The sequence below is a fragment of the Spea bombifrons genome, chromosome 10 (assembly GCF_027358695.1).
Source record: "Spea bombifrons isolate aSpeBom1 chromosome 10, aSpeBom1.2.pri, whole genome shotgun sequence".
Lineage (NCBI taxonomy): Eukaryota > Metazoa > Chordata > Amphibia > Anura > Pelobatidae > Spea > Spea bombifrons.
Genome location: NC_071096.1, coordinates 36,782,333 through 36,926,511, shown reverse-complemented (window position 1 = coordinate 36,926,511; position 144,179 = coordinate 36,782,333). Strand labels below are relative to the sequence as shown.

The 144,179-nt window shown below is 41.3% G+C and overlaps 1 protein-coding gene across 1 annotated transcript; it reads left to right on the top strand.

Moving 5' to 3' along the window:
* Positions 1–35,270: 35,270 nt before the first annotated feature.
* CHST8 (carbohydrate sulfotransferase 8) lies at positions 35,271–142,320 on the top strand. The gene is made up of 4 exons (XM_053449665.1): positions 35,271–35,446; positions 61,784–62,014; positions 138,394–138,431; positions 141,127–142,320. Exons 2-4 carry the CDS (start codon positions 61,900–61,902, stop codon positions 142,258–142,260), a joined length of 1,287 nt encoding a protein of 428 aa, XP_053305640.1. The 5' UTR covers positions 35,271–35,446; positions 61,784–61,899; the 3' UTR covers positions 142,261–142,320.
* Positions 142,321–144,179: the final 1,859 nt, after the last annotated feature.

Sequence of the window (144,179 nt, the reverse complement as noted above, 5' to 3'; positions counted from 1 at the left end):
CGTGTCCTTCTTGCTTTGGATTTGTCTCAATGAGATTTCAAGTAGAATCAGTAATGTAATAAGTTAGGGTTCATCGGAATGTATTGGCTTTTACTGGTCCCTATCTATGGGGGGGGGGGTTGCGTTTTTCTCATTATTTTCCCAAATGCCGGCCTTGTCCTTAATGACCTATCTCCTTGATATAGATTTTGTCAGAAATGACATTAAAATTAATCAACATAAATTGCACAGAGATCATTTAAGAGCATTGGGTCCTCGGGGGAATCCAAATGGTGGAAATGCATCGTTTAGAAGCCAATGTGGTTTTCGTTACATCGAGAATGTATCGCATATGGTAATGTGGCGAATGGCTGTTTAGAAATATGTAACAATAATGGAGATTACAGTGTTTACCAAGGAATTGGAATGGAAATTGTATTTATATTGTAAATTCAAATATCTCAAACAGGAGGTCTTATCAAGACGCTGCTAAATGCCTTTCTGCATGCACAGCGGCAAAAAGGAAAATACCTTACGGTACAATGGGGAGCAGATGTTATATAGGGATTTTAATTGAATTAGATTCGGGGGGGGTCAATGTGTATGCTAGAGTTTAAAATAATTAGACACAGTAAAAAAATTAATAAATGCATGATAGAAAAAGATAAGAAGTGGGCAGACATTTACTGGATCCCACACAAAACCCGCTTAACTAATGGGGGTGGGAGGACACACGGTAATATTAGGCAAGTGGGAATATGGATCAATAACCTGGGGAGCATCTCACGCAGTTGTGCAAATGAGAATGTGTTATTAATACACGCTGTCTGATCTATTCCTAGAACATCACTGCTGTTTATTGTCGAGTGAGAATGCTTTTATGATCTACGTGAATTAATGTTTTATAGCCTTTTTTTCTTTAAAAAAAAGGTAATTTAATTGGAAATGTTTATAGAGATGTCATTCATTGTGCTTCACAAAACTACGTGAAAAGAACCGCAGGTCGTATTTATATAACGCCATTCTAAGGTCAAGGTTCTATGAATGGAACCATCAGCGGGAATAGTCTGTTGGCTTCCATGGCAACAGCTCCATGCGTAGAACTCTTTTCACGACATTGTTCTGGATGTACAATTGTATAAGTCCAGCTCCATGTGCCTTAATATAGCGCATCCCACCTTCATGTTCAAAGTCACATCTGTGATAAATCTGATTTTATTTTGATAATTCGGTTCCGAAACACTTTCAGCGTCATTGTATCCTTTTTTTGTTTTTAAAACCCATCTATTGTTAAACGTCTAATCAACAGAACCCAATTTTGGGAAGTGGAACAATATCCTATACATTAAATGGGAAGACAATTCTGTTTTTTCCCAAACAAAGGTGTATGTACAAGCTCAGAGCAGAGAAACAAGCTGCGGCGCTAAAATGAATGCGTCAAATAATAAGTCTATTCCACGTGTGTAACCAATGTGCAGATAGAACACAGAGACTGTATTATTGCCTCTTTTACAACGCAGAACGAATTACAGCACCAGGAAAGGGTTTGAAGTATTTCAGGTCTGAGGTAGAGGACTGCATTGGGAGGCGGGTCCCGCCAGAAAACTTTTTGGCGGGCGGTCAGGCACTGTACCTGCGGGTCCCGGTAATCCCGCGCAGTCTCGCAAGGATGCCTTCTCGCTGCTCCATTACAGTGTCTCCTATCTTGCTCCGCCCATGAACAAGGGGGAGTCACGTGATGTGACGTCATTTCCTGTGACTCCGCCTTGTTCCTGGGCGGAGCAAGAGAAGAGACGCTGTGAGGGAACAACTCGAGGGCAGCCTTGCGGGACTGCGCGGGAAATCAGGTAAGGAGGCGGGCGTGATTGGCCATAAATGTGGCGGGAGCGGGATTAAAAAAGCAGTCCCGCGCAGGGCTCTAGTCTGAGGTGAAAAGATGCTGGATACAAAATGACGAAACAATTTGAATATTTATGGAAATAGATGCAAATAAAAGATATAGAAGGAGAAGAGTTTCAGACATCATTTTGGGGACTTAGACCCTAACATAGACAGTTACTGTGTAGGATCAGCCATGAAATGTAATAGTAAAATTCAGCTCACAGACCCGGGAAGAATAAAAATGGTGTTTTCAATATTAAATTGAGAGAAATATGAAAAACTTCAGAAGGAAATGAGTTATAAAGGTCACTTTTTCTGAGCATGGCAGGTTGAGCTAACTTTGCTAGCATTGAGCTCGTATAACAAGGTCATAATTCTTAGCCAAGCATCACAAATAAAACTATTGTTAGACGAGGGTCGGAAAGTCCAAAATATCCTTACATTAGAGCCATCAAAGGGAAGTCGATCAATACGTCCACTGACGTAGCCGCTTAGAAACAAGGGCACTGGACTTATTTACAATGCCAGGGAGTCGGAAATAAAACTCACGTTAATTACGTTGGCTTCCCGCCGATCGTTTCCTTCTTCACTTTTGTTCTAATTCACGGTGTCACCTCGCTGGACATGTCAAAAACTGTATTATTGGGCTGTTTGACATTCTGTCAACTTGGGGGCACTTTGGGCTGCAAAACTCACCTGACATCAAGTCTTCCACTACTATGACAGTGTGTGGCATCACAGGGCACAGGGGCAAAGATTAATGCCCTTTACCTGTGATGGAACAAAGTCTATCCTCTATGTCAGGGCAGGAGGAAGGAAAGAGAGAAGAATGGCCAGAGAAGCAGTCGCCCCAGGGCTCATCTTATCTCAAGACTTTTAACAACATCATTTTTTTTTTGACTCGTAGCGTTATGAAAATAAAACTTTGGGACAGCATTTTCTTTATGAACATATATATGCGAGAAGTAGATGTGGCGGTAAGTCCCTGTGTCTCCAGCATGGACCAGGGCCCGTCCTGGGGTTCCTAGGCAAACTACGTCTCTGGCACCTCGATGTACATGTGTAAAAGGGGACCTCGGTACCCCGTGTCACCCTAATGCCTTTATGGCAGGTCCAGCCAACTATTTCTTTAACTCATTAGCATGGGTGGTCATTAGCGTTAAACTAGTAGCCCTACAATATGCCTTTATATTTCACCGGCGTGCTCTTTTCATGTTCTTAGTCCTTCATTATTTGTAGGAATTTGGTATTTCTGCATAAACTGCATTCTGCTGGCAGTTAGCACAGCACCGTCGTAAACGTCTCGCTAAACTAGTGAGCTGGAACTGTTTAAGATAAATGGATACCCTCCAGAGTGTATTTACAAAGCCATTTAATAGCTGGAGAACTGTTTATTGCTTGTTTCCCAGTCACCATGATTATCCTAAAAGTTTATATACTTTTGTTAGACGCGTTTCCTTTTCACCAGAACCCAAACATCGGAACTTTTCTGATTGTATCTGCACTTGGCTCTTCTTTCCCTCCCCGTTTAGGAAATTTGCAATTTAAAAAGAAAAAATGAGAGAAAATGGAAAACATTAAATTTGTTGGTAGCCGGCTTTGGGCGATGATAATTGTCTCATTCCCAGTCCGCGGAATATACTCATGAAACTCGCGTGTATGCAGGCGACTGAACCGGAGCCGTACTACAAGTTATTGGCCAGTAATTAGACACTATTAACAAGTTGCTAAACTTTGAAGAACGGCTCTTCGTTAAGAGTTTATTTCAGAGAAAAAGATATTTCTTTGATATTTTTTCACCCCTCTTCCTAATTAAAAAGGACCCTTGGTGCTCATTGACCTTTTGGTTTTTGAAGAAATCATGTTTTGTAGCATTAAAATAATGATGATTGAGGCTCCCATGCCATACTACGGAAAATCTTTCCGTCGCAGAAGTCACCGGCGGCGACGTTTGCAGGCGGTGTTTCGCCTCTGGCCTTGTCACTTCATTAACTTGTAATCGCCGTGTGGCAGCTGGGAAAAACAGGAGATGCTTCTTTTTTTTGCGTTGATTAAAATCCGTGTCTCTGTCGTTCAGCAGAGATGGTAGAATTTCCCTCTCTTTAACAAGGAATAATCTCTCTGGTTTTATACTGGAGTCACTGACCTCTCTGATAGCTGAGCTCAAGCTCCCCAATTTAATAGATGCTGCATGATATGTTTAAGTATAAAACATTTTTGGGGATTCATGTACTGCTCATTCCTAGAAAGAGGAGAATAGCCTAAAATACACAAAAAATGCAGAAAATTCTTATCCAACAATTAACATTAACATGGTTCTGCAAATTTGCAATGAAACCATCCAGTTGGGGGACCCTGGCCCTATAGTTAAAAACTAATCAAAAAAAAGGATTACTTTGTATCAATGCAGAACCGCACAATCATTCAACCTGCTGGATCTTGGACCTGCTGACCTTGAAAACGAGTTCTTGTTCCAAGCCAAACCAAAATAATTGTTATCAGCTTTCATAGTACACAAAAAAATAAATAAATAAATTCCGTCTTTCTTTGTAAAGATCACACAAAGGTCACGGGATCATCTGGGTGAAGTCTTGAGTCTTTATTTTTTGGTGTGATTTCTGTCCCCATAAGTGGGTTGTTGCTTTAATAATGCAGATCCTGAGCTCGGCTAATGAAAGCACGGACGGATGGCAAAGCGTCTGAGTATTGAAGTGGTAATTATGCAGAGCTGATAACCAGCTTAGAAGAAAGGCAAACCGTGCTACATGCAAATTAAGATTTTTATGGACTACTAAACTTTAAGTACAAATTTCCACTCTAAACTAATGAGTGAAGATTCATTTCCTGACACGATCCTTAAGATCTGTGTAATAAATATACATGCGCAATAAACCATTCTTTGTGTATTACCTTCCTCTTAACTATATTGTTAATTTACTACTTGTCAATGAAGCCTAAATCCTAAAATATGATACTTCCCCCGAGATAAAGTTGTAAGGCAAACAGACTCAGGGGCATAACTAGAAACCACAGAGCCCCGTGATCGCCACCTTTTCTCCAAATAAAAATCTTTGCCCCCAGCTTGTCAGTGCCTTTGCCCCAAACAGCATATCTGTGCCATCTTCGCCTAAAACAGCTTATCTGTGCCATCTTTGCCCCAAACAGCTGGTGTGTGCCTTCTTTGCCAATTGCCCCCCTTGTCACAAACACTCTGGCACATATATGTAAACACACTTACACAAATTTTACATACTCATTAACACACGTACACATTCATTCTAACACACACTCCATCACTTACACATACATGCTAACACACACATAATTACACATTCATGCTCACACACAAACAAAATTACAAATCTATGCTCACACACAATTACACATCTATACTCACACTCATACACACAAGTACACATCCATGCTCACAAGCACATAGACATCTATACTCACATACAAACATACATACATACATACATACATACATAAACCCGCCTGCCCCTGCTTACATCTCACATCTCCAGCAGCTTCCTGTCCTCAGGGTTACGTGAAGTACATGACCCCGATACATTATTGTCTTCCCGTGCTGGTTCAAAATAGTTCAGAAAGGGCCCTAGACTGGAGCGGTCCAGCCCAGGTTGGAATGGCCCTTTCTAAACAGTTTTAAACCAATACTAGGAGACAAGAACAAGGGGTTGCAGGCACGGGCCCCGTCAGAGTTGTGACTGTTGCCACCTCTGCTTAACAGACTTCTTATACCCTCGCATTATTAAAGCAACGACCCACTTATGGAAAGATTGGAAAGATTTAAAACAAGTTTTAAAAATTGTGGGCACCGGAGAGTGCTCGTATATTTTGTACCACATTTATATTTTTTATTCTTTTTAAAAAGAATTAGACCATTTTCAAAAAAGGTTAAACTCTGCAAATCATGGCTTGGAATCCCAAATAAAATAAAATTCTGCAACCAAATGACCTTATAAAAATAAAAAGACAGTTTCAAGCATCAAAAAATATTGTTATTGTCTAACTAATTTCAATAACTCGGAAAACTTAAAAGCTTAAAACGAAATAAGCAGATCCAACCAATCCACAGGCCGTGAAATTCTCAGTGATCCTGATGGACATTTGCATTGTGCAAACAGTCCTATGGAACAAAACCTCTTCAACAAGGGGTGTAACTAGAAATCACAGGGCCCTGGTGCGAAAATTGCTCACTTCCACACACTAGTACACATCCATGCTGACACACACACAAGTACACATCCATGCTGACACACACACAAGTACACATCCATGCTCACACACACACAAGTACACATCCATGCTCACACACACATAAGTACACATCCATGCTCACACACACACAAGTACACATCCATGCTCACACACACAAGTACACATCCATGCTGACACACACACAAGTATACATCCATGCTCACATACATACATAAATACAAACACATATACATACACCCTATCTCACCTACATACACGTTTTATGTATGTAGGCTGTGGTTCTCAATATGCCCCAAGCACGTTGAATTTGAAGACAATGTGTATTAATAATACACTGCCTGATGCACAGAGGCTGGTGTCGGATTCAGTTGTTTTAAGGTGGGCTGTACATTTAATTGCACCCTTTTTATACTGCTTGTCTGGTCTTTATGGAGTGTAGGCACCAGGCCCCGATAAGACGTCGGCTAGGATGATGGAGCGGTGTTACATTGTTACAGAAACGCAATGCAACAAAGTAATCTGATGATAACATGTGCGTAAATATAGATTTAAAATAAACTATAGTTTGTTTCCCTTCTGTGTGTAATTGTCCTTACAATCTCACTGCAGCCCATTTCTCATCTCACTGCCGTATAGAAACAGTTTGGCTTTAATGAGGTGCTATTAATGGAAAAGTACACTTATAAAGAGTGGGAAATAATCAATGAGATGGTACGTTATTATCAGAGTTAATTTATTCAATGTTGCAGAGAGGTGTACTTAGCGTCTTTAAGCGGAGGTCATTACTCTGCACTCCTGTCGGAGGACCGGGACAATTTTGACCCACGGCCATGACAGTAGGCAAAAAAGATTTGAAACATAAAACTACAAAGCTAATAAGCTCCAACGCATTTCATTACAAAGCTAATAGACAACTTTTTACTACACTGAAATAAACATGTACTAGGGGACAATGCGTTTTGCTACATTGGAGATAAGCGTCCATGCATATTGTCTATGATTCCTCTTTCTACAAGTAAATTGACTATGATGCACTTTGAAACAAAACAGCTCGGTTTCAACGCGCTTCGTGACAATGCCTCAATGTATTTCAGACTCATGTCAATGTCTCAATGATCCAAGCTGCTAAAGCATTTCAAAGGTAAGAACGCAAGATGTTATTTACTAAATTGATAGGTAAGAAAAGAAGTGGGAAACATTGCGTGAGATTAAATTAAGATGAAGTTCATTTCAGGAGAATACAAAGTTTTGTTTCAAGATGTTACTTAGTTTCTACTCCTCAAAGTGAAACCTACAGCAGGTATCAGCCGCCATGCTTTATTCATAGGAAGTCATTCGTTAAAAGATCACAGATTTCACCTGCGTAGCTTTTTGGTCCTGGAGCGTCCTGATTTTATAATTATCCTTTTCGCTTGTTACAGTTTTCTTACGTCTTTGTGTCTCTGTGAACCACTGTAGCGCATTCTAATGTAAGCTGATGTATCTTAGATAGTATCAGGGTCTTTGTTTTATGAAACATTAAACATACTGAACTCTTATCCAAAGCCAATTTGTTTAGCCGTAGGTTACCCTTTAAATTCTTTTTTTACTTTTTTTGGATTCCATTTCATTTTCCTTCTCTTGGGGACTTCTGTGTTTTCCTCCCACTTAACAATTTTTGTTTGTAGCAAAATGTCTATATAAATTAGTAATTTATATTGAAAGGAAACATGCCGTGAACCCACTTTCCATAAGCGGTAAAGCTACAGTTTCTATTAATGGATAATTACGTAAAAAAACGTAATTTTTTTTTTTTTTACGTTTTTCACATTTTTTCTAAGCGTCATAAAACGTCTTTGCGCAGAGGGACAGCCACGTGGTACGTAATCCTCGTTGTCTAGCTACAGTTACGTCATCTTATCCATCCGGCTCCTTCCAATCTGTAATGTTACAAACTTCTGTCTGCGTCAGATAGGGAGATTTGTTTAGGTGAGGATGGAAGGATTTTTCCAATGCTGACAGTACCGACGATCACAATTCTCTCTGTGCCTGAATTATTTTCCCAGCGTCCCATAAATATTTGATTTGGTACGTATAAGCGAAAAACATCACCTTTGTATAAACAATGCACACGTTATCACGGTGTCTGCCGGTGCGGCAGTGGCTTATGTCATTGAAGAGTAGCTACATTTTTGGCTGAAAAATATGAAAGCTTGGTCTTTAAAAAGCCACACTCTGCTCTGCGTTATATAAAGAAATGAAGACAATGTTGGATTTCCAACAAAACCCCATTTCTTTTAATATAATAATTCCATTATAATGATACCATAATCATTGTTTGCTTTGTGATGCGAAGAGATCAGTTGTTGCGACATTTTTGTGTGGTCTCTGATAGCTGATTTCAGGAATGGAACACTGACACATCATTTCGGAATCTTACTGCTTTTGGATTTACTGACATATTCCTACCGACTTCAGCTGAAATCCAGAGTCCTCGACGAAGTCGGCGGAAACCTAAATTGCTTGAATTATGCTAGAATCTTTGGTTAGCTATAATTCCAGAGTCTGCGACAATCACTAGTAACCTCGCGGCAAACTTACAATTAACGGTGTCATCCCCTTACACAATACGTTCTAATGGATAGCATCAGCCATTGCTGTATGATTACCGCACGATGGAAAAAAGTAATTAAATCGGTTCTCTTCCAAACGCAGAATATTTGCTCACTCGCAGACCCTGAAGTAATGATCGGGGGTGGGGGCGAGAGCTACAGTAATACTACACGCTTATTGTTAGTTGGTGAAGTGGAAGCTCTTTTTATAGTTTACTGCCTTGGAGGCTTTTGGAATAACACCTTAAAATTTCAAGTCTTCAACGTGATCTGTTTTTTATGATTTCTTACTGACACTGCCTCTGTCACTTCTGAATTATCACAGCCTCCGAATCCCTCTCTCACACTGCGTGTCTGTCTTTATGAAGCAAATAAATTTCAGAGCAAATAAAAATAAATAAGTAAACTGTAATATGTCACTTTGATCTCAGAGTCATTTTTAAATCACTTTGGCAAGTAGTTGGCTGACTTTTCCTACTGTTGCAAGTGGTGACCCAGATATTATTTTCTATATAGAGTCTTGTACGAGTTTGATCAGCATGATAATTCTCTAAGAATGTTGGCATCCGACATCCATGGATGATACAGACTGTCAGAAATGATGATGGAGCAAATGGGTGATCCACGGTCAGCTGTCATGGCATTTATAGCCAACTTAAGTTGTTTGTCAGTCAAATATTTTGGCCACCATCGTGGTGTTTGGTGACTGCAATGAAGGGTATTGTCTTAGACTTCCATTGTAAAGATGTATCCAGCTATACGTATGGATATGTTGTAACTACAATACCATAGAAGCCCATGTAATCAGTGCTGAAGTATCATAGGAGTTCTTTTCCGGAGTGTCCGGAGTCACTGGCGTAACGACAGGGGTCACCCCTAGGGGCCAGGTGCGATTCCTTACGCCACTGGCCGGAGTTGCCCACTTCTTTGTCAGATTGGTGAAGTTAATGTATCCCGAGATATTCTACCAAATAAACTCTATTTGTCCTGGAGAGCTTTTTTACCGAGATGATGCAACTACTGCTCAAAAATAATTTAAATGCCTTTTTTCTGCAATGCAGGATTTTTCTTGTAGACGTAGTTGAGTTTCCTGATTGCTTGCATGTAGACTTCAAATACATCCAGGTTACTTTGTAACTGAATGTAATCTTCAAACGTCTTCTATGATAACAAAAAGGTCAAAATCCTTACTTTGAAAGAGATTATACTCTAATCTGACATGTCCGAAGGTAATTTATCAAAGGGCACGTGGGCTGGTGTTCTGAAACCTTTCAACGCATGGTAGGGTTGTGCTGTCTTACAATATAAGAGGATAAGAAGAGCCTTCAATAGCTGCGTGTACACGTTCACTTTGTCTCAGTGGGAATCATCATACCCCCTCTCATACCACCACGCTTTCAGCACTAGGACTCTTTTGCCCTCAGTAGACCGGTCCCACTCATTGTATCGAGACAATGAGATTTCCCTCCGCCATCATCAGGTGGAGTTCAGCAAGAAGTCATTCCACTAACAAAAGCAGTTATCTGCCATCTGCATATACAGACAATGAGCAGAACGCAAGCACATTGCATTAAAGATACAGTAGCACATTGAAAGAAAACAGTTTATATACAGCTCAATCCCCGGTACGCCCAATCTTTGCCTCCAACCACTGTTTGAAACGCTTTGTGATGTATTCATCAAATTGCCCTGTCTCTGAATGAGCGGGTAGACAATTATTAATAGGACATATGTCATAAAGTGTAGACCCCCCCACCTATCACCTCTCTTTCAGAGCAACATTATTTGATGACGCTATATATACAACAATAAATAATAATAATAATTATAAAACTTAATCAAGGACAGCTATCTGATCGGACTCTGCTTTATCAAGGTTATTGTAACTAGAGAACCCCGCAACACTGGGTTAATGTAGTTTTTACGATCAATAATGCCCAGAACCTTATGATATCCCTGCTTGAATCCAGGTGAGTCAGTAGGAATAATCAGTTTAATTACCTTACGTTTAGAGTTGCTGCTTTGTAACATTGGTCGCACGTTGTGCTCCTTCTCGCCATCTTGTTACCTGAACACATTGTTTTATTTTCGATTGCGGCTGAGAAACACGTAGATTGATACGGTTTAATTGTAGTAGCGTTTTACGACGGCAGACTTGGCTAATGAATTATCCCGGAATGGATAGATCACCTGCTTATCTCCTACTGCATTTGTTTTGCAAATCTTGGCCAACGCTGTTTGTCAGTTAATAAAAATGTTCATCGTCTGGAACACGAAAGGCAAAATAGATCATGGGGAGTTTGTCCTATGCTTCAAGGTGCTTCAAGCGGAGATTTATTTCTTGCCAAAAATTCACAAAGTCCACGATTTGGGAAAAAGATCAGGTTTTCGTCTGCCGTTTAATACACTCGCAGCCTTCCTGTAAACAACCAGTTTACATATTTATCTGCGAGACGGGCACATCTCCATTCAGAAGGAATTAAGAAATACCCGCTTGCTATCTACATTGTCGGTTATTATGCGGATACATTTTGTTTTCTCGGCGCATTCGGGGAAGTGAGCGGGACAGATGTGATAGCCGAGGAAGGAGGAATGTTTGTTATCTTACAGAACGTTTGAAGGGCAGAGTGATAGAAAGGAACATTTATTTCTCGTTAAAATGTTATGGCTCGGTTCCTGAGCTTTGGTTCCATAAGGATAAATAAAGCGGATGCTTCCTGATCTCATTGGAAACGTTGTAGACTGAATCGAGAATTTGTCAGCTCGGTTCAGTGCACATTTTTATGGTCTCCTGCCTGAGAACAGGTGGATATTTCATTGGCACAGGTGGATCAGGCAGATTGAGATACTCATTGATCCATGCAAGCAAGGTGACCCCGAAAAATGTGATATGCGGGTGTCTTCTTCTCTTAGTCTTACCATTTATGATCTTAACCTCTAACATTTCTATATATATATATATATATAAATATAAAGAAATTAGTATTGCCATATAAAATAATACCTTTTTATTGGACTAACATTCCATTTTAAGGCAGATATATGTGATTTTGTCTTTTCGTATACTTGTTGTGTTCTTACTATAACGTTAAGGGCCCTTTAGAAGGCAGAATGGATTAAAGGGACTGAGAATGGCATTTCTATAATTCATTTCTGTTTCTATATTCGTGGGAGAAATCCTTTTTCATTGAAAAGTTATTGAAACGCAAATACGTTGCAAGGACTTAAACGACCCGCTATTATAACGTTAACACAGAAGGAGAGCTTTAGCCACCTACCGGGTAATTGTTTTTTAAAGTGCTGCTTAAGGTTTTTTTTCAAAGACCCCTTTTGTGCTAATGTTAGATATTTTGTGCCCTTATCAATCCGAGGGTCTTTAGATAAGTGTGAGTCACACCCAGCGGGTGATGAATAGTGATGAATAAGCTTTGTAAAGTATCAGGAATGATGAGAATCCTCATTCTGCGCAGTAAACACAGGCACGTTTCAGCCATTTTTAAAGGTAGCCATGGCATAGGTCGAGACCCCAATAGTTCATGTGGTTGGGGTGGAACAAGGTCTTGGTCTTTACAAAATGTAGAATTAACTGTGCTTGTAGACACATTGCAACCTACTGAAGCAGAGCAATGGCATTGGACTTCATATCCTGGCAATCAGGGACAACGCTCGAAAACTGGGACTATACTTTTTGAAATGGGATGGTTGGGAGGAATGGGTTGAACAATCCAATTCCAGGAATTTTTATCCAACATTCTGTATTTTTTTTATATATAAAATTATCTGCAAATTGTACTACTTTTATGACAGGAACACTCTCATTGGACACCCTGGCGAAGCTGTGCTGTGATTGGCTAAGAACCACAAATCACGGTCTATTTTGTTCACGGACCTATAAAAGAAACAACATGGCTCGGAGATTTTTTTAGTTAAAAAATGACAGGTTTGATTATGAGTTACAGATAATTTGTGATATCTTTTTCGTGGAAGAGGAAAATAATTGTAAAAATCTTTATTCTGGGGAAAAAAAATGTAAAAATCTTTAAAAAATCGTAAAAAAAATTGTAGGACTCGTAAAAAAATACAACCAGCCCTGTAGTCCCTATAAGGCTGAGTGTATATTTTTTTTACAATCAGCCTTACAAGCAATTATGTTTAGAAGGAAAGGAAATACTTAAAAAATACTTAAAATATGATAAGAATATTTATTAAATACATGTTAAAAGAAATCCATGTTTGCATCCATGATCCTCCAGTCTTTTTATGGTTTTATCCATAAAGCGCTTGAACATATGTGTTAGAAACTACGACTTCTGCGGTCGTAAATCACGTCAAAGCTATACAATCCAACCCTAAAAAATATTTCACTCCAAGGACCTAATTATCAGCCCGTACAATGGCTCCTTGAATTATTAGCCATGCCGGCATTGATTCCGTACAACCACTTGGATTTAATTTATTGCTCTCAGGATTAGGATTACAACACAGATAAAAACTATACTTGCACAGAAATGGCGTTCACCACATCGTCGAGCAACGGACATAAAATAGGGAAACGAGAGAGTGCGTCGCGCTCGATAAATAGGAAATTAAATGGGTTTAGTAGGAAGGAGCAATTTGATTTCCTTGCATCAGCTGTGGGTGCGTTAGTACAATGCACTAGGGAGATCCTTATTAACAATAAAAAGAATTGTGGAGATCAGACTCAGTCCTGTACATTCCGCGAGCGTTTGTCACGATAAGAACGATCGGCCACATTGTTTCTGTTGGGTGTGAAACGGTTTCCATAGCCCATAGCTGTCCTAAAGCCCTGTATATTGATCGCCTTCTTTGTAGGACCGCCGCTGCTTGATACATGGCTCCTGAGGGATTTATCCTCAAAATTCCCTTTTAATCCATACCATTCCTTCAAGATGTAAAGAATTATTTATTAAAGAGACAAAAGGCATTTAGAAACTCCTAACGAGGCTTTGAATGGCGTTTAAAGGCATCTTGTACGGTCTGATGGTCGGTGTCTTCAGGTCAACAACCGCACTTTGAAGTGGAAATGGCTTCTTTGGTCTATATGGACATGCAGCTCAACTCTAAAACTGTATAGTTCTGTTAGTTACCCCAAAGTATTAATGTTTTTGGAAGCAACCCAGCTGGTCGGATGATGTTGGTGGCGTTTCATGGCAAATCATAATGTTGGTGAATTTGCCAACAGTTCACGCTAACACCAACTGATTTTTTTGTGAACAAGCCCAACATAGGAAGCGATTCCGTTACTGCTTTTAGCATTTCTACGTGATCTCTCTCTTGCCATTCACCCCACACTTGCTTCTTTTCAGTGGCCGTTATAAGGGTTATATTTTAATATATGCATTTGGTGTTTCGTTTGTAATGAACTTTAAAAGCTGTAATTTACAGATTGTACGTTATATACGTAAGTGCCTTTTATTGTTTCTCTGCTTTTTTTGTGTGCTAATCATACTATTTTCACTCTATGGCACCCCTGCTGCTATAATTATGATATTGGTAGTTAACCATAGATTTCCCAGCTGCGCTTTTGCATATATATCAATCTGGCAATCACTTTGTGTCCCCCGGATCAAGGTCCTCCTGGCATTTAATTCACGTTGTCACATTTCAATTTATTCCTCTGTTCTGCTTTTTTCGGTTTTTCGGTCTGGACAACAGACGCCGTAGTTTTGTCACATTGTGAATGCCGTCTCTGCAGGGTTCATTCATGTGTTTTTGATGTTATTTTTTTGATACAATGTAATGCTGAATACTGGGAGTGTTACATCTTAGATACAATAGAGTTTATGGATGAAAAACGATTTAAGTGCACATTGGTTAATGTAGGAACCCCTTTCCACCGGTACAATTCTGCTGCAAAACGTAATTTTATATATTGCCCAAAAAGTTTAATTCTGCCACAGTTTTTTGTTAAGGCTGTTCCACTTCTCCACCACCCTCCTGCATCTCACTGCTCTCATTTTAGACTGAGACCTCTTATGCTGACGTGTTTAGGGGCGGCAAGCGAGGCATCCTTTTCAAGTTGCTTTGATTGCATCATGAGAGTGAATCAGGTTTATTATGGGTGTAGAGATATACTTTAAAGAAAAAAATAACATATTTTGATCTCTACATGCACAATGCGGCTTGTGCAAAATAATATCTATGCAAAAGGGAATTTTCATCTGCATAGAGCATGTCCATTATATGAACTTCTTAATGGGGTTCAAGGAATTTTTAATTTAAGGTAAAACAGACTTTTACGTGTATCTGGAAGATGACATTAATAGCCAAGGCAACCGTTTAGCAGACAGAGCCCGTGGAGTGTCTTTGCGAACACCCCGAATTGTTACAGGGAGCGCCATTATCATGGAAGGTTGTGTTTGTGCACAGCTCGCGTTAATGAAATAATCTCTGCATTATAAGCCTGCATAAAAATGAAAAACTGAAAACATTACATGTAATTTGTGGCACAATTCATAATTACCGAATGCCCGCTAACTCACACTCAGTCTCGCCATGTTACACCCGCTCATCATTCAATTAACTTGGGAAAATGAATAAACATGCTTTTCCCGGTTTAATAGCTTGTCGCATTTGATAATTACCCCAAAACCTGTTGTAAATTATGTTCCGCCTGCCAATAAGATCCATGATGATTACGCCGTTCAATTACCCCCGGAGAATGGGAAAACAGCATGTTTAACTTTAATCAGACCCGTGTCCCTTGCGATGATAAAGATGGTGTTGGTTTTGGAATTTAAAGTACTGAAAAGTGGTGCAAGGCCAGTGGGTGAACATTGTTAACGCGATTGGCACAGTTGGGGCCGATACAGTTACAATGTAGCTGCTGGTATCACAGATTTTTCATATTCAAATTTCCTTTGGTCCAAAAAGGACAGAAAGTAGGTCCGTATATATATTTTACTTGTTTTTAACTATTTTTAAATGATGTTCATTATATCAGGCGATCTATAGCATCGTTAACATCCCGAATATTCCAATCCTGCTGATGAAATGATTATGGATATATTCTGTATTTACAGGAAAATAAGGGAAGCAAATGAAACCGAATGGGAGGCTTTTCTCCGAGAATACTATAAACAACAAATCATTTTATGTTACAAAAAATCACAAAGGACGCCATACACCTGGCACTCACAAAGCAGGCAATCAAAGGTACAAAACACAACACTCCCCACTATACATTCTGTTTCATGTTTTTCAAAAGGCGATCAATTGTCCTCAGAAGCTGCCGTCGTCACCGCATGGCGTCCGCTGTGCCATACCGTGTGAACAGAATGTGATTTAAACCGGTCTGCCATGATGTATAGCGATAACTCCGCATTGCCGATATCTCCTTAGCTTTTGTGGAATGTATCACTATAGATTGTGCTATCAATGCGCTCCATGCACTCGCATTTTTGCGCTCCATGCTCTCGCATTTTTGCGCTTGTTCCTATTAGCCCGACAGCCAAGCCCTTTACAGTTGTAAGGGTTGTACCCTAGGGTACACTGCCATTTGGGGACACTTACCTTGACAAGAGCATTGCGGCAAAGTTATGCTCGAGAATGGTGAAACTTTTAAAATATGTAAAAATTATTAACCATGTATACAATTTTACACATATTTTCATCTGTGAATGAAAGATATATTGGTGTAAATATATTCTTGAGAATTAAATACTAACAATACAGTCAATTATAAATATAATTTCTCTTTCTATTGCCAACTTCGTTAAAAAAAAACCAGCTTCCCAGTGCCAACATTGTCCCAGAAAAACAGCTTCCCAGTGCCAACCTTGTTTCCTAACAACTTATCAGTGCCAACTTTGTCCCCAAAAACAGCTCCCCAGTGTCAACCTTGTCCCCTAACAGCTTCCTAGAGCCAACCTTGTCCCCCAACAGGTTTCCAGTGCCAACTTTGTCCCCTAACAGCTTCTCAGTGCCAACCTTGGCTCCAACAGCTTCCAAGTGCCAACCTTGTCTCCAACAGCTTTTCAGTGCCAACCTTTTTCTCTGATAGCTTCCCAGTGTCAACATTATCCCCACCCCAGTTTGCCAACTTACCTGGCTGAGACTCATTCGGCCCTCCAAGCAACTTGTCATCTTGCTTGCTTCCCGGCATTGTGTGACACTTCCCCCTAAGCGTTCTTGCAACTTCCGAGATGAATGCAACTGTATGTTGCTTTCCTGGACACCTGTAAAATACCAATGCTGCAATTCACTTTATTAAGATACTTTTACTAACCAAATCATTGGACAGCATTCCCTGATACAGCCGCGTATCCTGTATCAGGGTATGTAATATGTAGCAGTAGTATAATAATTTATCTTAGTTCGCCTCCGCATGACTGCAGGGTTAAACTGAAATTCACGTATGAAAAGTTTGAGGTTACTTTCCCAGTAGGGGTTAATTAGGACTGGCAGGTAGGAAAATAATCAATTATAAAGCTTATATCAGATGTTGAGCTCAATATTATGGAAGGATAAGTCAAAAAGTGAAAAATAGGAATTATGTTGGTAATTCCCGACGACAGAGATTAGTCACAATGTGCTTTTGTTGCAGCTCGCTAATAAAATGATTCTGAATAATGAAAGAGATTTGAAAGGTACTAATTATTTTTATTCTCTCGTTTTAGTTTAGGGAGTTATAAATTACGCTGTGCCATTTTTTTAATGGATTTCTGAAGATTAACATAAAACCGGTTATTTAGTCCTGTCTCTATTATTTTGTTTCATTCTTTTCAATGAAATTCACAACACAATGCGCCAGGCTCTATGCGCTCGCATCAGACATGTACAGTAATTATCCAGTATGACTGCAAACACTATTGTAACGAAGAAACCCATTTTCTGAGCTACATATAGGAGAAGCTAATGCATTCTGTATCTTATGCTTTCAGGTCCTGGAAAAAAAAAACAGCCTCTATTATAACAGTCCAAGGTTTACAGACAAAAAATATACACAGAACTGAAATAAGTTGTTTTTGTATGATTTAATCTAATTACGTGCTCTTTAGACGAGGAAGCAGTGGAATTACAAATGAATGGGTTATTTGTATTTTGTTGTAAAAAAGGCATTCAAGGTTAAACCAAGGTTTGAGACAAGTTTTGGAACAACACGGTTATTAGTAACAGAGAACAAAGATGATGGAATGATGAAGATGATGGTAACATTGATGACGAGTAGAATCTTGACATCTTGAACTTAGTAACTGAAAAGATATGAAAAGCATGGCCAGAATCTCCATAAAGGAGACACAATAGCCATGTTTATGGGTGTCTCTATGAGACATAAAAAGTAGGTGCTTTATGTTAAATTACCCCCTTTCTGCCCATCCTGTAGACATAAGTAGGGGGCTCAGTGGAGAGACAAAGAGTAGACCCTCAAGACCCCCCTGCAGCATGGGGAAAGTCCCCAATCAATATGCAGTCCGCGGCAGCATTTTGCCAGGGAGCTTAGTCTTTATTAGATTATTATTGTGCTAATAAAAGAAGGTCAATCAATGAAAATAAATGAAAAAAGTAATTATTGATTATTTACTTTTCTTGGTACTTTGCTTTGCAAACAGGAATTGGATAAAGTGCTTTAACTAACACTATCCTATTAATGGTCAGGTTAGCCCTCTCGCTAACTGTATGACCCTCTGCAAAGAGGCTATTCCATGGATCCACCACTCCTGGAAAAATAGAATTTCCTTTCATCTCCCCTGAGCTTCACCGTAATCCAATTTGGCGCGATAACCTTTTGTTCTGGTGCATCTCCTTCTCAGTCGAATGGTCTATTCCTGTACCTCAGTGAATCCGATAATGCATGTACACGTTTTGATCTATAATTCTTAGATCAATACCCTACAGCTGAATCGTGGTCAATGTTTTGGTCTCGTGCGTCCGGCTTGTTCGGCGTTTTGATCGCCGGACCCGGGGCTGGAAGTTTATTGTCAATTCCAAAATAATTACCCTAGGAAGATAGAAGTTCAGTTGTATAGAACTGCTATAGATAACAAAGATCTAGAGCCAAAAAAGGTCTTTCTGCTATTAGATTCTGCTCGGGAAATACTAGCTTGTATGTAACAATTAGTTCATTATTGCTTTCTGATTCTCTACTGATAATTCCACTTTGGATCTTTATGTAACCTCTCTTTCCCTATTCTCTTTTATTATTTAATTTTTTCTCTTTTTTTTTTTTTTTATCTTGTCAGTTATAATATATTTTCTCTTGGCGTAAATCTTTTTTTCTGATTAATTTATGCTTTGAATCCTTGTTCAGGGCTACATCCAAATACATAAACATCTTCTCAAGGACGTTAACAATTTTAAAGGCAAGGTTATTAATGTTCACCATGGGACGAGATAATATCTTTGTATTAATAGGATGCCAGAGGAGAACTGTGGATTAAATTACTAATTGTACACAACATGTTTTTTTTTTCTTCTTTTCATGATGATGATTTAATATCTTAAATGGTCCTCTACTTCATCCGTGTCTCATGCGCGTGCTACTTCTCTTGGTCGAGTTACTTTGTCTTAGTAAGACATATCTATCCCTAGAGAGGCTAAATAAATCTAAAAGTTGTTGCACTGCAAAAATGTAATGAAGCGGATCCACATTAAATCTAATAATAGCCATACATGTGTAAGTGGTGTTCCTGCAGTGTATTTTATAGAGAAATAAAATACAAGAGAAATGAGGAAATGTGCTGAATGCTATAGTCAGGAACTCTAATAAATTTTGGCTACGTTGGAACATCTACCCCACCTCCTCCTTAAAAAATAAAATTAAATAACCATTAGACCATAGTCACCCATACTTATCTGGGTAACAATGTCAGTTTCTCCCCATAAAGGCAACAAAAACAACTCAATGCCCACACGATAATTCATTTTTATGGAATTATCTGCTTTCTCGAGCTTCTGTTTATTTGTAAAAAGAAAAAAAAATATGTTTAAAAGCCTTAGTTGGTATTGGGATGATTACAATAAATGTGATTGTCTTTATTGTGTCGATGGGAGTTTAAATCAGATTATTGTTACAATGACATAGGGAAACCCAACTCATTTGGAAGCTTAAAAAAATTCACCCCAAAACCGTCTCTCGTCTCTTGTGAGGGAAATATCGTTGCCAAAGGTTCCTTAAGGAATACTTTGTCACTACTTGGCAATCGGCAGTAAAAATATTTACACCGTACAGACTTAATCCAAAAATTCCCTTTGGAATGAATAGCTTCACAACCCAATTATAGCTAAAACTCTAATACAGGACAAATATGTAACAGTCCCAGAACATGTATGTCTCAATATATCTTTCATTATCTGGCTTCTGTAGGGAGAAAAAAAAATATCATTTTCATCAAAATAATTGTATTTATTCTGCTTCATGGAGCGCATTGAATATATTCACAAATCCAATTATTTGGAAGTATCAGGAGTTTTGTTTTGCATTAGAATGTTGTGTATTCACCCTAATTCCCTATCTTTTATGACAAACTGCATGCATTGTAACAATCGGTAATTAAATGCTATTCATTGACGTCCTTCCACATCCTCCTACATGTAGAAGGAGAGCGGGAGACAAATATTATTTGTACAAAGTCATCAATTTTACAGGGCTGGTTCATCTCTGTGGGAGCGCTAAGCAGAAGTCAGCTTTGCCACAGAGACCAGAAGATGATGTTATACGAAGAACGTGGGTTGTGCGATGGGAGGAGGGTCACCAGGCCAAGGACATTTTTGAAAAACCTGCTATTTTACATTCACGCGGCTTGTGGAAAAACACTTGTAGAAAACCTCTTCATAGATACAATGTTTCCAACAAGAATACCTTACCCTGGGCTAAGCAAACAAGCTAAAGAAAATAGAAATAAAGTTGGGTACCCCATTATGTGATGTATAAATAGCTAATAGTGGACCCTAGGCTTTAAGAATCAATAGATTCATTGCTTCCTTCCGTCCTTCTCCATCAGTGACTTGTGGCTCTTAGATGACGTCATACCCAGATAGCACAGAACAGTAAGGAAGCATCATGGCACTCATCTCGTCAGTGTAGAAATGCGGCAGAGAGTATTATGATTTAACAAACAGAGCCGTCCTTAGGTGTTCTGGCGCCCTGTGCGGACTACTCCTCTGGCGCCCCCCCATCCCCAAAAAAGAAAGGAATAAATACTTGTAACAAAACCCCAATCACTATATACTACGCCAAACATTGATGTGGTGTAGCCCTACCACTTCATTGTCTGGCTTAGTAGTAGGGATGCACCGGACTGAAACCGAAAGTGCAGCATTTACCTGGCCAAAACCGAATATGACCCCCCCCATACCATAAAAAAATCTAACACTTTTATTTAAAGTAAGTAACACACCAAAATAGGACAAAACAATTAAATAACAACATTATATATATATATGATTAACAGCAATCACATTCCTATCATGCCCAGGCATACCCAGATTCCAGGATGTACTCGCAGACTTGGCATGATAGGAGTATGATTGCCCTATCTACCCCTTCTCACTCCCTTCTGCCCTATCTACCCCTTCTCACTCCCTTCTCCCTATCTACCCCCTTTCCCCTGTCTCACTCCCTTCTCCCTATCTACCCCCTCCTAACTATCTACCCTTTCCCTCTTTGAAGTTCACTTACCTTTCAGGAGTCCTGCGGTGGGGGTGCAAGGCCTCTGCCTCCCAGCTCTGTATGGAACAGTATAGAATGATGGGAGTTATGATGTACTTTTAGAGCATAATTAGATCATGAAAAAGACATTGGAAATGGTACAGCATAACACCCATCACTCTCACTCACTTACCAATCCACACATATACTAATCCACACACCAATCCACATGCATACCAATCCACACGCATACCAATCCACACGCATACCAATTCACACGCATACCAATCCACACGCATACCAATCCACACGTATACCAATCCACACGTATACACTAATCCACACATATATACCAATCCACACACATACTAATCCACACATATATACCAATCCACACATACACCAATCAACACATATACCAATCCACACACATACCAATCCACACACACACCATTCCACACATATACCAATCCACACATATACCAATCCACACACATACCAATCCACACACATACCAATCCACACATATACCAATCCACACATATACCAATCCACACATATACCAATCCACACATACACTAATCCACATATATACCAATCCACTCTCACTCTCACTGAATGCTTTCCTACCTTTCCTCTTTTCTCCTTACAGCTCCTTTTTCTTCTCTTCGCTCCTCTTCTTCAGTTCTTCTGTCTTCTTCCGGGTCAGAGGGCACGGACAGCGGTGGGAGCGGCTTCAGTGTTGTGCGCCGGGATCTGACAAAAACCCCGGCGCACAGCAGCTGTTGCCGCGCGGATCACAAGGGAGCGGTATCGGAGGTCTTTAACAGAGCTCCGGCTCCCTTGAGTGATTTTAAGCCGGGTTCAAGGGAGATCCTTGAACCGGCTTAAAATCACTCAAGGGAGCCGGAGGTCTGTTAAAGACCTCCGATACCGCTCCCTTGCGAGCCTGGTAGGTACGCTGCTGCCGGCAGCGGTACGCTGCGGTGGTGTCGGACCCCGCGGCGGCGGCGGACCCCGCGGCGGCGGCGCCCCCTGGAGTGTGGCGCCCTGTGCGGTCACACAGGTCGCACACCCCAAAGGCCGGCCCTGTTAACAAACCCAAGTGTTCCATCAGTAACCCTTTATGGAATGAGTAAAACCTTTTCATGGATCCTTTGTTCTGTACTCGATAATATTTTCGCTGAGCCTCTAACCCAACATCACTAATCTTCCAAACGCAACTGCAATGCAGAGCTATTACAAGCACGGGCCTCCGGAATGAGAGCTCGAGCTAAAGTTTTACTCCCTTCCCATGTGGCACAGGGAAACGTTACAAAATATTTATTAGCCTTCCTACCAGGTAAATGTAGCACTTGGATAAACCAACTTAATATAAAATACATGTGTTCTGAGAAAAAAAAAAAACCCAAACCGAAGATATTCGGAATTCTTTAGTAAACGGAATACTGAGAGTGATGAATGTATCTGATATTGACAAACACAGCCGGAACTAATAAGGTGACTGAAGATGCTTAAAAATAATAAGGTATTCTACTCCCCCACCACGCCCTTTACAGTCCCAAGCAATTAGCACAAATGCCATGACAACCGCTTCGGCAGCCGGTACGGAAGATTGAAGGCGTCCAGGCAGCCAGCCAACACGCTACTCAGTTACCGCTTGGGAGAGAGATATCTGCTATAATTCTGCATAGAATTTTGTGCTTTCCTGTTGTGGTTCTCAGCATGTCTTTGTTAACACGCACGCTGCAGGAATGATTTAAAAAAAAAAACCTTAATGGAGGAGAAACGTCCTCAGATAAAGTAGTTTTTTTTTTTTTAACGGTGATAATTAACTCTTTACATATGCAGTAATGGAATCCTACCATAAGATATCACAATTTATTTGAAACCTGTATATTACGCAGCTGGTTTAAAGAATTGTGTGTCTTCCGCTCCTCTGGCCACCAAAAGGAGACTTCTTCTCCGACCGAGGAGCTCTATACTGCTCACGCACAATTGGAGGCCCTCCGGCTGGTATCAGGATTCTTGTACATCCCTTGGCCTAGGCATTGCCTAAATTGTTTTATAAAATCCAATTCCCATTAAATAGTTGGTCAGGAGTGTTCTAAATCATTGGCAAAAAAAATGCAATAAAAAAAGAAAAGAAAAATGCAGTCAAAGCCTTGTAGATTCATAACGCTGTGTGCCTACGTGCAAAATTACTGAGCATTGCAGTTAACAGTAATATCTTCCTTACTAGACACACAATCATTCTAAATGTTTGCGTTCCAGAGGGATAGGCAATACATACTGGCGTTTCACAAGCCTGATTTGCAGAAGAATAATGCCACCCACTTCAATTTATCCTTCACGGTTATTGACAAGTGTACCGCATGCATCTGTCACCTAATTCTCCATTTGGGAAGGGGGGGTGCTGGATATTCATATAGTAATATTGTCAGTCAGTGAATACAGAAAATGCCTCTAGGCTATTTAGTCATGTAATTTGTACCTGAGAAAAAGCAGAGAGGCTTGTCAAATGTCTACAAACCCGATTATCATCGCATGCAGCTACGAATTGTTCAGATCGGTACACGTAACAAGAAGACTTTTTTTTTCCACTATTATTGTTCACACAAATGATAGGAACCTAAAAAATATTTATTTCCAGAACATACGCTCGCTCCCAAAAAATCCTCTAGAAATAGTTAATCTTGGTATTCAATAGGATTTATGATGAGCGTCACCTTTACTCGACGTTCAATAAGTAGCAGCCTTATTATAAGTGGCTCTTTGTTAGTTGATTTTCTTTATGACTGATACAAATAGGGTGATTAAATTGTGTCTTGTCAGATGATAACGGTATCATCTTTTCCCTAATTTGCTCTAGGCCGTACATTTCATTCCACGTCTCTTTCACCACCTAGAACATGGAACCATGACTATTCATGTAACCCATAAAGGGATACCGAAGAATTCTAAAGCGTTTGACCTCTCTGCTTAATTCCAGGGTCACGGGTCCGTGTAGAAGACATACTCTCCCTTCGTATGAATCAAATTTTCATTAAGTATTGTCAGGAAAAAAGCCAAATGTATTAGTAATGTAGCAGATCCAGCAGACATCATGTAATGTGCAAAGACACAGATGTGATCTTTACCTCTGAATGTGCCCAGACAGATGGTCTTGTAATAACAGCCATGTATGTATAATAGGTGAAGCCAAGACATTTCAAGTATGCTGTCATCTATTTTGTGATGTTTTTTCCTCTTACTAGCAATATGACATTAACTTGTCTACTGCTAAATGCTTTTTTTTTGTAAACTTTTAGTTAAAAGAGAGATATTTACAAGAAGTGGTACAGCTGCCTCCCTCCTATCCAACGCAGATTTCAAATAAAGAGATCACCCCTTCTAGAACAGACAGAGGAAAGCATTGTATAAGTCACTCAATGCCGCCTGACTGCTGGGAAGATTAAAAGTTCTGGAAAGTATCTATTGACACTTTCTGATTAAATCCTGAAAGATTATACAGCTTCAACAATTACAACAAGAAACCTCTACAAAACGAACTGAATAATCAGTTAAGAACTAGTCCTTTAAGTGTTTTTATTTTCTTCCCAGTTTGAAATTCTAAATGACATTTTCCCAAGGGTCCTTACATAGGATAATCATTTTTTTTAATTCACCCAGAGGCGTGACTAGAAACTGCAGGGCCCCAGTGTGAAAATTGCCCCAGGGCCCCCAACTTCACCAAGCAACATGTCCCACACTGCCACTTTTAGTCATTGGAAATAATAAGATGACTAAGGTCTGTTTGTTAATACCGGAGAGTGCAGTCAATGTTTTTTCTAGGCCACACTATACTTAATCCTCAGTGCTGAATTTAGCTATCGGCCATAAATATTAGTCTTGTAAGCCATCATTTTTATAATGATTCCTCCCTCTTCGTAAATGTAGAGTCTACAGCCTGCTATCAGTTTGTGCCATGGTCTTATTCTCTCATTTTCTTTGCTCAGTCGCACCAAATGTTCTTAAAGATAATGAAATTAAACAATAAGGAAATGGTATAAGGAAGCTGCAGCAAATATTTCATATATTCTTCTCAACGTGAGAGGTTTGTACATGTCAATTTCCTAGAATCTTCAGCTCGCCTTCCCATAAATGTATACAAACAGGAAATGAAATTAAGAAGGTAATATTCTGTGTGGCTTGCTACGAACGCCAGAAAAGTGGATTAAAGCATCACTCAAATCAATATCAATAAATCCATCTCCAGGACATAAAAATGTTAAGTTGGCAAATGTTTAATTTATTGTGATCACCATGGAAACCTTCAACCAAACTGACCTTTTCAGTTTTAATAAAAGTGGAATGTCTTCCAGTTTTTGACAGATCTTGGGTTGCAGAAAGAATGAAAGGCTTAACAGTTCGTGGAAAACAAATTAACGGGTGTATACCTTTTCTGGCTGTATTGCAAGTTTATATATAAGGATTAAGCACAAATTTTGGGTCTCTCAGACCTTTGTACTAAGAAGACATGTGACTTAAGGACTCTTAGATAAAAGAACTATATTGTTAATTAATAAACATTGTGTATTTCAAATGATGGCTGTGACAGTAAATATATGTATTAAGAATACTTCACATGGAATGATCTGCTTGTCACAGCAGACAAGGTTCTGTGATGGATACAATTACAAATACAGATAAATACAAATACAATTGGGTGTATTAGATAAGAAAGTCATAAGAAGGACAAGGGATTGATGCAGAAAACAATTTCAATGTGGAAGCCATACAGAAATTTGACTTGGCTTTGTTAGTCTATAATAGTAGGATATCTAAGTTATTCATCTAAGATCAGATGGCTACATCTTGGAACACAGACGTAAATGGATCTATAGTCAGCAGGAGTGGGAAAGCCTGGAACACGCTAATGTTTGGGGGGGCAAGAACCTGGAAAACAGTCTTAAGGTGTCTATCATCATGTCGGCGAGAGGTCCAAGAAAAGTCAACTCAACAACTAGGAATATTGCAGAGGACTTTGTGAGAAGGACCAACAAGGTCAGGCTTTTGGACAAGGCTTTTTACGCTTTTAATTATAAAAGATATATTATTAAACACTTACCTCTGTATTCGGGGAGCAAATTTAGTAATGGGTTTTCGTAATGCCTACGCAAAGAGAAAAAGAAAATGATTATTATGGGTATTAAGGAATATTCATTCTTGAAAGTTTCATAAGCAGGTAAATAGTGTTTATAGATTTAAGAACATGAATGCCACTTAAAGTAAAGCACATTTATGAAATATGAAATATTCAAGCCCTTTGCATTGATTCACAAATACAAGCTAGTCTTTGAGCTGTTGTATTGTGATCCCTTTATAACTATCTTAATGTGCATTAGAATCAGGGAGACCTCTAAAATTCAGACTCTCCAAAAAATATGGTGCCCTATTTTATTAATTTAGATATAATCAGCTGCAAAAAACAACATAAGAAGCCATAAAAATTTATACAGCAAACAATAATAGTGAATGTGAATGAAACATACAAAATGGCTTATTTAACTCAAGATGCCATTGGTCGAATTGGAGGTTTCTCATTAGTTTTGCTGCTGCTTCAAAGATCTAAAACCCTCTTAATTAAAAAATAAATTATTTCAAATATTCGTATTAAAAGTACGATTTCTCATTTCCCGCCCCATAAACTGTTAAGTATTGATATTAAATTCTATTAGAGCGTTGTTAGAAGAGGTTTTGCCATATCACACAAGTGTCTGAATTCCCTTCTCACGGACTGCATATTATACCACGATCACTCCCTATAACGCATACACTCCAGGAATGGTTTACGCTGAGAGAAATAACAATATTGGGATAAAGTAAGTAAACATTATATAGTAAACAAATATTATTTGTTTAGAATGTTCAATTATATTGTTGAAATGTATCAGTTCAATACAGTTGTATTCAGTGTTTTTCATATCAGTATTCTGGCTGTTGTTGGGCTAAAACTCTCATGATTCTCAGCCAGCTGCATTGCCCTGCGTTATACTGGAATTATACTTTAATTTGAGTTAAACAGCTTTGAAATAAGTTCTTGAACGCACGGTAGGGTCTAAATCCAAGTCCCCTCAGTGTATAACAAGCAAAATGGGGCCACAAAAGGTATAAAATGCGCCTGAAACAAGCACCTTTGCAACAAATGCACCAAAGCTGAAACATTTTATTATATATGTTTATATAAATTTATATATATTTACCTAGAATAACCGCAGGGCCCCGATTCACTAAGCAGGGAAGTTATGTCTCTCAGCAAATGTAGAAACAGGGTGTCTGAAGTACATAAGCATGGGAACCAATCAGCAAGCAGAGTTAGCCAGGCAGCCATTCAGGTGAAAGCATCGTTTCCCGCCTTTTCTTTTTACCACAGAGAAAAGTGCGACGTATCTGCGGCATTGTGACGGATAACGTGACAGAGTAGGGACCAATCAGCACGCAGCCTCAGGAGCCCAATGAGTGAAGATGTAATTTCCCTCCACTTCTCCTCATGCAGAAGCCTCAAAGGCGTGGTAAGCGTGACCTGGCACCGCATGTAACGTAAGCGTGTGCTACATGCGTGTGGCATGCAGTTTATACTGGCACAGACAGGTTTCAAACCAGTAAAGGTAACCGTTTCCTCAAACCTATCATTTGTAACCCAACATTTTTTTAATTGTAAGTGTCTGCTAGCCCGTTATAATATATATATATATATATATATATATATATATACAATATATATGTGGGTGCATAAAATAGAATGTCGGTGCCATGTTTGAAAAGTGGTCTTATCACCATAGCAACCAATGGACTTTTCTTGCTGATATTTGTAATTCAATTGGTTGCTATGGTGATAACACCGCTTTTTAAACTTTGCATCACAATATAGCTCCCTTGACGCTCCTTTCATGTCTGGTAATGGGGAAGACGTATCATGAAACTGAATAATGTAACAAAACAGAAAAGATGCCTCAAAAACATAACCCAAGTATCAGGCTGCCCCCCCCCCAATAAACACAGTAGCCTGCCAAGAATCAATTATAATGCAGGGAAATGCTGCTGGTTGAGAGTCATGAGAGTTGTAGCCCAACAGCTGATATGAAAAACACTGGACACCTTCGTCGAATGGATAGATTTCCAAAAATATAATGTAACATTATTATTATTATTGTTATTATTGTTGTTATTATTATTCTAACGTGTAGCAAATAATAGCGGTCTGAAGGTAAATATTTACTTACTATCCCAATATTGTTATTTCGCTCTGTCTCAGCTCAACCCGTTACTGAAGTGGATGTGTTATAGCACCATGTAGTTATACTACCCCAGCCTGAACTGGAGTCTGCAGGCCAATCAGCATTTAGCATGATTTATTGTATAGTTAGGAGGTCCGCATTTTAAATGGTAGTGTTTGCAGGACCTAACGCCACCATCAGAGGCGATAATATCGTTATGTTATTGCTTCTGACAGCAGGCTCGTATCATAATACAGCATGTAAACTGGAGAAGACAAATCCATGGACTACAACTCCCATTGTCCTCAACCTTATTCAGGACGATGGATGTTTTAACCCCGCAAGAGCTGGCTGGTCCACAGCAGGCTACTCAAACCCCTTGTCAGCCCTTACAAAAAGCTAATTACAGCATGATTCTTTTCTGATAACCCTTTAAGTATTTATCATATCAAATTATAGGCCTGAAAGCCCATGCGGGCTGTGGATAAATCGGAATCTGGCGCTGTACAGTCTGATTGCCTAATAATGCCATTTACAACCGCGTTATTAGAGAATGAATCATTTGTCCATTAAAACGGAGCAGAAACATGCATTTATAGCCAATATCGCTTATCCGGCAGAGAAAAGGAAACAGAGACTCTGTAGAGTGTCTTCAAACGTTACGAAATAAAATTGACCGGAGCGGCGAGGATTAACTATTGTGTGGGATTTTAGTGATATAGATTAAACGGTGCCTAAGGAAGGCCTGCTGACTGATATCATACAGAAAATAGTGAACTTTTTTTTTATTTCTTATATTTGCTAATGCCCTTAATGGCATATTTAGAAAGTGAATGTGCCTAAATACCGTCATCGTCGACAGCAGCAGCTTGATATTGTCATTGTAACAAGTGATGCGTCACGCAAACTTGTAACATATAATTTTGGATAACTTTCAATTATTTTTGACAAGCAACCGTTGCCTGTAACGTCAATATTCCTACTTAGCAAGCCAGCCGGCCGCGGGACAAAATACTTGTAAAGTTCGGTTGCGGAGATAAGAAATATTTACCCCAATTTGCTCTGCTTGCTATTATTCCTGTTTGATATTTCCCGTGCCCTTGTCAGCGGGCTCCTGTATAATGCTACTCTTCTGTAATGTCTCCTGCAGCACGAGGTTTCTGAGCATTCACTGGGATCGAAGAGAGATGGCCGCGTTTTCTTCTCCAAATCAGCTCCGCGTTTTCACTCCAAGGCTCCGAGACACCCCCGAGTTTCAGAGCTTCCCCCCGCCGAGCCGGCAAACTAAACAACTGTTGATTCGGAAAACGGGCAAACAATCCCAACCGAAGCCATCGCCTCAGTGGAGGTTAGTACAGAGAATTCCATCTTGATTCCACATTGATAATAACATTACTCTCTACATCAACTTCCATATTAATTTAGATCAGAGTAGCCAAGTACGCCACACTTTCAGCTACGCCTGGATTTAGTCCTGTCTTTAAATAACACTTTTCTATTCTATATTCCACCACTCTCACTATGAACGTCCTTCACACCTGAAATCTCTTTTCTACCTCCTTTAATTTAGGAAAGGTTGACATTTGCTCAGTCCAGGTAATGAGCGGTTCCCCTAAGATGTCCTTAGGGGACGTTCAGTATATTTCTTAAGGCTGACAATCACCTAGCCACCTTCTAAATTCTTTACCTTTCATATTAACCGAATTCTAGAGGAAACAGCACTAAGCATTTGACATGTCAATTCCATCATTATTAGAAGATCCAGATTTTCATCATTGTTTTCTTCCTGTAAAGCTGGAATAATGTATAGTGTACTGTGTGCGAAGGAAACAAGCGGGTAACAATATATCACAGCACACTCCTGGATTAATAACACATTGAATGAATGTTTCTCGAAAAGGGGTGAATATACCCCATGTTGTTTTTTTTTCTTTCCTCCCTTCAATTATAATGTCAGACACAGATTGGGGTAATGATTTAAAAAGTGATTTATATAGTAATTTAAACAAAATTTCAAATTGTAAATGTAAAGTATACAATGCCAGACACGATCCAAAACATTTACTTTATTCTTTGTATAGTAGCCTGACCCCCCCCAGGCTTTTGGATTCCATTACAATGTAATAATTCCGCTTGGGGACAGGTAGTGCTTGTAAGAATTAGTTCGCTTTTAGAAGATGGGAATGAACAATGGTGTAGACTGTGGCTAAAGGTTACATTAAATAAATGAATGAACATGGAAGACAATGAGAAATATTACATAGAATATGTTAATTCACTAAGCCAAGAGGTTGCAGGTGAGGTGAACCATTGCAGCTCCCTGACTCTACTCTGTGTTGTGAAGGTGCAACCATGAATGAGCTGACCATGCATTGAGTATAGGTAAATCAGTGCACTCTACAGGGTCAACTTTACAAAGCGGACCTTAAAGCTCCTTAACAGGGACCAGCCCATGGGCTCCCTGCAAGGCCATAAGGAGCATACTGGTTGTAAAACCTTCCCTTTATATAATTAAAATAAGCATGTATTTGATGGTCTGTCTCTGGTATTCTCTTGTGGAATGCTGGCAGGTTCAATAGAACTAGTTTATATATATATATATATATATTTATAGTAATATATATACACACATACATATATTTATGTGTCTGAACATGGCCCATGGCACCTGCTGGTTTCTCCCCCACTGTGCGACATGTATATGCACCACTAACCTAAGCCAGACGTATTTTCTCAAGCAATCTATACAGTATATACTTAGACAGGCGAACACAGAGACTCAGAAGAAATTTCCATTTCTGCTGGAAAACTGTCAAAGCTTTCATTTCTATACATGTAATTATGTGCATATGTTTACATGCGCTGGAATGGAAATGTATGTTTTCTTTCCCCCTTGATCCAGCGTTAGGAAAAGGTCTCTACTTTCTATTATCTAATGACGACAGCTGGTAAAATAATTTCGAAACACATCGCTGCAGTCAATGAGTTTAATATCAATGCAGTAAGTGGAACTGAAATGTAACCCAAGAATAATTCAGCCATGCATCTTATTCTTAAAACGATTTCCTGTCAATAAATATTCACAGTTCAGGCCACACTAGGTTTCATTTATTAAAATTATTGTGGTTCACAAAGCAAGATAAGTCATGTTTGCCCTGTTTTGGCGTTCACTAATACCGTGAGATTTATTAGTTAAATCAGTCACTGCGAATACACAGGACTTTCATGCGTTTATAAAAAGTGTTGTTTTTCCTGGCAACTTTGTTTGTTAAGATTCCATTTCTTTCTCTTTTAAATGTCTTTACTTCGAGGCTTATAATGTACAAATTATTTTAACAAAACAAGAAACATATCATGCTTGTTCACTCCAAAATATGACCATTTTGGGTCGCAACCCCAAAACAGAGCCATTCTCAGTAAAATTAAAACTAAATATCTGAATATCTTTGAAATACAAAATTAATCCTAATTGCATCCACGGGTATTGTCTGTCCTCGCTAACCCCAATTCTATTTGATGTCGATACAAAAATTGAGCCACAATAGACCAACGATTTTCAGTTCCTGGCTATAACAATGTCAGCGGCAATGTTAACATATATTTGGAAGAGTTGAATAGTTGACGCATAATAAAAGTGTCGAGCAAAAAAGTTGGAAGACATAGGAGCCACAAGAAAAGATTTTTGGTAAAGTTATCGTCACAAAGGTTAAACCAGTAAGAAAATCTCCTTAAATTCTGCAAATGGAACATGTTCGCACCTGCTTCCCTTACCCAGGGGACGGCCGCCTCACTCTATTAGATTTGCATTAATTTGGGAAAAGCAAAACTTCCGTTCCAATAAGCCACAGCTGCTTTCTCCGCCGTGCAAATGAAGAAACACCATGTTATGGCTTTCTCTTAACACTCATTACCAAGACCTGGCGCTCCAACAATAACATCACTGATTCTTTTATCAGTTTCACAGCGCAAAAATAACGGGGGAAAAAAGGAAAACGGGAACAAAATCAGCAGTAGCTAGAAATATTAATGGCTCGTCTACAGGGTGTTGTCAGAATATCTGCGGCCTTTAACTCGTTGGTCGTTTGAGAAATGAATTCTGATTATAAAGCATGATGGTAATAAGTGATAACAGCTGATATCAATCGCATGCATTATAATTGGCATCCCAAGAACTCGCATCACTCTTGCTGCATGGATAAAAAATGAATTAGTAAAAAAACAAACATTTAGCTCAAACCTATGGTGTATCTGTTTTTCTACAAAGAAATATAGAATTTGATAACAGATCGACCCCATTCGGCCCCTCTAGTCTGTCTGTTTTTCGTGCTGTAAACCCTAATCAGTCGTTGGTCTCGTCTTAGATTCAGGAGCCCTATGCTTTTCTCCAATGCGTGTTTAAATCCCCTCACTGTATTACCCTCTACCACTTCTGATGGGAGGCTCTTCCTCTTATGTACCACACTGTCAGTAAAGTAAAACTTCCTTGCATTACCCTCATTTCCCAGTGATACTTTCTCTGTCCCTAGAAAGACACAAGGCGGTTTACCTGCACCCAGGTGGGAGTCAGTAATGCCAAATCCCTAGAGTTCTCAAAGCGGTTATTGAGAGGCTATATTCATCCCCTCTTTGGCCCAAGTGAAAGCAAAAATCAGTGGTCTTATAATTGGAGGAAGGGGATGTCACACCTGATTTGGTGTGTGAGAGAAGCCTCTTCTGAGGCTACAGGGAGACGGAGTGGAGGAGCAGAGGAGGAATCTAGTTGCCATGGTGGAGAGATGAATCCCATCAGAGACAATAAGCAGAGCTAAGGTTTCAGCTGTGAGCCGAGCACATTACCCGAGGCTTCGGGGACTGCTATTCCAAGCTTTGCTGGGAGGCATCTGCTGCTCCTTATATCCAGGGAGGGTTACCTGCCAGATTCTGGGGATCGGGGCTGCGTTAACCTGAAAAATAGGACCTAACCCTGTCTGAAATACATGGCGGATTGTTACAAAGAAACATATGTCTCTCTACCAATTATTTCCCGGATTCTATGGAATAAAAAACATCGCTAGGTAGATGTAGGTGAGCTAAGGAGGTCTTCATAGCACACATGATACATTGTTACTGAAATGCTCCTAGGGGGCTCCTGGCACTGACAGGGAAAGAGGCTGGGAAATCTTTCAGGATATCTGAAATGTCATGTCTTTAACTATTTGCATGCCAGAGAGCTGACACTCGACTCATATATGGAGTAGAGTATGCTCCACTCATACTAATGGTACTTTCTATTATTTGGACTTCAAATGAATATATATATATAATCATTATATATTTCATGCTTTACAGTGCCCCTTCCTTTCATACTAATGGTACAGTTTCCTGTACACCCCTAGGGAAAATCTGGGATCTCCACCGCTACGACTGGTGCCCCTCTGCCCCTCTAATAACATTGCCTCTCTCCCACATTAATACTGGTGCTGCTCTGCCCCCTAGTACTGGTGCCTCTCTCCCACTTTAATACTGGTGCCACCTGTCCCTCTGCCCCTTATTACTGGTGCCCTTCTTCCCCTCTAGTATTAGTGCCCAATTCCCCTGTGCCACTAGTACTGGTGCCCCATTCCCCTCTGCACCTGGTACTGGTGCCCCATTATCCTCTGCCCCTAGTACTGGTGCCCCATTCTCCTCTGCCCCTAGTACTGGTGCCCCATTCCCCTCTGCACCTAGTACTGGTGCCCCATTATCCTCTGCCCCTGGTACTGCTGCCCCATTATCCTCTGCCCCTAGTACTGGTGCCCCATTATCCTCTGCCCCTGGTACTGGTGCCCCATTCCCCTCTGCCTCTTGGTACTGGTGCCCCATTCCACTCTGCCCGCTGGTACTGGTGCCCCATTCCCCTCTGCACCTAGTACTGGTGCCCCATTCCCCTCTGCCCCCTGGTACTGGTGCCCCATTCCCCTCTGCACCTAGTACTGGTGCCCCATTCCCCTCTGCCTCCTGGTACTGGTGCCCCATTCCCCTCTGCCCCCTTGTACTGGTGCCCCATTCCCCTCTGCACCTAGTACTGGTGCCCCATTATCCTCTGCCCCTGGTACTGCTGCCCCATTATCCTCTGCCCCTAGTACTGGTGCCCCATTCCCCTCTGCCCCCTGGTACTGGTGCCCCATTCCCCTCTGCCCCCTTGTACTGGTGCCCCATTCCCCTCTGCCCCCTTGTACTGGTGCCCCATTCCCCTCTGCCCCCTTGTACTGGTGCCTCATTCCCCTCTGCCCCCTTGTACTGGTGCCCCATTCCCCTCTGCCCTCTTGTACTGGTGCCCCATTCCCCTCTGCCCCTGCACCTGGTGCCCGTACGGCTCCGTTGCTCGGTCTCGTAGTCTCAGCGCTGTGAGTGGATAGAGGGCGCTGCAAGGTAAAGCAGAAGCGAACGCGCATTTAACGCGCCCTCCCCGAGTCCCGTGCACGCGCGCCTGGCGCGCTCTCGACGTCTCTTCCTCAGCACAGCCTTCCTCATGTTATGTGGCCGGAGCCGGGTAGTGTGCGCTGTCCAGCTGCAGGGATACCTCGGGTACAGCCAGCTGTGTGCACAGCGCCGGGCAGCATCCTGCCTGCAATGCTATAACCTGCACTGCTCCCAACTGCTAGAGCCGGCACTGCTCCCAAGTGCCAGAACTTTCACTGCACCAAGGGGACTCTCACCTGCACCCACCGCATGTGCACAGGGGGCTCTGCCTACTCCTCCCAGCGCCCCCAACAGCTGCCCTGATACCCACCCTGATGGCAGGAGTCAGGCTGCTCTGAACTATTCACTATTCACTCCATGGACAGCATCACCCTCAAACTCTGAGCCACAGGGAGTGGTGGCTACAGGGCTGGACCACCCAGGAGCTGCAGACAGTCATCACCCAGGTGAGTGAAGCTTAACAGTGCATTCACTCTGTATGGTCTGCTGCTGGCTGCTTTCTTGTGCTTTAAGGGTTAAAGACAATCTTGCCTTTCTTTCATGGAAGGTAGATGTTTTTTAAATGCCCCCTGTGAGGGGTCCAGCCTCCTGCAGCCCCACGGAATGGGACCTGTGACAGGCAGCTGACTTAGTGACTACGTTTGACTGGTGACGCAGGGAAGTGCAAGCTTCATCTACCAGATGAGCCCCGTGTTTCCTAAACTAGAATCCTTTCCTAATCAGCCTACCTGTTCAGTGAGAAAAATCTATCCTGATCACTGCCCCCCCCAAGTAAATGTCATGTATTTTATTTATAAACTTCCAACAACAAGATAGTAACATTAAATGTTTGTAAACAAACTCAACAACAAAAAGTTATATACAAAAACAACCCAAACAGTCATAATGGAGAAAAAAAATCTTTGTAAGTGTGAGAGGCTTCTCCCCTCCTGGCAGGGTTAATTATTTGTGAGAATAATTGACTTTTTTTTAATTTCTTCATTTATAAATATTGCCAGTGACAAGTAAATCAGAAAAGACACAACCAGATACATTGTAGTGCAGTCACCATAGCAACAATGACTTCTAATTCCACTTTGCACCCGAATTTCACTTTTATAATGTGTGATTACGTTTCTCTTACAATGGAAGTATTGCCTCAATATCTGTGATTTTTTATAACTAGTATTCCTCTTGGTATGTTGACTGAGACAAAGGTCTTCTTGGACTGGAAAAAGAGGAATTAATAAACAAAATCCTCATACTATTTCAGGTTTTTATTCCTTCTTCATCACACTCTTGGCAATCTAAGACTTAAGTCTATTTACTTTGAATTACTTTGAATGACTTTATTAATGCTATGCTGCCTGGCACTCACAGGGTTAGTTTTTGTGCCCACAGGGATGGCAAAGATAACATTGTCGCCCGCTCATTTGAGATGTGAGAGCAGGTAACTTGGTTCTCATGTTTGCATCAGTTGAGTCGGAGGCTGATATTAGTCCCTTAGGAGGAATGCAGAGTAACAACAATCCCCTTTTTATTGTCCGGAATCTTACGGCGTTTATTAGAACCTGCAGGTGTCGGGCTCCTCGCATGACCACAGGTGGCTCAATCAATGCTCCCACCTGTGCTCCCCAGAGAAGATCTGCAGACATTCAGAAGACGTGTGTATATATATATATATATATATATATATATATATATATACTGTAACAAGTATGTGGTGCTTGTACCTGTTGGTGTATTATCATTTATTTCATTATTGTTAGTAAACAGGCAGTTAACATACTTAACAAACATAAATTGATACATGCAGATACATCAGGAGTTGAGAAGCCTGCCATCTATCCTTATGGTACTTGGCAGGAATGGTGGGCTTTTGAGGGCCAGGCTCAAGAGCTTACAATCTAAGGGAGTAATAGAGGTAACTGAAACAAAAGAAGGGGTGATAATAGGTGTAAATGTTGGATATTCTCATAAGGTCGGTTAGTAGGCTCTGCACCTGTCCATAGGTAAGTTTGCCATTCGTAATACTTTGTTGCCACCTACTGCTTTATTAATAATCAAAGTGATATTTACTAATAATGACTTTAAACAGGAGGTGGGATTTTCACTGTATTCTGTGTAGAAATAACACTTCTAAAAGAAAAACTGATCCACTGGTGGGTAGACGTTTCAAACACTGAGAACTTTCAGGTTTTGTTGGCAATCTATGTCAGGCCGGGTACGTTTCTGTCTATCGCAAATGACAAAATCCGCATGTTTCCGACCCACCTTTTACTGCATGCTAAAAGCCAAGCCAACTTGGCGCTTTACAGTCTGTCCAGCACGGGGTTAAACACGGTAATCCATGGAAACGTAAAGGTTCTTTCATAATCCGGTAAAATCCTAATGGAAATGATGGGGCTTTAGAGGTACGTGTTTCACCCACCTGCTACCTGCGTCCCCGGCCGCTGCTTCCTTCTCCCTATGAGTCTGAAGACAGGAATCGAAGGGATGGAAATATAGATTGTGTTTCAGGCGCACATTGTGAGAAGCAGGTGTCACTTTGGCTTTCCACATCAGCTGCCAATTTAAAACTCCCCGAAATAGAAATCGAATCGATGGTCTTATTATTTTTGCCGTATGATGACGGTTACAGGAAGGCATAGCTGCCATCCCCATCAGCGGTTAATTAAAGGAATGGAAATGCTGCCCCTGACCTACCTTTTTTCTCCTTTCCCTCTCTCCGTAAGTTAAATTCTCTTCCCATTGTTGGTAAGTGAAGAAATGAAAGAGAGTTATCGCATGCCTGACTTAATTATTTATACGCACGCATCAATCAGAGTGTGGATAATTTATTTATAAATCACTAAGACGGGAAAAGTGAAACTGAATTTGCAGACTACCTTCCCTGCCAGTGGCTCTCCGAGCCAAACTTCTGTGGAGACAATGCTTTAAATGGACCCAATCACAGAATCGTTGTCATCGGCTGGCTTTGTCATTTAACATACCCCACCGTACCTCTTGGGGTCAGTTTTAAACCCCCGTCTTAAACCTTGCATGTAGATTTAACCTCTTTAAGCACCAAAAAGACTATTATGACATCACTTTTGAAAATGTCCATTAAAAGTTTAAGATTCAACGACTGTATTTAAGTACGCGAAGAAATTGATATTTTTGGTTTTCTTCACATCAAACCATATATTGCCGACCTATCATACATTTAATTGAACGTCTGGGGTGAAGCTGAACGTATTTATTACCTCTCAGTAAACTGTCCATTTGGCGACCTGCCAGAGAGAGAGAGCGAGAAAAAAAATATGTACAGCTCAGTCAATACCGTTGATTTAAAAGCATTCTTTTTTTGTGTGTTTTCATGCTGCGGTGTTATGTTTTAAAGCAATTATTATTATTTTCGCACGGTTTTGTAGAGTGTACAATCTGTATTTTATTACTAAGATCTAAGTGCATCCTAGATCTGGAACTTTGAGTAACAAATATTTCTCTTGAAAGCTTGTTTGTGAAGAAAGAGGGGAGTCTGAGATCAAAGCGGGGGATTTCAACCAGTTTTAAGTAAAAAAAAAAAACAAAAAAAAAACAGCACCAAGCATGGAAAAGAAGTTACATTGAAAATCATTAACACGTCTGCCATTATAGAACGCTTATAACGAGAATTCTAATGTTTCAGTCCGTTGGCCCAAAAACCTTTAGTCACAATGATGGTGCATCTGTTACATCATTAGATGCCTAAATTACTTAAATTGTGGTATGTAATTGGTGTCACACTATGTTTTATTATTATTATTTTATATAGCACCATCATATTCCGTAGCACACCGATGGATATAGCTGGTATAATGGTGAATGTATACAGTATAAAGATTCATAAGCAAAGATTCTATCGCGCATGATGCTTGAAGAAGCGTCAAAGTTTGGATCTCTCGTGGGTTCTGTGGGTTTTAAGCGTGGCTGCCGAAACCCCATTAAGTCCAAGGCACGGGCCTAAACTTTCTAATGACAAACGTGGCTCTATGCCACCTGTGATCACCCAGATATATCCCAAAACTGGCATTCTGGTGTCCCCGAGCCCCGGGGGGGGGTTGAAGTTTTGCAGCTCCCGAAAGAGACTGCATCTTAAGCGACAAATGGAGACTGAAAGGGGTGCGAGCGCAGAATATTACATTGCCAATTCTTTACTACCCGCCAACACTGCCTTTTTATTAAATCACACATCCCTTCTTTTTTTCCCTCTACAACTCAGTAAAATTGGAAACAAATGTATCTACGGTCTGCTGTACTGTGTAATGAACTTATAAATAATGCATGGCAATCTACACTCCATCACATGCATACTTCTAACCTGCTTCTAATGTAGAAAGTCCCCTCGGCCATAGCTGCACAGGACCAAGTTCTTGTGTTCTTTTCCGGAAATCGCTCAGTATGACAGACAACAGGATCCTGATAACAGGGTTTAAGGAGAAGATTAGTCTGATCCTTTCTCTATATGCCTCTTAGGCACTGACATGAATAAGAGGGGTGCAGACAGGGTGTGACATATAGTATATAGCAATTGATTTTTTTCATTTCTTTTGCCCTTTATACCAAATTGTCACAAGACAGGAGCCAAAAGCCAAAAAATAAAATGTTCGCTGGTAGTGTATGTGTGTGTGGTTGATTATGGTCGGTGCTTTCATGGTCGAGGAAACATAACTCACAGATTTTGCTTTATTCTGCAAATTGTGTTTAAAGAACCATGGAACGTGTGAGAAACTGGGAAAAAAGGGATATTGTTTCAATACAATGCAGGAAAAAGGCAGCCACCCCATTCCAAAAACTACACCCTAAATACCCAAGCCACGCTATTAATGTACATTGCTGGGAGGTGGTCATCTTGGGGCTCATTTGGACGTTGTACAGAAATACGGTTATGGTGTCCGGCGGGCTCTGAAAATGTTTGTCCCAGAAAACCTGGAGACCTGAAGAAAGTTAACTCGTATATAACAAAAATGTGATACGTCTATGTGGTCACCCAGCAGCACAGAGGTTATGGAAGAAGCCCTTCAAGGACCAACATATGAAGGACCTGTGCTTGAGGGCAACTTGGAGCATCCTCATTGAGTCCAGCAAGAGATGGCACCTCCAAGTGTGGAACAGAAAGAAAAAGAAAAGATGGGGTTGTTTGTGGCATGTTGGCCGTTTCTTGGACTATTTGCGCATAAACAACGGAGCATCTTTTACCTACTCATTTTACTGAAACCTACCAACCCAAAAGCGCACTTTTCTCATCGTAACATAGAAATTTAAGTTCAACCTTGCTGCTAATCTGTAAGAAGGCAAAAAAAAAAACAAAAACAAATTGAAGCAATTTCCAATGAAGAAGACATGATAGCCAACCCCATGCATACAGGGAACCCCCATTCAGCAAATTCTATAACTCATCATAACACAAGAAACAGAAAAATTCTGCCTCCGTCCTGTCCTGTGCTTTATGCCAGAAACCTTTTACATGTAAAACAAAAAAAACCACTACCAATCTTTGCATAAGCAACAGAATAATGAAAAAAGTAATTTTATATAAATTAAACAGTGTTTTATTATCAGCTACCGGGGGTGCATTCAGCTATACTTAGCTTATAAAATTGCTCAAAATGTGATATAATCCATCATCCCCCTTTTGAAAGAAACGGCTAAGATGTCACATGTCGCCGCACACCCCAGCCCAGCCGGCGTTTCATTGATTGCACTCTGAAACGTTAATGTCACAAATCAGACTTTACCATAAGGTGGGCTAGCGCTGAACGGAACACACAAAGGCCCGCGGTTTGCCGATTACCGGCAGTGAGTGACCAGGTGCCCTCTCCGTGCTGCAGTGCAGGATTAGAGCTTCGCTGAATATCTCCGAGCCACGTTCACAGGAATAACATGCAGTGAGTGATTAACTGGCCTGTGATGGCTGCTACAATGTATTCTTTGTTCTTAAAACTCTGTAATGAAAAAAGCCCTCTTGCTATATATTAATGGTTTGTAAGCTGAGTGGCGCACACGCCGCAGAGAAAATGATGAACGGCAGACATTAAAGCGGTTCACGATTTCACATTTTAATTGTTCTAAAATTCAACATATTCATCACCGGATAGCAGCAATATAAAGAAAACAAATGTTATGTTTGCCATAGCCCAAAGACTAATTGTGTTTGTGCAATTGGCGCGCGAGGATACGTTTTGCCGGGGAGCTAATACGTTTCGTGATGATCTGCGTCGTTTTTCAAAGTATCGGGCAGGAAAAACAAAATCTGGAGCCATCAAAGCTACCGCTCCGGATCGTGGAGTGGAAAAGCAGATTTAATTATGTTTGCGCGTAAACACTTGTCAAAGAATTATTAATAAGTGCGGTACTTGGGGAAGCGAGTTGCCTTTTGCTCTACTCGGGGTAAGGGTAGATACTTGGAGGTCTGTAGAAGGGACCCAGATTAAACATGTGAGACATAGGAGAGTAACCATGATCTAAATATATGTATGTAAGGCATAGAACGTTGACATTTCCGCAGGTCTGGGGTGTTCTTTATGTATTGTGTGAAAAATATCTTTACGCGGAGAAAAGACTTATAGAGTACGAAGGAAAGCGTTTTTATTGTGTTCCTTTAAAAGGAAATTTTCATTAAAGGCAAGCCTCGTTTTGTCTGGAATATATGCGAGGACGTATTTTAGATTGTCTGATGCGACGAAATGTTTATTGTGTGTTAGTTCTTATTCTACGGTGGGAATTGGCGCTTAATTCACGCAGAGCACTTGATGTCTTCCGTAACCGTCTTTCCACACCTGGGACTTTGTAGAGATCTCAGCGCTGCCAGCCGTCGCTTGCCTTGTACAAAGTATGGGGGATTTAAATGGCGGAGAAAGCATGGAGGTCTTCAAGACAGACCATTAAAATAGAGAAAAAGACGAGATTTAGAGTAATTGTTTCTGATGGACATGAATCCTGTCCAAAAGGACAAGCTACGTGCTACGTCATCTTCACCTTGAGATAATATCTTAACTGTGGCTTATTTACTATCAGCAAGTGTTGAGTTTTGGTTGTTTTTTTAGGTGGAGTGGTTAAAATTGTTATTGTAACCAGGAAGGTCATGTGACGGAGTCTGCGATTCTATTCTATTGCCCCGTCCTATTAGTAAAAGGCACGTCAACAGGACGACAGTATGCAAAACAACTAACGAAGGGCTGCATACAAGAAATAAGACACGGTTAAAGAGCCAGACTCGGTTCAAACCAGATGAGACCCCAGCGTGTTAAATGCAGCTATGGTAACAAAGGGTACTTTATCTGAAAGTTACTTATTGTCATAGAAACACGCACCTTCATCCATTATACAGGGCGTAATGAGCACACGGCTTCATTATTTAACAATCATTGTGCTCCTACAGTAGGCTCACAATGCTGGAAATAATAATAATGTTCATCAACTATCACATCATGGATTGAATGACCCAGTCGGGTAGACCAGTGTTGTCCAACATTATGAAAGCACCTTCTATCACAGAGGACTTTGAGCTGGGAAGGACAGACCCGAAATAATTATAATTATAGAACCTCAAACACTATGGTATGTTATATCACACTATCCCGCGTCTCAAGAGATCTCAGTTATCTCCCATGGATTCTGCCAGGATCTCTATTCAACTACTTTGATCCAACCCATTGCCCTTTTGGGTCTTGATAACCGCGGCCCACGAGCCGAAAGGTGTATGCCAGAAAAGCTTCTTTTTACTTTTATTCAACTCGTTTTCTTATTCTTTCAAATTGTTTGCACTGTTGTGTACTTGTTTTCGGTTTTTTTTTTTAGGTAATATAAGTTTTTTGCGAAATGCTGCCGTTTTTGCTGAATTTTGCAGCCCTGTTCATAAAATGCCACATCCACAAAACGCGTTATGTATTCAAAACACTTGTATTATTCTTATTTTTTTTTTCTTTCTCTGCTGAGGATTTTATTGCAGCAACAAACAAAGCAAAAAAAAAAAAAGTCTAAGGATTTGGAAGCAGTTAAAATGTGAAAAGAGGTTCCGGGTCTGAGGGCTTTTAGTCGCGTTGGAAGTATGCGGAGGATGAGATTCGGAGGCGATTGGTGCTGTATTTAAAGGAGTATCTTTGTAAAGATTTAATTCCTTATATTCAGGTTGCCATAAGAGTGTCACGCACAGCAGAAATGTGGAAGCTAGGACGAGCGCGCTAGTTCTTGTTATTCTATGAGTAGCATGGGATAATAAATCAGTTTATCTCGGATAAATCGAGACGGAGCCTTAAGACACAGTCTGTGGAGTACACTGGATACGGTTATTGTTGCCTTAACCCTTCACAGTTGTGAGCTTTGCCCTGCAGCAATGCCCCCCCCCCAAAAAAACACCTTTTTCAGGGTAGGTAGTAATCTAATTGGATAGCATTATTTATTTATTTTTTTCCTTTATATGAAAAATGAACAGAGGAGGTTGAATCGCTAGACGTATTCTGCTGAAATGCATCACAGAGATTTCCCAGTAATACTTTCCGAGCTCAAATAGAGTTTATTGTATTCAAAGCTTCATCTATGGCAACGACACGGCTCCATGCTTAACGCGTTTCTCGCATGGGAATCCTATCCAGACATCTTCTGCCAAAATCAGGTTTCAGGTTCATCCACATACTTCTTGTTGCCCCTTTACACTATGGGCCGCGCATCTCTATAGCCCCCTCTGACTCTCTGAGAGTCACTCGTTACGGGGCTTTTCCACGCTTCAGTTCTAGAGAAGGTGAAGGTTTTGTCCTCCGGCTTGAGAGTCATACAGGATGCTAAATTCAGCTCCTCCAGACTTGGCTACAATCCAGAGCTTGGGAATTTATATCTCACCTTCTGGGATTTGTTTTTCACCTTAGAAGCTTTTGCTGCGCCTGCTTCATTCAAGTTCACACAGAGTAATGAAACAAATACCTTAAGTAATAATAATCACCTCTTTGATCAGGACAATCAAGCCGTCATTAGCCGGCACGCAGTCCATCAGACGAGTGTCCAGGTGGTTATTTCTGCCTTGTTCTTGAAGGCCATGTTTAGCATTACAAGGCGATCGACTCTGGAAACTAAATTGGCGCTGAATTTAATGCCACTAAACGGGGATCGGGATGGAGTGTCCAACATCTGTACATTGTATTTGCACGTTTGCAATAAAAGGTGTAGGTTAAAGGGACAACCCTTAGCTTGTTGACCCGGCGCCTTTCTTATTTATTCAGTTTAAGCATATCCTTTTCTTGCATCTGATGGTTTACATGAAAATATTCTTTATAAGTTTGATTTGTCCGTGTTCCGTCACTGTTTCAATGTTGCAACGTCCCTGACAATCTGTTCTCTCCAGACAGAAGGCGTTTGGTAAAAGGTTATCTCGCGACACATGGATTTCATGTCTTCTCTATTTATAGCGTATTGACAAATCTCTTCTAATTAAGGAGTTTTGGGTGAAGAAAACAAAACTCCAGTAAATCTTTTACCTGTTTAGATTCCGGCAACCTCATTCCAAGTATTATTCATTTAACCTCATTTCTGTCCCGTCGATTGGTGCATCCGTCCGTCCGTCTCTCTAGCCGGTGTTGACCTTGAATGGCAGGCATCAGAAATGTTTTGCTCACGTAGGGCCTCGTTGGTGAGAAGCGCAGTGGCACGGCAGGCACGGCAGGCACGGCAGGCACGGCGCGGCTGTAATTTTTTTTCACACGTGCAACCCAGTAAATATTTTGTATAGCGCTTGATTTTCTGATTACAAATTCTGCTGTAATCAGTGTTACAGGTGGGCACAGCTGCAGAGCCCTCCAGCCCACGTCACTGCAAGTCTGGTTCTCTGTTCTCGTGCTCAATGTGCATGCAGTTGACTAAGTGGTATTTTCTACCATAATCCCCTAATCACGGCTTTTACGTTCAAACATCACAAGATGCCACCAACAGACGCTTAACTTGAAAGCCGGGACCTCAAAGGTTCTTTAAAAAGAGCATTTTCTGCTTACAAATGCCATATTCATTTCGCCTCTTTTAGCTGAATGTGTGATGATGTCACAACCTCTTACTTGTCTTTGTTGACACTTTGTAGCATAGCAATGCAAGTATCGATAGCGGTTTCAATGTAGTCATTGTCATCATTTCACAGTAAAGTTGTCTTTTTTTTCTTTCTATCCCCGGTATCGGTTAGTTTCCCAATCCTGGTGCAATAAAGGTGAGAAATAATGTAACCGAGCGCGCGGCTTTTGTTGATGGATCTGAAGATGGGAACGGAACGCGCTGCCAGCTGCAGATTTCGAGGCCTGCAATATTTTACGACCTTGCTTATTATATTACTGTATTTGCATGTATTGCATCTTGTGTATTTTCAGACGCTGAGAGCTGTAATACTGAAGGCTGGTAAATAATTCAGCAATATGGGGCTTTATGTTAAAAAAAAAAAAAATCAGGATTATTCAGCTTGGTGTCTTCTGTAGTGGAAACAGCATTTTCAAAATTAAAGTAATATTTCTGCCTTTCGCATATCTTGTTAGAAACAGAATACATGAATAAAAGCTCTCCCGATGAGCATGATCGAGGACGAACGCGCGCTTGGTCCAAATGAGACGCCGTACTTTTGTATCTGTACGTTGGCCGACTCTCGGGTTAAAGCCGTAGATGGATAAGAGAGCATTTCTGGGGATAAAATAACCGTGCGTGAGTTTTCATCGTGATCTGTAGGTTCTGCAGTAATGTCCGACGTGTTCAATTCCCCAAAAGCCTCTACATTCCTAGCGCAGGTTTCACTGATTTCCCCTACTCTTTACCGCCATAAATCTCGATATTTCTTCAAGAACAAAGCTTTGCTACGTCAGATTTATAATGGCAATATATTTCCATGCATGGATATTTACCAATAACCCATTGAGGATTTCATTCATAATTAACCCTTCCTCTCCTTGCCCCTGTGTATTTTTGTGATGAAGAAGGCATTTCAGCCGGATACATTTCAGAACCCCTGGACGTTGGCCAATTTAGGGGGGGGAATAAATTACTTAATCCCTCTAATTCTCAGAATACCCAACAGTGATAAAATATAGCTGCAGATGACATTTTTTTTCCTCCTTGCGGTTTGGATGTAAAGACGTATCCTATTATCAGCAGTAATTTAATCTATCCCTTTATGCCAATGACCTTCATAATGGTTTTTATCTTGTCTGAATATTATAAAGCAATTTAGCAAGCTTTTTGCATGATTTCCAAAATTGATTTTCTTATCATTTTAAGAGGAGACTAAAAACTCCTCACCCCTGTTCTCCTTTCTATTGTTACGAAGCATAGCGGAAGTTGGCAGAATTACCGGGGAAAATTAGGTATTGATACAAGGAAAGTGACTCTCCGCCAGGCTGACAATCCTTAATTTACTTCAAGAACCAATTTCTTGTCCTATTTGATATATTCAAGGAAAACATTAATCTAATTGCTTTCAGACCCTGATAGGAATGAGCTCGCATTATTAAAGTTACAAAACACATTATAATCGGTAGAATTCTAAGGTCTAAAAATTCTTTTTTTCTACCCCTATACGTAATGTATAGTCTACTAGGGAGACGGGTTCATTCTATACAGCTATAAACTGTATCAGATACAGAGCAGCCTACTTGTTCAGAAGTCCCCCTCATTCTAAGGCCGTCATGGCTAATGAGGAAGAGCAAGCCAATGGGGAGGAATAATCAGTGAATAAGTGAATAAGACAGCTGCTGTTTTTTTTGGTAAAGTCTATCAGTAAACAGCATCACTTGGGTTTATTAAGTATAATGAAGGGTACGTTGTATGAATGTATCTTCTGACAATTTCAGTGCAATAAATGACAAATTAAACTAAAATCCCCAAACCCCAATATAGAACGTTAAAATATTCAATCATTATTCCATTGTTTTAAAGCGTGGAAGCACAAAGGCTCGGATTTCGGGCAGTCGAGTGAGGTTGTTATATTCTGACACTTGTATGAAGAGCCACTGGGGGGGTTTGTGCAACTTTATACATTTGACCCTTTTGACCTGGTGCAACAAGGACCGTGTGAGCTGCGCCTCGGCGCTCTCCAGGGCTGTGCCGCCCGTCTCTTCCGGCGGTAAAGTGTAGCCTCTAACTAAAACCATAACCAAGGGCAAGAATAAAACCTCAGAAAGACAATACATCTCGGAATCAGATTTCTCCTTAGATCAAGAACCTCTAAAATATTTATGTTTATTCTATCATTTATAGCCCTGTGTGTTCTGCTTTTTTTCTAGAAAAATATCCAGACCCTTTTTGAAAGCATCTGTTGTATCTGATAGATAGATCTCTTGGCCGCGAATTCCATACCTTCCTTGCACCTTTTCTAGTTCCATAATGTCCTTTGAAAGCACTGGTGCCCATATTTACCCTAAAGGCGAGTAGTTTTTCCCAGGCAGATACCATCTAAAGGAGATGTTGCATTGTTATTATTATCCCACAGTGTATAACTTTACATTTATCTGTATGGAACCTATTAGCCATTTGCCTGCCTAGTCCCCCACTCTGTCTAAATCCTCCTATATTTAATGTCCGGCCTGTATTATACCCCGCACAAAGTAGTCTTGTCAGCTGTGTCCCTTTTTATTGTTAATTAGACATTTTTTCATTTAAAAAACTCTTGCTCCTTCCTATACCCCTGCTTTGTAGTGTATCCTCGGGGAAGTGTTACAGTAACAGAATATCAGATAATTAGTGTGATAGAACACCCTAGCATTGTTTTCAGCCAATGCAAATAAATCCTATATCTATCTATCTATCTATCTATCTATCTATCCAGCAATACCTTGAGAGCTTTCCAGTATTGCAGGAGACATAAGCGCTGAAATATTTTTAATTTATTTATTTATGAAATATTTATTTTAGTGTGCGATTCAAGAACAAGGTATATATCGCATTGAATGGCAAAAATAATCAGAAAAATCAACTTTTAGTTAGGTAACAATACTGCAAATACATTTCATGTTAACACAAAATATACCCATCAAATATATTCATCGAATACTTGTAACGGTGCAATACTACACATTTTAAAGTAAATGAACCCAGATGAGAAGCAGCCCTACGACCGCCCCCCCCCCTCTCTAGCGCTTTTGGGGTGGAATGGAGTAACTGTATCTGACGTTAATTAATACACCTATTATAACAGCCAACCTTAATTGTTAAGCAGGAGATGAGATCACGGTTACACAAGCTGTAAATGACTTGAAAGCCATTAAAAGAAAGATAGGTTTAAAGGTCACTGAGAATCCCTCTCTATAATTTGACAGGTGATTTAGAAGCTTTGCTGATGTCTTTTATAGCGGGATACAAAGAAAAATCTATATATTCAAGAAAGAATTCCATCATCGTAATATGTCTGATCGTAATATGTCTGATTAATAAACAAAACCCCAAAAACCTTATTCCTACTTAACGGTTGTTATCATTTTCTGAGCTGTTATACGAAGCTAGATGTGTAGGTTATACAGGCACACCCTGTACCCCGTTTCAGAATTTTACACCCGTCTAGAGATATTAAGCTGCATTTACCACCCCCCAGAGCCCTTCTGATATGCGGTAGCTTCCATTGGAGTCAAAGGAAAGTCAATGTCTTGCTATCACTCCCATTTATCAATAATACTTAAAGATCAGGGATATCCATCAATAACAGTGCAGGCAGCATTTATTAAACATTACAAATGGGATGTCAGAGGCTTTTTAATTCACCTGTCATTTCTAATGCCATCATCTGCAATGTTATCGTTGCAACTTAATCTCCTATTATAAGAACAATTCCCAAGCAGCGATGATGCACGGAGCATATCTCAGAGCATTGTGGGACTGGTAGTTCTCCAACAGCCGAGACATGTCTACATGTCTTATTTTATTTATGGTTTTGAAGACCTATTTGACTGTAACGGAAAACACCCTTGGGAGCAAATGTTCTTATCCTCCTATTACAATGGTGTTAGTATAACTTTGTTACTAAGTAAATAAAAAAATTACCACAATCAGATATAAGACATACTGGTACAGAAGAAGAAGAGAATCCTTGTCCTGTGATCTTGCAATCTATTAGTAGGTTGAGGGGAATCAAGACAGGAGGTAAGGAGAAGGCTTGGGGTGAGGATGATTTGAATGTAGCATAGGTTCTAGAAAGAGAAATGGTGACATCGCTGTGCTCACCATCAATTTTATGTATTTATTTTTTGTTGATTTCAATTATATTTCATTTTTTCCCTTATTTTTTTAAAAACATTTTTGGAAGGGGGAAACTGTTTTTCTCCCTCTCCTCCTCCTGTGTGATCAATGTGATCAGCAAGCAGGGTTCCATAGGCCTGCATTGCAGAATGCAATAATTGCTATCAGCCAGCAGGGAAGCAGTGGGAGAGCCCAGCAGGGTCTACACAAACCCTACTGAGGCTCTCCTGTCCTCAAGTGAACGTTCAGTGACACATACCGGGAGGGAATGCCCGATCTCATGCTCAGGCATTCCTTCAGTGACGGTGTACCAGTGCTTGCGGTTAGCGCTGTTACACACGATCGGTCGGGCCGAAAGGGGAGAGAACGACCTGTACGTCCTAACAGGCTTTCTGCTATGAGTTTTAAGGTACATTTTAAGGGACTGAAAGGGTTAAAACGGACAGGTTATTTAGTGTTCTATGAAACACTTCTTATGAATACAGCTTGTATCCTTCCGTATCACTGACAAGCATAATGTGTGTCGGGTCGCCGCTGTTTGCTTGAGATTATCTCTGGCTGTTTCTTTCAAGTATATTTCAGATTCTGATATGTTTGCTGAGCCAATCTTCCATTAACGATTTGAGAATATTCCTCCCTCCATTGTAATAAAAATCAGACGGTTTCCTAATGGATGTTAATGGAAACGTCAGTATCCCCACAGGAGCCCTCTCTCCTTGCTGAGCACTAGGATGCACGTTACGCATGTTTATTGTTATAGGCTGGGGATAAATACACATGTAATCACTTTAAGGGCAGCGCTACTTCTGACATGTCATTTGTTTCGTTGGGCGAATTACGTTCTACTTTTGTTTGCATTACATTGCGCGTCTCGTGCTTTGTTTTTAATTGCACGCTGTGAGAAGCAGGATATTTCTAAGGGCCTCTTAACTTTCTCATAACTTGATAAATGCCCCATCAATGTCATCATACTCCTTACAACAATGTTACCATCTACAGCCAGCCGACACACGTTTTGTTCCACGGCCCACAGGCAGCACTTTACTGAGTTATTTCCCTAGATTTGTTATAGGGATTATAAACAGGCTTGTTAGTCAAGATGATTTTTTTTGGTTTCTAATGAAAATGAATGAGTTACACTTTGATACATTAAAAGTCGTTTTAAGCGTTTGCTTTACGATGGTTCCTTATTAGCAGACATTTTAACATGATGTAGAGATCATTATTCATTCAATCAAGAATATTAGCAAATATTACTGGGAATGTAACGGTGTAATTTTGATTGGTGGAATATCTCTCCCCTGATTTTCATTTGGTGAAATCGGTGTAATTATCCATATGGAGGCAGCCACTTGCTTTTCTTATAGGACCTCCAAGAATCCGAACGTATATTCAGCCGAACAATAAATTACTTACACATAGAAAATATTCGTGGCAGAGAATTCTGAAGGGATGTGATTTATGAATTCTGTTAGTTTAAAATATTCTAACGAAGGCTGATTAATCCACCAAAGGTGTAGGAAACAAAAACGTTGAGACTTAAGCATTTTATGTCTTATGTATTTTTCTTATTTTAATGATGAGAGGACAAGGTCTTGCAAACAAATATGCATTAAAAGAAGGCACATCCTTTAAAAAAATATATCTTCATCCTTAAGGACAAACTAAAGCCAGGAAACCGTTTTGGGAGTTGAAAGGCGACACCTTCCCCAACATTTTTATAAACCCCAAAAGCTGGAAGTGACTTGCGATAACCCAAGTGGATGAAGAATCTACATGAATACATGATCTCGCTTATACTGCTTCTTAAAACATGAGACAATCTTAGAAGCCACGCCTGAATAACTACAAATGAGTCTATTCTATAAAACGATACATTATATATTTATATAACTTATACATTTGTAAAAAACAAACAATGGGACATAAAACTTAGACCAGGCCAAGGCTTTGGAATAGCAATTACCAATGCATTCATTCATCTCCCACAAAAGGTTTCTGCAAAACAATGATGTTGGATTATCACACAAGACATATGGCGGCACGTTAATTTGCTCAAAGAAAATGCTTCCATTTATAAAACAATAAATATTGCTGCCTTTCTTTTGTCAGGAAGTCGGTGGCAACATTCCATTACCGGGGACTTGTAAGCGCCTGCGGATCAATACCCTGAAAATACAAAGTTCTGGCCAACTCAATAGTCTAATTAAATCGTGTGTGTAAATGATGGTAGGAAGGACATCACGCCGACTTTTCTAATTTTATTGTAATGATACAGTTTATCAGCGCCGGTGGCATATTTACAAGAAGGAATTCGAATACAGAGCAATGGGAGACTTTTAAGATAGATCATGGGGAGAAATTTGAAAGACTGGATTACAATGGCTGACATCCGGAAACCTGCCTGCTGTTGGCATTCTCTCCAGATGTGGGACGGGACGACGCGTGGTAAAACTGCTCATCGTCTCCCAGTTGTTCAGTTAAAGCATGAGAGATGTAAAGAATGTCCGTGTCGGTGAAATGAGATTCGATATCTTGGATAGGTTGAACTTTATGGATTTCCTTTCTTTTCTGCCTATGTACCTTGTTTGTCCAGGTTACAGATATACAAAAATGTTTCCATTCCATCGTTCAGGGATAGCCTACGCCTTCCAGTATACGTTTTAAGAAAGTCTTTGACAGAATCCAGCTTGTAGACCCAAACAGATTGTGAGTGCAACTGCGATAGAGAACAAACCAAAAACATCAGCGCCGATCCCTCACTTAATACCAGAGCCCCAATGTTGCTTGCTTCCTTGGGTACCACAAGTACCAGATTTATTGGGGCTCAACATTCTGTTTTCTCTTCCTCATCAAGCATGTAGAGACCCTCCTCTTGTTACCAATCTCTTCACTTCTTATACCCTCGAAGATTTCTCAACTAACTGACTCTTTCTATGTTTCTTGATGTGTCCTGTTTTTCTAACCAGGAGCGTGTGGGATCTGGCACATTACCAGTTACTTGCAATAAATTATTCTAATGCCCCCAGTGTTGGTATAAAGTAGTTCTTCTGCAGAGGAGTCTGCGTTCTGACACCGTGAGCTGCATGCCAATCCCCTCTTCTTTCTGCATATCACACTTCCAGGGAATTTTATGAGGTTTTCTGCAAATTGGATATGACAGGCAATTAATGCATGCCAGCAAATATAAAATACACAAAAGAAAATATTGGATAGGCAGTTCCTTGTCTGCTTTGAACTGAAAAGATTAATGGATTCTATGAATTGTTCATACACACACACACAAAAAATAACCCCAAAAGCAAACACGGCCATGTTTCATCCCAGCAGCAACATCACTGACACCTTCTGCCACATGATCAACTTTAATTAGATTCAAAATAGAAACACTTCAATAAGTATCTTACTCGGAGGAAGGATCTGGCTAAGTATTATGTATGTCTTCTGATAATGTATGCTGTTGGTTCTTGTTGTAGATAACTTTTTTTTAAAGTGAATAATAGGTGTATTCATATTTAAAGAAATGCATAATGCAGCTTTGCCAGTTCTTTGTCCTCGACTAGTTACTAATTGCATTTCATTGAAGCAACCTGATCCGTCACTTATCTGCCCCAAAACAGATGTTTCTCCTGTCTTCTTTCATAAATGTCTACAAGTAGCCTACAGACCATGAGCGATGCACACAGCTGCTACATTTCTAATGTATGTATCATTGTAATACTGACCCTTCGTACGAGGCTACGCTCCCGGCTAATGTATATATAGATATATAGATATCTATCTCTCTTGTGTAGATGGATAGTAAACGCACGTAGGAGCATTTTATTTCTCACGGAGTGTTAATTTGTTGCGTTTACTTGTTATGAGGCTGATACACTTGGTGTTGATCGTTGAATGTGCCATCAGCTTCCCGGAGGTGCAGACTATGACATCATGCACGTCAGGTCCCCAGAGAGAGAGAGAGACCAAGCAGATGACAAAGACGGTCTCTCGGGGCGCGTATCAGACACACACATCCATAATTATGAGCTTTTCCTGTCTTGCAAAATGAACACTCCTTGGCAGTGGGGCCGACTGTAAATGGATGGATGTACCTTATATATTTATGCCATGAATCTGAAGATGGCAATGATTGGTAATAATGTACAGATGCTGGTCTATATTTATTACACTTGCCCCTTGTTATAATAAAGGTAATAATCCCTCTGTATATTTTCGGAATAGAAACTCAATTCTCTTTGAAGGGTGAGCGTGTTGGAAAGGAGAATGCTGCTAGAATCTGGCTACAGTTTGATACATTGAAGCAAGCAAGCGGTATCTGTGACATTGCTTGTGATACGAACCCCAGTTCCTATGTAGAGATGAATACAGGGGTTGACTTGGCTGCCGATTATCTGACCCTTTCCACCTGCCCCTGGAAGCCGTCAGACATCAAGGATTTAAATGGCTACTCGCGGACCTCGTTTCCAGTATCTGGATGTGAAACAAAAAAGAGATTTCCTCAGCCGTTGGAGTCCATCCCGGCACTGTGACAGCACCATTGTACATAAATTAATGAAATGCAGAATATATTATCTTCCATTGACAAGCGGTAACCTTGGTGTCATACTTCTGGCGAATGCACTCCATTGTTAGGGGATAATGTGAAGTCTATAGAGGTAAGCACACCGTGTGAGGGACACATGCCGCTAATTATCACAGGGATTCCGGGGTCATCCGGTGTCGCTGCGCCAACGTATAGAAGAAATCTGAGTGATTATAGATCTCTCTGGTATTGGGGGCAGTTCTCCCCTTATCTAGAAAAATATTGATATTCCGAAGAGAGCGTTCAGAGAAGGGCGACTAAAATGATGAATGCTTTAGAGGATAAAAATGATCAGGAAGGATTAAGGGAATTCAATATGTCCGGCTTGGGGGAGAGAAGAGAAAGAGGGGATAGAAATGTAATACATAAAAGGCTATAACGAAGGACATGAGGATAAATGCGTAATCATAGTTATAACTGTTAATGTTGCCTATTTATGCAGTGGCGCTGTACAGGAGCGCTATGCGAGACCCCATCACTCGGTTAAGTTAATGCCTGTCTTTGGCTTATTGATTCTTCCCCTTATAATTTGTGCAGGGGAGCTCGTCGTCCGTTATTCCGCTCAGCTCGTTAATGATGAATGATTGCCCTGTGACATTTCACCTGCCGTTTAATGCGTTGCCAGATATAAAGATTGTCTTGCGATGGTCCGCCAGGCTCGGAAGCGATCATCCACGTGGAGGCCACGTCTGCCTTGTTTGTTATATGAAAGAGCTGGGGTTTGCAGACGTGTGATATAATCATAGACACCTGACGTGCTTATAGATTACATTGTCACCGTGGCATTTTCGGTGGAAATACAATTGTATCACGTCAAATCATATCACTAACATGTGTCAAAGCGGCTTAGACGTTTCATCATTCACTATTCCAAAGGCACAGGATCCCATTATACTAGCAAATGTTGCTTATTTTTATGATGGAAGGAACAAGCTTGTCTTAAAGGTGAATTATAAATATGAAGCTTTAGTGCTACCCCCCCTTTTAACCATGAATGCCACGGGCAGGGGCATCGATCTGCAATTCTATTATTTTATATTCCGTATCTAGATTTGGAATTCCGCATCATTGTGTGAAACGTTAAGGTGTTATTACTATTCTAGGTGTTTGCAGGAAAGGTCCCTGCTGTAATCTAGAACTTGTCTTCCACGATTAGATTCTTTGATACATTTTGATACGCGAGACGTCTTGTTTGTATAATCTATATGCTGCGAGGAGACATTGAGGATCAATATTCTGCATAGCTTACTATGTTTTCCTTTAAAATTCCACTTCAGATTTCACACAAACAGATTTCTTTGGAACCCAAACACATTGTCATCCATGACGCTCCTTGTTACAATTCACATCTAGACTTGTTCCAAGCTAAGGACGGTTCCAGTTTCACCCCATCGGCAGCTGCATAGCTACAGGTCACAGGTATAGATTTCACCTAGAAAATAAAAATGATTAGATCTAATCCCATATCCCGTAAAGCACGTGGACTTTTTCCGAGCTGAGAGCGGTTCCGGTTGTATCCCGTCGTAGGTTGCATCCGGAATGATTAGTTTAAAAACATAGATGAGTTATTTTGTTTTCATTCCAATACTTTATCATATGATGAGCCATTCAATTCTCACCCGTGAGAGTCGCCCAATCTGGAGCCATAATTTCCCCGCCGTTAACCCTTTATCGGTGGCGCAGATCAGAGCTTGCCACCGTAACGCGCGTGCCGCCAGGACGCAGTTGGATATTTAACGTCGGTTTAGCAAGGACTGGCTTTCCGAGGCACGTGTATTTATTGCCACGAGCTCGACCCAAATACAAAGATTTATAATGATGTGCTTAGCGGCTGGTTATTAAATTCCGCACGGCTCCTCAGTAAGTAAACTCCAATATAAGGCTACGTGTTGAAAACGGAAAGCTAATTTATAACACTACAGCCGAAAATTGCAATGTAGAGTCTTATTTTCCTTGAATGTATGGGCTTCCCATTATCAGCGTGAAGACAATTACTACACTTCAAGGCTCTTTGCTATAAAGAAATTGAGCGTGCAAATACACTTTCATCATAATCACCCTGACTCCGCCGCCTAATTCATAAAAAGCCCAGGAACGTATTGAAATTCAATATTGTTTTAGTCCAAATCAATTATAATAATTGTTTGCGTTTTTAAAGTGTAATTTACCATTGAAACATGAACAAAGATCAACCAATACTTGCTAACGCATCATATTTTCTTATTAAGCCCCATTTCATGGTGTTTGACAAAGAATCCTGTAAATGTATAGAATTTCCACGCGTTCTCTGGAGATATGAGGTAGGCATGTAACGGGGGATTCTATTATTTCAGAGATTAGCCAGATCACCACTGATTACTGCAGACGTGGTGTACACTGTATGGACAAAAGTATCGGGACGGCTGACCGTTACACCCACAGGGACTTTGATGACATCACATTCTAAACACACAGACATTAATATGAAGTCGTGCCCCCCTTTGCAGCTATAACGGCTTCCACTCTTCTGGGAAGGCTTTCCACATGATTATGAGGGGTTTCTGTGGGATTTTTCGCCCGTTCATCCAGTAGAGCGTTTGTGAGGTCAGGCAATGATGTTGGGCGAGAAGCCCGGCTCGCAATCTCCGTACCGGTTCCTCCAATGGTGTCCAATGGGGTTGTACACTGAGAATTGATGCATTTTTGGCTCGCTTTTTCACCCCGATGCAATAAATTATTGATTTAAATTTGAAAGTTGCACATTGAAATAACGTTTCCTTAAGCCGGAGGTTTTTTATGCCATTTCATTGTTTCAGGGTGATTGAAGATTCATTGAGGTCTCAGAACCTTTAATATCCCCCTTACGATCTCTCTCTCTATGGGCTGCCCTCAGACCCTCCTAATGTCTATTATATTACACAACGGAGAGCATGTGGCCAAATACCATCGATTTCCAAGTGAAATTAAGCATGCAACACCTGAGACCTAAAATCCCATTTCACTGGCAATCCCATTCTAATTTCTCGTTTTGAAAGATGATGTTGCTATAAAGCAGCCAGGGTCTTGCTCGTTACAGTCTGTAAGGAAAAGGATAATAATCTGTAGTCCCGAATGTTCCATTTTTATGATACAATGGACCAAGGATTCCGACGTTGACACCTTAAAGTCTCAATGCAAACAATCTACCCCCATAATGTTAAATAGTAAGAAAGCCTTACCCGATTCCATTAATTCCTGATCCATTCCTTGATAAAACACCCAAACCCCGTACGCAACAATCACCAAAATGAATTTTAATTTCAGGCGTTTTCCGCGCTTTAGGCTTTTATTCGGAAATAAATTCCCCAGGGTAATATTATGATCTAATTTCTTTCATGATAAGATCATTTGTCTTCAGGTGAATATTAATCACCTTTTGCTGTTTCTTTGTTCTTGGCTGCTAAAGTAATTGGAATTTTGATAAATTGTTAAGAATGAGGCGTAGCGCCTGCTTATAAGGGAAATAAAGATGTGTTTGGTTAAAACCCTTAATTTGCTGCGCTAATGCAATTACTCAATTACGTGTTTTTTTTTTTTATTGAGTTAGATCAGCATGTTTGATTTTGATTCTGAATCGGAATGCGGTGGCTTTTTTAGGCTGCTCCGCTTTCTCTTTGGGCAGCTGACAGCCCACCTGATTTGTACAGCTACTCAACAAACATTTACGCAGAGGGAGCGAGAGAGCGAGCGTGTTTTAGATCTGACCTTTCCAGAATTCCGTCACCGAAAAAGGAGGAAGTGAATAAACGGTATACGAATAAGCAAATGATGCATCAAACGTTTACGCCTGTCTAGATCTGAGCAAGACGGATTGCACTCCTGTCCCATCGCATTTAAAACAAACGTTCTCGCTTCCCAGGAGGCATAACTGCCTGGAGTATCTTGCATTGCAGATCTTCAGCTATCAAAGTGGGGGTATCGGGCTTTTACCCCATGGAGAAAGGTTAAACCCTAACTGAATCCTCAGAGGGTCTTGTATCCGAGTGCTAATTGCAGTTTGTGCCCTTAATCATCAATTAATCACCCCCCCCCCCGTCGTGGATTGACACTAAAACGCGTAAGGGGTTTCATGACTCGGATAAAACATCCAGTTTCCATTGGTTGAGGAAGTAAAAGAATGCATTTTGTTTGAGTTCACAGACTTTTGTTGGGGAATGAGAACCGAAAGCTATTTTGGGCAGGCTGTATGGGGGTGGTGAGTGCGAATTAGTAAGACAACAATATCCGAGCATACGGAGGTTCCAGGTCTGAGCTCCAAAATAGCGTCATGACCATATCGCTGTAAATCACGTGGGAGCACGCCAAAAAAATCATGCTTAACCATCCATGTGCCGGGGGAGGCATTAGATGTCTCGTGGCACGACAAACTCCACGGCCGCTGAGTGTTTTGAAGGGAAGTTCACCAAAAACGTTACTTTGTATTTGTTTTTGTGTTGTGATTGTGTCAGTCTGGATGACTCTGTCAGGGGGCCACCACGGATTCAAATAAAACTTGAGTTTCTTTGCAAAAACATAACTTTGTTATTTGTTACTTTGTTTTTTTCCAGCACTCTAAGGGCTCAGCTTTTTTTTGTTGTATATCTACAAACAGTAATCTGGGACAAAGTTCTAAAGGTGGAGCAGTTGCCATGGAAACCGACGGAACGTTCCTGCTGATTCTTCCACGTTTAGAACTTTGCCCCGTAATTTCCCTCAAAGCCGCCGGGTTTCATCTCAAAGCCGTCTTTAGTCTTTTTTTTCTAAATCTATCTTGGGCCGGGCGTTCCAATATTTTCCTTTATTTATGATATTTTAACTCCGACTCCGCGCTGTAAGTTAATCAGGCTTGTTAAGCGTCGGTAATTTGCATCCCGACTGCAAAGTCTGGAGAATTAGCCACCGTTGTGACATTGTAAACGAAGCCGGTGGCAGGGTGCCAGGACTTCACATTGCAGATGCAAACCACTCTCGCCGGCACCTGCTCGGAAAGCTGCTCGGAGTGGAATTAGGTGAATAAATTGTGTCCAGCGAAACGGCAGATACATGACAACAGATCTAACGACGTCTGTTCCTCCCTGATAAAGCCGTTCCACGCGCTGCCCTCAGAGTATCGCCTCTTAGATGAGGCGTTCCTAATAAGCAGGGACGCAACATTTCTATGTCTCTGTAGCTGATATGTACATATACCCAGTGGGAAAATTCTGAGAATTCCCAAACCTGTGCTCAAGTAACGCGGCTCTCATTTCCAGCAAAGCATTCACGAGCATTGGTTAATGGACGTCGTTCCCGGGTTTCCTACGACGTCCTTCTTTATAAAAGGTACTTGACCTCTATCCAAAAAAACAAAACAAATGTAGAGACTCCTGCCAAACCAAGTCTTGTTTCTATGGCCATTTGTGCAACAAGCGTCGTAAGACTCGCGTACAACATCATGACACTGTATTCTTTTGGAATTCGGCAGAAACAAATGAAAACGTGAGGTTAACGCTGTAAGCCCCACAGTGGCATTTTTCTGTAATTTGCCATAAATTTTGTTGCCCCCACCGAGGAAGAGCAAAGAAGCTTTTGGGTGTACATCGTCTTATCACCCCCAACGCCTTCCTCGGTCTTGGAAAGGTTTCAGTGATACAGATATATATTTTTAATGCATGATTCATGCTGTTTTTAGTTTCCTAATATAGAATTTTTACACTCCAGCCCTCGCCGCGTTGCCATTCTCTTTGTCTGTAATGAAATTATCGTGTGAACGTTATAAATAGAAGCAGATCATTAGCATTTCAATGGTAAAGTTGAACTTCTAGCACCTGTTATGGCACTCGCTGATGTGTTATTACCAGCTAAATAAAGTGTGATTCACACCCAGCCGTCTAAAGGACCGGAGGGCCGGTTAGAGTTTAAACGGTACAATTATTGTCGGTGAAGGGGATGCTTTGCCCACATGGAAACGACGCTTGGAGTCTCGGAGATTCCGTGTCCAAGGGGCTACTCAGAATAACCACGCATCCCCCGTCTCTCTCGCAGCCCACTTTGCTTCTTGGCATGAGCTGGTTATCATAAAGCTTCTAACGGGATATTTTAGATGGAAACCTAAACCTTGTTAGGCTTAAAAAAAAAAAAAAGACCTAAAGGAATTACTTGGAAGATAAATGAAACGGCGCCCAAATCATATTATTTAGACTACAAACGGTACATTTTATATGTGCTATAACAAGTTCATTTAGACTTAGCGAGCCCTAGATTAGATTTGCTGTAAATATTGCAATAGAGATTTAATAAAATTGGGCAGATATCAGTGTTCGTTTTCTATGGTAACGCAATAAACTTTATCTCTGCTCACAGCAGATAAAATAATTGACTTCTTTGATCTTAAATGTGGATTATGGATGAGGACAGTAATGATCCAGACCACTTAACTATGTTAAAACGTGAGCCCTTAGGGGGTTTATTGCTAGAACGCTGTCCAGTGTTTTAAGAATGCTCAAATGACACGTTCAGAGTAATGTTTGTGGCCGTCCTTTTCTTCTTTTTAAAAGGAGCGGCTGTCAGCGTGGCGGTGGTGGTGGTGTGAAAATGAGGATGTCAAACCCCTGAAGGAGTGCTTTGCTTATCTGCATGGGTGGCTTCTGAAAGGCCAGGCTGCATGCAAAGAATGTGTCCATTAATTCAAAACACTCTTGACAAGTGATTTCTGTATTACGTGTTGGACTCGGATCCCCAAAGTGGTAACAACAAAGAGAGAAATGTCACTTTAACGGATAAGTATTTGTGACAGCATTAGCAAGGAGGACCACGAGTGCTCACCAAATGTACTCAAATCAAGAAAATACATATTAAAAAAAACAAATCAGTCGCGTCAGGGCCGCTTGTTTGTAACACCCAGCCCTCGCTGAAAAAAAAAGGAAGTATTGTCGTCCAGGCGCGGATACATTGTACTTATATGCACTTGTGTGTGTTTGCACTTGAACCTAATGGCTCTTATAAATGTCTGACGTGAAGATCAGGTAGTTGTAACATGGAGTTTTATGAATATGAATATGCAACACTTGGGGTTATTTTAAAAAAGCGGCTCTACTTTTAGAACTTTGCACCACAGCGATTGTCTGAAACATTCCATTCATTGCTATGGCGATTAGAGCACTTGCAATAACTCATCAAGAAGTTCCGCTTTGTCGAAGAACCCAGGGAATTACCAGTAACATATGTTAAATGCTACACTGGAAGTCACGTGCCTTACATAAACCAACAATACTAGGAAATTATTAGCATGGAAAGCGCTGACTTAACACTAGCCCAGGCGGCTTAACTCTACCCAGAATATCGACCAGAGGATATTACGCTGGCTTTTGGCATCTCTGGTGTGCGGCCTTGAAGACCCACGCTCTCTTACAAGGGGCTTTGATTAGTTTGTTTGGGCCTTGTTTGTTTTCTGATCAGCTTTCGGCTCTAGTGATTTTGTCAGAGATGACATTTTGGTCTGACCTAATTTCAGGCCTGACATTTTCAGACTGAGCAGTCTATCCTCCATAGGAAAAAGGGGTGAGAGATGTGAGACGGAAATATACGACCGAAATGTAATAACTATATAAAAAATAAGAATCAAAACAAAAACATAGTAGCTTTATCTTTGGTCATTTACTGGTGAGGAATGGTTGAAGAAGACCCCTTAAGATTGTGTGTTCTTTTTGTCGTCAAAATGCTTTCATGGAGTTATTAAGCCTATTAAATGCGAGAGGGTTAAAAACCAAACTGGTGTTAAAACTTAGGATGTTACACAGATATTCGTAATTTATTGTGTATGTAGAGCATTTATCCAAGTCTGCACCTGACCTCCTATTGGCTGCTCAATATTTAATTTCTCGTAAAATTTAAATTTCCAAGGAGTAAGTTCTGCTAAGTAATGCTGCCTGAAATGTTCCTTCTTTCTTTTATTTAATTGCTATCTTATTCAGCCACAATCTCTGCCCCTTAATAACAAAGCTCTTCTCACCCCAAGTATGTGTTTTGCGTTGCGCAGGTATGGTCGTGAGAACCAACGAGAAGATGAGAAAATGAACTCTCGTGAAGATCCGGTGACCACGCACGCGGCAGACTTTCCGAGAACAAGACGCGGTTGACCCGAGAGTGATAATTATGAGGCTAACCTGCATGTTTTCCTTCATCTTGCTGTTTGGAGTAGCAGGCCTTATTGTGTTTATCCATTTGCAAGATCCAGCAGAAATGGTTCATCAGCATGGCGTGGCTCCAGGTAACGTCCGCCGAAACACTTTCATAAATGTTAACACCGAGATCAATATGTGGCAATCGATGCATGCACGGAGTCTTAGCTGGTGCTTTGACTTTTCTTAAATGTTGAATTATTTTCAATACGAGCATTAAAAATGGAAGGCTGAAGCGTTTGACATATAAAAGAAAATGTATATTTAAGGCTTTTTGATATAATATTTATTTTAATGCATATTCGCTCCACCTGCCTATAGATAAAGAGGGCAGTAAGGAAATGAAATCAATTCCCTGTGTAACGCATGTTAACGGCTGAAAATAGGACTTGACGGACGCATTTAAACATACAAAGCAATGTAACAGATGATCACTTTCCATATAGATTACCCGTATTTTTAATATTATTACCACAATAAAAAGAACCTCCAAATTAATTGACCTTTGCACAAGCAGGAGAAGATTGTCCTGTCTTTGCTTAGGGCTCCCGATTAATTACTGTGACCCCCGTGCCCTGTCATGGAGGACGAGTCTGTTTTATTGCTTCACTAAAGCGTTTAAAGGGAATAAAAAAAAAAAAACCTACTAGAAATCTATAAAGAGATAACGGGTTCATTCATCAAAAGTTCATCTAAACAGATATCTTACTGTGTCAGACACTTTGAAGAATATGGTCCATAAAATATCATAGCAAGGTGTCTTATTTATTTAGCAAGATAAAGGAGATACTGCCGTCTGTATACCCAAAGGTGCTATGATGTACGGATTAGCAGATTTCAAAGGTACGGTTAGATCTGGGCTTGGTTTGACATAGCAAAGTTCCGTTTATATACGCCTAGAGATATATGTGTTGTGTTGAGGATACGCTCGGAACACGGTGTGTCTGTACTTCAGGGTTCTCGATGATTCTCCTGAAACCTACTTTGTCTGCCGCATGTAAAATCACGCAACTAGCTATGAAGAGAGACTAAAAAAGCAATAATTATATACACTGGAAAAACGGCGTCTCCGAGGGGATATGATAACGTTCTATAAATATATGCGGGGCCGATATAACGAGCTCTTCGGTGACCTGCTCATTAACAGAAATATACAAAGAACAAGAGGTCACCCTCTGAGACTGGAAGAGCGCAGGTTTCATAGAAGACAAAGGAAGGGATTCTTCACAGTGAGGACAATAAAGGTATGGAATTCACTGCCTAGGGGGGTGGTTCTATCAAATACACTAGATGCCTTCAAAAGGGGTCTGGATATTTTTTTAGAAAGGCATGATATACAGGGATATAAATAGAATTCATATTTTAGAGCTTCTTGATCCAAGCAGAAATCCGATTGCCTCTTGGAGTCAAGAAGGATTTTTTCCCCCTGATGGCAGAATTCGAAGTAGCTTAATTAGGGTTTTTTTGCCTTCGTTTGGATCAAGAGTAGGAAGGTTAGGTGGAAGGGTTGAACTTGGTGGACCTTATGAACTATGTAACTATGTAACTAGGTAAAAGGACAGCAATTTTTTTTCCAGGGTCATTTATGACATTTCATAGGAAGCTAACTGGATCATGATTCTTTTCACTGGAGCCACGTAATCTCCTGGTAAAGTTTAAATCTTTATGATTACACGAACTATAATGTGTTAAAGAACTACATCCCAGCGCAGTAGGCACAATAAGCACGCTGTGAGTCCACTTCCATATATTTTTATTATGAAACAATGGCACTATGCGGCTAGCTTGCTGCGTTATTATGCAGCAAGCTGTCTCCAGCGTTGACACTTCATTCGAACTGTTCCGTATGTTGCTGGCATGCGGAAAAAGCTCACTCGGGGAGGCCTTAAGTAATGCTTACATTATTTCCCGTCAGTAAAGTACTCCTGACACTGGCTGCTTGTGTTGATTTGTAACTATTCATTCATTCTTCCCTCGTTCTCCCACATTCCAACCTAATTGTGATGCCGTTTCGAGAAAGCAATATCAAAGTAATTTTCCACAACATTAGTTACAATTTTCTTCTGATCTTTCCAGTGAAACAATCCCATCCTGTTGGCTTCTGTGAGCACGTAAACTTTGATTGCATTTATCCATAGGAAACCAATTCCCAAAAAGTATATATGTACCCTGTGAATAGGGAGATACGCCCCTTCCTTGTGAGTGATAAACATTTGCCGCGAAGGTTGTATTTACGCTGAAAGCAAAATAACGGTGAAAAATGGATAAGTGTTATTGAAACGTACCATGCGTGGTTCTAGAATAAGAACAGCGGGTTTGGGGGAATTCTAGCCTGATAGGTAAGAGAATTGACCTAAAAGAGTTACCTTCCATGACTTGTTATCTCCATGATATATTCTGTCCCTCTGGTTCTAGTATTTAGTGAACTCTCCTTGTGTGCTATTTATTTACTAAAAGGCGATTTGAGATGTGAAGATGCCAACTTTCCATTAAGGACCAGCTCCTTTAAGAAGGGCCGAGCTGGCCCTGTATAATGCATACTTCAATATTTGCAGTTCTAGACAATTTGACTATCCAGCGACGGGCAAAGCACTGGGAAGCACATGGTTCTGTCCCATGCGTTGCTTAGACCTTCGACACCAAGAATGGGGTCAACTTCTGCCTAGCGCCGAGGAGTCTTCCATTTAATTTTGGTCGCGTGCCCAGAACTTGGCATCAACAGGGGTCGAGTATCCTCTTGGCCTGTGTAAACAGGAAGTTGTTTTTATGCCCTTTCCAGTAACGCTAATTGAGTCGGAGAGTCCGCAGTGGTTACTCTGCGTGGAAAGCTCATTACTCATCATTATGGATTCTAGAACTCGCAGCGCATTCCATTTCCTGTACGAAAAAAAATCCGATGCAAATCGCTTGCAGATATTTTATGGTTTCTGCAGGGATTTTTTTTTACACATGGACGTTCTCTTCTGATTTATGCGTCGCTCTGATAGTTAGGGGTAGCGCAAGATCCAGTGGAGCGTAGTAATTAATTTGCATTTGTATTGCTGGGTATCTTTACGCCATTGGGAATAGATATTCCCTCACGTGAGATTATTATCAGCGCTGAAATAATATTTTACTTAGGATTCCGATTAAAGGAAAATCAAGGGAGATTTTATTTTTCGCCGACGGAAGATCAGCTGTTCGGTGAATACAAGGGATCTTTTACCAGAAAAACTGAAATTGGAGTGTTTTTTAGGTTCTGTTGTTTAGAACCTGCTTTGCTTTTAGACACTTCTGAGAACGTTGCTGCTTCTTCCGATACACTTACAAGTTTTTATCCCCTGAGTCTTCACGCGGCCCGGCTCTTCCCGCAGTATGTTAATCCCAGGGATGCCCTGGTACATAGGACCTGCTAATGAGCAGCGCTACTAAGAAACATGCACTCGATTAATCCTTGCTCCGAGAAGATAAAGCTTGCAAACTTATATGCAATGGTGGTAATAGAGAGAGGATAAAGTGCCCGTTTAGATGCAGCTGGCATAAATCAACCTGGCATGCCAAGGGCTTTAAAGACAAAAGAAATAAACTATCGTAACTATGTTACAAACGTTGGTCTTGTGTTTAAAGGAAGCATTCGCATTTGTAGGAAGCAGCATTCAAATCCGCATTTAAAAGACAGAGGTGAAGTTTGAAGAGTGCCATATTCAGATGTAAACGCTCCTCCGCACCTTTTTTTTATGGCTTGCTAACAAATCCAATGCCCTCCTAGCAATCTCGTAAAGCACTTCTGCTAAACGGGGATCGCAAGACACGGCAAAGGGAATTATCTTCGCGGCCAGGTTCACTAATGGATGTGCTGGCAAGGTGAGAATGCCTTTTTCATACACCGCTCGAGATTTAAAATAATTTTACAAGATAGGGGAAAGCATGAATGTCCGGCAATCTATTACGAGCGACTGCGTCCTCCGAATGCTTTGAGTGTTGATCCAAATGCCCTCTGTACGCCACGCGCCACATCGGACAGGCAGGGGAATTGTTTATCAGTCTATCTACTGTATATATATTTTATATTATCTGATTGGACCTACCACAAGATGCTCAATAACATCTCATTTTCTCCCGTGTCCAAGGGTGATATTTGGGGGAAAATATATGAAAAGAAGATAAGAAACTTTCTTTTTTCTCTTTCTCCAATCACCGACCCACAGCAGCCCAGCAGCATTCTCTTTCCTTGTGTTGTGCTGTTCATACAGATTTTTCTATAACTTAATAGAATAATATAAAAGGAAATGGAGAGGTTTTTTTATTATTTATCTTTTTGACTCATGGCTTTGCTTTTAAATCCAGACAGCTGTGGCTTTGTGAATCTTTACGCTTCAGCTTGGTGTGCATATATATATATATATATATATATATATATATATATAAATCCCTCCTGAAATGGATTTAGTCTTTTGGTCTTCAAAAGCCAAACAGTTTGTCTTCCCATAAAAAGAAACATATTGGTTTATGTGTAACATTTCCTTAGAATGTTTAAGACATAAAAAGCTGCCCGTTGACCTTAAATGTATATCGAAAGAAACAATAACTCTCCAAAGACCAGTATTTCTAGTTACGTTCAAATACCAAAAAATGTCCTGGACAACCTACAGGATGAGCCTAAGCTTTTTGAGTAGTTTTAGACCTTATTGGTGCAGTTTTCAGGCCCCATGTTTCCTCTCTGTACGGATTCGGAGCCTAGCCCAATTATAGTACTAGTCAGAGAGCCAAAATAATAACACAATCCTCATTCCTTACTGTGCTTTTGTTACTACAGAAATGTATTTTTTTTCCATCTGTTTTTTTTCTTTAGCCCATAAGTTTCAGTGAAACCGTGACCTCCAGGCTCCGTACATCCCATTTCCCGTTAACGACGCAGCCGGCAAGCTTTTAACGATGAGATATGTTTTTAACAAAGGTATAATCTTTAGAAAACTGACACCGTGTTCTATAGAGGTTCAGAAAAAGCAAGCGGAACGTAAGGACCTTGAACTAGCAAATACGTTTTCCAAGCTGAATGATAATACCCATTCTTTACTTAATCATACGACTGGCTAATGTCTCCAAAGAGCATTGCATTGTTTGAGTTCGCAGGCAGCTAATGATGTTTTGGTGGATTCCATCAATACTTTTAAGTAAGTTGGTTACGTATCTAGCTAAGAACGTCTCCGAGAGATACGATACATTTAGCATAGGTAGATATTGGTTATAAATATTTGCTGTTTAAAAAAGACTCAAGAATGTGTTTTTTTTTAGCTTTGAGCTGAAGTGGAAGTTGTATTGTTTTCTATATCAGAAGGCTTTACTTGATGAAGTTGGGTCTGGGTTTCAGCCTTAACTATAACTGACAGACACAGACAACTTGTATTTCTTCATATTCTCTTCCCTGGAAAATGAATAATAACTTTAAAAACCACAAACATATTGTTTGTGTTTAGACTGCTGCAGCGTATACTGACAATAAACTCACTCGGATCTCTCGCTTGCTTATAAAATATTAACACCTCCTTATTTCGCATTTTATACGGGGATGCTCTTAAAACAAATGTGTTTATGGCAGGAGAAGCGTGTGGTCTGCAGCAATGCTCCGTACTTAACTCATCCACTGCATCGTCATATGTTGTAGACTAGTATTAGTTTAAACACGCTGGGTTGGATTACATTTGCAGCTGCATATGAAGGGCCGCTCTCGGAAATTATATGCAAGATTCCATGTTACAAGACAAAGTTGTAACATTCCAAGAGATACATGGAAACGTTTCCCATGCTTTGATATGGATTATTCTATTTTTTGGTTTTCAGAATATGGGGGAACTAATTTTGCCTTGCACCTTATACTTCCTGTACTCTGCATCAGCTTCAAAGTGAAGAGCTTCAAAGTGCGAGTGCAAAGGGATATTGCTTCCCCCGGTCTGCCTGCATTTCAATCATAGTTCCCCTTCGACTGGCGTCTCCTGCTTTTTAGAGTTTTAGAATCCATTCTCACCTTTCGGATATTAAAGAACAAGCATGATTGACAGCTATTAAATATTGGATGAAGCTCGCTTCTAAGGATTAATGGAATCGCCATCCAGATAACCGGTTTTACTATTAAACAGCATATCGTTAAAGGCCTGTCAATATGCATCCTGGTTATTGAAACGTCCTTCTCAGTTCTCGAATGAAATAATGTAATTAGGCAGCTGTACAAAGGATCAAAGAGAAGTCATCAGAATGTGGTGGCGATCCCATTAGAAGGGCGTTTGTGATATTGTCTGCTTTTTGGAGGAAACGCTGTTTCCTTTTGGGTTGCGTTTCCTTGAATTTGTGTAAAAAAAAAAAATAATAATGGGCGTAGAAAATGTTTAAAATAAATCTCACCAAAAAGCCGTCTACTACTATACAATTTCAATTTTAAATTCCTTAATTTCTTAAATAATTAGCAACTTTAAAAAAAAACAAAAAACCCCAAAAACCTTCTATCACGGAAAAGAAATCTAAGCCTTTCTTGCAGCCGATATAAAGGAGACCTTCCCTGTCGCAGATGGGAGATAATACATTGTAAAGCACAGTCTGGGGGACCTTTTATGAAGCTGCGCATGCCTCCCAAACTCCAATTTGATGTAATATATTCATTATCTATAATCTCATCACAGGTCCCACACTGTGTTTCTCTCTAGCAGTTAATGAATTCCCTTTATTTTTGTTTGTATAGATCTCGATATATATGTGTTTATGCTCATTTTATTAGTGCTTTAAATGCCTGAAAGCATATTTATGCCTAATTGTATATCGACGACGTATTAAAATGATCTTTCCATTACGCTGGAAAAGGGGAAATAAATGCCAAACGCAACAGAATAAACACCCTTTTATTTCCTTTTTTTAGAATGTTAAATCCTGAGCAAGAACAAATAAAATGAGTTGGGACCGCGGGAAGGAGTCTCCTGTTTCATGGTGACCCAGTTCTGTGTTCCTGAATGCATATGATTAATAATATGTAGATCTGCAGCGGTTGCATTTTATGCATTAATAAGTAGCGCGTTCCAGTTAATGATGTATATTTATAACTGCAGTTCCAATAATAAATGGGCGCCGGCTGGGATTTCTGGAAGTTTTCGGAGGGATCTTTCCGATTCAGCCGGGGACGTAACTATGTATCCCGTATTCCTTATGGAATCTTACGTATAGTGGAGTTGGAGAAGTTACTTTTTGCGCGGAGTATGAACTAATTCTTACGGCTGTTGGGGTGTCATTAACTCCCCGATTAAACAGAGGTGACTCGATTAAGGAGACTTTCACAGCGGAACTTGTAGGAAACTTTGTCTTAACCGGTCTGTGATCGCCAGCTCCGTACCATTCAACGTGTTGTAAATTACTCGGGTGACATAGTTATGATGTCATAGCTGGGAATCACCTTGTGCATGGGCCGATTGGGACAGAGGATCTTCCCAGGTATCATGTAGAGCAATTGAGACCTCAGGATTGGCCCACAGAAGGACAGAGGTGTATAAATATTATGATTTTTTTGTTTAAATATCTTAAGTACAGGCCCAGAATGGCCATCTGGCACACCAGGCAAATTCTCAGTGGGCCGCTGGCCGAGAGGGCCAAACACTCACCCGATCTGCTGCTCCAGCGTCTGGATATGCCTGGCCGCGCGCTATGTGAGCATAAAACGTTGCCCGTATCAGCTGTCAGCCATACCTGCCCCACCAGGCAGCCGCTGGCCTTAAAGTCCCGGGACCACCAGTCGGAGTAGAGTTAGAAAATAGAAAGCGTATTTGAAATCTCCAGATTCTATAATCTAGTTACAGATGTTTGGACGCCAGACTTTGTACTTCTTTTCGAGCTGCCCTTCTCTCTTTTTTGTGTTCCTTTTTTTTGAATTTTGGCATCTGCTCTGGAATCATTATTCATTCATTTGCTATTAATGTCTTTTTTTTTTCATTCCCGTTAAAGATATCCGTGTTTTGATGTTGCTCATACATGGTTTAAATGAATTTTATTTTGAATTTACTAAGTCCGCTGACCTCTGGAGACCAAACTGGCTCCATCATAAAACCCTGAGTAATGGAAACATAACATACAAAATGAAGGCGGCCGGTGTCGATGGTGCGAAAGAGAATTTATGGTTAGAAAAAAACACATTTATTATTTCTGGACAGAACGTTCTGTTTTCTTAACACTCATTGGATTCTTCCAAACATACATTTCTCTTGTTGTTTAAGGATAAAAATGGATATAACTGTATTAGCGAAATGGGAATCTTTAGCTGAAATTGATACTTTTCGGGACGTTAGAGGTCACTTCTTCAGATGGAATCTGAAACCTCATGTTTTTAACCTGTTTGCTTCCAGAGGGTAACAATAAAATGCTTTCCATCATTGGAACTGTTAAGACGGACCGTTGCACATTCTTTATATACATTTTCAATCTTTTATTTGTATTAATATAATTCTATTTCGAGGACATGATTGGAAATTGAGAAGGGATCCGGGAATATTTTTTTCATTGCATCCTCTCTTTGGGACTCTTTAACCAGATACATTTGTTTATAAATTAAGCAACATTTGATCCTTTTTGGTAAAGTAGCCATGATAGCAAAACCCGCGATCTTCCTCCTCTTCCCATTATCATTTGAGAAAAGTACATTGTTACAGAACTCAAAAGCTTGCATTACCGCTGACCCGGATACTGTGTTTCTATTGCTTTATTGTAATTTGCCTCTGCGGGGCTACTTTAGCGCAACTTAATCCAAAACAATGTGTCAAGAAACAATTTTAACCTGGCCGTTACCCCACGTGTGTTTTAATATTTAATGTACAGAGAGGTCTGTGCATACAACGTAGCTAATAAGGCAAGAGGGTTTTGCCTTCTTAGGAGAGGTCAGATACAGATCATCCCTCGCACGCGTTCTGACAACTATTGAGCATTCCGTCCGCTGGAGAGGCTCCTCCGCAGGCGGGAGGAAGGAAAATCATTTGCCACTAATGTAAGTGAAATACAACATTTACATGTAGCCAATACTCAGCCCCTTTCCATTAAACGCACAGCGCAGAGGGACGTCGTAGGAGATGCCTACAAAGGAAGCGTATTTTTAAAGCTTAGCGGCCTCTGAAGAAGAGTTCATGTTCTGGTCATCCCGTGGATCGTGGAGCGGAAGGTATTTCCCGCTGGGACGACAGCAATTTTCCTTGACAGTCAGAAAGGGAGTTTAAATGGCCCGCTAAAGAGGCATGCGCCTTCATTGACAGCCTCTCCTGTTAACCGGATAATCTCTTCTGTCTATCCAGCGAGGGCCATGGCCCTCCTAGGGGCTCCTGAGAGATACATTAATGGAAGGAGTGTCCGGGATCCACATAAAATGTAACCACTTCATCTTTGGGCATAATACTGTATGCCTGAAGAAGAGACCTAGATAGTCTTTAAAGCTTGCAATCTATTATACATCAGATAGCCAAGAAAGGTATCACCTTTACCTAATTTGCTTCGTGTTGCAAGTACGTGTTGGCTTGAAAACAAGAGCATAAGGCCCACTGGATTAACCGTTCATAAGTATACTGCCTTTATCATTTCTTTGAGGCATCGGTTAAACTTTGGGGACGGGGTTGTCACTGCATTCAGTGCTAAGCGAGGCGCTGCCGGTGCTTGAAGTCTTTTCACCCTTTGCCTCGTGCTCTCTCACGTCGTCAGCTGCTTTTGAACGATGAAAATGTCCCTGTGGAATAATCAATTACTCCAACATGAAGTCATTTTAATGAACATTAGAATACTAAGAGTTGTCAGACACTTTGTTGGCACAAATACGAGACGCTGCGTGGTCCGCAGCTCCAAGCGCTCTTCACCCTTTCAGAAATACCGTTTTTTGTGTAATGCACGGCTAAATTGTGCATGCTTAACATAAATAACCTCGGTATTCGTTTTATACGGCGACCGGTGGTGCTTCGGATCCTGCATGAAGTATAAAACTGTATCTCACCGCAACTTCATTAAGAATCAAGTCATTTGAGCCATTGAGCAATTTTTGGTCAATTGCTGTTTGCATCTGAATATTCAGCATGATCCTTAAATACAAACGCCTGGCTTAGCTTAGATTAAAAGTGAAGATGAGACGGGAACATGTGTTACAAAGTATACAATATCATATATTCTTTAAAAGGAATTCAGAAGACACGGCACTAAAGGCGAATGGATGTTTGGAAGAGTTTACCAATTTCAGTAACTTAGACTTTTCACACATTGGAATATTCCATGCTTGCATCCTATTCTTCATGTTCCCTTCTAATTTGGCAGGGATCTCCCCAACTCCCAAGCCAGTTCTTGTGCTGCGCGCTCCAGCCGGTCCCATTTTCTTTGCACGTCAGCCGACGTGTCCTTGGACGATGGATAAACCAAGAGTTAGACGCCTGCGCCTTGTCCAAAGACAGCTCCTCATGCATCTGCTCAGCCGGCAGCTGCCCTGTCTGTCATTAAAGTCATCTCTGAAATGATACTATTGCAAGAGTTGTAATCATCTGCCGTGGGGATGTTTTCCCCCCACCTGCAGTCTATTTGCCTCACCCGTCTAGTATGCGATTAGCAGATATAAATGCGAGAGTTTACACACACGCAGCGTTTAGCGCAGGAATTCTCAGCTTAAACACAACCATCGTATGTATTTTTCTGCTTTCTAACCTTAGTTATTTGAAGTCAGCAATTTAAACTCATTTTTTTGCGTTTGTCAGATTGCATGTTTGGAGTCTTCACACGTAATAATCCTCTGGTAAAAGTCAAAGTTTACAGAAAGTAATCCGTTAAGCCCTTTATATCGCAATTATGACCCCAGTTAAACCTCAAATCACATTGATGTCCTGTACTACCCGTCTGGAAAGTTCCTGCAATTTATGGGCATCTTAATATTTATTCCCCGTCTTAAGTATGCGGTGAATGTAGTTTCTTTGTGTTTGACCGGGGGGGGGGGGCTTACTGAAATATAGCATTAAGCTTTGAATTGGTTTATCCGCCACCAATGTTGTTCTTGTGAGCACCGTCACCATATCTTAGGAAAATGTCAGGGGGTAACATTACATTTCATTTCTTGTTTTATTTTAATTAATTAATCAAGGATTACTCAAGTCTTATCCTCTGCAGGGCAATATTCTAAGCAAAGTCTCTTTTAAACCGCATTGTATTTGCCGAAACATATGGATCGTGTAGTCTCTAATCTGAAGCCCATTGCCTTCCCAATATCGCAAGATGCCGAGGTATTAACGAGCAGCGTAATTGCTTCTAAGATTGGATCTCGTTTTCAGGAAATATCAATGCGTTTAGATTTTATCCCTTGCATCTATTTTATCAGGCTGGCAGGAATCACAAGGAAGACGTGCTATTTACAATGCAGTAAAATGTTATAGGGGTCAACAGGACTGCTCGTAAACGCTCAGGATAGTTCTTCTGATCTGCACATATGCCGGTCCCTCACATCGAAAGCGCCGGTCACAGACTCCGATTCACCCCGGGAGCCGAAGCTTAAAGGCTGCGGTCTTATGCGGCGGCGATTAATTGCCTCGTATGTAAAGCAATTGGGATAGGGGCCCTAATTCGTTCCTTGCCCGCTACCCCATGGAGTGTTAATCCTGCTCTTAACAGTCCAAGTCTTATAGCCAGATTATAGATTTCCCGTCAAACCGGATTATAAATCTCTTGCTTTGAAACAAAATAAAGAATGTTGATAAATTGTTACATAAGAACAGGATGATTCCGGTGCAATCTGTATGTATAACGAGTATGTGTGTGTGTGTGTGTGTATATATATATATATATATATATATATATATATATATATATAGAGAGAGAGAGAGAGAGAGAGAGAGAGAGAGAGAGAGAGAGAGAGAGAGAGAGAGAGAGAGAGAGAGAGAGAGTCAGTCTTATATTGAGATTTCCAATTAACATTTTGATAACCCCTCTGTTGCTGTGATTAGAGGTTTGTCTTAGAATAGATAAATAGAAATGATTTTTATTTGTATCTTGTAATAACCAGTGTCTTGGCCGCAGTCTTATGTTCAGGTTATGTTTTTATAAATCAAAGCTTTGCATCACGCTAGACATTTCACAGAGGTAATTACATTATTTCAGTGATAGTATCATTTTCTTTAACTACAGCGACCCAGCTAATTTACTTATAACTCATATTGGCGAGAGGCTGTGATATGTGTGTTTATCGACCCTCCGATATCATCTGATGTCATGAATTCCCGGAGTTTCCAGCTCCCCATTAGTGCAAGAAAGAGTTTAGCGGAATCACCTCTACATGGCCCGATATTTCCATGGCTGGCGGGGTATCTGCTCTCTACTAATGTTTTGAGTTTGATATTTAAGATTCTTTTGAGCATTAGTTGGTGCTTAATTCATTGTTTCAAGGACTGAAAACACGTATTATTGTCACTACAAGTTGCTGGGTATGTAACACCCAATATATACAGGTAACATACAGGTAACATACAGGTAACATGTATCCTCATTCTCTGACGGATCACATTGTTCCTTTCCCAGATCTGTTCAGACTGCATTATGTATCCAAACCCTGGTTACTCTAAATGAATACATTAAAAAAAACATTATTTAAAAAAAGATAAACTGAATAAAAATGCACCCTATGGAAGTGATAAACATTTCAGGACATCATCTATTCCCATGATCAGAACCCACGGTTTGAATCAGAGACAAGCAAAGGTACCTGGAAACAGATAATAATGTTTAAACACATCGTGCCCAGGAGGGCTTTTCTTCCATCTCTGACAAATGCTTGGAAACGTATCAAACTTTTTCAACGGTTACCTGCGTTGATAAAGAGAATGAGCATTGAATTATTTTCATTGGTCAGAAGGCTGTCTCGTTCTGAATTCTAGCTTCTGATTGGCTCCGAGCATCATGTTTCTTTTCTGTTCTGCGTTTATTTGTAAGCTTCCTTACCCCCTTTCTCAAGAACGCAGGAACGTTCCAATAGCGGAAGGCAGAACGTGGCATCTCACATAAACTTTTGCATGGTACGGTTTGCTGTTCTACGTGATCTTCATTCGGATGACTGTCCTTCTGCAAACTCAAATGCAACGGCTGGGTGAAGTTTGTGTTAGAACCGGAATGCAGCCGTCATCCATTTTTATTTATTTTTAGTTATTTATTTATTTTCTTCTTGTTCTGTGAGCATGAATCCTCGTTCACAGAACAGCTGTCAAGTCAGCCAACGAAACACGTCTACTTAGGTCTCCAGATAATACCGACTGCTGTTGTGCATGTATCCTCCGTGACAGGAGCAAGATGAAAATCGAAATGAATCGCTCTACAAATGAGACACTTTTCTGCTTTGACTTTCCAAATGTGACAGTGTTGTTTGTTTTTTTCCTCCCTAGCAAACGTTCAGAGGCGGCAAGCGCCCTCATGCATCAGAAAAAGTTACTTCGGGGCGAAAAGAACAAGTTAAAAAAAAAAAAAAAAAATCACTTTTAACATTGTTACATCCAGCCTTAACCTCTTAGTGTGGAAGTTCCACTGATTGTGACATCCTAACTATTCTGCACGCATTTTATTGCTAATTATGATCAGGGCTCACGGAGACTTCGTGTTATTCATCAGAAATAATTGTTGCAGGAGCATTAAATATCACAAGTATCGTTACATTCAGCTCGGCTTTCTCTAGCAAACTCACTCCACGTCTGCCATCTTTACCAATGTTCTACTGTTTCCCATTTTTGCCCCCATCTAGAAAGCCTTTTATATTCATTGTATTTCTAAGCTGGCCGGGGGCTTGCCAAAATGGCAAAATAGTTTTAAGCCGCAATACCAGAAGTCAACAAAATGGAACACTCAGCGTGCGAAATCTTGGAAAAATGACTTGAAGAAAATATGGAATCATTCTGATATCCATACATAAAGCTCGTTTTAAATTCATTTCCAGCTAGCTAATGAGGAGCGGAAACATTTTCAATACAACTCTTTCTTAACAAGCGTTGGGTGGTGCCAAGCCATCTAATCTGGTTTTCGTATACAAAGTATTTTCCAGTAAATAGGGTGTATGGAAACTATCGATGTGAGGCATGCGAGCTGGATCCTGAAGCGACGATTTACACACACAAAAAAACCCACTTTTACATCAACTAATGCAGAGAAACCCAATCCCCCACTGTTCTTTGGAAGATGCAGGTAGAATAATGAGACTTCTTCCATGATTGCTAAATCTTCACACAATAACGTCTGCTGTGTGATCGCTGAAACATAGTTATCACAAACAAATGAGAAAGTGTGCGGTGCTATAGCCACCGCCGCGCTGCCACTGAATGAACTAAACCTTTATAGCGGAAGATGGGAGCGCACAAAGGGGCATTCACTGTCGTTGTTGCCCTCCATTACTGTCAGGGTCCCTTCTAAGGGTCACTGGAATCATCACAAAATCTGAGGATCTTATTGTATAAGGATATAAAGTTCTTAATCTAATATCGAGCCCAGGGGCCAACAGGATCTCCAGTCATGACCCTAGTGTCATGCTTGGATGAGGGCTATTGCATCTACCTAGTGTCCAAGGTAGACAAGTGGAACAGCCTACCAGCAGTGAGGGAATGTAAACATGCAAGGGGTAGGCATATGGCTCCTGGATCTAAGACAAGACCGAGTTTAAAAAAAAAAAAGAACTAAAAATAAAATGTTAATCTCCGAAACATCAAAGGTCTAGAATGGGTTTAGAGCTCGGAGCAGCCTCTGTCCTCTCGGAGCACGCTGAGTCACGATTTAACGTTCAGGAAAGCTGCGCTGATATATTTCTCTCGTGCCCGGCCAGCGCGATGGCTCTGTTTCACTTCTAAAGAAATTACATTTTTGCAAGCTAGTAAAATGGCATTTGATGAAGTGACGAGTGGAAAATAATTTTCTAGGGCACTAAAATCCCGTAGCATGACGTTAGCCTACATGCAGCTCACGCTAGATAAAATTTTCAGTCCAAGTTTATCCACAGCTTTAAGCCAATCAAAACGTAATCACCTTTAGTCATAAAACCCACTATCTAAATAAATTGAAGCTCTGCGTTCTGTCGTGTCCTTTGGAATCGTCGTCTTGTAACATAATTTCAAGACCTCGTAAAACGTACCCACCTGCGTATGCGCGAGTACCATCCAGCGGAAATGTCACAAAAAAATAACATTTCTGGGAGCGCGTGGCACGAAGCGTCAGAGCTGCCTTTCTCCGGCAGTTTAAGTCTAATAGATGGACAGATTATCTGCCTTGGTGCGTGGAAAGGTCACAAGAAAACGCAGCTCAGATGGCGGTAACACTAAGAAGCTTCAGCTTTCTGATGTTCCATTAATAGAATGTTGGAGACTTAAAGAGTTGGGTAAATGGGGTAACGTGCTAAAGAGGAATCGATTAGGAGGAACATTCCCTTGGTTGCTATGAACGGTTCCTCGGAGTGTTTTATCACATGTTCACGCAGACATTAAATCTCTGTAACGCCTATGGTTCCAAGAATAAACCATTTTCTTTCTCTCCTCGTGCCCGGCTTTCCGCTCTTGGTTTTATTTAGTAAGTGATTTGTTTTAGTGTGAGAGGCTGAGGCTTCCAGCCTGAAAATCGCCTCTCCCTGGACACAGCTAGAGCCTCTCCGGCCAGTTTAACTGGGACGGATTTTTGTCAAAGTAGTTATTTTTTCCTTTTTTTTTTTTTCTGGCAACTTTGTGAAACACGGGTGGATTGTGGCCAGAGGTGGCCTTGGCACCGCCGCCAGGTTTATGTAATATTTTCCATTTACTCGTGCAATTTGAAACTCTGTAGTCAAGAGCCTTTCAAAAGCCTCCTTTTTACAATTTTTTTTTCTACAAACTGTTGGAGAGAATAAAGAACTGTGTGAGGTATTTATCGTTCTTCCACCCAACTACAATCCTAGTGGCTGCATGTAATTATTCTAAGTCAATATAATGTGGTTTTTTGGTTATTATTATTATCTTTTATTTATATGGCGCCAACCATTTCTGAAGAGCTTCTGACAATCCATACATTCAAAGGGCCTGACGGAACTAGAATTGGCAGACTAAGATAAGTTGATACGTTAGGTAAAGAGGGCCCGGCTCGCAAGTTTACACTCAATGAGTAAATGGTCTCTATATTGGTACTAGCTATTCCAATAAACCCTTCAAGGACGCACAATTGATACTTTTTAATCATTTGCCATATTTCTGGCTTCCAATTCCCTTCATATTCTGGCAGACAAAACATAGGATAAAATAATAGGGCAGTTAGAAGCCCAACGCTTTAGAGCCCAGCAGCATTAAGTACTTTTCTAAGGTGTTTTAATGAGCTAAATTCTTAAATAATCCCCTTCATAGTTCAGTGGAAAGGTCTGCACCGGGCGTTCTAATTGGAATTCTAAGATGAAACACATTCTAATTCTATTTCTAGCGCTTCGTAGAAAAACTGCACGTTGGACAGTAGATACTGAGGTGTTAAACCACGAGCTTGTGTATGGAGAGAGACAGAAATCTTTGTGCTACTATGGATACGCTCTCCCATGACCCAGCAAATGTATCCGGTGTATATCTGCTATCAGACAAGATACTTCTTTTCAAAAGAAAAAGACGTTTGCTAGCCCATTATATATATATATATTCCGTGCATGGCTCATCGTTATCAGATAATAAAGAAGAGAAAAGTTGATTTTTATCCAGGGCACAGGGGCAGTATTTTAAGAAGAAAAGGAAAGCGAGCAGACTCTCAATTGTTTTCTGCTGCCAAACAGAGGACGTAGAGAAATAATATATTATTTGCGAGGCGCTACTGCTGTGACATTGTGCATGATGCATTGCAGGAGAACTTCGATGTAGGACAGACGAGGACGTTTGGCAAGACTCTGGTTCTGTGATCACTTCTCGGAGGTTTGATTTGAAATGAGCGGTTGGTCACCCGATGACAGATGGCGAAGTCCGAGGCCGTTGTGAGAGGCAGGGCTGAGATTTAAATCTAGATGTTGTTGGCTTCAAAGGGTTCCATCACCAAGGCAACGCATTGAAGATAAACTGATAAACGACCCAAATTTCTGCTAGCGAGTCCCCATTACGATCTCCCCCCACTCTGAATTTCTTGGAAGCTGCCCCAAATTTCCAGAAAAAAAACTTCATGATGCCCCTCAAGAAAATATCGGAGGCCCTCCCGATTCCATTGGATACACTTTAATAGGTCTATAGATGGGACCAATTTTGGCAATCGGTTTTTGGCTCATTTTCCCACAACACCTGTATTTTATCAATTATTGGCCTCCGTAATTCTCAATTTCCTAATGTTCTACTTATTGATTCTTTTAAAACCTAGGAAAAGAAAAAAAAAACTCAAAATCCACCCAGGGTTACTAGGTATTAAGGCTCTTCCACTCAAGTAGCAGTTAAACCACGTAAGACAGAGGCGCATTTAGACATAAAAAACCCCCATGGAAACATCGATTGAGATAAGTACGTTTATTCTTCAGAGATTAGAGTGCCCAGATATGTCTGTTTATTTAGCCACTAATAGAGTGCCTTTAACCTGAATACGACAAGAATATTTAGTTAACTCCTTTTTATAAGTCGCCTTCCTATTACAACAAGGTTAGTGTAATGCAAAGAGGGAACACATTAGAAGATCAAAATCCTGTTATGAAGCACGAAGACGAATTCAAAATGTATTTTAGAAGGCGATTCCACGGACGGTGTAACAATCACCATATCAAAATTTTTATTAGTTTTTCAAACATAGAAGACAGTTTTTACATAGAGCAGATAGTACAATAAAACAAACAGTCACAAAAAAAAAGCACAAATATTAACAAACAATAACAAATAAACCTCTAATTTGGGATGTAACAATCACAATGCTACAAGTGGTACAAATAAGAAGTTAGTTTCGCCCTTTTCTTCTTGGCCAACACGTTTGTTTTCTTGTGCCAAACGCCCATTTCATGTATATTTTACCCAAAAAGATTTATGTAATTGTAAGTGGGGTTTTGGGCAGAACATGGCCCCAGATTTACCCCTGCTTACTGTATGTGTTCGAACAGCTCTTGGTTACCTTTCCGATCGTAAGATCAAACCCGGCTCTTGAGACATCATTGATTCCACAATTCCACTGCCTGGAAGGGATATGAATTTAAACTAACATTTTAAAAACTAAAGTCCCAAACCTACTCTTAAAAGAATAGACGAGGACAGAAGAAATCCCAAAACATTGAGATTAACAGAGAGATTCTGGACGGCCAATAAAATGCTCAATTCCTTCCATTTATTCTCAAGCGTTTGCTCAACTGCACGATATGTAGGAGGTACATTTAATAGCCGTTTATTTCCAATATTCATTCTCTAAGGCATCCATGTGAATTTCATTCCCCCTTAAGAGTGTTATTTATGGAGCAGATAAAACTATTCTTTAACACAGAACGTCTGTATTTTGGGGGGGGGGTTTCCCCCAGAAATAATCACAGCAGAATTGGAAATACATGTTTGTTGTTGTAAATAGTTTTAATGACTTATTTACGGAGTGATAAAGCACTGGCTTTGTGCTAATTACGTTGCAGATATTGAGTTTTGGAGGCTTGCCATGGTATAGAATAGCTTATGGATCCCAGAGGGTTTTAATCTCCTGGCACATGAATGCGTTAATTAGTGTTGGTCTTTTAACTCCTTGTTGGTATAATATTAAGAGAGTAATTCCTTCACTTTAATGGTATTTCCTATTATTCCAAACGTGAGGACTTTGAATAGCCCCCGTGTGAATAATCACTTGCTATTAGTGTTACGGCAGTGTTAATATCAACAAAGAAGTCTTGATAGTAAATATATGAGTCTTTAATGCTGCAAGCAAATTCAAGATCCACTTAAGCCCTGTTTCCCTATTAAATGTGTGCTGCTATTGGGATACTTTGTCTCAGCTCCCTGTACTGGAAGTAGGGAGCATACTTTAGTACATACCCAGTAGACTTCGCAACCTAGTCAGCAGTGGAAGTGGTAGCAGCCAATCACACGTATGCCATCTGAACACACACGTGTGGTTGGCTGCTGCTTCAGTGACCTCAGTTCTACTGAGCATGTGCGAGTTTATATACTAATGCTTCCTGGCAGGGCCGGCCCAAGACAAAATGCCGCCTGGGGCGAAGTTTAAAATGCCACCCCCCCCATTATCGACCCTTCCTTTTTCTGCCCCCCCCATTATCTACCCTCCCCCCCCGTACTTACGTTTCAGCAGTCCTGTGGTGAGTCTCCCTGCTCGGTCTCGGTGCCGACTTGTAATGCTGAGCGCCGGAAATGACGTCATCTTCCGGTGCTCAACATTACAAGCCGGCACCGAGACCGAGCTAGAGGGCTCGCAGAGGAGAGAGTGAGGGGCGCTGAGCGGGTACTGACAACTTGGTGAGATAAAACCACTCGGCGCCCTCTCTCTCTTCTCTGCTTTAAAAAAAAAGGGCTTGGGGCGGCAAAGTGCCACCCCTTCTAAAGTGCCGCCTTGAGCGGTTGCCCCACTCGGCTCCATTGTCGGGCCGGCCCTGCTTCCTGGTTTCAGTAGAGGCTTTGGCGGAAGGAGTTTAATGGTACAGAAGTCTTATTTTATAACTCCAATAACTAAAGAACACGTTCTATAATAAACATTGGCTCCAACATACAATGACGTAATGTTACCGTTATATTAATTATGAACATGAGTTTTTTGTATTCTGTTTTTCCTCCCTACGAACACTGGGAGCTGTCAGTTGGGTCCCAGATTGTTAGCATACAGGCAAACATGACTGAGGAGGCTTGAAACAATGTGACATCAAAGAGCGGTCAGTTTAAACTAGTCTTTTCCCCGTTATTGTCTCCCTGTAATGATACAAAGTTACAGCTGCAGCCGTGATTGATGCGCTCCAGAGAGGACGCATGGAATGCAGCACTGCCTGCCTGCCTGCCCTACAACATCGCATTCATTCAGACCGACTTCATTATTTAGAATTAGGCACAAAAGAAAAAAAAAAAGAACTGGATTATAATGTCCGCCAATATAGTGAGATGAAGTCTGACACCCAACTTGTTCCAAGTTGCAAGAACTATAATGTTTTATTTGTCACATTACAGAACTCAACATCTCTTTGACATTTTTATCTGCCTCCTTTCAGGGCAGAATTATTACTTCACTGCTTAGATGACATCATTTTCATGGCACAATACATAAAAAAATAACGTATTACAAGACAGATGGCTTAGGCCGGGTCGTCGGGCGGCGGAGACACCGCCGTGAGATCATTCTTACTCTAACGTAAACGCGATCTTCCCGCCACGATTCTTTACGCCCTGCCCCGAGCCCACGGCAATAAATTGCAGAGCAGATATCTCACCGCCGTAAATTAGGATACCCTTTGCGTTTCTGTTATGGCAAACTAATAGACGCCGGCGATGTTGCAGGCGGCATGCTGTTTGACACGAGGGTATTATGAGAGATGGTTTGAAAGGTATGTATAATTCAAGGCATGTCATTGTGCAGCGGCAAATGAAATCTGCTTCTGGATAAAGCACTTCAGCTAACCCAAGGTTATATATTTGTTAAATTATCTGTACATGTTCTGCCGTTTATACAAACGGAAGCCTAATGTTTTCAGAATTCTATTATATTATAAATGAAAGGAGAAACAAAATAACTACACGTAGAGCTAACATGCACCGGATCCTTTCATTCGAAATGCTTTGGAAGAAAGTTACCTGTTATATTGAAGGCCGCGAAGGGTTATTGTCACTAAGATATAAATTCGATACATTTTTAAGCCAGAATATATATATAAATATATATATGCGGCAGATTCCATGCCCCGGATTTTTGGCCAATAATCCACCGATACAGCAGACCCAGGGACCTTGATTTTGCTTTTCCTCGCGCTGTTATTTTTTCTATTACACTTGGGATTAGAATTAGCGAAATGACTGATGAACCTGTTTGTCCCACGAAAAGGTTTTGGGAAGTTCATAGACGCTGCAGATCATTGCCCCCGGCTTTATCCTGGCTTCGGAAATACCCCACGGATGTTTAATGTCCTAAAAGTCTCCCTGTGATTTCTTGTGTGTTCTGCAAAATTGCATTTCTGTCTCTCTCCTTTCCCCCGGAGCCGAAATCTTCACGCTCCTGCAGAGACTCTTTGAGAAACATAAAGTAGCGGAGCGAACACCCCAGCATTTTTCATGAGTGGTTTTGTGACACCGAACGACCCTTTGGGGGATCGCGGATAAAAAAAAGTGGAAGGGTAGTTGTTGACAAAGCAGAAATGTGCTTTTATAGCCTCTGTATCCAGATCCAATTGTTTTTATGTTCAAGGGGGATGGTATACTAAAAGTCAGGGCTTGATGATCAAAATCTTTAAAAACCATGAAATCCACCCAACGTTGATCAGCCGTACGTCATCATAATGTTTTATAACTCGATGGAGTCTTAAACCCTCTCGTTCTTAGAGTTGACGGGGAAGAAAAGCTCTAATGCCCCGACCCATTCATAACCTTTGGCTATCTCCATATGATCCTCATGGTTCCGGCTCGCTTTGTTCCATAACTCGATATCACAGACGTTGTTACCTGCTCGGGAGCCCAACAGGACGGGATTCCTGCACCTCCATTCATTCCTTTTGGAGGCTGATTGATAAGTGGTATTGAGAGAGAGTCAGTCTGCGCACACGCTGCCGTCGCCTTGAGACATCTCGACAATAAGCCGCGAAGCCGGGGCTCATTTGGTGTCCCACAAGTCGGATCTTGGCGCTACAAAGTATTTGATTGAAAAGATCTCAAACATGTCAGCCTGGGTTGTGCAATTAATTGTTGTTTACGGTTACAGATGTATCATTTCCGGAGCTAGCTGCTTTGAATTGTTCCCTCATTAAAATGAGTTTTTAGTTGAATGACTTATGATTTTTTTTATATAATTCTCTAGGAAATATTATGAGAAGCTCATTAGAATTAATGAGTCTTTTTTTTTCCTAGTGCCATTGGCTTCTATGGAGTGTAACTAATGAATTGGTTCCGCAGAATGTTTCCAACTTTAATTGTCGCTGTCAAAGGCACGGATCCGATGTTTGACTATATCCCCTTTTTGATGTTTTTTAGGGCTTTTTTTTTTTACTTAAACCTGCATATAAAAGACAAAACTTTTAAATAACTTTGAAAGCATGTAGCTCCTGATAACCAAAAAGCCGGACGGTTTGGAATTTGTTTCTCATGCCGTATAAATGACTCTGTGCCCACCTGTAGTAACAAAGATATAGGCTAATGGTCTGACCTAAAGGGGACCTGTCAACTAAGACCAGTCCTAAATCGTCCAATCGAAAACGCAAAATACTAGTTCTAGGTTTCAATATCCATATTCAAGTTTTGGGGGTTTTAAATACATTTCTGCTTGCCTTTTGTATGATATCTGCCATGAGGCTCGAGTCCCTCCTGATAAGTTGTAAAACGTTGTTGCATTGCATTGACGTTTGTCCACCTGTAAAGTAATGTGCGATTCTAGCAGAGTGCTCGGTATCGGGTAGGTTACCATTCATTAAAACATCATTAAAAACAGTGTTTTTAAAAGAAACTTTTCTTTTAATTACCGCTATACAAGCACACGTGTCTGTAGAGAGACCATCTCGCGGAATGTAACCATGGAATGTTTCTTTCCGATCCCCGCGATGTAGAATGGCGTTCTGTTCAGGGACAGAGGTTTCTGTTGGGCTCTTCTACCTGCCCCCCGTCGCCTTGTGATCGCACTGGACTTTAACAGATTGATTTAGTCCGGGTCCGCGCTAGAATATTTCTAGGGCACGATTGCCAGCGCTATCCGCGAGGGAGTCGTTGCCTAATACCTTGCAGTCACGTAGAACCCGGGAAATAAGCGTTCCCGGCACATTCTGATTGCACGTAATAGCAAAGCACACAGGGGTTCACGGATAGGCAGGAGCCGGAAACAGCAGGGAGCGGCCCGGCGTGTGATATTCACTCTCAGAGCGGCTGCGATCATAGTCCTTATTGAAACAACTTTTCTTTTTAAAATAATCTTGCGGTCGGCGTTACGAAACTCATCTGTGCGGAGATGTTTACATGGCTGACGGGGTGGGGCGGCAAACAGAAATGCACTTAACTCGCTCAAAATGTTGGACATCTTTTACGGGGGTTGATGTCAAAAGAAGGCCAATGTCTGACAAGGGTAGGGTTTCATGTATGTACAGTTTATATGTGTCTATACACACACACACATACGCACGCATGTAAGCATGAACACGTAACATACACTTAGAATAAAGGTAAGATCCAGGCACTGCACCTTCTCTCTCCTTTGTGCTAAATAATGAAAAACGCAGGTTCCCTCCGGCCATTTCTGGCTTTTTCCCCTTTACCTGGTTGAGCGTGCGATGCGATCGTGTTCGCTCTTCCTTAAACTAACGATGACCTGCTTCTTACGGTGTCGTAGCCTGTAAGCAACAGAGCTAATGATGGAGTAAATTAACCGGTCTCCGGATCCCGAACAAAATCCACAGAGCAGCTCGAGAGAACGTAACGCCGGGGTTTTGGGGCCACCTTCGGGATTTTGTTTCGTACCGTGTTAATATTGTGTATTAGCGGAAACAAAACTCACGGTTGAGTTGTAACGGTTTTGGACAGATCGCGATATCCTGAGATGCCCCATCGTATCATATCAAGGAGATTGTCTGACGGCAAAGACGAGGCCAAGTTTGCTCACAGTGGTGAAGTGATACAAAAAAGTTAGAAGAGAAAAATCCATTCATCTGTCGGGGAAATCAAGCTGTCTTTCTACTGTCTGTCTCTGTTCTGTACATTTACTAACAACAACGCACTTTTAATTCATTTACATAATGAATCATTTACCCCATAACTGGGGTTGGGTCGCCGTTAAGATGTAAGGGATCCTGAAATGAATTTATTAAAATGATAAGGAACATGTGGATGGTTTGTAAAGCACACAGCTCTGTTGATAACTTGACCTCAGCCTTGAAGCTAAACCCCTTGTAGTTGACCCAGCGACAGAAACGTCTCTATCGACAAAGCCACTGAACGGAATGATGGATACAGAGCCTCTCAACATCGCAATGAAAAATATCCGGTAATAACTGAATAAACAGCGACTTCTTAACCTTGGAGATCCAAGTGCATGGAAAGTGACGGCTGTTTGAGAGTCTCGGGCGTCTGATTAATCAGAGACACCCATTACCCGACATTTTGGACGCGGTATCAATTATCTTGACAGTACAGAGAAACAGTTACTCATCTTTATTTATTTGTTATTGAGTGTATCGGTTGCATATATTTACATTGTTTACTGCTGTGCCATACAGATACAATGTATCACCTGCAAAGCAGGACTAACAGCACATTAATACACAATCGTCTCTTACAGGGAAAGCTTGAGAAGCAATAGTTGTGATTTTTTATTTATTTCTTTTTTTGTTTGTTTGTTTTAATACAAACGTAATGCTTTTTCCCAGCAGGATGCTGGTTGATGTGGGCTTTCTGTTCAGTCCACCCACGAGCTCCCCTGCCATGACATGCGCATCATTGAGCCTTCCTGAGCCTCTCAGTCGTGGCACGGTAATTGGGGGGGGGTGGAATCCCCCGCTGAGAGTTACTGTATCGAAGGCTGATTCACTATCAATAGTCAGATCGCATACTGTTTGGTTTTAGCCCATAACCCCCCGGCTCTCCCGCTAGGTAGTCATTTGCCGCATACTTGAATATTAGTTAATCAATTTAAATTAAATTAAAGTCTGAGAATGCCATGTCGAGGTTTGAACAAACTTACAAGATCTTATTCCCAACATCTTATTCCCAACATCTTTTCAGTTTGTATCTGGATACTATTTTGTCTTCCTTTGTCCTCTTTTTCTACAACGCTCTCTGGTAATAGACTACGGAAGGCCACTTGGCGATCTTGTTGTTAAGCTGCGGGCCCCTGAAAGACATTTGGCCCTTATGCCATGTGGCGGAGACTGTTAACAGGGCATTGCGGGAAACATGTCGGGTGGTGTTGGATCTCCACACATTGGCAAGGTGACTCTGATACACACAGAATTCTGTTTGAAATGCCCACATGCTACATCATAGAGCTCTGCGGAGAATCCAAGTTTTACATGGCGAACCTCTGTAAGCATTCTTAATAGAGCAAAACCTCTGCCCTGTATCATCAGACTGCTCTTTTCACTGTCCCTTTAATGCGACATATCTATTCCCTTCTGCACAGACAGTATAGCGCTCCATAAGTTACTTTCCATCTACTGATAAGATCCAAGATTTCTGAATTAGAAAATCCCTGGCCAACAAATTGGAGAGCTTACAACCCGAGCAGCAGATGGCCTGGCAGGGAAACGGGTAGGGTAGGCCTGTCTTGTATAAATGTACCCATTTCTCTCTGAAACAATCGCCCACTTCGCTTTTCGTTCCATGAAACTGATTTATTAAATGTACATATAGCTAGCGAGGGGTTTTTTGTTGTTGTTTTTCAATCAATATAATAGTTTTAGAACTTCCACTAAAGGGAATGAATAATCATGCAAATCCTGAGGATAGGAAGTTCAGACACTTAATATGTTCCACCAAGATTCTTTAATCTCAGCCTTTCCCACACCGTGTTCTATCATGTATAGTATTATATGTAACCAGTTGTTTTTGTTTCTGGTTTTCTTTTGTCTGGATATGTCCAAGGTCGTCGTGTTGTCTGCTCGTTGCTCAGGCAGGTGATGCATTAGCGTGTTTACTTTGGGAGAATGCGTCTCATCGAGATCTCACCTCTTAATGCAACAAGGGGCAGAGTCTCAATCACTTCATGTAACCTGGTGACTCGACCTTTCGTGATTTTCCACTTTACTGATTTTAAAACATGTAGAAATAATCTCACATATTCCAATTACTGTCAGAAATCAGCTCATTATTGCCAACGACCAAGAAAAAAAATTCTCCTGTAATAATGTTAACCCCGTTGGTTGAACTTATTTCAATTGTCTTTGTATAGAATGCACTGGCCATCAGCCTTGTTGATTCAATCAAATATATGCCTTACTGCCAAGGGTTTCGTGTGGAAATGCTGGCACTGCCTGTGCTCATTGGTTAGTATTATATGAACAGAATTATTAAAATGCAAGATTATCAATGTAATTAACATTCATTCCATACACTCTGTATAATTGTTACTCATTTTATGCAGATGTTTTTTTCCAGACACAATATACTAACTTAAATAATAAGTCTCTTTATATGTATGAATCCTCATACAACCACCAAATGGCATAGCCTTTCGAGGCTTTGTACTCAATTTTACTCAAATGATAAAAGTTTGCTGGCTTTCACTGCTGTTTCTTGACATTGTGCACCCCTAGTGAAAATAAAAAACCTTACATGCTTATTCTCGCATCCAAAAGTCACAACCTTGCATTTATTAGTGTTAAATCGCATCTGCCTTTTTTCTACCCAGACTCAAATTGAATCAAATACAAAGGACAGAAATCCTGCATTTTACAACCTTCCACAGCTAGCTGTCATAAATATTTATCTACTAATGCAATTTCACTTCTCCATAAGAATGGATGACACAGGGAGGACTCCTGGTTTCAGTCTGCTGCCTGGAGCACATAGTGATAGCATGCGCAAGGTCACGTAAAATTAATATTATCAGAGCTGACACCTAACACGCAAAGTTTTCGTCTCCTTGTGACTTTGTTGTAGCGACGAATCTTCATGGTATGATAAAAAAAAAGTGACGAGTTGTATTATTGCACAGGTGCACTTTTTTATTTAGTGTATATGGCACTCAGTATAGAAAGTCATACACCTGGAACTCATATATATATTGAGGGATTTTTTGCTGTCATACGTTTGGAATTCAGACCTATAGGCGGAGAGGCTCTATTATTTATTTATTTTTTATATTTTTTTTTTTTTTGCAATGCACCGACCTATTTTGAAGGATATAGAAGCAAAAGTCACCCAGCCTCCGCATTCGTTTTTTACATTGATAATGTAAGTTAAAACATCACTGTGTTAAATTGGATATATATTTTTTTTTGCCTATTAAATAAAAGTTGGACAAACATTCAAAACAAGTTTTGGATAACAATCTAAAAGAAGTAGTTTCTAGCGAGTCTACGGAACTCATTTTAAGGGCGTGCGCAGAAAAGGTATCATTTTCAATGTATTGCCATGCAACGTATGGACGGCTCTTTGGTTGGTTTCCGATATTCGTAATTATTCTCTCCGTTTCCCACAACTGATTTCATAGATTTAATCAAGAGTCAGCCCCGTTACTTTCTCACCGTGCATATCTCCAAAATGCAAAAGTGACCTTCTCTCAGCCTCTTTAAAGTGTTTTTAATGGGTTCAAATACTAATGTTACGGACATGCACGGAACCCTGCCCCGTCTTCGTTTCTGCACCAGCTATAAGAACTTACATTGATTTAAACGTAAGAATGACCTTTGTCAGGAAGATCAGACCCGGGGAAAAAGATCTGAGAACCCAATCCTGCGTCTGATTATTTAACACATCCTTTAGAATGTTCTTTTATGAGCTTTTAACTTTTTATATATTTTTTTTTCTTCAATTTCATTTTTTTGCATAAAACTTTGACCCACAAGCTTTGCTAGAGATCATGGCGCATATATGAATAGAGAAGTCACTCAGCCTTGTGATTTGGGGAGATATTTGCCGTTTGAGGTATCGCTCCTGTTTTTGTATTTGTTGTGAGCCGACGTGTAGAGTTGTTTGTACACAAAATGCGTCTAATTTCAATGAATCGAGGTATTTATATACCGTGGGGTGCTCTGTTTCCGTATATAAACCATAATCATTAGTTGAACTAATTGCTTTTGTTCTTTCTAAACATGTACTAGAGAAACATTGTTACATGTCTTAATTGCGTGTCGAGTCTGTCACGTGCCTCTCGCACAGTAAATTAGGGGAAAATACGTATCTTTGCAAACAAAGCGTAACCTATTTACTAGTGAAAAATAAATACTGTTAGATGTAATGAACCATAAAGTGCTGTTTTCTGTGTGTAATTTGACAGTGTGACTCGCGTCACAACAAAAGGATTAAATACTTTGTTCGCACCCAGACTGCCGATGATGCCCTTGCCTAACGTAATTGGTGTTTTGGAGACTGGAGGGGTCGTTGGATTTTTCATTTCATTTGATTTTCACTAAATGCTCCCAATTTTAACTCACAGTTATAGCAAAGCTCCCAGATATTTTACTATTACTGCTTTAATGTCGTGTAAACGCGCAGTGTTAGCAATCTGTTGCTACAAAAGTGAAGTCACACAAGGAAACAGGCGCCTAGTGTTCTATTCAAGGAACTTCCAGGAGGCAAAAGGAGAAGCTGCAGCATGGCGGCAGCCTTGATTCACCCCCCGCTTCCACTACCGGGAGCGGATGGGACATTGACGCAGGGCAAGGACCACCGACTCTGCCCGAGACGCCCTGTTAGAGCCCTTCAACAATTTCAACTTTCAATTTCCCGCTCCGATCTTTTGGATGTTCAGTGTTAGGGAGTAGTTTTAAGTTGAGTTCTTTGGGTGTTCGGAACATCAGGCAAGGGTCCATTACAGATGCAGAGCACCTTTTTTACCCCCAGGAACTCTAGACATTGGGATGGTTCAGGTTATGAGGGACTCTGCGAGTCCTAGCATTACTCAGAGAGCGGCTCATATAACAAGCGTTCCACCTAACGAAAACGTACGCTCCAGACCGTACAAATGTATCAGTTGCTGAAATTTCATCTGTGTTTGATTTTCACGCCAGCGAATTTGTTCTCCTAATCATTAAGCTGAGCTACCTAATTGATTATCTGTTGGTCATTGCCTACGGTCCATTAATTTAATCTGTTTTGGCGTATCACCATCATACTCAATACAAATGTCAGTCTGTTTGCTTTATCCTTCCAGCTTATGTACAGTTTTGTTGCCATGGCTTTCCATCACTTGGCTTCTGTGGATCACGTGGTAACCATGTATCTACACAGAGGGCTATATATTCAGATGGCCATTGTGCCCCATGTTGTTAGGACTGGTTGATAAAATTGCAGGATTACTCTGTTGATTGTTATAGTGATAAGACCACCTGTGAAACTTTTCTCCAAGTTTTCTCCGGCTACTCAGGGCGAGCGTTGGTCGGCAATCATTGAGAGAGCGTGAGAGACAGAGTGAATGAGAGTGTGATAGAGTGAATGAGAGTGTGATAGAGTGAATGAGAGTGTGATAGAGTGAATGAGAGTGTGATAGAGTGAGAGAGAGTGTGATAGAGTGAATGAGAGTGTGATAGAGTGAATGAGAGTGTGATAGAGTGAATGAGAGTGTGATAGAGTGAGAGAGAGTGTGAGTGAACAGGAATTTGCTTTTTGCTTTGTTTCCATCCAATTCGCGAGAACGGGGTTTGGCCTCGTTTTTGGGGCTTCGTACGAATCATCGAATTTACCAAAATTCGGTAAATTTGCAATTCGCACAAATCCGTATGCACAAGTCTAGTAGATACCATGCTCTCTCAAGGACTTTGCAGTCTGAGGCTTGATCGTAGTAACATGAAATAACTAATATTAAATGAAGAATTAAACCACAGTTATATATTTCCATGCAAATGTCTTCCATTTTTATTCAGTATTAAAAACCAGTTCAGGGAACAGGTAAGCAAAGTAGGCATTTAAAGGAAATATTCTGCAGTCCCGCCACTTTCCTCTTGTATATAATAACTGAATTGGTTCACAATGACTGATTTTATTCAAATTACAAGCTGCCATATTGTTCCTTAAGTAACGGGAGCCGGCGGAAACCTCTGTTCTTTAAGGCTAATCGAAAGCCGAGACCTGCGTCTCCGAGGGTCCCCATTGTTCCCGGTTTTGGGTTATTTTTATTGTTACTGAACACGGAGGCGCTTTGTTGGTCTGAATTACTTAGCAGATAATGTGTTTTAAGTGAGCCACTCGCAAACACTTAGGCGTATGAGAGCGGAGCAACGCTGGCCTCCAGATCAAACGCTGCAATTTCTCCAATTCAGCGGCATAAAATCGGTCGCTGTGCAAATCATTCACCGCTATTTTACAGCCGACTGTTATACAACATAAATCCTTGAAATACCGCAGAATAACGAGCAGAACAATGGACGATTCGTACCATGGCTGTGGCCATGTTAACCCTCGGCGCGGCTGAGAGATCTGCAGGCCATTGGTTGCTGATACTTGAAGGGTTAAACAATGCAGTTGTTAATTTGTATCACTGTGAACGTGGTGCTTACTATGCGAAAAGAAAACAGCATTGCGTAATACTTTCATTCCTCGTTAAATTTGCTAGCTAGTCAGTGGCCAACGTGCGCGCTGCTTCCGAGTGGGCTTTCCACCAAAGCGATGAGCGCTTCCGGTGCCAATGTAATAAGCTTAGCTAGCGATGGATGTTGCTTGCCTTCGTAAAGCGGTGGGCTCGGCAGGAAGGTCTTCCCGATCCCCTCACGCTCCTCTGTCGACATGTGACTCTTAACATCTACATTTGTTGCTCGTCCAAAAGTTCCTCATTAATTCAAGTTTCGTAGCGAGTGCACGGGGTCTTGCGCGAGTTATTGTTAGCGTGGAATTCTGTTGTCAAAAATAATGAGCCGCACTCTGATAATCCTCTTTCTCCCCCATCCACAAAGACCACGTCGTACCTGCCAACTATAAAGGCTATTTGAGCTCTTTATTACGGCGGCACCACGCTATTAATTCTACCCGTTTAACAACGCAGGTACAAATAATAGAGACTTCTCGCCTATTCAGTCTATTTTTACATTTGCTGACTTCTAAAGCTTCTCTAGGTCTGTTTGCTGTTTGGAAGAAACACAATTTCAGTTTATATAGAAAAAAAAAGTTATTATCGTTATTGTACGGTGTCCAACCGAATAGAAAACTGCATTGGCTGTTACCATTGGGTCTGGGGGTTTTGCTCCACTCTTTCATTGCAGGTAGTGAGGGGATGTTAAGACCCCCCCTTAGCCAGGGGTCCTGGAGTATTTAACCACGTCAAGTTCTAAGATGGAACCTATATATTTTCATAGCTACCCAAACCTGTAGCTCCTGTTCCATATCCAGTTTATAACCCCGTACCCAGTACAATCCCCCCGTCATCAGAATCAGCTTTCTCATAAAAAAAAAACAAATGTCAAGTATGTTGTGGGATCTGTGCAAAAGCAGAGAAAAGTCTCGGCTCATTTTCCGTATTTTTAATCCTTTGGATTTAACGCCCCTTGTGTGATAAGCATCGGACATTTGAATTCAAGAGCTGTGTGTGGCGATTAATGAGCGCCTCTCCATAGTGCGCCGGAATATGGCGTCCTTCAGTGAATTGCTAAAGCAATTACTCGTGAAATTAACCTCTTTCTCTCCAGAACACTGTCGTCATTTGAGTTTTACGCACTGGCTCTGCTTACATCAATCTCGGTAACGCGGGTTCCAAGTACTATTTTTGTAAAGGGTAAATGGAATAACCGCCTTAAGAAGTTCCAGAACAAACACATGATTAGAATGTGACGCCTTATTCTATAGTAACAGTGTTACGTCTAAAAGCGGTAAGTTATTTAGGCCGCTGAAAAGGAGACTTATGGTTTGAGACGGGATAAGCAGGGCTACCGATTAAACAGACATAACATCCCTGCTTTGGGAGGAATTGTGGATTGTTTGCGAGTAAATCTAAAAAGTGTTTGTTTATCCACGCTGCAACATTTTAAGCAACAGAAGAGCTCTTTAATGCATTGAACGGCACCCTCCCTGTCGCTAGACGAAGACACAGATGTATCAATGCTAAGCGAGCCATAGTTTCCTGTAGTTTATGAAACATCCTTATAGACTTTTCACTTAACCAACGCGGTGTTTATCCCTATAAGTGTACCTTTTACCTACGCGACGTCGTGCAGATTTAACCTAATAATGATTAAAAGTGGATAGATTGTATGCAAGCGGTACTTTTTGGTCTTTAAATTAATAGGTCAACGACTGTCTGCAAATCGCGGCAGTATTTTAACATTTTGCTTTGATGGAAGACCTTTGCATGGAGCAAAGACATTTATCTGGAAGCAGGGGTGCCATCTCGGCTAATTCCCCACTGCTGGGCTCGGTGCTAGATCTTAACTTTCCAAAGGTTAAAGACTCCAACAGAAATCCAATGAAGCTTTTAACACAAAAAAACTGAAGAAAATCTCAGCTCTAGAACTAATTACTTGTTCCACTTGAAAATATTGGTTGCAGAAAGCGTTCAGGCTTTGTGCGGAAGAAGACGGGGATGGCGCGAAGGAGCGGATATCGTTAACCCTTTCAGAGGCACAATCCATTGGAAACCCCTCTGCCTTTTTTTACAGCTATAACAATAAATAAAACAAATAAAATCCTAATTAGACACATTTTGCTTACGGTCCCCGCATTTTTTGCTGCTCGTTGAGTTCTGTCCCCCACCCGCGATATCTAACCGAGATATCATTTCTTTCCCCCGTTCATCTCCCGCGAAAAGTAGCAGCTCGCGGATTCTGTAAAAGAACCAGAGAAATGTTGCTCGGAAAATAGACAAGCGACTCGAGACTCAGATTGGAAACATCTTGACATTTAAATCCAATTACCCCTTTTCTTTCCCTCTTTCTTTCTTGGTGAGAATATATCAGCTACCGCAAGACTCTTTGACATAATACATATGCAACATATGCCTTCAGCTCGCTAAATGTTTTAGTACCCTGTTTTTTCTAGGGGTCGGTGGATGGTATAAATGATTTTGCATCCACGCTCCTTCAGCCCTCCATATGAAAGAACTTAGAAGAAGAAACGGTATTCCTTTACACATCTCTAACACCAAAAGGGACATATCAAATTCACTTTGAAACAGAAAGCTACCTCCTTAATTACAACTTAAAGCGAGACGTAGAGATGAGTCCTGCTCCTGTTGACAAATTAAAGTGTCTGTGGCTGAGAGCCCCCGTAATATCAGGTTATCCCCCCCCCAGCTCTTAAATTGCAGGTTGTCTTTCCGTTATCTGTCTTCTATATGTGAAACAGGATTAATTAAACCCATTCAAGTATCACTGAAAGGGCTCATTTCTCTCGGTGCCAGCAGATAATTGACTCCAAATGAATTGGAAAAGATTCTAAGTAATCGTGCGATAGTTATTATTATTCTGGTGTAAATATTAACACTGAGCTGACAGGGCAATATATTTAGTATGCCCCCCCACACCCCCCCCCTGTGTGACTCGGATCATTACATGGGGTATGAAATGCTCTCTAATCAGAAATGTAAGCAGCTTCTCTCTTTCTTTAATGCGCATTTCTGATTATTATTCCCCATAAAATATTTCCATCGTAGCGAAGGAATTTTTTACGATTTTTGCAAGCTTGGAAAGAGAGAAAAAAAAAAGAAAATCTTTAATTTACACTAATTAGCTAGAAGCATTATGCTTTTTTTTTTTTCGAACTAACATTAAGACAAAATTGTAAATTGGCAAAATATATCCAAATGCGGGCTTTTAATGTTTAGGCTTTTTAATAATTTATATAAAATAGAGCGCTCTCTTATAGTGATTAAAATTCTGATTATTATATTATTGTGTGGCCCTCCTGGACCAGAGTGTCCAACGTTCATGTGTCTAATATAAACAAAGGGGCCTATTATTGTTATTATTATTTATTGTTTTATATAGCGGCATCATATTCTGTAGCGCTGTACAATGGATAGACAGCACATAACAAATATTTAACAATTTGACGTACAGAAACTCTAGATATCTTAAGATTTCATACTTTTGATTCACGATTGCCCAGGCTCAATTCGCATCTGAAAATAAATCAATATTTTTGCTTTATCAGTGTGTCCATGGGTTTTAGTGGGTAATAACAGCACGGAATTTAAAAAAAAATTGATAGGGCATTGAAAATGATGTTCTCTCGGCCTGGGGCCGTAAAAATATATTCTCTTCGTAGAAGAGCCTTCTCTGCCGCTGTATCAGTATCCATGCATGACTATTGGACCACAGTTAGGATATCCACAATGTCCAGTATATTGTGAGTATTATATCCATTATATATTAATATATATTAAGTACACCTTGCTAGTACCGGGTCGGACCCCCTCTTTTCCTTGATGCGAATCTCCCGTTCCACCGCATCCCAGAGATGCTCTATTGGATTGAGATCTGGTGGCTGTGGGGGCCGTTGGAGTTCAGTGAAGTCATTGTAATGTTCAAGATACCAGTTTGAGATGATGTGAGCTTTGTGACATGGTGCATGATCCTGCTGGAAGTAGCCATCAGTAGATGGGGACACTGTGGTCATAAAGGGATGGACATGGTCACCAACAATACTCAGGTAGGCTGTCGCCTTTAAACGATGCTCAATTGGTACCTTGGGGCCCAAAGTGTGCCAAGAAAATGTTCCCCACGCCATTATACCACCAGCCTGAACCATTAATACAAGGCAGGATGTATCCATGCTTTCATGTTGTTTACTCCAGTGTCTGATGAATGGTTATTTGAGTTACTGTTGCCTTTCTGTCATCTCGAACCAGTCTTCCCATTCTCCTATGACCTGATATCAACAAGGCATTTTCTTCCACACAACTGCCGCTCACTGGATATTTTCTCTTTTTGGACCATTCTCTGTAAACCCTACAGATGTTGTGCGTGAAAATCCCAGTAGATCAGCAGTTTCTGAAATACTCAGACCAGCCTGTCTGGCACCAACAACCACCAGGCCACGTTCAAAGTCACTTAAATCCCCATTCTGATGCCCGGTTGGAACTTCAGCAAGTTGTCTTGACCACGTCTACATTGAGTTGCTGCCATGTGATTGGCCGATTAGCTATTTGTATTAACAAGCAGTTGAACCGCTGTACCTAATAACGTGGCCAGTGAGTGTATTTCACCAAACCATAATTAAAGTGGACCCATTGCGTTCAAACAGCTTGGCTGCAATTAGGAAAGCTCACAAAGCTGTGATAGTTTCCTCAGGGCTAAAACATTGACACAATGCTTCAAATCGCAACCGCATGGTAGATTTCTAAAGCGTTAACATGTTTCCTCATGAAAAAGAAAACAGGAAAGTAGATTCTTCCTTTATTATTAAATCCTACCCTTAACTGTGTGAAAAACACTCTTTATAACTCCGCATTACCTGCTCAGTATTCCTTACAATAATCAGCGCCCTCAAGGCACCAAAATCCCACAAAATATATACCTTTTTTCCCCTGTATTTTATGTTATTTTCCCTCAAACACTGCAGGCATTAAAGTGTGGCTGAAATGCCAGGTTTCAGTTCTATGATTACGTTATTAGGATTAAGGTTAATCAAATTGTTGTAAAGTTCCTGCAAGTAACAGAATGAGACAGTTCTTTAGCCGATATTCAAAGGGAACGGCATAATGATGCCTGGCAGGCGTCTTGCCTCCCTCGTAATATTTTGTGATCTTTTCTCTAGTGACACATCATTGCCCAAATATGTAATGCTGCCAAGTCTAAATTTCATCAGGCTTACAGAGGTAATGGTCTCTGATGTAATTGTTGCAGGAGGAAGAAAGTTTAATTTGTTACCCAGCTCGGAAGCTTTATGCATGCATTCTTTTATAATGTATAGCTGAAGAAAATCATACGTGCGGCTGAACGTGTTTCTACAATGACTCTGTCGCGCAATCTCGAGCTGTATACCCTAATAATTTATTACCTGTAGCGGTATAACATATCGGTCCACTTGCCCATATGATGTAGAATCAGAAGTAAATTAACTCCTTAAGCTATACAAGGGGGGCTGACTGGGGTTTCCTAAATCACTCCACAGCTGAGCCTCACTAAAAGCAAGCAAGTCTATTCACTAAAGTGTAAGTGCTTGGGAGTTTGTATCCCAAGAGTCTTGCGAGGTGACTTGTGAGTCCCTCCGGCCCTTTTCTACATTAAAGAAATAATAAAACAGACAAAATGGGGTCCTTCGGGAGCCTCTGTTAACCAAAGGAGGGACAATGACTGCCCTCCAATCACCGATAGCTGGGGATGGGGGAGAGAAGGGGTTTAATATACCCCTGAGGGTTATTTAATTACACCTCACTGTGCAATTGTCACCCCTCCCCTCGGTTATTAAAAGTCCTGAGAATCCCCTTTTATTTTAATATAGTGGGGTGATTATTTTGCAAGATACAGATGATGACATTTGAGTTCCAATTGAATTTGCGTATCCTCGCCTGTAACTCGCAAAATTTTAAGACACAGACAGTAAGTGAATCTTAACAAATGTTGGCATGCAACAGGGTAAGAGAACCCTTAACTCAACTGACCAATTGACTTCTTGCTGAATAGACCCAAAAGTGTGATGGAAACATGAATTGCTCTGAGAAGAACAGGACATTGAGAAAAAAAGTTCCAAAATATTTGTAAAAGCTTTGTGCAATAAAGCAGTAGGATGGCTAGGCTCAGGTTCCTGAAAGCTTCTGGTCACATTATACATGTTGCAGAACTTGTGAGATGTTTAATATGGGATCTTGAAATGTAATCTGAATTAATTGAAACTTTATTTTGCTACATACTTTCAAAGACGCCTCTAGGAGTCTTCCATCCATAAGCGTTGCAGCTTTCCTACAATAGTCTTTCTTCGTCTGAAAATGATGTGGCCACCATCAGCCCGGCGCCCAACTTCTTTACCCTGCTGTAATGTTCTGCGTGCTGACGGCTGTCACGTTCCCCGCGACCTTCCCCGTTCACCCCTAACCCCGCTGACAGGCAATCTCTGATTACCTGCGGTTGTATCCCCGCTGCTCACAAAGGTTCTGTGTTCAGAGTTATCCAGACACACTAAGATAGAATCTCATTTCAGATCCTGACCAGAGCAGGTCTCCCTGTGAAAATAATATTAAAAAAGCTGTGTTTTTGTAAAGTTGGAATGGCACCCGCTGGCAGACTATTTCACTTTAACGGTACAAAGAAATGACACCGTTCTAGATTTTGAATGTTTTTCTTTTGTTGTGAATTAATGTTTAATTGTGATTCATGTGTTCACAAAAATGCATAAATTGACAATATCAGCGGATCAGTTGAGTTTCTAATAGTTTTCATGAATCTATAGGGGTTTGTTCTTGAGATCTAGACTGAAGATTCCCACCTCATCATAGGCCATAGCTCTCAACAAGTTGAGACCCTGTTGACCTGTAGCCAGAAACATAAATGTAATAGTCACAGGATCACAACACATCCTTGTGAGCACTTCATGGGATCTGGACTGGCCAGGGGCATAACTGTGGGGTGCCTAATATGCCACATCAGGGCAATAAGCAAGGCTTTTGGTGCGTGGGGCAGAACCAGTGATCCTACTCCACACCAACATCAGATCCACTCCTGGAAGTGGATGGGGGATGCAGGATCATTAGGACCCTGTGCTAAATATTTAGAGAGCCCTCTGCTTTTGCTGAAGGCCCTTATATCTCTCCATGCTGCCTTATTGAACTTTCTGCTATGTTGATTTAAAAGCGCTACAGTCGCCGTTGAACCCTTTGGACTCGCGTAGCTGCATTCACTAAGTATAGCGGTATAACCCTCTTCATTTCCCTGCCCAAACACTGCCAGATCCATCAGAACGCCGACCACTTGCACATATTGATGAATCAGCCTCCTTCGCCCTCTCGTTTTAAGGAAATGTAACGATTGGAGATTTCAGCGAGCCGTTCTATTTTCAGAGTCACTGAGTCACCGAGTGGCTTTGCCTTATTATTTTTCAATGCAAACCATCGCCGAACCGTTTCCCTGTAAGCCTAATTAACCTGATACTTTAATATTAACTTTGATACATTACTAAATAGATCAAACCGTGTTTAAGGTTACATCATTCCCATATGATTTATTATTATTAGCATTTTAATTTCTTTTTAAATTGGCCTCCTAAAAGATTGCCATCGCCTCTTCAACCTGAAGGCAACAGTTTTATGAGGCTACTTTTTCAATCCCAAACTGATCAGCCTTATCAAATGTTTCCATTTCTGTCTTCAGCGAAAGCGCTTTGACTCCCGAGCTGTAAAATACCGCATAATAAAGAACAATTGTTATATTAATGCCGTGTCCCTCTAGGAACGTATCAGGAATCCCAAATTATATCCCGCCTTAAAGCAGCGTCTTAGAGCATTTAAACAAATTAATCAAAAACAAGAATGAATAATTCAATTGGTTCTCTGATTTTTAAAATGATTTTTGATATTCTGTTTAATATTTTGTCTTGAGAAATATTTTTGGCAGCTCTTTTGTTTTTTTTATTATTATTTTATGTCGTTGGGACAGAGAAGGAAACTACTTATACGATCTGCTTCACATGTGTCCATGGGTTTGTAGTTGAAATATATTGTCTCTATACATTACACAGCGTTAGCTTGGCTCTTCTTGAAGAAAATCTCTTCTTCTACAAAAAAAACTTCTTTTCATTTTTCTCTATTTCTTGTTATTTGCTTTCATCTGGACCTGTTTAATGGAAACTGGGCTGCATATACAATAGACAAATGTTTGGTGACTTTTTTTGCTATTTGTGTATTTGTTGATACATGCGCAGTTTTGCGGTGATCTGTACAACGTGCAATATGTGAAATGCCATCATTTGTATAAAAGCAGTGGTTTGGCCACACTTTTCTTGCGGGCTGGGATCGTATAACAGATGGGGCTGTTGCCTCCCCATTGATCGCACTGGGAGTTACCTGGAGAGAGCAGATCGGTTTCAGTAAATGCCCTTCGCCTCAATGACTCGTGAATTTAAGCAGCGTGTCATAAAATAAGGCATTTTTAAGTTATTAATGTCCCTTTAAATTGCTGTATTCTTCCGTTTCTCTGCTAATAGTAATCGTTTATTACCCTACTTCATGGTCCCTGGACTTGACTCAAGGACACTTCTAGAGCGCTTTCTTGTGTTAAACCTTTGAGTGCCGAAGGTATTAGCAGTACTACATCTAAAGATTCTATACTTTAAATCTTTTACGTGCAAATTTCGGCTAAAAAACCTCCGAGGATCGCAGAGGATTATATCAGTTTTAGATTGTCAACACTTAGTTCTTAGTCGTCCTTCAAAGACTGTTTCGCAAAAACAATGGAAGCCGCTGGCGATTGCATAAACAATTAGTGATAGTTCAAAGGTACGCATGTAAGAGAACACAGCACAGAACAGAAAGGTTTAATGGCAGATGCAAACACACAAAAAGCATTGTTAGGGAAATGGAAGAAACAATCATCAGTAGCTTCTGTACCTTATCCTGTCTGTCACCAATTACTGCTACATTTGTAACGCAGAGATGGGTCGGCTGTGTTTTTTTTTTCCCTAAACGGCCCTAATTTGACACCAGCTTGGCTAAGATCATATTGCCTGCATTTTTTATGAGTTTTCCCAAAATAATTAATTTGCGCAGATTTGGAGACTGCATGAAGTATATCTACGGCGCCGTTACATGCAGCATGGAGACTGTAACATTGTTTCGATGGTATTTGTTAGAAGAAATCAGATGGTCTCTGCTCAGGGTGTGTTAAAGCCAAAACAGAGACGTCAGTGGAACGCTGCAATCCATTGTCATCTTATAAGGATGAAAGAATTCCCCCCGGGAGAGGCAGCCAAGTAATATTCTTTGGATCAATAGGCCAGGAAGATTATATTTCCCTGGTCCTTCTGCATGATACATAATCGCTTCCTCCCATGAAATATAGAAAGTGGCAAAAATGATCCGGCCTGCGAGAGCTTACCGGGTGTTTATGCCTCTCCTGAATCTATGGCCGTTTACCGAGAGTAAAATCAGAAGGAGATGCTATCACGCTTTTTGTTTATAGACACAAGAGGGTATATTTCTTCTTTTGAGACTAAAGGTAATTCAGCGTGATTTGTAAAAGCATGAACCTACCGAATTAACAGACGGAAAAAAGTTCTAGGGTCAGTTTCTTTAAAAAAGGCAAGCTGTTGTCTTCAGCGGAACGTATTCCAGATCATTTTATGACTTCATTGTTCTATTGTTATTGTCTCTGTTTGCATGAGGTCAGGTTTTTGTAACATCTTGTCAACCTTAATTGATGTACAAAGGATAATTGTTTCTTTTTTGAAAGACCCCTTTTTAATTTCTGCTATCATATTTAATCTTTTTCTCTTCTTTCCCTTTAGTAAAGCTCTGTTATACAGAGGATCAATGAAGGTGGAAAGGTCTCTTTCCACTAAACCATCTTCTCCTGCGCCGCTGTCGTAATGATTAACGCCTTCTTTTGTTTCCCAGCCACGATTGCTACAATGTAACCATCTTAAACATTGGATATATTAAAACCAGTAACTAGTAACTGAGGCATTTAAACTTTTATGTATGAAAATGAAGATGTATATGTCCCAATATTTGGAAATCACTGATCGTAACCAGCAGCTATCTGTATTCAAGGCAGCCACACCGCTGTTACTTGTGAATGAGAGATTTAACAAATCTCGCTGCCGGAGATGGGATTTACTGGAATCCCGTTGTACAATGACAGCCGGCTCTCCATCTGATCCTCACATCACCAGGAATAACAGCTATCACAGGGGATCTTTTACCTCCTTCCAGCTCCCGAACGCACACACAGACAATGTGAGATTGGACTCGTGCTTTAGCGTTACTCGGTTCTCCTCTTATGTTTAGGCAGCTAAATAATTCCAAGTTAAGCTCAGGAGGTAACCAGAAGCCATCCGTTACAGGTTTAAGGCAGGACTCCATATCAAAAATCATTAATGCCGTATCAGAGAAGACAGCCCAACATTGACTGCACCGGCATTCATAGAGTGAGAAGCAGAGCTTTTATTCATATCAGGGGACTTTTTGGATCCTTAAAGGTTATGGTACTAAAAGGTGGCTTACACCATAGCTAGAAGGCTAAACTTTTGGTTCTAGAGCAAACCTATACCTATGTTTTGTTCAGTTAAATCTATATCACTCTCTATTTACAGGCAAAGGAAGAATGGATGTAAATGATATATTTTTCTTCTGTAGTTTTCTGGTCTAGATTAGTTATTCATACCTAGTGTGTACATTTTCTCAAACCCTCCAAGGCTTCTTCTCTTCCTACCAGTATCAATGTAACATATTGCTGTTCTAGATCACAGAACACATGTGATGGGCTAAGGAGCTTCGGCTAGTGTTTGTTTATAGTTTTGGTGGTTGAACTTGGATTTTACATAGTTTTGGCAATAATTGTTCTATATATATATATATATATATATATATATATATTCTTAAGTCTCATTTATGGGGGCAATTAGGCTTTGGCCATTTCCAATTTGTTTATCCTTAATGACTGTAATGGGGTTGAAATCTGACGTGGAATGCAATCAGCAATCGGCGGTTACTTTTTTGTTCACTTTTCACTTTATGCCATCGTTTTTGCTTTTAACTTTTCTTTGCTATCTTTACAACCCCTGCTTTGTCTCCATTGCCCCCTCTCTGGCCTCACCAAGCATCTCCCATGATAATCCGAAGATGTTCTCTTGTTCCCTGGCAACCAGTTTCCATGGAAACCGGATGCTCTCGCACCTTTTTTTTTCCGCCATGCGTCTCTCCTAAAATGCCGTAGATCACATGACGGGGATTTGGGGACTCCATGCCTGCGCACAAAAGGAAAACCAAATTGAAGCTCTGGGTTTGTTGGGAAATAAATTGGATGCAATAAATATAAGAGGAGAAGGATTAGGTTTCTTGGCCAAGTTAAGAGGGTTTGCGAGGAGGAGGCATTCTGGCGGTTGAGGGAAGTAATTAGAGTTGGGAGAGATGTGAGGATACCTTTGAGAATAAAAGGAAGAAGCTAGGATACTAATGAGTGGCTTCAAACAGTATAAAAGGCTTCTCTTTTGTTAGAGAATTCTAAGCTGTTCCAAAGAAAAAAAAATTAAACGCAACATAGTTTGGTTTCTTGGGAATAAACAACTTCTAATGAGACTTAGTCCAAGTCTCATTACCCTTAGCCAGCCTGTAGTTGGATGGGGTCGATGGCACACGTAGAGCATGACAGCTTTAGGTATGAAGTTATGGTTATGATATAAACGCGGTAACCCTCTTTAAGCCACCATTCTAGAACCTTTTCATACAAGTGAATAGCTGAGATACCAGGTGAATGATAAGATAAAGTGGAAAAAGCTAATATTTGCCATGTCTGGCATGGTCATTGGGTCGTTTTTATAAAAAATATCATTATTCATGCTCCGTGGCTTACATGTAACATGCATCGAGTATATATTAGACAAATCCAGAGTAATTTGCTCAAGCTCAGCTGCGAACTGGTTGATACCCCCTGGTTTCTGACTTACTGCCCCCAGAGTGAATCTTTATTAGATTAATGGGCCTTGTTGGTCTCCTGGGAAATGGCAAAAGTCTTTTCATATCACATTTTCACCGAGTCTATTGTGAATGTATTTCACCCTCTGATGATATATTTCTTCTTTAGGATTACAATTAACATACGCTTTTTTTTACATGGATTTTACACAATTGCTGCTGGAAAACATGGCGTGTATCTACGGTATGGACCGAGAGCTTAACCATATGAGTAACGAGTATGTGCCAGTCATGCTAATACCTTTATTAACCCTTGGTGTGTGTTAGTATTATCTGGGTTGTGCACGGTATATATATATATATACTGTATATGTTTTATATAGTGCCATCATACTCCGAAGCGCTGTACAATAGATGTGTCAACATCATCAATCTCTCTCTGCAATGGGACATTGTCATATTTATCTTCTTGTCTTTGCCATCCTTTGCTGTCCATGAATCACAAGGCTCGTCTTCTTGGCTCTCATTTAATATTGTCCAGGAGCAGGTCTTGGTAGACTAGACATTATCCAGGGTTTCGGCCACGAGGTTTGTACAGAGCGGCTGCTATGTCACGGGCAATCTAAGAGTTAGCGTAGTTTTCTTTATGCGTTGTCACAATAAATTCTATTGTCTGGACTAGAGATCCTTGGTCGATACCAGCGACCATTCTCTTTATAAACCAAGCATAGGCAATTTGATTATGTGCAGGTCTGCCCTGTCGAGAAGGTCGCCGGGTCATGAAATGTATTCCGCGCTTTTCATTTGTCGCTTAACATCTACAGCTCTGAAATGTATGCATCCCAGCTTTTCTCCACTTAAAAAATATCCGTCTAATCTCCATTACTATGCAAATCCTGACCGTCTGAAAAGCTTCCATTCCCATCCTGGAAACTTCGTTTTTATTAGTGATTCCTCATGAATTTCATTACGAAAGTCGATTATTATCAAGTAGGAGTTGGGGGCAGAAATGTATGAACTGATAGGAACTAATGCCTTTCTTTGGCAACATTGTGGCACTAAAAAAAGCTTTTAAATAATCCTATTCTGTGGCAGCTGGTGTTACAAAATGATTCAATGTTTAAAAACCTTAAAGTCGTTTATCGATGACATATTTCTTCATTTGCATTCCTCCTAATATGGCTGCACCTTTCTCATTGTGCCATATGTCTTAATGATTGCAATGGAAATGTTAATGTGCAGCAAACCTTACCTCTGGAGTACCTGCTGTTCACATATTTTCCGTCAGTTAAGTCGCAGGTTTGGTAATTGGTGTCTCGGAATATTACGTTACTATCCTAAAGCTCTTCTTTTTTTTGAGTAATATCTTATTAAGCAAACTCCATTCCCCATAACCCCCCCCCAAAAAAAGGAGACTTTACTGTAGATTCTTTGTCTCAACATGGTAACCCATGGGTGGTTTTAAATTTTTTTCTCTGTGTGTTTTGAGCATTTCCAAAAAAAAAACGGTATATTCCGATCTTATCTCTGGATTCTTTACCCACCCTAAGTGGTCATCAGTGCCAGTCCTGCCCCTCTCTGTTGGTTGCGGATCAGAATAATACATTGTGGGGTGTTCTTGACAATACAAAGTTCAATTTGAACCCAATTCTAAAAATGTATCAACTCTGAGCGACTATAGATCGATCGTTCTGTTTCCTTATTTCTTCTCAACATTTTCACCTTTTATTCCCCCAACGTTTGCTCTCCAAGGATGTCTTGAGGTGTTTGCATCATCCTACAAACAGTATGATATCAGGGGTGAATGACCATTTACTAGTGAGTGATCTATAAAACACTGAAGCCAAAAAGTTCTTTTTTTGTTGAATTACTAAGGAAAAGTACATTCAGATTGGCTAAAATGATCTTGCTTGCCTCAGGTTCGTAATGAAACATTTGTGAGGATATACAGTAGTTTTAATAACACATAAAATCCTGTTTAGGCTTATAATAGCGCGGAATTCAATATTTACTAATTGGCGATTATTAGAGTTCCGTTAATTCTCTCCTTCCACCTTTGTTTTTCCCATTCTCGATGCTGCACCTGCTCACACGGCAGACGTAATGAATTTATCGCAATATTCTATTTCGATTTTAATGTGAGTAGGAGTCTTGAAGACATAAATTAAAGAGCTGCTTCATTTCCATCCCTTAGCATGCCACGATCATTGTCTAATTATTTTTTATAGCAGACACATCATCTTTAATACTTAACATCACTCGGCTAATGATGTTTACAGAAAGTCCAATACCTTTAAGGGAAGACATATTACAGCAGCGATATCTGTTTATATAGCCATAAATCCTTTGGATTTTTAGGACCAAGTGTTTGAAAGCTCTTCCAGTAAATGAATTGCAATGGACGTTCTTGTTCTGTGTTCTGAATTTAGAGTCTAAGGTTGAGACGCCAATGGCACAGTCCGTAGACATATGGTTAGCTAATAACATGAATATTATTCTAACGAGTTACAACAAGTTCAAACCAAAATGAAGCCATCTATGACACAACCTTAAAATTATTAGCCTTCATACTCAAGTATCCAAGGTCTTCGTCAAAACTTTCATGATCCCGCCATGTTGGTCATGATCCAAATTTCCTTTTAGCCAGGTAAAGACTACGTAGAACTATGGACTCTCTCATCTCACTTGACTACTCCAAGGATGTTCCCTACCCAAGAGAGATGGTATATTAGTTGATTCTAAGTTATTTACTATGTCCTGCACAATCAGTCCCCAATTTATTAAAGCTCACTGCTGGGGTGATCAGATCAAAAGAGATTTAGCAAATCTAGAGTCTAGGTCTTGGTGGGGAATAACTCTTAGAAGTAGAAGAACGTTGGTGGAATCTTGGTGTATCTCTGTCATGCTTTGTTCTCTTCTGCCTTGTGTGTTCCACCTGGACCTTAAAATACCATAGTTTGTTAGCTCTCAAACGCCATCATTGGGAAAGGTTTTTATAGGTAAGTCTCGAAATTGGCTTTCTAAGACAACCGTGTGGATTGTAGGTGAAAATCATATTTATAGGGCGCTTTGTGGAGTACATAATCTAGAAATGGAATCAGTCAATGAAATATGTGGTTAACATTGAACGAATTCTCTTTTATTTGTGCTGCCAAAGCAGGATTAGACTTCAAGGCTTCCCTGCAATGAATTACAGTTAATACAACATTTTGATCTGGGCAGAAGGGACAGTAGGTATAAATCATATTATTAGGACGCATGACATTTAATCCCACTGAGAATGATCTGTTCTGATGGTATCAAGCCCTCTACCCATGACATGTGCAAGAGCTTCGTGTGACCTCATAGAATTAAAAAGGATGATGCCCTTGTCCTTGCAGATATAATAAGCTGCAGCTGAATGTGATTTGATTCTAGCTGCAAGGATTGATTTAAATGGAACGAAAGGACATCTCTATACCGTCAGCCCTGTCCCTTTAACCCTGCGCAGAGGAGACTGCGTTCCTCACAATCCCTTTAAACCCAGAAGCACAAAACTCAAAGGTCGGGGACGCCCCAGCCAGTGTCTCATTATCCTGGGCACACCACATAGTCCTCAGGATTACAGAATTGGCCATTACGCGATTAAGGGATTTATATTTGTTTTAGCAAATCAAAATTACAGCTCTGAATGAATCCAGTTCCCCGTGACCTTTGAGGGGAAGCAAATCCTTTAAGTCCGGTCGAGGTTTCCCCGCAGCCCTCACTCTCGAGCCTTCAGGCTGCCTCCCCGATTCCCCGCGCTGATCCCGTTACCGACCCTGACCTCGCTTTCTCCAGTAATCCGCCGGATAGATGGAGCGAATGTTCAGAAAGATGACTGGAGGAGCGCGGACCTCACACAACGAAGTTATAAAAAGTGATATTAATTTCACCGTGAAGCACGGATATTGGTTTACCGCCTTAATCATAAAAAGTGGCGACCTTGGCATATAGCGATACGGCTCATAACCATCTATTTACAGGTGTTTGGTGAGGCGCGTTCTAATACGGGGTTTGTGCCTTTATAATTTCATGGAATAACAGAATTTAGGTGTTTGTGTTAGAGGGTGTTGTTGTGTTCCATGTGAATATAATGATTACAGAAACATTCCAGATTCCACATTTATAGAAAAACTCTTCTTCCAAAACAGAGTCCCTTTAGATAAAAGAGCGAAATCCAGAGTTAAAAACAAATTGGAATACAGTGTGTTAGGCGAGATAAAAAAAGTAATATTCATATATATATATTTTTAAGAACTGCATGTCCCAGAACGTTGAGACCCAACAACAACATGTTGGAATGACAGCTGAGTTCAGGCTCTGCCATCTGCCGGGGGCTGGCGGGCATTCCCTGCGGGTCGGTGGGGAGTAACGCAGCTGCTGCAGAGCTTCTTGGAACGTAAAACAATTCAGCCTGGTGAATCCGGTAAATGCTTTAAGCCTCAGCCTGTATCACTAAAAAAGATTTATTCCAAAGATCTAAGACGTGGAAATCCGCTTTACTCCTGACGTGTCGGATTTCCAGAACGGCACAGCAATGCAAATGATGCATGGGGGCTCTGAGATCCGTCCCTTCCTAACATGCGATGTAGACTTTATCATCAAACGTCTGCTTCCCGGGTTAATACAACAAGTGCTGTATCAGTCGGTCCCTGACGCTCGGAGTAAAGATATCGCTGCCTCGGAACGAAGAGGATTTAATGCCGTAATAAAGCAAATAAAACTGTTGTCCTGCCACGCTGACATTTCTTGCTTTCATAAAGAAGAAAAATGTGGATGGAAAACATTTTTATTTATTATTCCGTGCGCGGGAAACTCAGTCATCGGGGCTGTACGGAGGACTCGCTTGATCTGATCTTAAGAAATACTTTGCTTTGTAATCTTTCTTACCCGGCAAATCCATCAACGGGGCTGCGCCTTCCGCGGGATAACATTTCCCTCCGGGGCGGAAAGGTGTGTTTTGGGGGTTGAAATAAAACTCCTATGAAGGATTCCCGGCCGCCCCGGCAGTATTGTGCTTAGCGTTACCAACTAATCAGTGCTCTCGCCAGCTTGTAACGTTTTATATGTATTTATATGTGTAATAATGCAGCTCCGTCCTTAGAAGCGTCTCCTATGACAATATAAATGCGTTTAATCGGCACGCAGACCCATGTTCCCGAGCAGAGCATGCTTCGTACGGCGTCTAATACTCGGAAGTAATATGTACGCCGCTCCTAAAAACGTAATATAAGACCCGGAAAATAAATGTGTGTAATAACGTGGCGCAATTAGTATCTTGGGTAGAGTAAAGGTTCTCGCGGCCCTCGCTGTTTCCGGTGACCTCTCCAGTTCTTGTTTTGTTTCCCAAAGGCCGGTTCGGTCGTTACAAAGAGAATCATCCACGGCGCTTTGTTCTAAATGAACTGATTATATGTGGGGAGTCTGCGGGTTCTAAGTTGACCTCCTGATGACTAAAAGTCAGAAGATCTTTACAGGGACAATGAGCGAGTTCCGCTGTTGGGGTGCGTGATGTGCTCATCGTGGTTAAAGGACATATTCTGTCCCATCAGAAAGCCATGAAGCTTCCTTACTGATCGCTTTCATAATCTGGACAGATGGTGTTATTTTTTTGCCACTGGAATGGCAGTGAGAAAGCCGGAATATCTCATAAATTAAAGGAATACTGGAGTTGTGCAAGGACTTTATTTCTCAATGAATGTTTTGTTAGGAGGAATGGTTGGTGTCTCTGGAATAACAGTTACTGCCTTACAGCAGTACACTCCTGGATCAAAATTATTTCAGACACATTCTGTACAATTATACTATGATAACAGTCAAAGAATAAAGGATACAGTTACTGTGCTAATCACACAGTCCGAAGAAGACCAAGGGTACTGTCCTCCATCTTGCCTCACTAGGAAGGAACATGGATTTATAGCTTTAAAGGATGAACAGACCTCTCTCCTTCCTCTTATGAGACCACCAATGAGTGAGGACCTTGTAATGCAGCCCATGAAGAAACCCGATTAAGAACTTCTATCTGAACCAAAAGAAGTTAACAGGGTCAGGGCCAACTGGATTTCACCGTTGTAACTAATAGATGAAGGCTCCCATTCTTCTTTCCAGCAGGTGCTCCTTGCCAGACGCTTTCTATTTTAGACACCTGTGGCTGTGTGATACACATCTGAAGAACGAGATGCCCTATTTTAGAAATCCTATTAAAAACCTACTGCTTTTGAGAGGACTCTCCAGGACAGACTTGGGCATTGTGCTCCGTGCCATTTTTAAAGGCAGGAAGAGAAAAGCCTCTCAAGTATATTAACTCTGTTGGACGTTGTTGGCCGGAATGCTGCCCTACAAACACATGAATGATCGGGTTTTGGGTATTTAATTCCTTATCGGAAAGTATTGAGTGTGGAGCATGGTGTCCGGTGAATGAGACTCTGGCAGATTCTGTGACAATGAGCGAATGGAACGTTACAGAATCCGACTGAAACGGAACGCCAGGTCTTTGGGGGTCAGGGATTATTCGAGACCTTCTCTGTTCTGCCTCGTGCCCATCTTTGTGCCCAGCAGTTTCCTCCTTTCTTTAGAAGAGTCTTTATCAGCACATTGTACTAAACCCTATTATATTCTGCCTCTATGACACTTCTAGTTTTAGTTTAGGAGTGTCATTTAACATTTCTAAAGCGAGGATATTGTGTATAAATATATAGAGAAAGTATTTTGTGTATCCAGCTTTGAATCTGTTCTGTGTCTACCTGCTCTCTCCTATTTATTTTAATTTTAAAAACTCACTGGAACCCCAACTGGTCAGAGAAGCTGACAATCTTTCCTGAAAGAAATTACGTTCTTCTGCTCACCCTCAAAATTGAATTCTATTTTTGTGTAAGAGAGATGATAGTAATAATAAAAATAATTTAGTCTGCTCATTTTTGGTTAGCCAGGTTTTTATTTTGTTTGAAAGGTTGCGGTTGCACCTGCGCTCCACTTACCCAATTACTACCTCTTTGGATTACTCAGCACAGCGTTGTGCTATGTTTTTTGATGTTTTTTTGTTTGTTTTCTACCGATAAAGGAATATAGTAGTTTTTGCCCCATGCAGGTTAAGGGATGTCTATGCCAGACCAGGTGTGTGTTTAATTAGAACATGCAATTCATCCCCTAAGACTTTAATGTCTTCCTAAAATGACTTTATTTCCAGGCCAACCCCAACTCAGAAAAGTTTTGAGTATTGTTTTCTCATGAAATACGTCATGAAATATTGATCCATTTAGTTAGCAGTCTTTTCCATAATCGATTTTATGAGACAGCAGAGGCTTGGAAGGAATTAATGGAACATGAGGCCGAACCTCTCTGTTCTTTCCACGAGTTCTTTAAATCAAGACCCGGAACACGGATATCAAGGGACAAAGATAGAGGATTTATGAAAATCCCAGTCATTAAGTCGTGTTTTGCTCCCATAGTAGGCTTAGGGTTCTTTGCCTGTCTGAAAGCCCTCCAGCTCATTCACTACATATCCCTGTGTCATTAAGCCAAGGCTTTAAAGAATGGACAAGATGTTAATGATATGAAGATCATTCAAAGGAAATGTAGCAAGCGCTGAGATACATGGACGTTTCTCCTGGAGACTCCTCGGTGTTACAGATTGGGAGAGTTGCTTCAATTCATGGCAAATTAATGTTTTGGGGGAGTTTTAACGCTTTGGCGCAAAGGTCAGCGTATATTGTAGAATGAAGGTTATGTAGACGCCAGACATGCGCATTCACTTGCTATTCGCCGTTTCTCATATTTTAAATAACCGATATTTGAAAGGTTCGTCACAAAAAAAAATGATCAAGCAATTGTTTCTTATGATGGCATAGTCTACAGACAATACTATGGCGTGATCTTCCAGCGACATGCTTTACCTTTTATGTTTTAGAGGTCAGTTTCCATGGAAATGGGGATGTCTCCATGTTTTCTTTCCTCCCCCGTCTTAATTATCGGGGTCACTTCCCCAGTTTTTGGGGGATTTGGTTAGAAAAAGACTACTTTTGTACAGGCTTGCCGTCACGTTTCGGTAAATATGCTTCAGCAGAATATGAAATACAGCTCTCCGCGGGAAGTCCTAATAAATGGAGATCTCATACTGCGAAGGACCAAGGGAATTGTAACGCATTAACATTTTCCTGGCATATGTATAATATGCTAGATAAATGAAATCAATTACATAGTAACAGAGGCCGCCTGACGGTTTTAGTGTTGCCTTGCCACTTTGCTGCCCGATTCCTAATTGCAGGTCCCTTTCAGATATATTAACCCATTCAATCGCCCTCTGATCTTCATGGGCTATTACAGGGCTGTTGCGCAGGTGACACGCGTAGCATTGTAATAACGTATCAAGGAGACGCTGCCTATGGCAGCCCGAGTAACCTGCCTGTCATGGAGCTTTAGCTATTGGCAGCAAGAATAACAATAAAATGGAATAACTGCCATAGAACGAGTTAATAAAAAAGCAAATTGTATTGGTTGTGAAGATGCGTCCCATGCATCAGAAATTCGAGCCTCCACTCAATATTTGCACTTCCCAACAATCTGCGTAAGTGCCTTCATTGATTAATCGCCCGGCCAAGTACAGCTGATGTGGAAAGTGGTGTTTATGCTGAAATAAGTTCTATTTTTATTGTCCTCTGAATGTTGCGAAATCATCCCTGTTGCTCCCGTCGATAGTTTATTACGGAGGTGAATGTGAGGCTCGTAGAGGGCCCTGCTGGGATTTACTCAAGTTTATTTAGACTTCAGAAATGTTAGGCTAGTTGGGTGTTTTTGTTTGGTTTGTTTTTATCACATTCGAGGCTTGATAACGTTGGGCTTTCTTGGAAACCCGATGGAGTAAGCTTAATAGTGGCCTAAAAACGTTCCCTGTCTAGAATGTATTGTTGCTTTTTTATATTAACCTTGTGTCGTGCTGCTGAATGCGATGGACGCAGGAACAAACAGCACCATGCTTTTCAGAGAAGTGACAGGAGTTATGATGTAGATGAGACTTTTCTTCTTTTCTGAAGGCCAGATGTAAATCTAAAGTCATAAGGCCATTTTTTTCTGGTTTGCAAAGCCATTGAGTTGCCCAAATACTTTAAACCCAACTCAGCCCCCACTAACCTTAGTGAGGCTTTGATTTCCAGCTGTGAGTTTAAACCGTTGAGAGATTCTGTTGGATTAAATGACCGAGATCAGGAAAAGTTGGCCTGAGGAGAGTTTATAAATCACAAATCAAATAGGGAATTACACAAACAGAAAACGTAAGAATTCAGAAAATCATAACCAAGGACGTGGCTTTATTTTCTTCCATGCGCGACCCGTTACGTATGTGCAACGAGTGACGCAATTTCCCAAAAATGGCTGCTTAACGGGCATCCGTAGCCTTCCTGTTGGAAGATTCTCCGACGCTGTTATTGGCAACGTCGGTTGCTGTGTTTGGAATCTCCCATGATTGCGTTACAATGCATCAAACTACAGAGCCCAAATCCCCCTCTGCCTCCACTGTAATTTGAAATACATTTTCTGAGCTGTAAATTGTTGCAGCATAAAATTGGACTGAAATACGCCAGCCCGTCTCCGTGAGCTTGTTTGATTAAACTATATGGAGAGTTTTTTGTTTTTTTTTGCCTAAATCAACTTCATTTTAATTCAGCCTAATTTAACGACCTGTCTACGAGAGCAATATTTCGGAATTTGTAGAATTGTGTTTGTGTTATATTAAATTTTGTTACCAGCTAGACAGACGGCTCCTATCGCAGGCTTGTTAACGCTTAACCTATAATAGACGGCAGGAAAAGATGCATTATGCGGTGAAACCGAAATGAACATTTTATATAGTCTTGTAACTTTTACAAAATCTCTGCTCATCAACCTAGAAGGGTGTAACAGTAATGAATGTGTTCCTCTTACCTTCTTCAAGCTCATACTAACACAATGCAGCAGAATTAGAATATAACTCACGCTGCTGTCTTTTTGTATGTTTTGGATATTCATCTTATTTAGTGTAAAATAATGTGTTTACTAATTTAGATGCAAATGGTTGTGTAAGATAACACGACTTCTTAGGCCTATAGCATCCATACAGATATCGTATTCACCAAGAGCTTTCTTAACCCTAGGGTTAGTTCTATCGGCCACCAAAGGCTTCGTCTCTCCCAATATCCGCTCTTGTGGAAATACCAATAATAGTCTTCTTAGCAATCCATTCCGGGCTGGAGGAGAGAATGTTCTTCTTCAGATCCTGGTTGAAAAGGAATTAAGGAAATGTCTCCTCTGCTTAAATACCTGCTTGGTACAGCGTTGTAAACATGACCAATGAATGAGAGAGACACAAAGTATTCCTGCACAGGCCAACAGTCATACCCAACTTTCCCATTGGTCCAAGGGGGCCCAAAACTGAACAGTTTTTTTTCCCCGGGGGAAGGAATTTTCATGTACACGCTTCACTTCCTGTTGTATCTCATGATCAGAAACGTTAAATATTTTTTTTAAAAGTAGAAAGGAAAAGCTGCTTTTCTGAAATATCATATGAGTCCTCTTGGGTTTTAGAAACACCATTGAGGTGAAGGCTTCTTATCCCGCAGAAGCCCTCGATAGATCTTTGATTGGCAGCTACAGTCTGAAAATGCGATGGACCAGCTGCTGGTTGACAGTTCATGTGTCCCGGTAGAATTCCAGCCTACCTACCCATCTCTGCCAAGGGCTGTACCTGCGCGAGTAAATGAGACAACAGAGGTCAATGTATCAGCATATTTTCAGCACCGTTCGGTGTTTACAAGGGTATTTACGCTGATGCCATCTGCCAACTATCAAAAATTGGAATAATTACAGGGTATTGAGTCATTAATTACCAGCCTGTGCTTACATGGCATGGCTGAACAAAGCTACTGTCATCTTCGTCAGGACGCAGAGAACCGGCGTGTAAAGCCTGCAAAGTATATAGAGTTTAGAGATCGCACACCTCGTGAAATCTCTGGCTCCAGAGTTTAGGTAAGTGGATTGCATCAGGGATTTTCAGACTTTATTCAAAACCTCCAGATCTGATTCATTCCCCAGCTAGAATAAAAGCACTTGTCCTATTCTGGTGAAAAATAGAAACATTGACCGTAGGATCGGCCCCTTTCGGCCCCCGTCTAGTTACCCATTTCTCCTGCTGTAGAGACTCAAACCTTAATCAGTCGTTGGTCTCGTCTTAGATTCAGGAGCCGTATGTCTATCCCTGTCAGGGTCCGCAACCCCGGGTCCGACGAAGCGACTCACCTGAATACCCGATGCCCGCGGGTACCGGATCCCGCGGCGCGTCTCCAGCTCCCTCCACCTCCGTCAGCATGTCCGCCGCTAGGCGCGCGCGCGCGCCCTCAACTAACTTTATGCGTCCCCGAGTGGAGACGCCGGGGTACGCGCACCGATGACGTCACGGCTGGGGGCGAGGCTTCTCACTGGCGGCAAGTTTAAAAGCTGAGCATTGAGATTAGCTCAGTGCTCAGTGATTGTTTATTTTTCTCGAGCTCTAGTGCCATTTGGTGTATTCTCCTATTTGATATTCCTGTGTACCGAACCCGGCTTGTCCTCCTCTCCGCTGCCTTCTATTATCCTGACCCTTGGCTTCTAAACGGCGTTCCTGATTTTTTGGTTTCCTGACCCTGGCTTTCGGATTTGACCTCGCTGCTTGCTAGTTTCCCTGACCACGGCTTCGTTCCTGACTACGGCTACTCTCACCGGCCTTATCTACTGATTCCTGGAGTTCATTCCTGCATACCGGTCTCTAACCATTTATCCTGCCTTGCAGTCCTCACATAATCACTGAGCCCTATGGAGCCCGCAGGAAGACCTGACATGTTCGCTACCTTAAGTCAACAAATGACTTCTATGAACCAGTCTTTGCAAGAACTTCAGGCAAGTCAAAACCAGCTTAGGCAGCAGGTGCAACAGCTTCAAGTTCCCCATGCCGCTCCTGCAGACCCAGCCGTGGCCCCTCTGCCTCTCAACATGGAAGGCGCCTCGGCCATTGAACCTCAAGTTCCCCTCCCGGAACGATTCACAGGTGACCGCAAGAAGTACCGGACCTTCATTACGTCCTGCCAAATATTGTTTAATCTTAAACCCAGAACCTACCTCTCCGACTATGTCCGGGTTCATACCGTTATTTCCCTCCTCTCGGATGAACCTCAACAATGGGCTCATCACCTCCTCCACAGCAGCAGTCCGCTACTGGATTCGTGGGCCTCATTCCGTCAGGCTATGGACTCTATGTATGACGATCCTTTCAGAACTTCCTCGGCTACCACCTCTCTGAGAACCCTCAAGCAGGGTAGGCGTCCCATCGAAGAGTACATTACTGATTTCAGACGCCTGGCTCTGGACTCGTTATGGAATGAGCCCGCTCTCCACGATCAATTCCGTTGGGGCCTCTCGGAATTGGTTAAAGACGAACTTGCTCGCACTGCCATTCCTACTGGCCTGGAGGACTTTATCACATTATCCACCCAGATCGACCGTCGGCTCCGTGAGAGAAGACTCGAGCGTCAATCTTCTTCCTCTACCTGGTCGCCTGCCTCTCCTCCTGTCCCCAGTGCCTCTCTTCCAGAAGAGGAACCTATGCAAATAGGTATCGTACATGGACCACTGTCACCTGCCGAAAGGGAACGTCGAAGATCGTTGGGACTCTGCTTGTATTGCGGTAGAGCCGGCCATTCCTACCAAGACTGCCGAACACGCGCCCGATTCCGTAAGGGTAAGGAGACTATCCATCATCATCAAATATCTACTGGACAGATGTCTCGTTTTGCAGCTCACCTTTCTCTTCCCGTATCCTTGCAGTGGAGTAGCGGTTCCGTCAACCTCTCTGCCATGGTGGATTCCGGAGCCAGTGGCAACTTTCTGGACTTTGATTTGGCACGCTCACTCTCCATCCCCACCCGCCGTAAGAAGACCCCTATGACTATTCAACTGGTGGACGGCAGCCCTCTGAAAACCGGACCCATCATTCGAGAGACCACCACACTACTACTTAAGATCGGAGAGGGACATTCAGAGAACATTCGATTTGACATCATGAACTCTCCTATCTCTCCGGTAATCCTGGGCCTCCCATGGTTGAGAACTCATAATCCCTCTATCAATTGGGAGACTGGTATTTTCCGATTTTCATCCAACCACTGTACCCAAGGTTGTCTCAAGAAAACGTCGGCCTGCGTCTCTCTCCTGTCCCAACCATCCCAAGACCTTCCTCCTCCTTACGCACACTTCAAAGATGTTTTCGAAAAAAAAGGGGCAGATAAACTTCCTCCTCATCGATCCTATGATTGTCCCATCGAAATATACCCAGGATCGGCCATTCCATTTGGTCGCATATACCCACTATCCGAACCTGAACTTACCGTATTAAAAGACTATATCAATGAAAATCTCGCTAAAGGGTTTATTAGACCTTCTACCTCCCCAGCGGGGGCAGGAATCTTTTTCGTGCATAAAAAAGACGGCGGACTCCGGCCCTGTGTCGACTACCGAGAATTAAACAATATTACGGTAAAAAACAGATACCCTCTTCCCCTCATTCCTGAACTATTGGAACATGTTCGTGGAGCTAAGATATTCACCAAAATAGATTTACGGGGAGCCTATAACTTGGTGAGGGTACGCAAGAATGATGAATGGAAGACTGCTTTCAGGTGCCGTTATGGCCATTTTGAGTATCTTGTCATGCCTTTTGGATTATGCAACGCACCTGCCACCTTCCAACACTTCGTCAATGACGTTTTTCGTGATATCCTTGACCAATACGTCATAGTTTACTTAGACGACATCCTGGTGTTTTCCCCAAACTTAGAGACACACAGGGAACATGTCAGTCAAGTACTTTCTAGACTCAGAAAAAATGGACTTTTTGCTAAACCAGAGAAATGTACGTTTGAGGTGCAAGTCATTGATTTTCTGGGTTATGTTCTCACCCCTACCAGTATCCAGATGGACAAGAAGATTCTTGGGAGCCTGCAGACATCGTTCATGCCCCAGAGCTTCTTACGTCTTTTCACGCTCACCATCCTGATCGTCCAGGCCCTGAGAGAGTCCGGAGACCTCTCGTCGGAAGGGGGATCTGTCAGGGTCCGCAACCCCGGGTCCGACGAAGCGACTCACCTGAATACCCGATGCCCGCGGGTACCGGATCCCGCAGCGCGTCTCCAGCTCCCTCCACCTCCGTCAGCATGTCCGCCGCTAGGCGCGCGCACGCGCGCCCTCAACTAACTTTATGCGTCCCCGAGTGGAGACGCCGGGGTACGCGCACCGATGACGTCACGGCTGGGGGCGAGGCTTCTCACTGGCGGCAAGTTTAAAAGCTGAGCATTGAGATTAGCTCAGTGCTCAGTGATTGTTTATTTTTCTCGAGCTCTAGTGCCATTTGGTGTTTTCTCCTATTTGATATTCCTGTGTACCGAACCCGGCTTGTCCTCCTCTCCGCTGCCTTCTATTATCCTGACCCTTGGCTTCTAAACGGCGTTCCTGATTTTTTGGTTTCCTGACCCTGGCTTTCGGATTTGACCTCGCTGCTTGCTAGTTTCCCTGACCACGGCTTCGTTCCTGACTACGGCTACTCTCACCGGCCTTATCTACTGATTCCTGGAGTTCATTCCTGCATACCGGTCTCTAACCATTTATCCTGCCTTGCAGTCCTCACAATCCCATGCATGTTTAACACCCTCACTGTATTACCCTCTACCACTTCTGCTGGGAGACTGTTGAAGGTGTTCGTTTCGGGGTTTTTTGGAGGTGGACAGGGATATAAAGACAACCTGGAGGTCTCCTGGATGAATTGTGGAAGTTGTGTGAGACGGAGCCACCCGCTGCCTGACTCCACAGGAACTTTTTCACAGATGCTCTGCGTGCGAGGATTTCCACGGTCAGCCAGTGGCCACCGCTTTGCTCCCACAGATCCACCCAGCTGTGTGCCGGCTTTGCGGTCTTTAGAAGTTGGAGCAGCAGCTTGCTTTGGAGTAATTCTTTTGCCGCAGAAATGTCTTAATGAGGTTTTTTTATTTTTATACGCGGGCAGGCGTTGTAGCCCCTCCATCGCCGGAATGCATCTGTTACGCTGCCTGTAGATTGTCTCAGTTTTAATAATGGGAGATCTCGCGTCTGAGCTTCACTCATCCAATTAAAACTCCGAGCTGCAAGTGCCGGGCAAGGTTAATGAAATTAGGAGGCCGGAGACGTATATCTTACACGTGTCTTCTCGGAGTGATAATAGGCTTTTGATTCCCTGTGAGGGGCAGAGGTTTTCTCAGCAAACATGAGCCAGACCGATACGTATGACATCATCGGTACAGCGTGAGCTTTCAGAGGAGGAAATACAGGCTGATTACAACCTAGCCTTTGTTCTTTGATTGGTTGATCTGTTCTGATGGTATCAAGCCCTCTACCCATGACATGTGCAAGAGCTTCGTGTGACCTCATAGAATTAAAAAGGATGATGCCCTTGTCCTTGTAGATATAATAAGCTGCAGCCGAATGTGATTTGATTCTAGCTGTCTGTTTAGCAAAGCTGCAAGGATTGATTTAAATGGAACGAGAGGACATCTCTATACCGTCAGCCCTATCCCTTTAACCCTGCGCAGAGGAGGCTGCCTTCCTCACAATCCCTTTAAACCCAGAAGCACGAAACTCAAAGGTCGGGGACGCCCCAGCCAGTGTCTCATTATCCTGGGCATCCCACATGGTCCTCAGGATTACAGAATTGGCCATTACGCGATTAAGGGATTTATATTTGTTTTAGCAAATCAAAATTAGAGCTCTGAATGAATCCAGTTCCCCGTGACCTTTGAGGGGAAGCAAATCCTTTAAGTCCGGTCGAGGTTTCCCCGCAGCCCTCACTCTCGAGCCTTCAGGCTGCCTCCCCGATTCCCCGCGCTGATCCCGTTACCGACCCTGACCTCGCTTTCTCCAGTAATCCGCCGGATAGATGGAGCGAATGTTCAGAAAGATGACTGGAGGAGCGCGGACCTCACACAACGAAGTTATAAAAAGTGATATTAATTTCACCGTGAAGCACGGATATTGGTTTACCGCCTTAATCATAAAAAGTGGCGACCTTGGCATATAGCAGTACGGCTCATAACCATCTATTTACAGGTGTTTGGTGAGGCGCGTTCTAATACGGGGTTTGTGCCTTTATAATTTCATGGAATAACAGAATTTAAGTGTTGCGCATAGAAATAAAACCAGCTAACTTTGTTAGAGGGTGTTGTTGTGTTCCATGTGAATATAATGATTACAGAAACATTCCAGATTCCACATTTATAGAAAAACTCTTCTTCCAAAACAGAGTCCCTTTAGATAAAAAACTGAAATCCAGAGTTAAAAACAAATTGGAATACAGTGTGTTAGGCGAGATAAAAAAGTAATATTCATATATATATATTTTTAAGAACTGCATGTCCCAGAACATTGAGACCCAACAACAACATGTTGGAATGACAGCTGAGTTCAGGCTCTGCCATCTGCCGGGGGCTGGCGGGCATTCCCCGCGGGTCGGTGGGGAGTAACGCAGCTGCTGCAGAGCTTCTTGGAACGTAAAACAATTCAGCCTGGTGAATCCGGTAAATGCTTTAAGCCTCAGCCTGTATCACTAAAAAAGATTTATTCCAAAGATCTAAGACGTGGAAATCCGCTTTACTCCTGACGTGTCGGGTTTCCAGAACGGCACAGCTATGCAAATGATGCATAGGGGCTCTGAGATCCGTCCCTTCCTAACATGCGATGTAGACTTTATCATCAAACGTCTGCTTCCCGGGTTAATACAACAAGTGCTGTATCAGTCGGTCCCTGGCGCTCGGAGTAAAGATATCGCTGCCTCGGAATGAAGAGGATTTAATGCCGTAATAAAGCAAATAAAACTGTTGTCCTGCCACGCTGACATTTCTTGCTTTCATAAAGAAGAAAAATGTGGATGGAAAACATTTTTATTTATTATTCCGTGCGCGGGAAACTCAGTCATCGGGGCTGTACGGAGGACTCGCTTGATCTGATCTTAAGAAATACTTTGCTTTGTAATCTTTCTTACCCGGCAAATCCATCAACGGGGCTGCGCCTTCCGCAGGATAACATTTCCCTCCGGGCGGAAAGGTGTGTTTTGGGCATTGAAATAAAACTCCTATGAAGGATTCCCGGCCGCCCCGGCAGTATTGTGCTTAGCGTTACCAACTAATCAGTGCTCTCGCCAGCTTGTAACGTTTTATATGTATTTATATGTGTAATAATGCAGCTCCGTCCTTAGAAGCGTCTCCTATGACAATATAAATGCGTTTAATCGGCACGCAGACCCATGTTCCCGAGCAGAGCATGCTTCGTATGGCATCTAATACTCGGAAGTAATACGTACGCCGCTCCTAAAAACGTAATATAAGACCCGGAAAATAAATGTGTGTAATAACGTGGCGCAATTAGTATCTTGGGTAGAGTAAAGGTTCTCGCGGCCCTCGCTGTTTCCGGTGACCTCTCCAGTTCTTGTTTTGTTTCCCAAAGGCCGGTTCGGTCGTTACAAAGAGAATCATCCACGGCGCTTTGTTCTAAATGAACTGACTATCTGTGGGGAGTCTGCGGGTTCTAAGTTGACCTCCTGATGACTAAAAGTCAGAAGATCTTTACGAGGACAATGAGCGAGTTCCGCTGTTGGGGTTCGTGATGTGCTCATCGTGGTTAAAGGACATATTCTGTCCCATCAGACGGCCATGAAGCTTCCTTACTGATCGCTTACATAATCTGGACAGATGGTGCTATTTTTTTGCCACTGGAATGGCAGTGAGAAAGCCGGAATATCTCATAAATTAAAGGAATACTGGAGTTGTGCAAGGACTTTATTTCTCAATGAATCTAAGTGGCAGTGTTATCAAAGTTATCACCGCGTTTCACACTGATCTGATTAGATACGAGGGGTTCTAGAACATCGCAGTAACAAAAAGTAATGTGTTTCTTTCTCATTCCTCACTCTGTGAGTCCTTTACATGCAGATAAATCCTGACAAAGTCACGGAACATGCTTTACACGCACAGACTGGATGTAACCAACATGTATCTGCGAGGCCGACGTCATCCTTTGTGTAACATGCTACATAGTGTCAGGATTCAATGTATTCACAACAAACATTTCTATAAGGTGTATAACATACAGTGGCGTCGCTACAGGGGGGCAAGGGGGGGCAATTGCCCCCCCTAGGATATTCCTTGCCCCCCCTGTTGCCCCCCCGCCGAATTTAGAGCCACCCAGGACAGTCCCCTTGACTGCTAATGACGGCATGGTGCCGTCGCTAGCAGTCCCAGTCGGGTGCTAATGACGGCACCATGCCGTCGCTAGCACTATCTTACCTTGATGGAGGTCGGTGGACCTCCATCACCACCTACCCTGGCGATCTGCCCCTCACGCTGAAGGGCATCACTGGGCCCACCCGATCCGGCCGGTGACGGCACGCGCAATGGCGCGATGACGTCACCGCGCAACTTTATTAATAACTGACAATTGTCAGTTAAAGCGGTATGGGGGCATGCTGCTTAGATGCCTGTATCTCAGGCATCTAAGCAGCTACAGACCCCCAACATATACCGTTGGAAAGGTAATCGCCTCACCTTTCCAACGGTATATAGATTGTAAAACAATAATAATAATAAACAATATTAAGTTTAAAAAAAATAAAAAAAATGATTTAAACATAAAGTAGTTAAACTTTAAAAAAAAAAAAAAGTATAAGTATTCTAGCTAAATGATCACTGTGATAGCCAATGTTACCACAGCGATCATATAGCTATAAAAAGTCACATTCCCTTTTTAAAAATGGCCGATACTAATTTTTAATCCCATGATCCCTTTGATCATGGGGTTAAATTTAGCCAACGGTAGAGGGAGGCAATTTGTGAAATCCTGATGAACTGCAAATATTATTAAAATCAGCCATTTAGCCTGTGCGGTACGTGAGTAACCATCTCATCCCTTGCATTTTTACTGCAAAACTTATTTTTGCTGTAAAAGTGATTTTTTTTTCTCCCTTTACCATCATTTCTTTGGGATTGTAAGGGGAAAGAATGGTGTGTGTGCTTCTGCGAGTGAATCTATGGAAAGTATGGTGTGTGCTTCTGCGAGTGAATGGAGATATGAAAGGCGTGTGAATGATCAGTAATTAGGGTTGAAGCCTTGACGTGGCATTACTGCTCATGTAGGAAGTTAAATTATGGCACAAAAAGTACACATTTGCAAGAACTACACCCCTTGGCGCATCAAATGAGGGGCTGTATGTGTTTCTAGTACAAACCTGGTGTGCGCAAGACACAAATGAACATGTCGCTATGGATAGAAAAAACATATTTTCTAGCCAAAGCGACAGATTCCATCATTATTTGTGCACTCAACTTTTGTCCTAGAAATACATGTAGCCTCTCATTTGAAGCTCCAAGGGGGGCAGTTTCTTAAAATTGATGAATTGTCTGAATGAGGGAGAGCATGAGTTAATATGTGGATGAATTGTCTAAATGAGGGAGAGCATGAGTTAATATGTGGATGATTTGTCTGAATGAGGGAGAGCATGAGTTAATGTGATTGTGTGTATCATAGATGTATAATTGTGGAAGGGCACATATGGCACTAGCAGGATGTTTGAGCCTTGGGGACCGAGATGGCACAGGCCGGGTGTATATGGACAAAGATGGCAAATCGTATGTGTTATCTGGGTGCTGGCCAGGTTCTATGTGGGCAGTGTGGACGCCAGGGCTGGCTTTGGGGTGTGCAACCTGTGATCTATCCCTGTAATTTAGGGGGTTTTAAATATACCTTTAATGCCGTGTTTTTATGTGAATTCCAATTGATCTGTACCTGCAAAGCTGGGTTTCTGTGTTATTCTGTAGATCCATATCTGCTATGCTATGTTTCCATACATTATTTATGTATACCTGCAAATACAGGGTTTGTATGTCTTGTTCAGTTGATTAATACCTGCAATGCTGTTTCCATGTATTTATTTGATCTATACCTGCGATGCTACGTTTCATATATTATTATTGTATACCTGCAAATACAGGATTTGTATGTCTGATTCTGTTTATTTGATATATACCTTCAGTGCTGAGATTACAAGTGAATTTCAATTGATCTATACATGCAAAGCTGGGTTTGTGTGTTAATGTGTTGATCTATACCTGCTATCGGCAGCAGGGTCTAATATTTATATATATCGGCAACTGGTGCTAATATTAATATATATGGGCAGCAGGGGCTAATATATATATATCAGCAGCAGGATCTAATATTAGGCCCTGAAATCATTTAGTGCAAAAGTTAAGGTATTGTGTTGTTTAAAGGATTTCAATGATTAGTCGTACTAAATTGTGGCTTCAGGCTTCCCATGTTGAATGATCAAGTATTGTATTGTCCAATAACAAAAGTATCATTCCATAGCACATTACTTTTGACTATATATATATATATATATATATATATATATATATATATGTGTGTGTGTGTGTTTTTTCAGTGGTATGATTTAATGGTGGAAATTATTAATGCCCCCCCAGTTTGACTGTGGTATCTTGTGTGCCCCCCCTATATATTGTTTCTAGAGTCGCCACTGATAACATATCAATGAAATCTCCCGGCTGCGGGGGTTCCAAGTCCTGGAAATTGGGACTTTCTGATGGGAAACTGAAGAGAACTCTGTACGTTTCGGAGTGAAAGTCCCCGCTTCTTTCTGGAACTTTCTGATGTGTGGTGTCGCATGTGCTGGGAGTTTTTTATATCTAGCTGTTGATTGAAGTGTCTGATACACCCCCTGTTCACCTGTGATCTTTCACTGGAAATGGGGGGGCGTTTGGTGATGCGAAACAATACTGAGGCTTGTTGGGTGTTTTAGACTCATGGTCTAGTCTTAAGAGCTTGCAGTCTATTACATAAGGACCCTCCTTATGTAATAGAGATGGAACACCCAAGGAAACCACAAAGTACCCCGATAACAATGACTTGTGCGATCTGAGCTCAACTGAACTTGGCAGACGGTTTCCGCAGTCATCTTCCCGACTCCATGCTTCCTCCCTCGTTTTGGGTTTGTGTGGCCCAGGTGGATCATAAGGCAAGACTTAGGTTAAAAAGAATGTGAAAGCAGGGTCTTAAAAATAAATAAGCCCATTTTATGGTAATCCATCACCGGCACGTATCACAGCAAAACACCATAACAGGATTTTCCCTGTACAGATGAGAATTAAATGGGCTTTTTATAACCCAAGTTTAGTGTCTTCGGGTTTTTGAAATTTAAATGTACTGTAGAACACAATCTGTACCATAATTACCAGACTACGGGCAATAACTTTATCACAAACAGCTTCCCACTTGGCACCCTCTGCACAGAAACCAAGACGGGAAGAAATCATTCCGTTTATAGCGCAGCTCGCTATCCGTCGCCAAACAAACTGATTTTACGGGGCTTTTTAACACAATGTTCAAAAAAAAAAAATAGATAGTACCCTCGTTTTCAGCCCGTTGTCTTGTTTTGCAGGTATTTAACCCTTTTGGGGCTTGATAGCCATTGGGTTAAAATCCTCCCTGCATCGCTGGTTCGTCCAGGCTTTTAAATTCTCTGCCCAGAATCCCGTCTTTCTTTTGGATTTTGCCAAAGCCTGCGTCATATTTTTCGGAAATCTATCTGCCTTTGGAAGTCATGCTTGAAGGAAGCCTCGTGATAAGGGGACCCTGTCTTTCAAGCCTGGCGTTTAGGTCGCGTTGCCCTCTCCGAGCTGCACCGCGGCTAAAAGTTTCATCGTTACGTTTAATGTCTCGGAGAAAAAGAAGAAAAAGATGCCATAGGTGAACGGAAGATAAAAAGCAGCCCGTTGTCAGGTCCTAAACAGGCAGTTAATCCCATGGATTTATCCCGGCTCCTCACATTCCGAAGTGTTCCATGTACAAATTCAATAATTTGACAAGTTGGATTAACCTTTTTTTTTTCCTCTCTAAATCCAGAACAGGAGCATATCCCTCGAAGCTTTTCAAACAAGAAAGGAGATTGAACAAGAAACCTTGAAGTCTCTTTTTTTATTATTATTCTGAAGGGCAGGGAGCCCTTACATTGTGAAGGGATTCAGCTCGCTTCCATTTTACAGGCTTCTTTCACGAAATGCTGAAGGTGGGGAATTAAAACCGAGAGAGATTCAGTGTGAGCCATCGGTCAGACTTTACGTTTCTTTGCCCTTGGAAAAAAAAACAGTGTTAAAATATAATGAGCAAGAATAAAATAAACTTTTATAGCAAACATTGTTTTGCCGATTACCCGGTGTCATGGAGTAGCGCGAGTGTTTGGAGATGGTTTCCCAGTAAAGAATTCTGAACGTCGGCTCATTTTCTTTCTTGAAAAGAACAAAAAAAGGATTTTAGTTTTCCTAAATTTGATTTAAACAAGTCACAACTGTCAAATGGAATGCTGGGTAACAGGTTGGTTAAATATGTTTTATACAATGAATTTGCATATTAAGAAACAACATTCTATTGATCGCCGCGTCATTCTCTTTCTTATAATCCACTTCGTTGGATCCCTCGTTTGATTTGATGGTTTTCATTGGGACGAAGGTCCAAAATTGGGAAAAATGTCTCTGAACATTCGGATAGGAGTCTGAACCCTGCCATGTGTATAAAAAGCAGTCACAGTTTCTTGCGCAGGGCAAGGTCATATTCACGAAGTAAAGATACGGCATTTGAGTAGACATCACTTCCAAACCAATAGTACCCTGTGCTAAATTTATTACAAATATGCATTTTATTTACTGGCAAATTGTCCATTATTGCATTGCGGCCGTATTGGATTTTATTGGGTTTTGCTTTCCTTCCATAGAGCGCTTTACAGATCTCCCGACTCCAAAGAGTCTTATCGCTGCGTACGTGGGGAGAACAATTATCTTCAAGCCTGTGAGAGTGTCTGGGGGGGATTCCATTTAAAGGCTTCTTTATCCAATATTCTTCTCCAAATGAGCTTTCAAAGTAACATTATAAAGCAATTGCCAGTGAATTAGTCTTTCTTCCCTGCCTTAGAGAAAATGTAGCCAATTCCAAGCCAGAGGGGCCATCTGGTAACAAAGTGGCTCATAGACAATATGCGATTCCATGGGACATATAATGATCACACATTGAATAAAGCGATACATCTTTATTACAAACATACACATCAGCCCAGTGGCCTGGCACAGCATCTGTAGGACGCCCCCTTATCTTGGAGACCCCAAATCACAGAAACACACAGTTTTGTGGTCTTTCTTCTCCACGAGCTGTTTTATAGTCCTCCCAAGGGAGAGGTCGGCCCGCAGAGAGGAATTACCCCGGTTCATTGCTAATGCCAGGGGCTTTAAAGTTGCGCTGGAACCCACTAACACTGTGCAGACGCTGGATTTCAGAAGATGCCTGTAACAAAAAGCTTTATTTCAACTCCAATAAATGTCTTTACCGTTTATGAGAGACGTTGGTGCCACGAACGCGCCGCGTGTGAAATGTTAAATGTTAGTAATCTGAACTTTTCGCAGCATTTTAATTTGTCCACGTTTGGGTGTATTTGACACTTGGGCTTTCATACAAATGTCCCCGTGTTCCACTGTCAGCTTCGGCAAATGTTAGGTGAGCTCTTTACCATTTGCCAACCAATGTTAAGATCACGAGCGGTGTCATATACAAATGTATCATATTCTACCCTAATAGCGAGGCGTTTTAACAGCGTGTTTGTAGTATATGTCATAAAACACTACAATACCTCAATAAACCAATCATCCCTATTGACCGGTCTCACTATAGGAAGCATTACGAAGCCGTGCTGATAACGTCAAGAACAACCGGAGAAAAAACATTGAATATGCCAATAAGAAAAACTGGCAGAAATGTTAGTTTTGTGTTACGTTTAGTTTTTGTTACTCTTATTTTTTGTGCTGTTAACTTTTTCACAATTCCCTAGGGGTTTTTTTTTGGGAAGCGGCCATATTTGTTTCCCTAGTGCTGCTTACTGGCTCGATGTTGCAATGCGTCTGTGAATATATTTTGGGTGGCCGCGTGCACCGCTACAGTCATACCTAGGGGGATGGGACTTCAGATATGGGCAGGGCCAGACATACTTAGGGGAGGGGCTAGCCCCAAACAGCCTTTAGTTGATGAGAATAGACAGGAAGTGGGTGCGGCCAAACATCAGAGATAAAAGACTGACCAGGGCTTCACCCGGGGAGTTCCCGGCTATGGCTACGGCATACCGGCAATGCTTCTTACCAGCTTAAAACAAGCACAATGCCCTTGTCAAAGTCAGACTGTCTGGTGAGGCTGTCTATATGCAAATATGAAATGTGACAATGGAGCATAAGTGGAAGGTGTTAAGTAGAAGCTGCAAGTAACTGCCGACAGTGTCTGAAAGCTAATGATGCTAATTAATGATATTCCCATGGATGCGTCCGAGAGGGAATGGGAAATGCAACAGAACAGACCAAGCTTTTTCCGCCTTCTTCACTGGATTCTTGCTGAATATAAATTAAGAATGGAAAATGTCACTCTTTAATTAGGCCACCTAAATATCTTCGAGCCGATATGCAAACAAAACCTTCCGTTCTCAGCCCACGCTCCCGAGTAGACATTTTTTTTCCATTTTTTGTTTAACATTCTAACAAAGAACTAATGATATTAGATGATACTAGATGTATTTTTGCATGTTTACCGGCCATACGTCGGTCACTAGAATTGAAATGCACCCTGGGGATTTTGTTGACGCAAAAGCATCAAAAAGCCAAAAAAAAGCGAGGAACAAATGCCATTATGTCGATTGTCGTTATGTGCAATCAGTGCGGGCAGCCAGGGGATACCTCTCCAAGAGCTACGATGCTATCAGCAAAATGGTCATCCTCCGGTAAATGTAAAAATGCCGACACCGGGGGCAGATTGCGCTCTTCAAGGGTCTCTGTGCCGTTGCCCTATCAATATTTGATGCCCTAGGAAAAGACTGTAAATCGTCACATGCTTACTCCCCTGTTCTGATGATTTAAGGATCAGAATTCGTAATTAGCCACTCGCTATTGTTCAGCTCGAAAACGCCGTCTTTATTCAGTGACAAGTATAGAAAGGGCGATACATTATTTATAATGAAATAGCTCTGCAGCTGTTATTAAAAACCTATGAAATACGGGATTCCCTACAGCAAACCACCCACAATTTCTTTAATTTGTTTTCCAATTACATGGCAGCACTCTCCACGTGAAATGCCACTTGCTGCTGTACCGGTTCTCAATTAGCCTGTCTCGGGCAAGCCCTGGCTGCTTATTAATGTGCACTCAATGGATTTTCGGCTGAATTCAGGATTGGGAGTACCGGTTGACTGCCGATAATGTTAATTATTCTAAGCACTGTCGCGGAGTGCTCTACCATCTGGAGAAACGGGGAAGAAAGTACTTTTTATTTTATTTTCTATGTAATTATTGGACATCTATTGCATGTCTAGACTTTAACGCCATTGTGGCCGCGCCGACTTACAGCGTCGGCGTTCATTCATACACACGGAGGTTTATCAATGATGAATGGTGCAGGTGCTGCGGATGGGAGAACCACAGGGTGTTAAAGCTAGTCTTGGGTCTCAAAGACGCTTCTTGGTCTATCTTGAGAGATAGGAAGATGGTAAATATAACGTGGCATAAGCTGGAGCCAGTTTGGGGGCAGACAGTTCCCACTGAGCGGAGTCCGATGGGGGCAGAACTTGTCGTGAACCCACCGGAGCACTGGCAGGGTCTGAAGGTCACTCGTACTCTCAGCCAGTCCTTGTTACCATCTAAATGGTGCTTTTCATAGACTGAATAGGCTTTGTTTATATATCCTGTTCTCTGCACCGTTATACCCCGTGCTCATTGAAACAGGTTCACCTTTGTCTAGGGGACGCTGGTTCTGGGAAAAAGAAACCTTCGTTTTTATTTTACCCCAGGTTTTAATGCGTAAATAAGTTACGGATGTGAATCTCCATAATCGGCGCCGGGCTATGCGTCGTCACGTTTCAGTAAGGGCTTGGACCATAAAAGCCAGCTTTAATCAAATGCAAATCTTCGTGCCAATGACTCCGCTACATAAAAAGCTGCTTTGTTTTGGTGCCTTTCCTTATTATAATGTCATTGCTTAAGCTCCCTCAAATGATTTATGCATTAAAGACAAGTGTTTCTCGTGGCTGCTGTGATGCATTGTTAAGAACGGACTGCAGATGTGGGACTGTTTTAAGGGAAATCGGACAATCACAGTAAAGATTCTGTCCCTTGTATGTAGAGAATACATTTAATTGTGTGACTCTTAGACGTTTGATTACAAGAACTTATATAGGAACCTCCATGGAGATGCGCCCCTTAATTTGGGGTAGGCTGAGTAAATCCCAGGCTCGATAGAACTTCTAGAACTGCGTGGAACCAACGCAAAATCCCAGCTCAGACCCATAAGGATCATAGAATATTTATTTTAAATCAAAGTCACAAGAAGGGAAACATGATGTCTTATTGTAGGAATATAACTAACACCAAGTCGTCTCAGCCCTCTCCGGGACTGATCTTTATCCTCTTACAGTGGGATTTAAGTGACTTCCACATGTTTTGTATATCCACTAACGTCTGCGTCAGTCCCATTTTTGATGAAAGCGCAGGCGTCGGGGAGGCTCGGTATCCATTATCCGTTGGCCCTTCGGATGGGGATCCTGGGAGAAGGGGTATGGCAGTATGAGCATTGCTTGTTGCAGAAATAGTTTATAGTCCAAACAGGAATTTATGCTGGTATGTTCACTCAGTCCCTGAGAAGAGGTCCCCTCCACGGGTCCAACTGCGCTAATGTCTGCTTTGTGTAATGAATGTCCATAGGGATATGCAGCCATCCCACGCTAATGTGTGCCTTTCCTGCTTTCAATCATAAAACGTGGGATTAATGTCTTTGATTGAGATTAAGTAAGTGTTTCTTTCTTTGCAATGATGCATGCTAACTGTATTCTTACTGGGAGTTTGTAGATATTCCAGTTTCACTAATAAGAGCACATAAGATACAATGTTACTTTTTCTCCTTGGGTGTTATTTTTTATTTAAGGAAAGCAGAAATGTGTTTGATTACGAGCCTTTCTAGAGGAGCCGGGTGGAAATGTGTTGAGCGCGTGCTGTAAGGTTTCACGGAAGAAATCACAAATATTAATGGAACCGGATAATTGCATATATAACCCCAAAAAAAACACCCAGCGGGATGTGCTATTCTGGAAGTCCTTTTGATGGACATTCCGCATGCTTGGCAGGCTGTGGCCGTCCGCAATGAATGTTTTAAAATAAAGTTGAAAGGTGTCGTACCTTAAAGGGAAGGACGCAAATCAAAGGCCTCTGGAAGACTATTTTGCCCTGTTTATAAAACCTTTGAGGCTCTGGAGCTGCTTGGCATTAAAGAGAGGGGGAAAGGACCAGTAAATCTCTGTGAAAGCTAGCACTGGTGAAAGCAGGTGACATTGAGAGCTTAAAGGGGACGCGCTGTGATGAAAAACAGTGATAGGATATACCTTTCATGCTTCAGATGGGAAAATAGGGTCTCTTTGTCTGTCGAGCAGGATACTTGTGCGAGTTGGACAGACGTCTATCTTGGAAATTAACTAAAGTAAAATAAGTACTCCCTACAAGTGGTATTTTCATGTTAACCTCCCCATCCTCCTGGCATGGACGTCACATAAATGGGTCCATTCACTTAGAAGGTAAGTGGTCAGTTGAGTTAAGGCTTAGATCAGTTGAGAGTGGATAGTGACAGGCATATGTCAGCAAAATAAGGAGAAAAATAAAATTAAAGGAATCCAGGAGTATTTCTCAAATTCTTGTGAAGGCTTTTTTGTAAACCCACACAGAGCAAAGTACATGCACAAAATAATGAAATCACTCGGTGCATTTTGCACCTTACTGCTTAGTCGTAGGCAGTGGAATTAACAGATATCTGAGAGTTGTTTTCAAGAGTATCTAAGAGCCTCTGAGCTTATATTTTGTGTGTTACAGGTGAGGGCATGCGAGTGCAAAATGAACTGTCCCACACTATGTTAAAGAAATGGGAAAAAAACGAAAAAGGGGGCAACAATGGCCTTCCTTCTTTCCTCACAACTTGTGAGGTGGGATGAATAATTACACAATCCCTGGGAGGGGTATACGCTTGGCTATTAGGGTCCAAAAAAATATTTAAATGTTGCCACAGATGAGAGCAGATGCTGATATAGAAGACATAAAACCAAGAGTATTTTTTGTAACCAAGACAAACAGATTAAATGATTCACGATGTGTGCGTCTCTCGCCGTCTCTGGAGAAATGTTCCCGCTGTTAATTAGTAACTGGTAGTCTCGATTACATCAGTATCAACACTTTGCATTTCCTTTCCATGGAACGTATATCAGGATGTCTGGGAAAATCCACTTTACAATTAATTATCAGTCAAAGCGCGTGCAGCGCGGCCGACATCCGGTTTCTGGTGTTCATGCCAAGTCTTCCCGACCCCCCCCCCAAAAATAAAATATTAAACTCTCCATTCATCAGACCCAGGAGAGCTAAACAAACATTAAATAAAAGCAAAGTAAAAGAACCGGCTCATTGATAATTACAACCTATTTAAATGCATCTCCAATTATCTGCTGATTGAAGAATGCTCTTTATAAATTAAATCCAAGCGCATTAACCCTTTTTGGCTACAATGTTTCACTGTAAACATGCAGGTGGCTGTAATTCTTCTGCCTTGTAACGATGGAACAGTTTATAGCCCGTGGGGAATGCGGAGAATTAACATGATCTAAAGTGTTTGTCCATTGTGTAGAAACAAAACGACTTAAATGAATTTCTTCGACTAACGTTTCTGAAGAGTAGCAGTTATGTACCTCTGTATAGAGGACTATGCTTCTTAAAGCATCTTAGATACATGGCACAGCCTCTCGGCGGAAGGTGTTAAGGTGGTTCTATGAAAGGAAGACACATTTCTGTGATGGGCCAGACTCTACATCCACGTTTTAAACAATCATGTGATGCTACGATGTAAATGTTGATGGAACAGATGGGCCTCGGTTCAGCTCAATGTGTCTTGATTCCTGGAATGGCTGGCACCGGCCCAGACGCTCCCATCTCAGTCATATTATTGCCAAAAGATACAAGCAACACCTGGAGGCTAGAAGAGACGCCTTAGCCCCCAGAAGACGGCAGAGGTGCCCGCTAATTACCCCAACTCCATGGAGAAAAAAAACGTTCCTTGTCCTTTTCACCCAGCCTTTTGCCCAGTCAGCGGTGAACCTGCGCGCCTCTCGCAATCACAGGGAGGGTGAAAAGGTTCGCTTGTTTCCTGACAGATACACGACTTGATTCACATTTGTAGTTTCTTTACCGTGCCCGCGTTGCTTTGTTAAATTTGTCGTTTGCAGCTGATCCGGAAACATACTTGGATTTTAATTCACAGCAGATCGCCTTCTGTGTCATTTCTCTGAATAGTAAACAGATATTCAATTTGCGGTGAGCTGCTAACGTTGGCTGAAAACGTCAGCTAATGGATGTCGGCTGCCATATTATGTTCGGAATTCACCATTTTGCAACCTCTGACCTTTTAAAATGTTAATTTACCCAACCGGTACAACCAACGTGAATATTCCTTCGGATTCCATGCATGGAACACTCGGGTCTTTGCTTTTAGGAAACTCCAGGTGCGTCTGTGACCACCAACGCCTTTTTTGGTTAAATACAGTATATGTATGGAGCCGTAACACGTTTATGTTATCATATGATGTCATTACTGAGAGGGACCAATGCCAATGGGTGGAGCGAGCCACAAACAGAGCTCGGGAACCGCGTCTAACGCCAGCCGCTGAGTCGTCTGATTGTATCAACTATCAGTTTCCAAGTAGCATTGAAAGAAATGAGCTTCCCGTGTACCCGGTGGCTTCAGATATGCCGTGGAACTCCTGTTAATATGATTTATAATACCCTGCCAGGTTGCGCTCTAACTCAGGGATTCAAATGCTGCGAATGTCAAGGATTCTGTTGAATGCTAAACCGAGATCTGATTAGAAGAGGAGGTCCTCGCAAGGCAATTTTACTGCCTGACTTCAACGCACTTAGAGAGGTTTCTGCGCTCAGAGCTGGAAATGTGATGTGACACGTCTGGGGCGGGAAGGAGAGCGATGAAGCTGCAGGAAGACGATATTTAGAAGTCACGAGTCTGAAGATGTATCAGAGTGATTAGCAATCAAGTGAACACATTTATCCTGTTTGTTCTGCATCTTTGAGAGAAATGAACACCAGCTCCTGACACCGCTACGCGTGCCGTAGTCTGAGCAATTAACGCATCTGTATAATTATGTGTCTGGAAGTCCACACCACATGCATTATGTTAATCGCGTCTACACGTCAGCGGGATTCATTTATATAGGCTGTAATCTTCGGATCTGCCACTGGCTGGGGGTGCTTTAGTTTATCCTAGGAATGGAATCATTCAGGATGCTTACTCCTGACGGCCAGCGGTATAGTGTGACCTGAAACATGCCTAAAGAGGTTATATACAAAGTATTGACCAACGTTAGGGGGGAAACAGGAAAATCATACGTCTTAGCAGGTCTGGAAATCAAACCAAGAGTTTAAAGGTGCTGTTCCACCTACTCTGGGGAATTAAACAGTTTTGCAGCAAAATGCAACACGAGAAGCATCACTTCAAGTACTGATGAATGCCAGAACCCTCATCAGAAATAATGCTTTAATCAAGTTACAGGAACACTTGATTGTCATATGACACAAAAGCAGCTTCCCGACACGTTGTCGCAACTTCTTGGAAGCTCCCTGTGTTATAGCGGACAGCGTAATGTGATTAACGGTGGAGAAGAACACGTTGAGATGACAAATCTGCTAAGTCTTCTTTGATTAACATGCTAGAGAGCGCCACAAACGTTTTGTCTGGAACAGCACCTTTACGCCGGGCTATTAAAAGATCTCTGCCTGCTATTCTAGTTTTCCCCCCACGTCACCAGTTTTATGAAGCTCTTATTTTGAAGATAAATGCTGAATTTGTTTGTAATTATTAAGTGTGATATTCTAATTGCTTTGCCCTCTCGCGCTGAGAATAAACTCACATATGCATACATTTCCCTGATATTAGCAGTGACGGAGAAGCCGTAAATCCCCTATGTAAACATATGCCCAGTGTTTGTGCCCGGCTAAATATATACCAATGACTTCATTCTCCCCGTGATGTAACCAAATGAGACAGCACAGTAGAAAGTGGTAATTTATGCACTAATAAAAAAAAACCTGATAATTCCTGCTTTATATAAGAGGCACAACATTTCTCGAGTTATAAGGCGCCTTTCCGCAGCACTTTCTGTAAGACGCCTCTGTGTCGCACGTTTTGTGGCTACAGAAACTGTCAGATACACACAGGTTATACACACACGTGACCCGTCGAGGGCAGAGAGCTCTCTTGACACCAAAATGTCCAGCTTTGAAGTCGGATCTTGCTATGATATAACCCGAGCAGTCGTCGTGTCCAATGCCAGACTTTCCCAAATCTTTCTCGCCATCCTTCCAATCATGGTGGATCTGAGAAGCTTTTTGAAAGGTAGCATGAGCGGTTTCCTTCTGAAAAGGCACCTTTAAGGCACCACAAGACTGTCATGTCATCTTATTGCTTATAGAACGATAACTAGGCTTTGAATTTGGGTTAAAAAGGGTAGAACCCAGGATCAGGGTAGAAAAGCCCTTGGTGGTGGAAGGGCCAACTCTTTACCTCTTGAGAAAACCTAAACATTGCCTCTCCCTCCTAATCTGAGAGTAGGACTATATAGTCCATTATTTGCCATTGATACATTATTACATTTTCTTTACTATGAAACGTTTAAGTTATGGGTTTGGACTCCACAACAGCTTAAGCTCAGAATAGAAGGGCCATGCCGAGACCTGATTCCAGCAGTTGATGTGGTGGCTCCTAGCCGTGTTCCCGGGTAGTATAGTCCTCCAACAACGCACAACGAAATCCTGGATTTTATTCCGCAGCATCTGACCTATCGCAAGCAGATGTCAGATAAACATGGCCCCCATTATTACAGCAATAGATTAAAATACACAATCCTTGTTCCAGTCCAAAGCCGCTCCCTGGGGGGGGTCTTTACCTTCCTAATGGATCTGCGCAGTGCGGCTCTTCCCATCCATCAGGGTTTTAAATGACCCTCTTCGAATGGTGTATGATTTGGATTCTGCACATGCATTAAAAGTGTGTGTTTTCTGCAGAAGGGTGCTTATTCGATTTTTCCTGTAATCCATTTAGCCGTTTTGGTGGAATAATACATATTTAGATATGCAAATTCAAAGCTTCCACATGTTGGCATTACTAACAATAAATATAAATCTTTGGTTCCTGCAGCTGAGCTCCTTGCTGTGATAAAATATATATATATAAAAAACCTGGCGGAATCTAGCAGAAAGATTTTCTTCACGCTTATTGTAAAGGTTTCCGGAAAGATTTGCCTGCCGTGTCGTGTACGGTCGTGTTCTAATGTCTAGGAGAGCATGTGATTGTAAGGGAACGTATTGTTTCTGTTATATTGTTTGAGTGAGTGATTGTCGTACTTTGGCTCCCTGTTAGTGAAATGCTGTGTTTGTCTCGTGTAAGAAAGTACATCTCCGTGAGGTTTACCTTAATTTAGATCACAAAGAGTTGCTTCAAACCAAAACCGTTGCTCCCAATGAGACGCGAATGGCAGGATTTTTCACCCCGAAGACTGAAAAGTCAGCTATTATTGTAGACAGTGTCCTGACCACGGGACGGAGCTGTGACGAGTCGCCTTTAATCCGTCAGTAGTTGAGAGATCACAGTTTGAGAAGACATCCTCTTATCTCTCCGTTCCGCAGTACTGTGGGCTTTGTGATATTCGGAATCCCCTACGGTGTCGTTTTACCTTTCACTGCTTCAGATTAGAATGCGAGTCTGGTGGCCATTGCTGATGAGACTTTCTAAAAGATATTTGGTGATCCATTCTAGTTTGCAAAAGATCTCCAATTAATATATTAGGGTGCGATTAAAGTACTTAAAGAGATAGCCTACTAAGTGGTTTTATGCAATGTTCTAAAACAAATTACGATGTTACCTTTGGTCTGTAGTTTCAACAAACATCCGGCCCCCAAAGCTTGCGGGGTATAAATGTGCACTTAGCTTCATTTATAAATCATAGCAGAAAAATGGGATTTATTTAGGCACATGATCTACCCGTCAACTGGGGGGGTCTCTGAATTTTACTGTGACCATTAAGTAAAAACAATGTATCCTCATACGTATTCTATTTACACAGTGTGCGTATATACACTGTATGGAGAAAAGTATTGGGGCAGACATTAATATGAAGTCGTTCCCCCCTTTGCAGCTATAACGGCTTCCACTCTTCTGGGAAGGTTTTCCACATGATTTTGGGGTGATTCTGTGGGATTTTTGCCCATTCACCCAGTAGAGCGTTTGTGAGACCAGGCGCTGATGTTGGACCAGAAGGCCCGGCTCACAATCTCCGTTCCAATTAATCCCAAAAGTGAAGGCAAAAGGGGGTCCGGCCCGGTACCAGCCAGGTGTACCTAATAAAGTGGCCAGTGAGTGTATATTTGCACGTCTATAAATCATGTGCCAATTACCCATGTTCCATTGTTTCAGCGGTACGCATGCTCAGCCAATTATTTATGGAGAGTTCGTCCTCTCGTTGTCTGCACCAATATTCCAATAATTCAGAGCAAAGCAAATGCTGCTGCTTTCTGTATAAGCCATTCTGGTGAGATTGGTGACATTGTCTAGGGAATTGATGTCTTCTTGTCAAAGAATAACAGCTAAGCCCTTCCGTTAGCTCCTTGTCGCCCCTGGCTATCCTCAGACCTTGGGAAGACCCGTGTCACGCTTATGCCGTGTGCTATGTGTCTTGCGTGTCACAAATAACATTCTCCAGTAGGCTACATAGCAAACCGGTGCCGCACTGCAATACCAATACACGTAACACGCTCTTTCATTTCACTCTGTAATGCAAATAGTTATTGATATATATCGCCATCCTATTCTGTGGCACTGTACAAGTCATTAGGTTATAAAACTATATCGTACTTGGTAAAGAAGAATAAATGGTTGTGGGGGGGGTCATTATTTGTTACTCATTTTAATTCTCTCTGCATTTTTTGTCTTTCAGGCATGAAATTTGGACTGACATTGCACCGACCGGAAAAGGTACGCTGAGAATCGCATTCATACGTTAGAAAGTAACGTGATTCGGTGTATGTCGCACATGACACACTACGCTGCGTCTTAATATTACACGCAAACGAACTGAGTTAATAATATATGCATTTCCAAATTTCAGCATCCGTAATAGGGGAGCGTTCTTTAGGGGGAAAGGGTCCAAATAAAAAATGTCAAACTTTAAGGCTGGTTTTCCGGGACTCGCTGGAAGTGTTGCTGCTCCATCTAGTGGGTTTAAAACGCTCTGCAGGAAATTGCTTCTAAATAGAATGTTTCCACCGCTCGGATTAATTACAAACGCGAGAATTACTCTTTCAGCGTGTACATCGTTTAGTCTGCTCATGACCCTAAGAAGCAACATTCTCCACAGGTGGGATGTTTTTCCCCCCAAAAAAAACATTACGTAGTCCAACAATACCGTTTACTGATATTACCCACAATACAGCCAGTCTTCATTGTGGCAGAAAGTTAAAAACATTAAAAACATTGTGTCAACATGATACACATGCTACATCCCACAAAACATTTTAAAACATTTTAAAATGTATCATTTATTACGGAAAAAATAGAGGCGACGTGAGGCTTAAGGAAGACTTTGTTTTTGAGAGTTTAGTAAAACCTCTTTATAAATCCCTTTACAGATCAAACCGGTTCCATTAACTCTCCGGATATGGGAGCGTCCGCTATTATATCTCTGCAAACTTTATGCCAACATTGTAATCGTTTTGAACATAAATGAGTTTTATGACCCAGAATGGAACTTAGAATGTTTATCAGAACGTATAAGCAGAAGTTCTTGGGAAGCAAAGCTATTCCCAGCGAGGATCCTGGCCCCATAAAACAGTCCGTAAGCCTTGACACCTCGTACTTAACTAAAGTTGGTGGAGCAGTCGTAAATACTTGTGCTCTGGAAACAGACCAAATGACCTCTCGTGGAAGGTCCACGCCGTTAAAATCCCATCAGCCCAGAAGACAGTTGTCCTCATGCTGCTTAAGTCAGCTTCTCAATGACCCTATCAGGCCACAGGGGACAATAACTGCTTGATACAGTGAAAGGAATGAGACAATCGTACATACGCGACCCTTCATTGTTAGAAGAAGCCGATCGGAACGTTTGGTTTTAGATGTTTGGTTGTGTCTGCGTTCTAAAATTCAGTTGTTGGTTTTCCGGCTTTCAGAGGCCAGATTCCAGCAGCTTAGTTTATATGATAGCAGATTTTATAGACATCGGCTTGGTTTCTCCCCAGCTGGTCATATTTACCACAATTCCATTGACTTCTGCTGTGTCTCGGTGCTGCACGAAGCGCCAGATGTCCTGCTACCTTTACAGTGGTAACAATGATTGTGTCCTGTTGTCTACCATTTACCCTCACTGCGTCAGGACTGTCAAGAAACAGAAATTGGCAGCTTTCTAAGGAACCATTTGGCTCATCAAACCAGCTCTGTCTCTCTCTAGATGAGCAGGGAGAACAATTCCGTCTAAATTCATACCTAACATAGGACTGTGCAATCCTTCTTGGATAATGCTATGTCCGGTCGGCTCTGCCGGATGCTGGGTTTCAAATCCACCGATCGTTCCTTAAAAAAACAGAAGTTTATTACAGTATATAATAAATATTGAATGGTATTGAATGTTTTATTGTTGCTTGGGAACATCTAAAAGTACAACTCAAGGGTTAGCTTAAAAATGGATAACATGATAGGATACCTCCCATTAGGTTAAAGATCCATTTCATTTTCTTTTGCCTCAAGAAGGGTTAATAAACTGATGACAATGTAACAACCGCTGCTAGTCCATTCCGCGCTATGTTTTCAGCCGCCATAAGTGGCAGAATGACCTCACGTGCCTTCTTTCCGACGGCGCGAAGATAAAAGCCTCATCATAACAGTCTAACATTAAGAGAAAGCTCTGTCATTGTAGCGGGACCCCTCCGGGGAGAAATATTTCAAGTGATTACACCGAGCTTTCGTGTTGACCGTTTGTCTTCCTATAAGATGTATCAAGCACCCTCGCTAGGAGCGTTTGAGTTGCCCTCCGCATTAGTATTTCACTCAGGTGCTCAGCCAGTCTAGTCTTGAAGTGCAATAAAAAGGAGAAAAGAAAAAAAGACAACAAGAATACGGAAGACGCTTGCATTTATATGAAATGTAAGTGTTTTGGGGTCTTGAGAACATATAGCGATGAGCCCAGGTATCTCAGACAGCTCCTGGCAGGAGTGCGTCGGGACATGGAGCGACATTCAGAATAATCACATTACAGAAGTGAGGTCCGCATGCGGCGGCCGCTCAGTACGGGAAGCCAGTGTCGTTTCCAGCTCAGACATCTTTTTTGAATGTTATCTGCCGAACTTGTAAATAGGTTTTTCCCGAGGCTACGCGTTGGGGAGAGCCGTACTTTGTGTTGTTATATCCATAATGATTGACTTTACAGAATGATCTTCTAAGTATAATAAAGAAAAAAAACGCAAAGGCTTTTCTTTTCAGAAGATAGGGCGAGGTATTCAAGAATCGCATATAAAAGGGAACCCTACAAATAAAATAGAATCATCTCTTCAGCGTTCCATTACTCTGTTATTTTTCTTTCCATCCCCGAGCAAAGTTTTAGGTTTTTCCAGGATGATAATGTTGTTTTTAATGTACCTTGTGCCGCGGCGTTCTGAACACTGCTGTATTTTATTCGCAGGACTGTACGTCTAACAATCAATATGGGAACGCGGGCGAGAACGCAGACAAACAATTGCTGCAGATAAACCAAGACGTTCCGTCGTATCCCCCTTACCAATATGCGGCTGTATTTCACAACACAAACAGGAGGCAGAAGAAGATGATGTTCCTGAGGCGGGAAAACAAGAAGTACATGGACAGAAAACTTTTAAAGAAAAGAAAGCGCTTTCTCCTCCGTGAGACCCCAGTTTTCATCCCCATGAACAGCTCTTCCGTGGACCTCACTCACCTTGAGTTGGATGACAAGAACGGCAAGTGGAAGAAGCTTTACGAGATGCAGAGAGAGAGGAAAAAACTGATGCAGGAGATCTGTGCAAAGTACAAAAGCAGCAGCCGGAGAATCATCACCCCGTACCACGTCTCGCGGATCTTCGTGGAGGACAAACACAAGCTTCTGTACTGCGAGGTCCCAAAAGCCGGTTGCTCCAACTGGAAACGGGTCTTGATGGTACTCAATGGGTTGGCCTCGTCCACCAAGGACATACAACATAACACCGTTCACTACGGGAATTATTTGAAAAGGCTTGATAGCTTTGACCGCAATGGAATCTTTTACCGACTTAACACCTACACCAAAATGATCTTCATCCGGGAACCCTTTGAAAGGTTGGTGTCCGCTTTCCGGGACAAGTTCGAGCACGCCAATAATTACTACCACCCGGTTTTTGGCAAAGCCATAATATCCAAGTATCGGATCAACGCCACAAAGGACGCACTGAGGACAGGCTCTGGAGTGCGTTTTAAAGAGTTTATCCAATACCTTCTCGACGTCCACAGGCCGGTGGGAATGGACATTCACTGGGACCATGTGAGCAGGCTTTGCAGCCCTTGTTTAATAGACTACGACTTTATCGGGAAATTTGAAAGCATGGAAGAAGATGCTAATTTTCTACTGCGCCTTATTGGAGCCCCCCAAAACTTGACATTCCCCCAGTTTAAAGACAGACATTCTAACGAAGAAAGAACGACCAATAAAATCACCCAGCAATATTTTGCAGAGCTGTCCCCTATGGAAAGGCAGAGAACATTTGATTTTTATTACATGGACTACCAAATGTTCAACTATTCCAAACCTTTCGAAGACTTGTATTAAACGCATGAACTCAAACACATTTTGTAAAAAAAAGAAAGAAAAATAGGCTACATTCAGGGTGTTCATATTTGAGTTCTACAAAAAAACAACCACGTCATTTTGTTTTGTAAAATATTATGGGTCGACTTCGGTACAATAATATGACCAAATTCCAAATAAATGAAACGCTGATACATTGTAATAATGGCAGGCAGGGGGGATATAAAGAGAGAATTAAACAATTACAAAATAAATAGGGAGGGGGGTATATAGTGTTGCGGAGACATTCATTTTATTTAAATATATATATTATATATGTATATATTGTGTGTGTATATATATATATATATATATATATATATATATATATATATAATTTTATATTTAGATATAAATATATTTTGAAGAAAAAACATTTTTTTGGCCTAAACTACTTTCTGTTCAAAGAGGGGTGAGATTTATCAGCACGTATATAATATAACTTCAACATCTATATTTGATAAGAAAGGGGAAGAAAAACCATTGGCCCGGCTGGTGTCTTTGGTGGAGCGCGAAGGGCTCTCACTTACTGAGTTGTTGTTTAACAGAAAATTGGATTAATTTTCCAAAGCATTGGAGCAAAGAGAAGCGTTTTTTTTTTTTTAATATTCTTTTTATTGCTGTTACAGCTTTTCATTAGAAGATAAAAGGAAAACAATGAGGGCTTATTAAGGGGACGTTGGAATTTTGAGCTAGTGAAATAGCACGCTGGCAGAGCGTTTTCCATTTACAGCCAGCCGTCGGGGTGAGGTGGGTTGGAGGAGTCTACGTGCCTTTCATGTTCTAAGTGTCTCTGCGAGAGGGAGTTATGGAGCATTTACGTTAGAGGAAAGGGTACTCCACATAGAGGACACTTTCCCAACATAGAAAAGATGGCAGCGTGCCTCTAGCATCTATTCTGCATCCTTTAAAGGGGTAGCATTACTTTCCCATTAATGGCCCTTATGCGGAACCTCGCGCTAAGAGAAATGGCCTGGAAATGGAAGATAATGACATTGATAAGAAATCCTGCACTTCACAGGAGTAAGTTGCAGCGAGAGAGCGTACGGGAAATAAAAAAAACCTCGGTACTTTGTTGCTCCGAAGTGATGCGGGGAGCGTTATTAGTTATCCCAAAGCGTGAATTGCCTCTGTGTTTAAATTTTTGGAGAGTTCCTTGTTGATTGAATTCAGCGAGCAGCAGGCACTTTGTCACTCGGCGAGTCGGTTCCCGAGGTCTCCGCGCCGCCGATAGATTGATATTCCTTTGATTTCTTGCTCCGGCGTGAGAGATATCTCTCAATCATGGCTGAAATTCAGCTGTTGTTCAATCAATATTATCTCCCTCCCTGCTACACAACCCACTGATCAGAGGAAATCGTGCCGCTTGCATTCAACCTCACAAGGCTGGAAATGCCGGCCAAATGAAGACATAGCAATGACATGCTCCCTGTGTAATTCCAGCAGCAAGTAAACTGTTCTACGAGCGAGGGCCGGTATATTATTGATCAGTTGCTGTGATTAAGCGCTTAAAGTTTACCCCACCTGCTAGACTTTTCGTTTTTTTGCTTGTTTTATATTTGTTGAGGTTTGTTTTGTGTTGTTATGCCTGGTTTTCAACGCCTTAAGAACCAGAGCGATTCTTTGTACTTTGTAATAATTCATAGACGTAGAGCAGATGAGGAATATTCCATGATAAAAACAATGCCTTTTATCAGAATTAGAGGAAATAGAGATCCACCTTTAAGTAATACTTTGGCACCGGTACTATATTTCTAAGTTGGGTTTCAACAAAAACATTTCCCCCCGACGAGAACAAACTATTTCCCCCCACGTAGAACCTGATTGTAGCCAAAATGTATCTCTGACACCTTGTATGAAGATCCTTCCTCTGCCTCAGGGTCTCTTGGTGCTGGACTAGA

Bases quoted from the DNA above. Each gene is read 5' to 3' on its own strand.
- CHST8 (XM_053449665.1), top strand. From the start codon at position 61,900: ATGAGGCTAACCTGCATGTTTTCCTTCATCTTGCTGTTTGGAGTAGCA. The intron at 62,015-138,393 runs GTAACGTCCGCC...TTTGTCTTTCAG, and splicing joins TCAGCATGGCGTGGCTCCAG to GCATGAAATTTGGACTGACA. The intron at 138,432-141,126 runs GTACGCTGAGAA...TTTTATTCGCAG, and splicing joins CATTGCACCGACCGGAAAAG to GACTGTACGTCTAACAATCA.